Source organism: Colius striatus, chromosome 11 (assembly GCF_028858725.1).
Source record: "Colius striatus isolate bColStr4 chromosome 11, bColStr4.1.hap1, whole genome shotgun sequence".
NCBI lineage: Eukaryota > Metazoa > Chordata > Aves > Coliiformes > Coliidae > Colius > Colius striatus.
Window position 1 is genome coordinate 18260948 of NC_084769.1, and position 110739 is coordinate 18371686.

At 56.5% G+C, this 110739-nt stretch overlaps 7 protein-coding genes across 10 annotated transcripts; 3 read left to right on the forward strand and 4 right to left on the reverse strand.

Annotated features, from left to right (window-relative positions):
- Window positions 1-3517: 3517 nt before the first annotated feature.
- Window positions 3518-8780, reverse strand: CHPF (chondroitin polymerizing factor). Of its 2 annotated transcripts, none has more exons than XM_062004727.1 (4): window positions 8414-8780; window positions 6628-7192; window positions 6240-6422; window positions 3518-5750 (listed from the first exon to the last, which is right to left on the reverse strand). In XM_062004727.1, exons 1-4 carry the CDS (start codon window positions 8716-8718, stop codon window positions 4488-4490), a joined length of 2316 nt encoding a protein of 771 aa, XP_061860711.1. In that variant the 5' UTR covers window positions 8719-8780; the 3' UTR covers window positions 3518-4487. The 2 variants fall into 2 exon arrangements, with proteins under 2 accessions (XP_061860711.1, XP_061860712.1); XM_062004728.1 differs by lacking the exon at window positions 8414-8780 and adding an exon at window positions 7862-8199.
- A 3502-nt stretch (window positions 8781-12282) lies between these two features.
- On the forward strand, window positions 12283-16780 carry TMEM198 (transmembrane protein 198). The gene is made up of 5 exons (XM_062004798.1): window positions 12283-12310; window positions 14487-14737; window positions 14847-15422; window positions 15748-15938; window positions 16407-16780. Exons 2-5 carry the CDS (start codon window positions 14548-14550, stop codon window positions 16551-16553), a joined length of 1104 nt encoding a protein of 367 aa, XP_061860782.1. The 5' UTR covers window positions 12283-12310; window positions 14487-14547; the 3' UTR covers window positions 16554-16780.
- Window positions 16781-17756: 976 nt separating this feature from the next.
- Window positions 17757-35202, reverse strand: OBSL1 (obscurin like cytoskeletal adaptor 1). Its single transcript, XM_062005168.1, has 23 exons — window positions 35125-35202; window positions 32261-33350; window positions 31298-31567; window positions 30850-31110; window positions 30206-30511; window positions 29822-30109; window positions 29447-29722; window positions 29037-29309; window positions 26311-26583; window positions 25663-25938; window positions 25309-25581; window positions 24708-24983; window positions 24203-24478; window positions 23838-24113; window positions 21079-21348; window positions 20730-20996; window positions 20174-20440; window positions 19484-19596; window positions 19157-19310; window positions 18910-19071; window positions 18676-18780; window positions 18291-18557; window positions 17757-18144 (listed from the first exon to the last, which is right to left on the reverse strand). The coding sequence occupies exons 1-23, from the start codon at window positions 35200-35202 to the stop codon at window positions 18137-18139; spliced, it is 6105 nt and encodes a 2034-aa protein (XP_061861152.1). The 3' UTR covers window positions 17757-18136.
- A 628-nt stretch (window positions 35203-35830) lies between these two features.
- Window positions 35831-37490, forward strand: INHA (inhibin subunit alpha). The gene is made up of 2 exons (XM_062005170.1): window positions 35831-36086; window positions 36757-37490. Exons 1-2 carry the CDS (start codon window positions 35831-35833, stop codon window positions 37488-37490), a joined length of 990 nt encoding a protein of 329 aa, XP_061861154.1.
- A 1133-nt stretch (window positions 37491-38623) lies between these two features.
- Window positions 38624-45082, reverse strand: LOC133626347 (gap junction gamma-1 protein-like). 3 transcript variants are annotated; one of them, XM_062004658.1, is made up of 3 exons: window positions 45055-45082; window positions 39657-40864; window positions 38624-39540 (listed from the first exon to the last, which is right to left on the reverse strand). In XM_062004658.1, exons 2-3 carry the CDS (start codon window positions 40837-40839, stop codon window positions 39533-39535), a joined length of 1191 nt encoding a protein of 396 aa, XP_061860642.1. In that variant the 5' UTR covers window positions 40840-40864; window positions 45055-45082; the 3' UTR covers window positions 38624-39532. The 3 variants fall into 3 exon arrangements, with proteins under 3 accessions (XP_061860642.1, XP_061860640.1, XP_061860641.1); XM_062004656.1 differs by lacking the exon at window positions 45055-45082 and adding an exon at window positions 43188-43284; XM_062004657.1 differs by lacking the exon at window positions 45055-45082 and adding an exon at window positions 43188-43284 and having other exon boundaries at window positions 39657-40867.
- Window positions 45083-49709: 4627 nt separating this feature from the next.
- STK11IP (serine/threonine kinase 11 interacting protein) lies at window positions 49710-70609 on the reverse strand. Its single transcript, XM_062004907.1, has 24 exons — window positions 70422-70609; window positions 70125-70327; window positions 68008-68082; window positions 67606-67701; window positions 66611-66718; window positions 66331-66402; window positions 65242-65371; window positions 64961-65064; window positions 64236-64325; window positions 63277-63318; window positions 62599-62766; window positions 62230-62311; window positions 61756-62121; window positions 61401-61591; window positions 58843-58953; window positions 57922-58117; window positions 55960-56454; window positions 54281-54396; window positions 53996-54093; window positions 53625-53803; window positions 53287-53371; window positions 52728-52810; window positions 50990-51216; window positions 49710-50688 (listed from the first exon to the last, which is right to left on the reverse strand). The coding sequence occupies exons 1-24, from the start codon at window positions 70474-70476 to the stop codon at window positions 50548-50550; spliced, it is 3513 nt and encodes a 1170-aa protein (XP_061860891.1). The 5' UTR covers window positions 70477-70609; the 3' UTR covers window positions 49710-50547.
- A 294-nt stretch (window positions 70610-70903) lies between these two features.
- Window positions 70904-104612, forward strand: SLC4A3 (solute carrier family 4 member 3). Its single transcript, XM_062004693.1, has 23 exons — window positions 70904-70943; window positions 76066-76206; window positions 77354-77510; window positions 80959-81305; window positions 81748-81890; window positions 82417-82628; window positions 88517-88668; window positions 89302-89482; window positions 89993-90128; window positions 90232-90406; window positions 90827-90923; window positions 92662-92846; window positions 94579-94792; window positions 95109-95330; window positions 95659-95807; window positions 97207-97401; window positions 97841-98047; window positions 98655-98744; window positions 100251-100417; window positions 100732-100985; window positions 101303-101472; window positions 101953-102126; window positions 102873-104612. Exons 2-23 carry the CDS (start codon window positions 76153-76155, stop codon window positions 102948-102950), a joined length of 3759 nt encoding a protein of 1252 aa, XP_061860677.1. The 5' UTR covers window positions 70904-70943; window positions 76066-76152; the 3' UTR covers window positions 102951-104612.
- Window positions 104613-110739: the final 6127 nt, after the last annotated feature.

Consider the following 110739-nt stretch of genomic DNA (forward strand, 5'->3'; position numbering starts at 1 on the left):
TCGGAGGAGCTGGGGGGTTGAGAATAGAGGGATGGTGTGGCAAGCCCAGCAAGGGCTGGCTGCAGTGTTATGTTGTGGTCATACAGATGCAGCCCTGGCACTCCATCTCCCAGCTCCAGCAAACAGCTTGCTGGAAAATATCCTGCACTGATCGGAAAACAGAGGTGATTTTGGAGGAGAAGTGAAGCATGGACAAGCTGAGCATGTCCATGTCCCATCCCAGCTACCTAATGCTGCTGGTAAAACAGCCTCAGGACAGGTCCCCAAGTCTCGTGGTGATTTGCTGTAAAGTTATTTTCACGTGTTGCTCTCAGACACCTCTGCTCTTTAACTTGGCACCTTCCCAGTGACACTCAGAGATGACACCTCCTGTAAGGTCTCCCACTGCCTCCAACAGGATGAGCAGGTGAGGTGATTCCAGCATTCTCTCCTGCTTATGCCACCAGAGCCAGCCCCCAAGCCCAGCACTGTGGCCCCTGGTGCCCCTTCCCACGCCACATCATCCAAGGGCCAGTGGGGATCCGGTCCTCCCCAGGGATGCCAACTGGGGCTTATCTGCCTTGCCCAGCCCAGCGCTGCTTGAATCACTTGTAATGAGCCACATGAAAAGGCTGGGGCATAATTAGAAGGGGATGCCCTATAGTGAAACAGGCCCTTAATTGCCCTCTGGACACATGCCAGGCTCCCGAGCACAGCAGGAGTAGCTGTGCTGGCAACAGCTCGTGTGACCATGGAGGTGACAGTCCCAGCAGCCTCAGCTCCTGCAGGATGCGGTGCCAGCCCCAGGGAAGGGGCACCAGGACGGGACAACCAGCATGGATGCTTTCCGCCCACTGGATGGGCATCTCCTTGGGCACTTCCCACTGCTAGCACAGCTTTCCATGGGAAAAGCTGCATTTCAAACCATCCAGCTTGGGGCTAGGAGTGAGCCCTGGAAAGCAATGGGACAAATAGCCTTGCTGCTGTCACCTCCTCCACAAGCACCTCCTGCCTGGAGATGCTGGTGACAGGCAACACCTGGAGACAGGAGAGACCCTCAATATCTCATGATGACTTAGGGATGCCAAGCTACTGCTTTGCTCCTGGCTATTTCTCCACAACCCAGTTGCAGTGATCCCTGTTGGCGGGGCTGGGCAGGGGACATGCAGCCTTTGCTTTCTAGTTCTCGGCCTCCTCACAGTGCACAAGCAGGCCAGAAAAAAGAGGAGATTAAAACTGAAATCCAGACAAGATGTCTGTCTTGTCCCCCAGCCCCAGAGCTTCCTGCAGCCAGGGTTGTTCCTGGGCATAGCTGGGCGTGCTGACACCTCTGTGCAGGGACATCCCCATGGGCAGGCACACACTGGCAGCACCCTTGCCTGCACTTACAGCTACCGGCTCTTTCCCTCTTCATCAAAAGGTCCTGATTTCCCTGAGCTTGGACAGAAAAGACCCTGGTCAAAGCCCCCACATGCCCTGAAGGGGCTCAGCAGCACACTGGGCTATGACCCTGGGGCATTTGGCATAGGCAAAGCCCAATGTCTCCCTGCCTGCTTCTCCTTATGCAGAGAAGCTTCTCCTGCCTTCACTTGCATCTGGGAGAAAACATTTGCTGGGGTTGGGTCCCACACTCTTGCTGGCTGAGCTGCTTCTGTGGGACAGGTAGTGAGGCAGCGCTGGCCCCTTCCCAATGAAAGCACAGACAAAAGGGCACTGTGCTTCCCCTTGCCCTCCAACCCTCTCCTGGCATGGTTACACTTCCTACAGCCTCCCAAAGGTCAGCTATAGAGCTGATGAATATCACCAGGGACTGAAGTAACCGGGGTTTGGCGCAGCCAGAAATGAACCAATCCCCACCAAACCCCTCCCTGAAGATTTGCACATCCTTTCCCAAGATTTCGGAGAATTTTGACACTGTAAATAACCTGGCAAACACTAAAGCAGCTTCAAACCCTGCCAGCTGCTTTTAAAAAGGGAGCAATAACTGTGCTGGCAGCGCCATGAGCACCGTCATGTGCTCGTGCGTATGTCAGAGTTGGGGGAGGCTCTGCTGGTGTTGACAGCGTGGAGCATGAAGTATGCAAATAGCTGTAACTCAGTCTGGGCAAACAGCAATGAGGAGGCAAGAGCAGCTCTCATCTAAACCATCTTGCAACAATTAAATGGCAATTCTGGGTTTCTTTTCATAGCCAACTCAATTTGAAGCTGGTTTGCTTTATAACCATTTGGATACTCTTCTGACACCACATCACATCCGACTCCCAGGTCTGCTCTGCAGAGGAGAAACAGCTCTGTAAAGCACCTGCAGCCGCCTCGCTCCTCTGTCCCAGATTCGCATTTAAAGGGAATTAAGGATGTGCTCAGGGAAGATCAAAAATAGAAATACTGAGAGCAAGCTAATGGTTATCACCTGGAGGGTAATAAAATCACACTTAAGCACACACGCTCCTGTACCCTGGGTGTGGAGGCTGGAGCAGGAATATATGAATCAAGTTATCTTTGGGAACACCACACAGCCCAGGGGCTCTCCCTGAGTGTCACTGAGCACCAACAGCCTTGATATCAACCAGCGAGTACGTGCAGTTAATTTTCTTAGGCATGTCTCTTTGATATCCATGCTTCCTGAACAAGTAAAAGGTGTTGACCAAAGGGCTGTGGGAAGAGCACACATAGCCATGAACATCATGCCTGGAGCAGGCAGCATAGGCAGGAGACACGGTCGCTGCTTCTAACACTGCAAATAGGAGGTGTAGGTGGTGCAACAGTGTGGGGCAGGACCATGGTGCTCTGCCTGACTCAGAATGGGAAACCACAAGATGCTGAGAAGCCCTGAGAGGTAAAACAGCCCAAAAAAGGGTGAAACGAATGCAGAGGTCAGATTTGGTCCCCATGATTCAACACAGTGCTCAGATGTGGTTTCTGGCCTGGGAATTTCCTTTGGAGCCTACTGCAGATGCTTGGAGGGCTGAGGTCACCCCATTTGGGCATCCAACCTCTGCTCTGACGTCTATCAGTGTCCCTCATTATTCATGTACAGCCCAGGAAGGCTGTTATGGGCACAGCACAGGTGGGAGGGCACAGAGCTGCACAAGCCCTTCACCATTGTGCTTTTGCTGAGGAGGGCTAGAAACCTGATCAGTGGTACCATGGATTTATGGCACCAGGAAAGATGGTGCATGGTCCAGAGCTCAGCATGCTGCTGTGTGCAAGGGGCTCAGCAGGACAGCCTCAGGGAGTCTGGGCAGAGGACGAGGTGGAGGACTCCTGCTGTTAGTACCCAGGGTTTGACACTGGTATTTCCAAGCATCTGGTAGGCCAAGGGCTTGTCAGCCTGTCTGTGAGCAGTCCTCTCCCAGCTCAGGTAGAGGATGCTGCAGGCAGCTTGGGGAAAGCAGCATCCCTGCAAGGACGCAGCCAGCCAGCTGCAGGCAGACTTTGTATAAGCAGCCAGCACCTACCACCACATAGAGCCTGATCAGGACATCAAGTGCCCCAGGGAAGAATCAGCCAGAGGCATCGGAATCATCTCTCCATTTTATTAGTGTAAATGCACACCCCACCCCCCTCCTCTCCCCACTATTAAATACAAACCAGGAGCTGAGAGTGGCTCCTCAGTCGCTTTCTCCTTAGGAGATGAGCAGTCAAACCCTCTGCCTTGTCCCCCGACCCCGAGGTCAGGCCCATGGTGGGGAGGGCTCCCACCTCTGTCTGGAGGCTCTTGTCCGAGGGCTGCGACCTCCGACGTCCTATTGATACTGCGAAGGCCAAAGCGGCCTGGGTCACGGTTCCCATGGGGAGCAGCTCACGGTACGTGAATACAGCAGGATTCCCTCCGGCAGCCCCTGTGCCTACCAGCCCTAGCGGCCAAGACCCCCTACCCTGACCAGCTGGGGAGTGCTCCGGCTTGTAGCTGAGTGGCAAAACCCCACAACCAACCTCTTTATTGCTCTTTTGGGGTGGGACATGCCCCATCCCGCTGTCCAAGCCTGTGACGGGCCCGCATCCTCCCTGCACAACTGGGCCAATACTCCAAAGGAGCGGGGGACACAGCCCTGTCTCAGGTCACTAAGGGAACTATGAGGGACCATCCTCAGCCCCATGGAAGTGACGGCCCCATAGCAGGGGGGGCTTGGGCTCTGTGTGTCCCCAGTCAAGGCAGGGACAGTAAGGGACAGGACAGCCCATCACCTCCCTGCTGGGCAGTGCGGCCAGGATGGAGGGATGGAACCAGCAGCTCTGGGGCAAGGAGCCAAGATGCTCCAGCTCGCAGCTCGGTGACTCAGACCCCAACTTCGCCCTGGGGTCTGCACCACTGTGCACCACTCCAGAAGGACCCAGGCAGCCCAGAGTGGCAGACTCTGGCCCAGACGACCCCAGAAGGGCAAGCCACAAGCTCAGGCACTGTTGATCCCTGAGCCACTGAGAGGAGGAAGACAGATTTGGGCAGAAGAAGTGGGGTGGGCAGTCAGGCATGGGAGGGCAGGGCCAGCCCCTCCATGCCCTAGGGTTCAGGTGCTGTTCCCCTGCTCCTGCTCAAAAAGCACCATGGCCAGCTGGGAGCGAGAGCCCATGCCCTCCAGGCTGCTCTGCACACAGCGGTGGTAGATCTCCTCGCTGAGTCGGGGGTTGCAGGCCTGGTGCCGGTACTGCTGCAGCAGGGCGGGCTCCACGGCCCGGAAGACGTGGAGGTTGGAGTACTTGATGAACATGTCGTAGATGTCCAGGGTCTCCAGGATGTCCTCGTTCTCCTGCACGTCGCCCGCCATGCGTGTGCGCGCTGCCATGTAGTCGGCGTTGTAGAAGCAGGCCTCGTGGAAGACATCGCGGTCGAAGCGGCCTGCGTCCCGCAGCAGGTCCAGCGTGGCGGGCGGCACCTGGTTGTGGTAAGCGATGGTGGGGTTGTAGCCCTGGAAGTGGATGGGGAAGAAGACCTGCCAGTTGTTGATGGTGTTCATCCGGCAGCGGTTCAAGAAGTCAACAGTGACCTCTGTCCCCACGCCGGCCACGAAGAAAAGCGTGTCCACGGGGTGCTTCTTGGAGATGATGTCCATGACCTTGATTTGGGACGGTGCGTCCGTCTTCACGCTGATCCACGGGATCTTCACCTCTGCGTACTTGCGCTCATACTCGGTGATCTGGGCCTTCACAGGGGCGAAGACATCGTTCTGCGTGACCTGCTGTGCCTCGAAGGGGTCATAGATGAAGAGGAAGGTGAGCACAGCATTCTCACTGCTCTCGAAGGCAGCCGCTGCATAAGCCTCCAGGAAGCGGGTGGCATGGTGGCGGTCCTGGGCCGTCAGCGGCAAGATGACATTGATGCGACTGGCCTCCGTCACGTAGGGCATGGGGATGATCTCCACCTCGCTGAGGGGCCGCACCAGATGCACACGCTTGGTGACAGAGCAGCTGTGCCCCTTCTGGGTGACCACCTCCACCTGAAGGTCCAGTGTGTACTCCATGCCGCGTGTGGGGTCGAAGCGCCGGTACCCATTCACCAGCTGCTGCTTGTGGACGTGGAGCACCGGCTGGTACTTGCGGTTCAGCTCCTCCATGGCTGTGGCCACCACGTCGGCCACATCCGCCAGGTCTGCACCGCGCAGCTCGCACTTGGGGGAGCCATCCACGCAGGCATAGACCTGCTCCTCTGTGAAGTAGTCCCAGCGCAGCACCTCAAAGCGAGTTTTGGGCTGGAAGGGGGGTGGGATGCCGACGGGCCACGTGGCACCGTGGTCCCCGTCAGCGGACAGGCTGCTGGCATTCTGGATCTCCAGCTGCAAGCAGAGAGGAGGACTTATGAGTCACGGCAGGCACAAGGAGGTCTTCCAGCTCTGACTCCAGCAAGCTGACTCCAAGTACCCAGAGATCAGCTACTGCTGGCCCAGCACCAGAACAACTCTGCCTTCAGTCTGACTCCTGTCCATCACCTCAGGTCTCCCACGAACAGCACCCTGAAGATGACACACCATCGGCAGGATCCGCATCCTTTCCCACCCTGCCCAGCCTTTGCTGGCAGACCTCAGCGCCCTGCTAGTTCCATCGCCCTGAACCACCACCACAGCTCCAGGACCTAGACAAGTCCAAAGCTGCTCTCCAGCCAGCACCACTGTCCCTGCAGCCACATGGACTCAGCTGATCCCATCCCACAGAACATTCACGTGAGAAACCCTCAGAGTGGAGTGGAGAGGTAACACAGAGCAAGTAAAAAAGCACACAAGGATGACAGGAGGAGCCCAGACCCTCCCAGCCAAGCCAGGTCTCACCTGGAGCTGTTGGATCTCTTGGTAGGTCCTCTCAAGCTCCACTTGTGCAAAGTACTTGTGCAGTCGGTACATCTGGAGGGGATCCAGGACAGGGTGGACCGTGAAGGCGCTCTGGAAATGTAGGTCAGTCTCCCGCTCGGGGTCCGTGTTCTTTCCCAGCTCAAAATAGTGGTAACGCAGGCCCTGCACCAGCCAGGAGAGATTGGTCATGGCTGGCCCCAATCCATGCTCTCCCCCTAACAACCTGCTGCCAGCACAGCATGCTCAAGGGGCAACAAGGCACAAGGGCCAGTCCCCCAGGACCTGGGAGCCCACGGAGAGGCAGGCAAACACATCAGGCCCAGTCTGGGATGAGGCTCTCAAACACCATGTATGTGGTGTGACCTACCTCATGCTCCTCAGCACAGTTGATGGCTGTGTAGTCGATGATGCAGCGGCCTAGCCACTCATCGGGCCGGGCGCTGAGGATGTCATTGCGGCAGCTCTCCAGATGCTGCTGCAGGAGCAGGAGGAGACTGCGGGACAGCAGGTAGCCAAACCCCCCATAGCAGTAGCGTCCCTCGGTGTCCCCACCGATGAACTCCTCAGGACGGCCCATGTAGAGGTGGGTGTCAATGCTGAGGTGGGCGACCAGGCGGCTGATACGGTGTGCCTCTGTGTAGGTATCGTCCTGCACCAGGAAGAACCAGTCAAAGTCGTTCACATAGTGGTCCAGAAGGTACCTGACGGTCTGGTACATGTTCCAGATGGGCCGCTCGTCACTGTGTGTCACCACCGTCATGCCATGGGGCACCTTGCGGCCCCGCGTGCCCGTGAAGTACACCAGGCGCTCCAGGCGGTGGGCCAGCGTGCGGTTGACAGCCACCCCCAGCGTGTTCAGTGTACTCTTGGAGGTCAGCACACCCACAAAGAGCCGCTGCCGCATCCCCAGCTCTGTGCTGATGTACCGGGTCCTGCAGGAAGGAGAGAACGTCTTGCCCAAGGGCACTGCACCCCACCTCGGCCTGCACCCTCCCTGTCCCTGCCAAGGACACTGACTTTGGATTCTCTGCAGGAACTGCTCCTAAGCTTCAACTGCAAGTGCAAGACACCACAGCGTGGGCTGCCACTGTGCCCAGGCCAGAGGCGTAGCAGAGTGTTCTGCTGAGGTCTCCCCCAACCTGAGACTACAGGGCACTCTCCCTTTGTGGCCAGTTCAGGCCAGGCTCTGATCAGAGGCACGCAAAAGTCTGAGCACAGCTAAAAGAGGGCTGCAAGCCTCAGTTCTAGCAGGGACACAACCCACCAGTCACCCTACCATGCCACCAACCTTCCCACTGCCTCTGACAGACATGCAGCCCTCCCACGGGGGAAGCACGGAGCCCGTGCTGCCCTCCCGGGGGAAGCTGGGTCCTGCTGGGGCAGCTGAAGGGGGCTGGCTGTGCCCCCCCCCTTCCCACTGTGGCTCGCAGCTGCCCCCTTCACAACGGCTTTCAGGTTTAATTCTCGCAGCCTGGTGCAGCGGCAGGAAGCAACCGCCTCCCCCCCGCCGGCCCCCAGCCGTCGCCTGGCACACACTGGCCCCATTCAGCCCCCGCCGTCCGCCCACCGCCTCGCCGGGACAAGGAGGCTCTTTCACTCACTGCCTGCTCCCTGTCATCCCGGGGAACGCCAGGACGGGCTGCAGCCGGCCCGGGCTGGAGTTTGCAGCGCGGGGTGGGGAAGTGCCACCGCGGGAGGGGTCCGTGCCAGGGTAGGGCAGGACGTGGCCGGGTGCCCGGCTGCACGTGCCGCAGCACGCAGCCTTTGCACCGCGGGCAGCAGTCCGGGCACGAGGCTCCGCGGAGCACTCCTGAGGCGGGCGGCGTGGGGAACCAAAGAGAAGGGCGGGACGGAGGGCAGGAAGGGAAGCAGCAGGGAAAGGCGCTTGCAGTGAGAAAAATCCGGCTTCAGCCCTGGGTGGGTGAAGGGGAGCGGTGAGGCAACATGGCCGGGTCACCTGTAAGGTCCCCCCAGCCCCTGCCCGCCAGGCAGGGGAGGATCGGCGGGCAGCCCCCCAGATGCGTCCAAGCACACACACGCCCACGCCCGGGCTCGGCCGCTCCCGTCTAAAGCCCGGTCAGCGCCGGCGCCCCCTCCGCTGGGGCCCCGCTCCCCCAGCCTGGCCCGGCCCGGCCCGCCCCGGCTCCCCGCACCTGACGGCCTTCTTGGCGGCCCTGCCGGGGCTGGGCGGGCGGTAGGGCACGACGCGGGGCTCCCAGCTGTCGGCGCCCAGCCCGGCGGGCACGGCGTTGGGCCTGCGCGCCGCGTTGGCGTTGCCGGGACCGGGAGGCGGCGCGGGGCCGCCGTCGGGGCCCGGGCGGGCGGCGGGTCGCGGCGGCGGCCCGCAGGGCTCTTCCACCCAGGTGACGCTGAGCAGGCTGAGCGTGAAGCCCAGCGAGACGCCGATGGCCACCGGCCCGGCGGGCCGCAGCACCGACAGCACCAGCGACAGCCGCATGGCCGCGACGGGACGGGACGGGAGCGGGGGCTGCTCCAGCTGCCGCTCCCGCTGGCGGCGCCGCCGTCCGACGTGTCACCCAGTGGCTCCGCCCCGCTGCGCGTCACCCGCGGGCGGCCCGGCGGCCGGGCCAATGAGCCGCGCTTCCCCCGCCGCGTCACGGGCCGGCGCGGCGAGCGCGGGGGGCGGCGTGGGGGCGGGCCGCGGTTGCCAGGAGACCGCGCGGCTGCCCCTCCCCCCGCACCTTCCCGCCGGCCCGTCCGCGGGCAGGGGGCCAGGCGAGGCGAGGCTCTCGCGCCGCGACCCTCCGAGTCTCGGCAGACGCTGCGGCGGGGCTGCCCCACGCACGGTACCTGGCACCGGCCGGCCCCTGGCCCTATGGGTCGGCACGGCAGCGCTCTCGGCCGCGGCTGCCCGCTCAGAACGGGCCCTCGGGCTCCCGAAGCGCAGCTGCCCGCGCCACGACCTGGCTGGGGCCGGGAGATGGCGCCTGAGCCGGCTTAAGCGGGGATTGGCCCCGGCGGGTGCCGCCGGGCCCGGGCACAGCCCGACCTTTGTTCCCGGGGCCGGGCACAGCCGCCGAAGCGTCCTCTCCGTGGGACAGCTGGCGAATTTGTGGTGGTCTTGAAGCGCCACGTTCCCTTCTCAAATCGTTGCCCGGTGGTCTTCCAAGAAGCGGCGCCGCCCTCTCCCTGCTCGTCCCTAGGAGGTGACTGGTGGTCATGGGTGGATGGGTCAGAGGCCGGGAGCAGGAAAGCACGGACCAGGAGCTGTAGGAGGCAGCTGGGCACGCCGAGTGCAGGGCGAGTGGGCATGCAGGCAGGCAAGTGGTGCATGGAAGCCCTTTGGATACAGAGCAGCAAACCATCCCGCCGCAGAAGGAGAGTAGGAGAGCAACAAGAGATCCCAGCTGCTACCCTGCAAATCAAAACAGGACCAAAGGTGTGGCTGGGGCTGGCTCATTGTCCCACTACTCGCACAAAGCCGCTGTCTTGCGGGCCAGTGGAGAGAGCCCCCAGGCAGACAGAGCTGGAGGAATCCTCTCGGCAGTGTTTGCTGCACACACACAGTGTCCAGCACTGGAATGATCCAACTCAGAAGCTGCAAGGCCAGCAGCCCTACATGGCAGCTCAGCCCTAGGCATTGCTGACTAAGGACAAGGAGGAGCTGGCCTTTCTGCTCTTTCCCAGCCCACAGCATCCTCACAGCCACTGGGGATCTCAGGTGCCTCCGGATTTACTCTGGCTAGTGGGGAGCCCATCCCAGCTTCCCCACAAAATGCAGACCACCTGCCCCAGGGAGTGCTGGTGGCCGTGGAGCACAGCAAGGCACCGAGGGCAGGCGGGAGCCTGCTCGGCTCCAGGGACTCTTTCATTTTCTGGAACAAAGCAGCCTGTTTTCATCAGGAAGTAGTTGGCAGCATCTCACCCCCCAGAGATACAGGACCATCATCCAAGCTCGGCTCATTTTCATAGGCCTTTTTCTCCTGAATAGGCCAAGACAAGCAATAGGCAAAGGCAGTCACGTGGCCGGCAGTTTAATGAAAAACATGGAACAACTAGAAAGAGAGAGAGAGCGATGGGACAAGGCAATGCCAGAAGGGAAAAGATGCAGAAGGAAGAAACGAGCAGAGATTTTTCCATGGCCAGCAGCCAAAAAGCAGACATGATCATAAACAACCAGAGTCGCCTTTTTCCGTACACAGAGAAATGTGTTAGAAATAGATGTATCTGATTCCCTCTATAGGTTGGAATATTTAATATTGGTCACCTTATACAAACCCTGGTGGTTTCACAGGAGTGATAAGAGAGGTTTTGTTCTGAAATGACCCCGCTGATCCAGGCTTGTATTTAGATAGAGGTGCAGATCAAAGAAAGAACTGAAGTTTTCAGAAGACTCTCAGCTCAGGAAAACTGCACAGAGCTGAAACTGTGGGAGAGCAAAAACCTCCCCAGGGCTTGCTGGGGCAGCGGCTGGGCTCAGGGCCCCCATGCCCGGCCTCAGGTCATCCAGACGGGGAAGCAGCCAGAGCCGTTCCTCCAGCAGCCCCTTTGCAGCCCCCCGCCAGATGCAGCTCCTGCCTTTGTTTCGCCTGGCCTTGGCGTGGGGCTGGGAAGGGGCTGCCAGGGGAACAGCTGCTGCTGCCAAGAGACTTCTCTCTGCCAGGATTTTCCAGGGGGTCTCTGGGCGCTGCAGCCAGTAGGTGCCAGCACCAGGGAGCTTTTGCCTCTGCAGAGCTCTGCATCCTCCCACCTCACCACACCTGTGGCTGCCGGTCGCTCACAGAGGGCTGGGTGTGCAGTCACTAGAGGTGTACATCTGCCCTCTCTGAATGCAGGCCCAGCAGTCCCCAAGGCCCCAGCACAGGCCCCTGCATGCTCTGTCCCCACCAACATCTGCAGGTCCTGCCCCACACTGCCCCATGCACTCCTGACACAAGACCCCTCCCATGGTTTCCACACCTGCACCCCTGCCCCCCGCACTGCTCCATTCCCTGTGCACCCTACCTGGGGGCCCACAGGCCCTGCTATGCACTGAGCACACTACACACGTGGCTGGGCCACACTGCCTGCCCTGATGTCCTTCACGCTGCCAGCCACACTGCCTGTGCTGCCACCCACCATACTGTCTACACCGCCACACTGCACACCACACCACACACCGCACGCTGTGTCAGCTGCATGCCTCAAGCCACACCGCACACCATACACCACGCCACCTGCCATGCTGCCCACCATGCCACACGGTGTGCCTCGCTGCGTGCCACCCTGTATGCCACACCATGCATCACCTGCCATGCTGCACGCCATGCTGCACACCACATGCTGTGCCACCTACTATGCTGCCTGCCAAGCCACACACCACGCCGCACACTGCATGTTGCCTGCCATGTCACATGCCACGCCATATGCTTCATGCTGTGTCACCCACCATGCCACCCGCCATACTGTCCTCCACACCACATGCTGCACGCAATACCTCACATCACCTGCCAAGTTCCATGCCTCACTGCACACACACACCACACCACACACCACACCACACCACACCACACACCACACCACACCACACCACACCACACACCACACCACACCACACACCACACCACACGCTACACGCTGTGATACCTGCCTTGTGGACTGCCACAGTGCCTGCCATGCTGCACACCACACGCTGTGACACCCACCCTGCTGCCATGCCGCATGCCACGCCGCCACATCACCACACTGCGCACCCCCAGCCACGCTGCACACTGCATGCTGCCTGCTAAGCCGTCCTATGCCACGCCGCCCGCCACGACACCCCCCACGCCGCCGTGTGCCGCCCCCCGACGCCCGGACCCCCGGACGGGGACACACCGCCGTGCACGTGCCGGGGCGCGCCCCGCCCCTCGAGGCCCCGCCCCCTCCGCCCCTCCCGGGAAGCCCCGCCCCCGGCCGGCGCGGTGACGCGCGGCGGTGACGTCAGGCGGAGCTGTCCGCTCAGCACCGCGCGGCGGGCCGCGCCGCCAGCAGCATGCGCGGGGACCGGGGCCGCGGCCGGGAGCGCCGGGCGCCGCGGGGCCGCCGCCGCTGCGGGGCCGGGAGCGCAGGTGGGAGCGGGCGGAGCTGCGGCTGCTGATGGGAGGGGAGGGAGGGGGAGCACGTGGGGGTCCAGGCTAGGCGGGGGGCGCGCTGGGCCCCTCGTCGGAAGGGCTCGAACACCGGGCTCTCGGCCTCCTGCCATCCCTCCTCACCGCTCCTGTCCCGGGGAAGAGAGCGCGGGGCCCGGGATGGGCGCGCGAGGCCCGACAGAGCGCCCCGGGACCCCCGCCCCGAACAAAGAGAGGGGCGGAGCGGAGCGGCCCCGCGCCCCGGCGGCCTTTGCGGCCGTCGCTTAGCAACGCCGCGCCCGCCCCGCCGGCCCGGGGCCCGGCAGCCCGGCGGGGGGCAGCGGGGATGGAAGGCGGGGGGCGGCGGGGGAAGAGCGCCGACGCGGGGCCGTGCCCCGAGCCCTGCCCACAGTCCCCCGCCGCACCGCGCCGTATGGGGCCGGGAGGGAAGGACGGGGTCCGAGGCGGGCGGCGGCGGGGAGCCCGGGGCTGCGGGGAGGGCGGCAGCAGGTGGGTAAGTCCCGGCGCCAATGAGCAGGCGCTGGGCTCCCCTAGCAACAGTGCCCGCGCCAATGGGCGCCGGGAGCTGCCCGACACCCTGCCCACAGCCTTGGCGACCGCCCGGACTGCCATCCTGCCCGCATCCTGCCCGCAACCCTGCCCGACCCGGGCTGTTCCCAGGCGAGCCTTCTCTGCTCTCGTGGCCCCGGCCTGGCATCGTTTGAGGGGCAGAGTGCAGCACCTCGCCGCCCTCTCTCTTCTCTGCCGGCTGTGCCAAGCCGTGCCTACCCATCCCATGCCAAGCCGTGCTGTCCTATGCCCACACCGGCCGGCCAGCCAGCCGTGCCATGCCCTGTCCCCAGCCCCCTGGGCACTGTTGGCTGGCAGAGCTCTGCTTGCATCCCACACGGCATCGCCTGTTCCCCATCGCCAGGGCCAGCACGTTGCTCCTGGGCTCTGTGGTTAAAGTCCAATCCTGCTTAGCACCCTCCTACAGGGGCTCAGGCAGGGGCCCAGCACCCTGCTGCCCGCTCCCTGCCTGCCTGCTTCTGTGGGATTAGGCATCACGCTTGGCGGCCCAGGGGGATTTGCCTTGGCTGGCGTTTCCTTCCCTAGCCAGAGGCAGGGGGGGAACTGGTGGCAGTGGAATTGGTGCTGATGGAGACTGACGTGGGCAGCAGTGAGGTGCTGGGCAATAGGGACCCATGACTACAGCCTCTGCCCTCTTCCCTGCACCTTCTTGGTGCATTTGTTTTTTGAGCTGTCCTGAGCTGGCTGTTTTAAAGTGGCACTTGGAAGGACTGGTGCTGTTCTGGGGACAACTGATGACAAGAAACCCATTCTAAACCAACTGAGCTTGGAAAGGGACCAGAGGAACAAAGGGATGCTGGAACTGGCTCCAGGTGGGAGCAGGCAGCCAGCCACTGTAATTAGCTTTAAGCTGGAGCTGGATCAGTCTTTGTGGGGGATTATGACCCCTCCATCTGTGTAGGAGCTGTGGGGGGCCTGGTGACTGTCTGCTTGGTGTCCTGGCGCGGTTGTGGCATCGTGAGTGAGCCCTTGGGTAAGGGGCAGCTCTAGCCAGGGACAGTCCCCCTCTGGCCCCATGTGTCAGCATGGCAGGGCTAGATCCAGCGTGGGGGCCCGCTTTGTATTTACAAGGACATTAGGAGCTGGAGCAGGAATGAAAAATAGCCAGAAATATGATTAGAGGATTGGAGAAAATGCCTTAGAGTACAAGCTTTAAGAGCTCAATCTGTTTAGTCTATAAAAATAGAAGACTGGGGGGTGACTTAATTACTGAGCATAATTACTTCACAGGCAGAAAATACCAGGTAGTGGAAGTCTCCCTTTAATCAGGCAGGAGAAGGGCACTGGAGAGCCAGGGGCAGGAAATTGAAGCCACAGACAAATTACGAAGCTCTGCATCCCAGCAGCGAAGCTCCCTGGGGGTGTGGGAGGGCTCCCTGGGGACAGTGCAGCCCTGCAGCCTCCCTTTGGATGGTGGTCTGCATCCCTGCAGCCTCGGCAGATGAGGCTCTTCCCCCATTCTCCTCCTTCCCAGCCAGGCAGTGAGGGGCTGGAGTGGATTTTCCGGTGGCTGGGTGTTGAGCAGTGGACATCACCAGTGGGTGCATGCCGGTGGTGCCTCCATCTCCCTTCTCTCTCTCAGCAGCTGGGGCGGGTGCCAGAGTGCAGTGTTGCCAGCAAGCCACGGGACAGGAGTGGAGCTTTTGATGCCTCTCCCGGGAGTCCCCAGAGCCATGACTGCAACTGTGCAGACGCTGCGGTTCAAGCTGCTGCCGCACGAGCCGGGCCAGGAGTGGGGGCACAGCTGCCAGCAAGAAATTGAACGTCGCTACCAGGTGGTGCCCTCAGTGGTGTGCGCCATGTGCTGCCTCTTTGGCATCATCTACTGCTTCTTCGGTGAGCCAGGCCAGCCCTGCAGCTGGTGGGGCAAGCAGGGAGAAGGGCAGGGAGAGAGCCAAAGGGGTGTTGACCATCCACCCCCCTGACTGTGGTCGTCTCTCCACAGGCTACCGTTGCTTCAAGGCCGTCATGTTCCTGACAGGGCTGATGTTTGGCTCCATCATCATCTTCATGCTGTGCTACAAGGAGCGGGTGCTGGACACACAGCTAAGCGTGGAGGCCTCGGTGGGCATCGGACTGGGCATTGGGGTCCTGTGCGGGCTGGTTACCATGCTGGTGCGCAGCGTCGGCCTCTTCATGGTGGGGCTACTCCTGGGGCTGCTGCTGGCGGTGGCCACGCTGGTGGTGATGGAGCAGTTCTACCACCCGCCGACAGTGTGGATCCCCATCGCGCTGCTCCTGGGTGTGGGGATGCTCTTTGCTGTCCTCACCCTGCAGTGGCAGCGCTTCTTCACCACCCTCTCCACCGCCGTCTTCGGCAGTGCCATCATGACCGTCACCATCGACTACTTCATCGAGCTCTTCCTCCTGGTGCAGTACATCTACGAGCGCATCAAGGTGGCCCCCGCTCGCCCTGTGTGCTGGTACAGCTGGGTCATCCTGGGTGTCTGGCCACTCCTCACCACGCTGGGTGTCCTTGTCCAGTGGAAGGTCACAGCTGAGGGCTACTCCCACACAGAAGGTGTGTGGATGCTGGGGAAGGTGGACGTGCAGGAACTGTGGGGCCTGGGGTGGAGGTTCCCAGCACCTGGCTTGCATGCACAGATAGAGAGTTTGAGACTCTCCAGGGTGACAGCACTCAAGGGGAGGCCTGAGTGCACAAAGCTGGGGCTGGTTTGGGTGCACAAAACCAGCTGGGACTTGTGTGGGAATGCAAAGCTGGGGCTGGTTTGGGAGCGCAAAGCTGGGGCTGGTTTGGGAGCGCAAAGCAGGGGCTGGTTTGGGAGCGCAAAGCTGGGGCTGGTTTGGGTGTCCTCCCTGTGCTCACAGGGCCCTCTGCCCCACAGTGATCATCAGCCGGCAGCAGCGCCGCGTGCAGCTGATGCGCATCAAGCAGCGGGAGGACCGAAAGGAGAAGAAGAAGAAGCGGAGACCCCACCACCCTCCACCCCACCAGCACAAAGCCCACCCGCCTGAGCCTGCCTACCGCCGCAAGCCCAACCCTGTGCGCCGCTTCGACGGGGACGTGCTCTCCCCCGTGAGTCCCGCACCCAGGGTAGAGATCTCCCCCGGCCTCCACGGCCCTTCCTTCTCCATGTGGGTGGGCTGGGATGCAGAGAGGGACCAGGTGCCCAGGTGCCAGCCGGAATCCGAGCCCATCAAGGGAAGAGACTGGGGCATCCCAGGGACCAGGCAGTTCAGGAGGGGCTGAGCTGGGACACACCCACCACGGAACGCTTCAGCCTTTGCAAGAAAATGTAGACTAGCCGCCAAAAGCGCTGCAGCCACAGTAGAAAGAGGCAGTGGACAAGCTGTGAAGTGTATGCCCAGAGAAGGGACGGGGCTGTGCACCCTTGTACGACCAGTCAAGAAGGGCTTGGGTGCTGGGGTGGGTGGGATTGCACAGAGCTGGTGCTGGGAAGGCTGCTGCAGAGCTTAGGATGGGGTGGGATAGAGTGGGCCAGGGACAGAGCCCCTCTCACTTTGTCTCCCCTCTCTTGAGCAGAGCTACATCCAGAGTTTCCGAGAGCGGCAGACGGGACCATCCCTGAACAGCCTCATCACCAGCTCCCATGCCGTGGTGGACCTGGACTATGACTGCAGCTCCACTGTGCCCCTCACCACGGGCTCTGGCCCTGCTGTGAGGGTATAAGCCAACCCAGTGACCTCGAGTGACACCAGCACCTCAGCCTGCTCCAGCAGACCCTCTTGGACAGGCGGAGCTGTGCCCTCAGGCCCGAGTGGCTGCGTGTGGCTTGGGGCTGCAGATGGAGACCCTTCCTGAGGACACATGGGACTTGGCTGGGCAAGCCCTGGCTGCCCACAGAGTGCCCTCAGGAGGGAGCTGAGGGAGCCCTTGGGCAGGGACTCAGCCCTCGGACCAGGGACATCAGCACCCACAGTCATGCGGTGCAAGGAGCGGCTCTGCTGGGGTGGGGAATCCCTGAGCATCTGATGCCGCGTGTTTCTCCACGACCCGGGCACGCTCATCCTGCATCCCAACATTGCCCTCCCCATACTTGAGCCCCACTTCCCCCGAGTGGCTCCCCACGCCTGCCCCCACCCCATTGCACCCCCTCAGCAACTCCCCAAGTGCCTGTGTCCCACGTCTTTCCTTTGAAGAGCAGGTCCCATAGCCCTTGCCCCACCAGGGACTTCTCCCAGCATGTGCACCCCATCCCACCCTGTCCCTGAGAGCAGCTCCCAGGCAGCACTTCCCAAAACCTCAGAAGGTTCCTCTGGCCTAGTCACCCTCCCTGCCCCCCAGAGCAACTTGCCTCCCCCTTCCTTCCTGAGCTGGACCAGGGTGGTCCTGGGGCAGAGGTTGCCAGGGCCAGGTAGTTCCCAAGGTGATGCTGGCAAGTGGTGCCTGTTTTGGAGGAGCTGTGCTGCTGGGGTGTGCTGTGTGCAGCCTCCCAAAATGTTTTGATGGGAGATAAGACACTGGATCCAGCCTTTGGGCAGAGGCTGGGCCGCCTCAGGGACGCGGGACCCCTGCAGCGTCAGAGGCCGTCGCTGTTTTGCCGGCGACTGGATTTTATAGTGGCCGGAGGGGCCCTGGGGTTGTGCTGAGCCTCAGGCCGGGGCAGGGCAGGGCAGGAGCCCCTGCCCAGAGCACCGATGCGGGCAGAGGCTCCCGCCTTGTATATATTTCTCTTGCTGTGATTTGTATTAATTTATTATGGAGTGAGCCAGGACTTTCCCACGCCCAAGCAAATGGTGGCGAGACTGGACTGTGGTGCCCTCCTGCTTTGGGAGCCCCTACCAGCCCAAACTGGCTGGCCCCGCTGCCCCGGGAACTGCATGTTTCTGCCAGGTGCCCCCGACCCTGCAGCGCCGCGCCACCATCCCCCTTTTCAGTCTCTTTTGTAAATGTGCCAAACACTGCTGAGGCCACGGCCACACAGTAAAGAGCCTTTCAGAGTCCAGTGTGTGGGGCTGGGGGATGTGCTGGGGACAGGGGTGAGGGGACGCCTCAAGGGCTGGGTCCCTGGGGGTGCTGGGGGACATGCAGAGTGGTGCCACTACCCGTTCTCCAATCTGGACTCCAGCTCACTGGGGTGGAAGAAGCCATGTCAGGAAGAAGTCCTGTTTAATGTAGAGCCTTGAGGCCGATGCAGGATGGGGATGGTCTGTGCATCTGCACATCCTGGGGGGACACATGACCCCATCTCCCAGCAGCAGCATCCACCTGTCTGTGTGCGGACACCAAGTGCCAGCGCCGCATCCTGGCTTCTAGCTCCCTGAGGGGACAAGGGGAGTCAGGGAGAGATGCAGCACCCCTGGTCCCATATCAAGCCTGCTCTCCCCACACTCCCCAGTGCTCAGACCCTTGTAAGCAGTGGGGCACAGGGACAGGGCCTCCGTGTCGCTGCGGGTGCCCCCTCACCCTCCACGAGGAGCCGGGCCGTGGAGCGGTCATCGAAGGCATCGCAGGTGTAGGAGTCCTCGTCCTCGGGGCCCACGCGGTGGATGATGAGCGTGCGGTAGCAGTCCAGATTGCAGATCTCGTACTTGTCACCAGCGAAGATCTCGGTGTCCCCGCGGAGCCAGCGCACGCGGCCCCGGGCATGGGACACGGTGCACTCCAGCGTCGCCTTGTGCCGCGCCAGCACCGTCTTGTCCCGCAGCGGTTTCACGATCCGGATGGGTAGAGCTGGTAGGAGCCGCCAGCACCGTGTGGTGAGCAGGCTCCTGGAGGGGCCCCCACGCTGGCCCCAGTGCAGCTCCCCCTGGTGCCAGAGCCCTGCAGCCCTTGTGCCCAATGCCGGTACCTTCCACCCGCAGGCTGGCCTCTGAGACGGCCTTCCCAGCCATGAAGCGGATGAGTCCCGCATCCTCGGGGCACACGCCACACAGCAGCAGGAAATGCCGGGTCCCTGGGGAGGGAGAAGCTGGCTCAAGTGGTGGGGGTGGACACCCCCCCTGCTTAGTCCACATAAACTCCCTTTGCTTGAATTCATCCCCTCCCAGCCCCAAACCAGCCATGGGTCCACCTGTACCCCCACCTTCTTGACGAATCTTAACCGTGCTGGAGACCTTGATTTTCTCCCCCTCGCGGAACCACTCGCCCTTCAAGTCCCCGTGCGACGCCTCGCAGGTGAAGATGGCGTTGTCCCCCTCCCGCACCTGGGCATCCTGCAGGTCCTGCACCATGCGGACCTGGCGCTCTGCGGGCGAGGGACAGGGTGCCAGGGCGGCTGGGGACAAGGAGCAGTGGGCGGCGTGGGGTTTGGGGGTGCGGGGTGTCTGTACCCTGGACGTGCAGTGTGGCAGAGGCCTGACAGTCCCCCGCATCACAGGTGTAGGTGCCGGCATCGGCCAGCTCGCAGTGGCTCAGCTGCAGGACGCGGCGCCGGCCCACAGAGTAGATGCGACAGCTGGGCCCCGGCCGCAGCTCCTGTCCATCCTGCCCATGAGGGAGCATTCAGAGGTGCAAGCAGGCAGCTCCCCACTGCTTTGCCTCCCACTCACCTGCCTGCAGCCCTGGCAAAGAGGGCAGTGGCCGTAGGGTTGGTGATGGCAAAGCGGGGAGGAGAGCATGGCCGAGCACTGCTGGAAGGGATTGAGGTGAACCCTCACCTTGAACCACTTCACTTCTGCGCTCGGGCGAGACAGTTCGCACTCAAAGCTGGCAACTCCCGTTTCCAGGACTCCCAGGTCCCGTGGGACCCTCACCATAGTGACTGGAGGCTCTGAGAGAAGACATAGCACAGGAAGGTTTGGTGCAGAAAAGAGACAGGCTTGGGGGTATGGGGATGGGAAGCTGTGCCTGGGGCATCTCAGCGTGGTGGATTGAGGGTGGCACTTCCCAGTGCACCACCACGGGCAAACACTCATCACGAGTATCCCAGCTGGGTTCGGACCCAGGTCCTGGCTGGGGAGTCATAGAATCACACAATGGTTGGGGTTGGAAGGGACCTCTAGAGATCATCCAGCACAACGCCCTGCTAAAGCAGGTTCACCTCCATCAGGTCACTCAGGAACGTGTCCAGATGGGTTTGGAAACCTCCAGAGTAGGAGACTCCACACCCTCCCTGGGCAGCCTGTGACAAGGCACCGGAAAGTTTTTCCTTGTGTTTAAGTGGAACTTTTTGTGTTCTAGCTTATGCCAATTACCCCTAGTCCTGTCACTAGAGACAGTGTCATCCATATCTTCCTGACGTCCACCCTTTAGGTATTTATAAGCGCTAATGATGTCTCCCCTCAGTCTTCTCTTTTCTAGGCTAAAACAGCCCCAGGCCCCCCCCAAGCCCACCCCTGTGACTGTACCCCGCACGAGCAGGCGGGCGCTGCAGCGCAGGGTGTCAGTGGTGAAGGTGACGGTGCCTGAGTCCTCCAGCGCCAGCCCCTCCAGCGTCAGACTGTGCCCGCAGCCTGCGGAACTGATCCGGCACGTGCCACTTGGCTTCACTCGGATGCCGTCCCTTGTCCAGACCCCGGGCACACCAGGGTGAGACAGTTCCAGATGGAAGGTGGCCGTCTCCTTCTCAAAGGTCTCCACATCTGCCAGCGGCATACGGATAGACACCTTCTGTGCTGCAAGGGAGCCGTGTCCACAAGTGAGTGCCTGCTCCACCTCTGAGCCCCCCATCTCCCCAGTCTGTGCTTGCTGGACTGATTCCCTAAATCCATCCCTTTTTACCAGGCTCCCCCTCTGCCCATTCCTGACGCTTACACCCCCATCTCCACTCCACCACCCCTTCCAGCCAAGTACGAACTCTGCCCGCAGCCTCTCCTACAACCCGCAGTGCCGTTGCAGCAGGCGGGTACCCTCCTGATCTCCATCCGCATGCATCCCCGTCCCTGTCCCCAGCACAGTACTCACGCTCCACGCAGAGCTTGGCCTGCGTGCGGTCATGCAGGCTCTCACAGCGGTAGGTGCCACGGTCAGCAGGGCCGAGGCAGTGGATGGTGAGGGTGCGCCGGCACCCTGACTCCTGCAGCTGGTACTTGCTGCTCGGCTGGAGGAGGATGCCCTGCTTCAGCCACTGCACCTCCGCGGCCTCGTGGCTCACCTCCACCTCCAGGCACACGTCCCCCTGCTCCTCCGCCACCACGTCCCGCAGCCTCCGCACGAACAGCACCTGCGCCTCTGCACCGCCCATGTGCCGAGTCAGTGTCTGGCCCCAGGGCTGTGCCCCAACCCACGTCCCAGCAACCTCCTTTTCCCTCACCTTGCACACTCAGCCGGGCTGTGCTCACCAGCCCCTCAGCGTTGGCTGTCACGGTGCCCGCATCGCCTGGCTGGCACTGCCGCAGAGTGAGGCTGTGGCACAGCCCGCTCCTTGTCACCAGCAGCTGCTCATCAGGGACCACAGGCTGGCCGTTCAGCTGCCAGGTCACAGCCACGTCCTCAGGGGACACCAGGCACTTGAAGGTGGCATCCTCTCCCTCCAGCACCGTCAGGCTCTGTAGCTCCGTGATGATCTCCACCACCCTGGGGACTACAGTCGCAGCTTTGGGGCAAGGCACCAGGGTCTCCCATCCCACAGAGCCACTGAGGACTCCCCTGCCTCCACTGTGCTCAGCTTCCCCACCGCCTTCACGGCACAGGGGTCCCCAGGGCAGTTGCCAAGCCTCAGGCACAGCTCACCCTGCACTGTCAGTGTTGCCAGCGTCTGGTCATCGTTGGACTCGCAACAGTACTCGCCAGCATCCTGAGGCTCCACACTGCTCAGCACCAGCGAGCGTTCTCGCCCCTCTGCTATCATCTGCCAGCGGGGCCCGGGGGCCAGTGCCCGTCCGTCCTTCCGCCACACCACGTCTCCCCGTGCTTTGCAGAGCTCGCACCACAGCACAGCCCGCTCTCCCTGCCGCACACGCACGTCTGACAGCCCACGCAGGAACTTCACCTGCAGCTCTGCACAGCCAAACCCCCCTGTGTCGGCAACCGCTGCCGCTGCAGGGGGGTTCCCTGAGCAGCCTCGCTGCCTTCCCGCTGCCCACCTCGGACGCTCACGTCAAACTGCATCTGGTCGTGGGGGGACAGGCAGGTGTAGACGCCGGCGTCCTCCTTGGCCACATTGCAGAGGACGAGGCTGTGCACGCGGCCATCCCGCCGCAGCTCGCAGTGCTCACTGGCCACCACTGCCTGCCGTGGGCCCAGCCAGGTGACATCAGCTCGCTCCGAGGAGGTGATGGCGGAGAGCACGGCGCTGCCGCCCTCCAGCACCAGCAGCTTCTCCCGCTCCTCCCGTTTGTTCACGAACAGCACAGGTGCCTCTGCGCCGGGGGAGCACTGGGCTCAGCCACGTCCCCAGCGAGGGATGGGGGCACAAAGCATCCCAGTGCAAGGCAGGGGACCGCTCCTGCCCCTGGCATGAGTGAGGGATGCCTCTGGGCAGCTCACCTTTCACGTGCAGCGTGAAGTGCACCTCGTCGTCACCGGCGTCGCAGAGGAAGATGCCGCAGTCGCCCATCTCAGCTTGTCTGATGGTGAGGCTGCGTGCGGGGCCCTCACTGCACACCAGCAGCCGCCCGCCCGAGCACAGTGTCTGCCCATCCTTCTGCCACTGCACCGCCGCTGTCTCCGGGGACAAACGGGCCACCAGCGTCACGCTGTCCCCCTCCAGCACCTCCAGTGGGCTCTGTGCCTCCTCCTTGTTGACAATGCGCACGGGCTGGGCTGTGGGGCATGGGGACAAGGCAGGGCTTAGGGCTGTCCCTGCAGTACAGGGCAGCACAGGGATGAGACTAGGTGGCCATGCCCACAGGGAGTCACCATGGGGCAAGGGGGCTATAGGGTCATAGCACATCCAGCTGCAGGATGCTTTGAGTGGCTGGGGTTACTGTGGGGCTGGCTGGCTGTCATGGTGAGAGCAGACACGGGTCCTGGTGGGGCAAGTGTGCAGCTGTAGGGTCTGGCAGCTCAGGCTCCTCTCAGGGAAGGGGCCCTAGGCAAGAACAGTGGCAGAGCCCGTTGCTCCTGCATCCCTTGCTGCGCAGGCAGCTCAGCTGCTGGGTTGGGACCATTAATTCTGGTGTGTTCCCCATCCCAAATGCCTTGGGGAGCTGGGACATCTGTCTGTGCCAAGCCCTTTCCCACTCTGCCCAGCCTTCCATCTTCAGCTGATAAGGGTCAGGGCTGAGCTCAGTCCTTGGCAGCTGAAGCAGGAGCAGCGGCGCCTAGGAGCCGGCCAAGGCTAAATTTAACCAGTCCCATGTCTCGCCACAACCCTGACATGTTCCTTTCTGACCAACAGCTCCTGTGGGGTCAGAGACAGGGCTCCTGCCCCCCCCGCCACACTGTTGCCCTGGCCTCTGCCATCAGAGGGGTCACAGTGGCATCCCCTCTCCTCACTTGGGCTGTAGTTCCATCCCACCAAGCTGGGGGTCCCCAGGGTGCTGAGCTCCTGCCTGCTCACCCGACACTTCCACGTTCGTCACGGCACGGTCGCTGGCAGCTTCACAGACATAGCACCCCGAGTCACTGGGCTGTGCTCCATGGATGGTGAGCTGCCGCAGTACCCCGTGGGCCTCGACCTGCACCCGCTCACACGGCTGCAGCTCCTGCCCATCCCGAAGCCAGCGCACGGTGGCATCGGGCCGGGAGAGCTCACACGCCATCACCAGGTTCTCCCCAGCCACCAAGCAGCGCTGCTCCGTGGCACCCACGCTGCCCACGATGGTCACTGGTGGCTCTGGGACTGGAGACACAAGCTGTCACCACAGGAGCAGCAGCCTGTGCCATGTGCTGCAACAGCCAGATGCTGTCTGGACCTCCTCTGGCTGCAGCTGGGCAGCGCAGGGACTTCCACAGAGTCCCTGAGTGGGTGCAGCCCCCTCACTGTGTCCACCCCACCAACATTCCCATGCTTGCTGCCATTTAGCCCAATCTCACACCAGCCTGGCTACAACCAGAGACCTGCCTCCAACCAGGGACCTGCCTCAGTCCTTGCCCTGCTGGCCATTCCCCCTGGGACCTTGCACTCACCCTCCACAGTGATGAAGAAGACGATGCTGTCATTGCCAGTGTCACAGAGATACTCCCCTGCATCCCTGTCTGTGGCACCCAGGATGATGAGGGAGCGCCGTGCCCCGTCCTCCTCCAGTCGCACGTGCCCTGTGTCCTGCAGCTTCTCCCCATCCTTGTACCACTTTGCCTCCCCCAGAGCATGTGAGAGGTGCACCTCCAGCACCAGGTCCTCCATGGCCCGGCAGCGCCGATGAGTCGGCAGGACGTCCCTCTCCAGGATCCTGACCAGAGGGTCTGCAGCACCCAACGCCAACAGAGCTGGGGTCTCCAGGGTCCCTGTACCCAAGACCCCTCCACCAGGCTCTCCCCAGCCCTTCGCTCACCTGACACATGAACGGTGAAGGTCACTGTGTCATTGGCAGCATCGCAGACGTATTTCCCTGCGTGCTCGGCTCGTGCCGCGGGGATGAGCAGGCGGCGGTGGGCGCCCTCCTCCTCCAGGACCAGACTTCCCCCAGCCTCCAGCCTGACGCCCTCCTTGGCCCAGTGCACGGGTGCATCTGCACGGGACAGCTCACACTCCAGTGTCACTGTCTCACCCGGGGACACCGTCACGACAGGGACAGGTCTGTGGGGCTGCAGGATCCTCACTGGTGGCTCTGAAAGGATAGTATAGCCATGATGCAAAGCAGCATCGGGACAGCATGGCCCTGGGGACACCTCTGCTGCCAGCCCCAGCTGAGGACCCGTGCTGAGTGGCCCAGCACCTAGGGAGTGGGCACCAATCAGCTCCCTCACTACAGACGAGGTGATCCCCCTCAACCAGGAAAGACTCTACAGAAAGGCCTCACATGGGGAAAGACTCCATGGCCAGACGTGCCCACTGACCTGACACCTTGACGTCGAAGGAGACGGCCTCATCCTTGCTCTCACAGATGTACTCGCCTGTGTCCTCCGCACTGCTGCTGGGGATGAGGAGGCAGCGCCAAGCCCCCTCCGCCAGCAGCAGTAAGTTATTGGTCTCATCCACCTCCAGCCCATCCTTGAACCAGTGCACGGGAGCATCCTGCACAGAGAGCTCACACCGCAGCTCCAAGCTCCCCGGCGCCTGCACCCGCAGCTCCAGTGAGCGCTGCACAGGCTGCAGGATCCTCACTGGCGGCTCTGCTGGGGAGGTGGAGGAAGGGAGTGAGATCTACTGTCTGCACCACTCCTGGCTCTGCCATCCCTACTTACTGTCACCTGCATCCCTGTCCCCATGGGGCTGCACAGATGCTAGAGCCTCTCACCTGAGCTGCTTGAAGTCAGGGGTGAGGGCAGACAGTGCCAGTTCAGAGTGTCTGGAGGGGGGCACCCACAGCCCCTGGGTGCTGCAGCCGCACCCCCTCCCCTGCCATAGTGAAGACAGGGAGCAGGGCTGGGGATGGCATGGCACAGAGCCGAAGCAGCACTGCCCTTTTCCCCAAGACACCCTTGCTGTGCCACCAACCTGACACTGAGATGTGGTAGGAGACAGACGCATCCCCAGCATTGCAGATGAACTCCCCCGCATCCTGAGGCTGGGCGCAGGGCAGCACCAGTCGGCACCGTGGACCCTCCTGCTCCAGCACCAGGCTCTCGCCCACCTCCACCTCCTCCCCGTCCTTGTACCAGCGCACAGGGGCTGCCGTGTGGGACAGCTGGCACCACAGCTCCACACGCTGCCCAGCCATGTAGGTGTGGGGGGCCTCCTTGTTGGAGCTGAGGATCCTCACCGAGGCCTCTGCCGGAGGACACATGCTGAGGCTCAGCCATGGTGCTATGTGAGCCCCACATGAGGACAGGAACCCCTCAGGCAGCTCACCGGTCACAGTCACCACGAAGCTGATGGCATCATCTCCGGCATCGCAGGTGTACGCCCCCGAGTCAGCTGGTGTGGCTGCAGTGATGCGCAGCCTCTGCGAGCACCCCTCAGAGCAGATGGCCAGGACCTCAGTCGGGACCACAGCCTCGCCATCCTTCAGCCAGCGGACAGGGGCACCCGGGGGGGACACCTGGCACTCCAGCAGCATGGGCAGCCCTGCCAGCACCTCACAGACCTGCTGTGCCTCAGGCACTGGGGCAATGTGGACTGGTGGAGCTGAGAGGAACAAGATCCCATGTCATTTGGCCTCCATCCTACCTGTCCTGGGGCCAGCAGCTGGGGTCATCACAGCCCTACAGCCCTGGTAACTGAAAGGTGAGGGAGCACAAGGGCTGGGACATGAGGTGGCATAGTTCCCAGGCAGGCAGCATGGCCGTGCCCTGTGTCATGGAAGGATGTGGAAGAAGACAGAGCAGCTGGCCTGCTCCTGCCTGCATCCTCCACCAGCCCTGGGGCATGGGTGAGGAGCTGCTGAGGAGGAGGCGAAGGGCAGCTGAGATGCTGCAGCCACCAGTGGGACAGATAAGTGAGCAGAGACCTGGGGAAATGGAGAAGGGGGAGAGGGCTGCAGCTGTACATCGCACCCACCTTCCACAGTGACGGTGTAGAAGACAGAGTCCCCGCCGGCATCGCAGACGAACTCCCCCGCATCCTGAGGCCGAGCACAAGGCAGCACCAGCCGGCATCGTGGCCCCTCCTGCTCCAGCACCAGGCTCTCGCCCACCTCCACCTCCTCCCCGTCCTTGTACCAGCGCACGGGGGCTGCCATGCGTGACAGCTGGCACCACAGCTCCACACGCTGCCCGGCCATGTAGGCGTGGGGGGCCTCCTCGTTGGAGCTGAGGATCCTCACTGGGGCCTCTGCCAGGGATAACAGAATCACAGAATCACAGAATGGTCAGGGTTGGAAGGGACCTTTAGAGATAATCCAGTCCAACTCCCTTGCTAAAGCAGGTTCCCCCTAGTCAGGTCACACAGGCACATAATGCAGGGCTCAGCACAGGATGTAAAGACTGGAGCGAGTGATGGTGGCAGTCATGGCCCTGCATGAAGCGATGGCTTCACTGGCTCCTTGGCTTTAAGACTGGAAGACACCACTGCATCCACATCCCATGTAGCATGAGCAGCTAGGCTCCCTCTTCTCACCCATTGCTCTCAGGAGGAGCACCCAGTTTCCATCCAGCTGTGAATTGCTGCTGTGCCCTCACTCCCAGGGTACCTGCCCTGCTCTGCTCTAGGAAGGAGCTGAGGGATGTGGAAGGAGGATGAGGGAGGCCAGTGCCTCATTAGCAAGCACCAGCACTGCTAATTGTTGCCTGTGATGCCAGCACCAGCTCTTGTGGCTGCTGTACCAGTTGGAGCCCACTCTTCTGCCTATCTCTGCGTTTTGGAGACCACATGGTCCTAGCTGCAGATTCTGTCTCAGCTCAGCCTTGGCATTTACTGTCACTGTGGTGCACGCATGTGGCTGCATCCCTCCAGGATTCCATGTCAGATCACAGCACTCGCTCAAGGGTACTATGAATGGGTCACACATGAACGCCCCTGCCCACATGTCCCCACTGACTTGAGTCGGATGTCTAAATGCAGAGGAGTTCTCAGGAGAAGTTCAGGTGCCCAGCTCTCCCATGCCACGCAGCAGCCACATGTGTGGCAGCGGCAGTGGGTGGCCTGGGCACTGCCATGGGTGCTGGGCACAGGGCACAGTTGGCACAGCACCAGCTGTGATAGCCGAGCAGTGATCTGCCCTTCTCACAGCCCACAGCTGCCCTGTGCTGGGTGTCCAGGCTGCCAGCTTCCCCGGTGTTTTCCAGCCGCGATGCTCAGCCTCAGAGCACAGCCCCACAGCCCCACAGCACACGGGAGCAGTGCCAGCTCACAGCATCCTGCCTGCCCCACGCTGGGCCTGCATCCGTCCCACTCCTCTATCAAACATCCGGCCACTGCCCAGGCCTGCTAAAAGCAATCACGTCACTGAGGTGTCACTGGAGATGTTGAAGGGCACAGAAGCGAGGAGGGGGTGACGTGCCAGCTTCGGCGTGTAGCTCTGTTCTGGCCCCAGCCATGCTGCTCTTGCAGCACTCAGCAGCTGCAGGAAAGCCCAGCGGTATGCAGGGGCGGCCAGGCCTGAGGCAGGCAGGCTCCGTGCCGCGGCGGCCTGTGGGGGATAGCTGGGATGCCTCGGGGAAACCCAAGCGTGCCACCCCAGCCGCCAGCCTGGCACGCATGCCAGAGAATGGCTGGCAAGAGCCTCCGGGCTCTCACCCACAGCCCTGCCGGTGACAGTGATGGGCAAATCCTGATTGAATTGAGCCAGACTAAGACCCTTCTGCCAAGGTGATGCAAAGCTGCTCAGCTGAAAGGCTGAGCTTCAGCAGATGGTGTTTCCCCCTCCCACCCGAGGGAAGCCGAGCTCTCCATGCCCCGCAACCCTGCAGAGCAGCCGACGCCTCTTGTCTCTGCCCAAAGCCCACACTGTCCATCCTTTCTGCTGGCAATTTTGCTTTTATCACAAAAGGACCTTCCCTTCTTCACCCTTCCAGCAGTCACTAACTCTTCCAGCATCTATCACTCATCCCTTCTTCACTCACTACATCCTCTGCCCTCAGCTCAGGCCCTGTCATGTATTAAGGTGGGAGAGGCTTTACCTTGCTGTGGTCTCCAAGCCTTTTAACTGGGCTTTAGCTCTGCCTCCAGCCACCTTCCCGTGGTTGCAGGATTGTGGGTTTTGGGGCCAGCAAGGGAAAGCTTTTCACTCACTTTCAGCTTTCATTACCATTTGCCATCCAGCAATGGGCAATGCAGAGGGGCAGCCGCTGTGGGACGCCGTCTCCTCTCCCACCCAGCAAACACCACCCGACCATCTGTATCCAAGCAACCATTAATTTTCAGGTCAGCAATTAACACCATCCATCAGAGCGGTGTCCAACCACGAGTGACCCCACGCCAGGTGCTGGGCACTCATATCCACTATTTTTAGGAACTCAGTGGAGGGCTTGTTTACTGGCCATGGGAGATGCCCAGCAGACAGCCTGTGTTGGTGTGCTGAGTGCCAGCCCTCAGGCACACAGGCGTTTTGGAACAGCAGAGTGAGCTGTCCCTATGCTAGTCAGTCTGGGTGGTTTTATGCACCAGAGCTACTGCAAATACCCCCCATGCCCGACTTGCTGTGGTCAGGACCTGGCAAGACCATCTCTGATGAGCATCCCAAACCCCAGAACAGCAAGCAACAGCAACACATGCTGTGGCACCCTGCACTACCAAAGAAAGCACCCCAAGATGTGACCCTGCCAGCTCACCCACATTGCACCCACCTTCCACAGTGACGGTGTAGAAGACAGAGTCCCCGCCGGCATCGCAGACGAACTCCCCCGCGTCCTGAGGCCGAGCACAAGGCAGCACCAGCCGGCATCGCGGCCCCTCCTGCTCCAGCACCAGGCTCTCGCCCACCTCCACCTCCTCCCCGTCCTTGTACCAGCGCACGGGGGCTGCCGTGCGCGACAGCTGGCACCACAGCTCCACGCGCTGCCCGGCCATGTAGGCGTGGGGGGCCTCCTCGTTGGAGCTGAGGATCCTCACTGGGGCCTCTGCCAGGGATAATGTGGGGCTCAGCACAGGCATCCAACTGGTGGCAGCTTTCAGCCCCGTGATTGGAGTAAGAAGAGGGTTGGGGGGCATTGTCAGGAGAGGGGGTCCAGGCTCCTGCTTGCAGTCCTCAGCTCACCGGTCACGGTCACCACGAAGCTCATGGCCTCATCCCCAGCGTCACAGGTGTACACGCCGGAGTCCGAGGGAGCGGCCGAGCGGAGGAGCAGCCGCCGCACACAGCCCTCCTCCTGCACTGCAATAACGTCGTCCAGGGGCACGGCCTCGCCATCCTTCAGCCAGCGGACGGGGGCACCCGGGGGAGACACCTGGCACTCCAGCAGCACGGGTAGCCCTGCCAGCACCTCCTGGAGATGCTCAGCCTCCGGCACCGGGGCAATGCAGGCCCGCGGGGCTGAGAGAGATTGCAGAGGAGTAAGGAGCATCCTTCCAGCACGGCAGCCCCCAAGTGACTCTTCCCCCAGCAGGACCCCAGGTCGAGTGCCCTGCTCACCTTGCACATGTAGTGTGGCTGAGTCCCGCACGTCACCAGACACGAAGGTGACCTGTGCCCCACTGTCAGCCAGCCGTGCTCCCCGGATCATCAGTGAGTGCTCCGTCCTGCGACGCAGCACACTGCACCGCCTGCCTGCCTCCTCCTCCTCCTCTTCCTCACCCAGTCTGACACCATCCAGGAACCAGGTGCCGCGCACCACAGCCGACAGCTCCAGGGAGAACCGTGCATCCTCGCCGTCCCGCACCCGCACATCCTGCAAGCCCTTCTCCAGGCGAGCTGCTGGGACTGGAACACAGCCAGACTCAGCCCTGGTGGCACTGGCCAGCACCGTGCCATGGTGCCTGACATCCCAGGTGGGCACCCCCAGATCGACATCCTCACCAAGATGCACGGAGCCAGGGAACTCCACAGGGCTGCTCCTGCCATGCCTGTTGGTGGCGCAGACGCGGAAGCAGTAGTCAGCCTCGCAGGGCACACTGTCACCCAGCACCCGCACGCGGCCCGGCAGGTCAGTGGCCAGGCACTGCACCCACTCGCCCCCCGCCGCCTCCCGACGCTCCAGCAGGTAGCGGCTGGGGGCACGGAGGTGGGCGTCGGGTGCAGGGCACCAGCTCAGCACAGCCACGTTGCTCTCTGCCACGCTCATCTCGGCTGCCACCGGCGTGCTCGGGGGGTCATGCTTCACACCTGCAAGCCACAGCCCATGTCGCCTGCTGAGGATGGCAGCGAGGCTCATGGTGGGGTGGCAGAGGGCCTACACAGCCTGCTTCTCTGCGGATCCTCTCTCAGACGGACAGAGTAGAGAGGATTGCCTTACTCTCAGGTAGCATGGTCCTGGTTACAAGGGTTTGTGAGTGCCAGTGATGCTGGGTCCCAGGAGCCCTGCTAAAAGCTCCCCTCCTCAAAAAGCTATCACAGCATCACAACCCCAGTATGGTGGATGCCCATCCCATCTTTCCCCCATGTAACCCCCCCAAGAGTGGGCAGGATGGAGGACGTGGGGCCCCTCCAAGCCTGGGGCTTACACTTGACCCGGAGCTGGGAGGACGTCTGCGACTCCCCAACAGTGAAGGAGATGATGCCAGCATCCTGGCGCGTGACATGCACCAGCACCAGGAGATGTGTCCTGCCAAAGCTCTTCAGTACGGTGTGGGAGGACTCCCGCAGCTTCAGCCCGTCCCGGCTCCAGCATATCCCCTCCACTGCCTCCCGTGTCTCCACGCAGAAAACTGCATTCTCTCCTTCCATCACGTCCAGCTTCCGGGGCAGCCGCTTCACGATCACCCCTACGGGAAGAGATACATGAGGGCTGGGGACAGGTGCTGGGGATATGGGCTCCCTGCAGTGGGAGAGAGGAGGAGGCTGGGGAGGGACAGCAGCAGGTACCATGGCCAAATGGGGGCAGGGGGGAGCCTAGCAAGGAGGAGATGAGGAGGAAGGCAAAGCTGTGTTGCTGAAGACTTGACTCCCCACCTCGGACAGAGACCTCAGCGATGCTGCGTCCCTTGTCCTTCATTTGGCAGAGGTAGATGCCGTCGTCGTCAGTGCGGGCATCACGGATGGTCAGGCGGCGCACCACACCTCGCTCCTCCATCACATACTTGTGGCTGGGCTGCAACTCCCTGTCCTCCAAATACCAGGCAGTGGGGATGGTCTCCAGCGGCACCTGGCACTCCAGAACAGCGTCCTCCCGCTCCGCCACCTCCACATCCGCCAGCTGCACCTGGAACCGCAGCCGGTGCTCTGCCACCGGGAGAGGTGGGCACTGAGGGCATGGGGCACGGCACCCACCTACAGCCCTTTGCTCAGGGCATCCCCCACTTGCAGAGGTCCTTCTCTGCCTTCTCTGCCCCTCACCTCTTTGGCCTGCATGGGACAGACACTGGCCTGGGAAGTGCACCCCTCAGAGCAAGGGGACGCAGGGCATGGGCTGGGGAGACCAAGTGATGCCCCCACCGTCTCAGCAGGGAGTTTCAGGGGCCACAGGGGCATGCACACCAGCAGACTGTGGCACATGTTTCGACAGGGTGCAGGTGGGGGATGCACCAGCTGGCAGGGCAGCTCTGGTGGACAGGGCTGCCACCAGTGCAGACATTTGGAGCTTTGCCCTGCTGGGCTGCCTGCCAAAACCACTCAGCACTTTCAGGGGAATTTGTCACCAAGGCACAAGTCCCCCCTCCCCATCCGCAGCTGGACACCCATAGCCCTCCAGAGATGCCATGTCTCTGTTTGCAAGGACGGAGGGGCATGGAGGGAAACATAGCTCTTCAGGAAAGCCTTAGCATACCCTGCTCCCAGCCCACAGCTCTGGGGTGACCCTGGCTGCACAGGGCAGGAGAGAGCCCAGGGCTCACACACAGATGCATTCCTGCCAGGGGAAAAGCCTTGGACAGCCCAGCACCCTGCAGTCCCCGCAGTGCTTGGGCACAATCCTACCTTTCACCTGGAGCTGCACAGCGCTGAGGGTCTGGCCGGCGGTGTTGGATGCGGTGCAGACATACAGCCCCTGGTCCTGGGGTTTGCAGTACAGCACCTTGAGGATGAAGTAGCCCTCCCGGTCTTCATAGATGAGGTGCCTGCGGCTTGAGGCGAGGGGCTCGCCATCCTTCTGCCAGATGATCTCTGGCTTTGGCTTGCCAGTGACATAGCAGCGGAACTTGGCGTGCTTCCCCGCGCTCACGGTGAATGCCTTGGCTGCCGGTGCCCTGCCCGGCACCGTGCCGTTGGGCACCCAGGTCTCTGGTCTCATGTGCCGTCCCGCTGCGTGCCGCTGCCGCCGCTGTTGCCGCTCCACCAGCAGCTCAGGGCCATCGGCAGGAGAGCTGCTGAAGAGCCTGCCCTGCGGTGCCTGGGGTTCAACCAGGAGCACGGCAGCGGCCAGAGTCTCCTGGGAGCCACTGCGTGCCCGGCACACGTACACCCCTCCGTCTGGGGGCCGGGCACTGAACAGCTTCAGGAAGTGCCAGTCCTCCTGCTCCTGACCCACTGCGAAGTGGCTGCTTTCAAAGAGGTCGGAGAGCTTGTGCCCATCCTTCTCCCACTCCAGCACCGGGCAGGGCTGCCCAGACACCCTGCAGGTAAACACCACATCCTCCCCCCGGCACACCCGCCTGGACAAGGGGGCAACAAGGAAGGCAGGTGCCTCACTGCCTGAGCATCTATCCTCCTCTCTGTGCTCTCCTGCCTCCACCTTCAGCGTGGCAGCAGCATATGTCTCACCAACACTGTTCTTGGCCTTGCAGATGTAGATCCCGCTGTCCTGGGGAGTGGCACAGGATACCAGAAGGCTGTACAGATCCCCCTTGGCCTCCACGTGGAAGCGGCCTGAGGGCTCGATCGGGGTCTTGTCCTTCTCCCAGAGGATACTCGGCCGGGGGTCTCCTGTGATCTGGCAGCTCAGGACTGCGTCGTTGCCACTTTGCACCGTGAAGGCACGTGGGTAAGCGAGGAATCTGGGGGCTCCCTCAAACCCCTCCATCACCACCTCTCTAGGGTGCTGGGCAGAGCAGCAGCGGGGATCATCAGCCTGGGGATGATGCACAAATCAACCAGGATAGGGGCTCAAGCTTCAGCAAAGGGACCAGTGTGGAGCACCACCAGGAGGGCCTGTGCCTGTGGAGAAGCCCTCAGCACAGCCCCCATGCTGCAGGAGCCTCTCTCTCCCTCTGAGCACCCCAGACCCACTGCATATGCTCCTGTCTCATCCCAAATCACCCACTTTCCACCCCAGCAGCAACAGAAGAGGTGACAAAAGGACACCTGCAGCCTGCTCCAGGGTTGCAGAGGAGGTTTCAGCTCTGGGGACAGAGCACCCCTGCCTAGACAGAGAGTGCAGACAGCTGCTTGCTGGGTGCTGGGGAAGAGAAAGGCAGGATGGCCCCAGCCCGCCCCTTTCCCACCCTCGGGACATTCCTGCAGTATCGGGTGGTGGCAGAGCTGCATTCCTGCAGCATCTGGGCTGACTCTACAGGCAGGTGCTGATATGGGGCTGCCGGGGAGGGGGGGCGCGGGCATTCGGCCAGACGCAGGCCCTTCTTCCCAGGCTCAGAGGGGCAGAGGACCCCCCTTGCACCCAGCAGTCACTCCACAGGCCCCAGTTTTGGGGGTCTTCCAGGAGCAGGTTCCCCTCTCGAGAGCACGGTCCCACAGGCAGGACACAGCTGTTGGGGTAGTGGAAGTCAAATCTGGACACAATCATCGCCAGGGGACAGAGGGAGGGCAGGGGGGAAGGGTCCCACTTTCAGGTGGCATGGCCTCCATCCCCTGTGCTGTGAGTAACCATGTCCACAGTCACGGGCAGGAGAGGGGCAGGGTGCTCCATGCTTCCCCTGGGAAAGTGCAGCCCAGCCTCTGCCCACACCATGGCTGGGGCTGGGGCAGTGGCAGTTCTGCCTCCCTCAGGCAGAGGGGAAGAGAAACAAAGACAGTCCCTGAATGAGCCAGAGGAAATGGTTGGTGAGGGCTGGTCTCCAAGGGGTGGCAGGGACTAGAACCAGCTTCTCCTCCCAGACCTCTGCCCCTAGGACAGTGCATCCATTCTGAGCCACCTCCCTGGCACACACCCCCTTGACCCACGGGCTGCCTCATGGCAGCTCCTGCAGACAGGCACAATCCTAGTGGCTTGGCTGCCCTGTTGCCCCCTTCAACCACCCCCTGCCCTGATCACCCTGCCCCAAGCAGCCCCATAGCCCGTTCCCCTGCCCCACACACGCACCTTGCTCCGCCGCCTCTCTCCCAGCACCAGCACCCCGCTCCTGCCACTTCCCTCAGCTCTGCTCCCGGGTGTCAGTGCGCAGGAACCAAACGTTACAAATGCCTGCAGCTGCTGTCCCCAAAAATACCCTCCGATGACACGCTGGGCTGATAAGCCTGAGCCTGCTCCATTCAGCGCCTCGCTGGGGCAGGGCTGGCCTACCTATGTATAGTACAGCAGCCCGACGGGAGCCGTCGGCCCGCAGCGGGCAGGCAGCGGCCAGCTCCAGGGATCCAGGGTGCCATGGCATGGCTGTGCCCCATGACAGGAGCCAATGTGGCTGCCGGGGTGCACAGTGTGGTGTGCATGGCACGGCACAGGACAGCAGGCTACAGCGGGATGGGATGTGCTACGTTGGACGCTGTGTGAGATGCCAGGCTGCAGGGGATGGGGTGGGATGAAATGGCCACACTACATGGGACACCGAGGCTGCAGGAGGAGCGGAGGGGGTGTGAGGGCTGCCCACAGCCCACCAGCCCAAACAACACCCCAGGATCCTTCTCTTGGCACTGCTGAAGGGTCTCCAGCTGCTCTGGCTCTGCCTTACCTCTTGTCCCCTGATGCTGTGCCAGCTCTTCCCAGCCACAGACAGCATGGGGACCTCTTGCCACTCCTCCTGCTTCATGTTCCCTAGGACCTTGCCGGCCCCCAGGCTGCCTGAAAGATGCTATAGCATGCCCAGCTTCACATCCTGGGTGCCCTGTGACTCTGGGGTGACCCAACTACCCTCAGTATGAACCTCCACACCAGGGCTTCCCAGGGCTCTGGATCCCATCAGATCCCAGCTCCAATGTCCATGCTGTGCCACTTGCCACCTCCCACTCTCCCCTGAGAAGCCCAAATCTGCAGCTCCTGCACCATGGAGGAGGACCCCCAGCACTGGCAGCTGCAAAGCTGACCTGGGGTGTCCCCTCTATCTCCACCAGCCCAGGAAAACCCTCCTGGCAGCACCCTACCCACAGCCCGGCCTCCCCAGCTCCCTGCACCTGCTGCCCCCAGCAGCATCCCCACCATGACACCCCCCTGCCCAGGCGCCATCCCCCCCCAGACCACACTGTCCTTGCAGTCCTCACATTCCAGACGTCTCAGCACTCTGGCTGCCCAGAGATAATATTCACAGTGAGCAGACTGTTTGCGTCAGTGTCAGATAGGTCTCAATGCCACCCTGCCCCAGGGAGAGTGCAGCGGGCAGACAGGCTGGGCGGGCAGGCAGAAGTCCACAGCAGAGCCCCCCAAGCCGCCGGCCCATGGTCATGCTGCTCCTCCTGCACCTGCTGCCTGCCATGCTGCCCACTGCTGCCCTGGCTGGCTGCACCGGGGCTGGGGCCGACAGGCAGCTCATCCTTGCCAAAGTGCGGGCTCAGGTCCTGGAGCATCTGAGCCCTCCAGTTCTCCAGGAGGAGCCCCAGAAGGAAGCAAGGAGGGTGCACCGGAGAGACGTCCTTGAAACCCAAGTCGAGCTGGAGGAGCTGGAGGACACCTCCCAGGTGATCCTCTTCCCTTCCACAGGTGAGAACATCCTGGTGGGATGGGGAAGATAGAGGGATGAAGCAGAGTGGGGGCTCGGGGCAACACAGATGCAGTGGAGTGGAGGGGTGCTACGGTGATCTGCAGAGGAGGAAGAAGGTCTGCCAGACTGGGCACTGGCAGGGGTGAGGTGCGGTGGAGAGGCAGGGGGTGGAATGGTATGGCAGGCAGGGACAGGCAAAGTAGACAGGCAGGGAGGGGCAAGTGGCACAAGAGGGTGCCAAGAGCCCAGGGAACAGCTGGGCCAGGCGGGATGCAGAGCTGGGGAGGGCTGAGAAACAGGTAGCATGGGGTAGGGTGAGATGCTAGGGAATGGGGCAGGGTGCTGGGAAAGAGGATGGTATACTAAGGGACAGGGCAGAATGCTATGAGACAGGGCAGGATGACCAGCTACAGGACAGGATGCTGGGGGACAGGGGCAGCAGTAAAGTGCCATCCAGGAACACAGTGAGGCTCAGCTTCAGGGCATGGTGCAGTGGCTGCTGCACGGCACTAGCCATCAGCTCTCTCGCACCCTGACCCAGCCTGTGCCGACAGCGAGGTGACCTGCCAGCACCGCGGGGCCCCTCCGCAGCATCCCATCTCCCGTCTGGCATCTGAGACCCTCCTTGGGCTTGAGCACACACCCTGAGCACCTTTTTCCTCCCAGCAGACGTGCCCTGCGAGCCCACGCAGCCAGACAAGCTGTTGGAGGAAGAAGGGATCTTCACATACCTCTTCCAGCCTTCAGCACACACGCTGAGCCGCGCAGTGACCTCTGCCCAGCTCTGGTTTTACACCGGCCCCTCGGCCGCCCCCAACTACTCGGCCCCCGAGGTGCTGACCCTGTCGCCGCAGGGCCGCGTGCCAGTGACGGCCGTGACGGTGCGGACGCTTGAGGACTGGACAGTGTTCCACTTCACCCCAAAACTGCTGCCCCAGCTCTCACAGCCACTCTTTGTGCTCCTGGTGCGCTGCCCTGGCTGCCCCTGCCTGGCTGATGGGGACAAGATGCCCTTCTTGGTGGCCACCACCCGGGCTAAAAGCAACGAGAGGGCTCGTCGCTCTGCTGTGCCCTGGTCCCCGGCCGCCCTGAGCCTGCTGCAGCGCCCGTCTGAGGACCTGGCCACCCATGCCAGCTGCCGCCGGGCTTCCCTCAACATCTCCTTCGAGGAGCTGGGCTGGGACAATTGGATCGTGCACCCCAGCAGCTTCGTTTTCCACTACTGCCACGGGAGCTGCGCGGAGGGCCATGGGCTGAGCCACCGCCTGGGTGTGCAGCTGTGCTGCGCCGCCCTGCCCGGCACCATGCGCTCCCTGCGCGTCCGCACCACCTCTGACGGCGGCTACTCCTTCAAGTACGAGACGGTGCCCAACATCCTGGCTCAGGACTGCACCTGTGTCTAGGGCACCCTGCCGCCCAGCTCCAGGCCAAGATCCCACTCAGGAGTCATCGCTTGCTCAAGGGACCCCCAGCCACAGGGGCCAGAGGGACCAGGTGGGGGGGGGGATTTTGGGCTGTGCCACCCTCTCCTGTGCAAGCTGGAGTTTGGGGCTGCCCTAGGTATTGTCAAGCTACCAGACCTGCCCTGCAGCCAGTCCCAGCCTGGAGCAAGCTGGGGCATGGTGGGTCAGGGACAGGCACAGCCTTCAGCAGCCAGTGACCCTCTGCCAAAGCCAGCCTGACCTCTGCAACCCACTCAGCTCCTCCTTCTCCCCACTTGCTCCTCTACCCCAATTTCTGCCCCCCTCAAAAAAAAACATTGGGGTTCTGTTCCTACTGCAGAGTGCAACAGCCTGCTCCTGATCCCCCAGGCAGGGCTGGGCTTCATGGCAGGGATATGGCTGTGCCAGGGCAAGCACATGCCGGGGGGGATCTCAGATGGGTGGCAGGGCTGGCAGCATGCACCATGCTGCAAGCGAGCCCTCTCCTGGTGGCACTGCCTCTTGGAAAGCTTAATGGTATGACTGAAATAAAGCTGTTCTCTTTACTCAAACAGCATGGAAATGTCAGGTTCCATCAGCCACAGAAGTGGCACAGGGCCATACAGTGGCATGTGAGCTCCCCGGGGGATGTGTAGGTGGAGGGAGGGGACAGGCAAGCGATGCAAGAGGCATCCAGCTCTGACCTGAAGTCCCAGAGGGGGGACTGAGATGTGTTGACCACAATCAGCATAGTATGGCTGGGTTTGATCCAGTCCCGTGACAGGGGAGTACAGGGCTGGACAGCATCCCTTCTTCTCTCAGCTGCAGTGGGATGGGGAAGCACAGGGGTGGCAGTGGTGGTGGGGGGGCACTGGAGTGGCCTCGGCCAGGGACAGGGCCACAGAACAACACAGCCAGGGCTTTCCTGCTCTGCTGGGCAATTGAGGCTGCCCCAGGCGAGGGAGGCTGCCTTGGCCACGGCAGGAATGCCTGAGTCATCCCGGGGAGGGAGGGGGACAGCCCCAGGACAGGCGGGCAGCGCTGCCCTGGCCCAGCTGCGCAGGATTCCCTTCCCACCCCTTCCTCCCAAAGGACCGGATGCAGCAGTTCAGTACAAAACGTCTCCAGCCTTTACTAATATAGATATAAAAAAAAAAGAAGAAAAAACAGTGACAATCATTTCTGAGTAAAAAACAACACTACAAAAATCCCTGTGTGACCCAGGCTGAGATGATGAGAAATGCCCCACGGGCTCCTTGCCAAACCTGACTCAGGACACTGTGTCCCTCCCCCGTAGGACAAGAGTGTGGCCCCGTGCAGGGGGTCCCGGCCCCACGGCCAGAGTGGGAGGGGATGGGCTTTGGTCCAAGGGCGGCCGGCCAGGAGCAGGGCGGAGGTGGCGGGAAGGACAGCCCCTGCCCTCTGCACACACATTTCCAAGCAGGCCAGCTCCCCTGTGCTGCTCGCAGCTGTGCCAGGATGCCACGCAGCACATTTCCCCCTCCCCAGCCACACTGGCCCTTTTTCACAGAAGTGTGGCCGGGACCCCTTCCACCCCAACCATGCCAGCAATGCCAGCCCAGAGCCCTGCTCCATGCTAGCTAGACTCCCATGCTCAGCTCCCCTAACGCCCCATGTCACGGGGGCAACACTGGCATTGCCGGGTGGCAGCTGGCACAGGAGGGCAGGGGGAGGCGTGAGGAAGAGACGCTGTGGGAAATGGGTGTTGGGGAAGGGCAAGGGCGTGAAACAGGAGACAGAGGGGGCACGGGCCCAGAGCAGAGATGGGGAGCAGAGTATAAAAATGCCAGGGTGCACACGCTGACGAGTTTATAAAAATGTACAAAAATAAGATATTCCCTTTTTGAAAATTAAGTAGGAAAGTCTCCCATGGCCCCCATCCTCGTGCTGCCCACTGGGATAGGGCTGCCCGGCGGGCAGGCGTGCGGCACCTGCTGCCCGTGCTCTTGGCAGGCTGCCCGTCTTGTGGCGACGGCGGTGGCAGCCGCTGCTCCCTGGCGCGCTCACAGCCCTGCGGGGAGCAGAAGGCAGGTTAGCATCCACCCTGGGGGGAACAGCACCCCCTCCCCGGGGCGGCCCCCCTACCCCTGCCCCAGTCAGACAGATCCGCGCCCCTTCCCGGCTCACCCGTGGTTCTCTCGCAGGCCGCGGTGCCCTTCTCGTGGGCGAGGTTGAGGCGGTTCTGCTCGGCGGCCATGCCGTTGGCCTCGGGGCTGCTGCTGCGGGCAGGGCTGGGCAGCTGCGGCGGGGGCTGCAGGTGGAAGGCCACCTCCAGGTGCTCCTGGGCCAGGCGCAGGTGCTCGCGCAGCCGATCCAGCTCGTGTGCCGGGGGGGCCCCGGCCAGGGCAAAGCGTCCCGCTGCTGCCACCTGAGCCAGGCTCTCCCGGTAGTCCAGCTTGCCATCGGGCAGCGGGGCTTGTGGCGGTTCCTTCTTCAACGAGTGGTAGGTGGGGGGCGCGCCGGGGGCCTTCTTGGGGTACTGTGGTGCAGGGCTGCTGGCTGCCGGGAGCGGGGGGCCGTCGGGCTGGCTGAGGGCGTCCCGGATGCGCCCCACACCGAGGTGCACGAGCTCGCAGAGGTTGAGGAAGAGGCAGAGCCCGCTGACGGCATACATGACGAGGAGGAAGATGGTCTTCTCGGTGGGACGGGAGACAAAGCAGTCGACGGTGTGTGGGCAGGGGCTGCGGCTGCAGATGTAGGAGGGCCTCACCTCGAAGCGGTACAGCAGGTACTGCCCGAAGAGAAACGCCGCCTCCAGCAGCGAGCGGCACAGCAAGTGCAGGACGTAGGCCCGCATCAGCCCATCCTGCTTGATGCGGCGCCGGCCGTCGTGCTTCTCGCCGCCCTCTGGGCTCTTCTCTTTCTCCACCTCAATCTCTTCAAAGATCATGGGGTCTTCTTCGTTGTCATCCTCTGCCTCCTCGTAGTCGCGCCCAGCTCCCCGGCGCACCACGGGCATGCGTGCCCGCCGGGCTGCCGGCGCTCGGCGCCGCGAGGACTCAGGCATGCGGGCGATGCGGTGCATGGCAAAGCCCAGGTAGAGGACCGATGGCGTGGCCACCATGATGATCTGGAAGATCCAGAAGCGGACGTGGGAGAGAGGGGCAAAGGCGTCGTAGCAGACGTTCTCGCAGCCGGGCTGCTGTGTATTGCAGACGAACTTGCTCTGCTCGTCGTAGTAGATGGACTCGCCCCCCACGGCTGTCAGCACGATGCGGAAGACGATGAGGACCGTCAGCCAGATCTTGCCCACAAAGGTCGAGTGGTTGTTGATCTCCTCCAGGAGCCGTGTCAAGAAACTCCAGCTCATCCTGGCCAGGCAGTTGGCTTAAACCCTGCTGGGAAGGGGCAGGCAAACAGGCACTGAACAGCCCCCGCTGTGCCTCACTGGGCCACTCCAAACCACCAACCTCCACCCCAGCCCCGCTCCTCTCCCTTTCCCGGCTCCAATGTCCCTCCCTTACCCACTGGGTCCACAAACAGCCCTGCGTTGGCATCGATCTCCCCAAAATCGGGTCCCCTACCCAGTGTGTCCTCAACACACTCCCATCTGCATCCTGTTCCCGCCCTGTCACCAGTCAGGTAGGAAGAGAGGACGTCCCCATCCCCTGCAGGACACATCTGGGGGAAAAGTCAGCACAGTCAGAGTAAACAGCAGCACAGGGTAGTGTTGGCCGAGGAGGGTGAGGAGACACGCAGGAGACAGAACCACCTCCTCTGTCTGTGTGCCATGGCATCCATCTGCCACCTGGTCCTGGGCAGGTTCCCAACCAGCGCCGCACCCTGTGCCAGCACCCACATGCTCCCACAGGGCTCCCTGGGCCCTGGAGGCAGGTGGCACGCAGGCAGAGTACCAGCAGCCCCTCTGGCCATGAGCAGCGTGCCCCACCACATGCCCACGTTCCCTGCACTCCCTAGTGCTTTCCCTCAACAGTCGGCAGATAAGGAGCATCACTCTGCCCCATCAAACTCCTGCACCATGCCCGCCCTCCAGCGGCACCCCTACCCCTCGATCCTTAAGCATCCCCTCAAAGCCTGTGGCGGCTGGTGCTCTGAGCACCCCAGAGTCTGATGGCAACGGCTGGCGGGGGCAGTGGAGCAGGAGGCAGGAGAGCGATGGCAAAGGGCAGTGTGGGCCAAGGAATTGCACAAAGTCCTGGCAAAGCAGCTGACACCAGAGGTTGGGGAGGAAATTACGAGGACCACAGCACAGTTCCCAGCCAAAGGAGAAGGCACAAGAGGAGACACTCCACCACCACCCCCGGGTTCTGCGGTTTGCACATGAGCTGATGCAAGGGAAGCAGGTGGCGGGGCTTCCCAGGGCAAGCAGAGGGGACGTGTCCCCGTGGAGCCCCCAGTTTCCCCTATGCCTCGCCTGCTCTCCAGTCAGCCCCATGCCTCCATGCCCTCCAGTGCATGTCCCTGCAGATGATGGCTCCTGCAGCACTCACACCACTGTCAGAATACGAGAATCTTTTTGGTTTTGCTCGGCCTGCCTCCCAAGCACCATTGCTTAAACAGAAAAGCCCCTCCAGCACGGGCACCTGCACCTGAGATATGCTCTCCCTGACACCCTGGTGCTCAGCAGAGCCTGCTGAGCCATGGGAGGTGGCATGGGCTGGCACAAAGGCCCCAAACCCAGCCCATGAGGGCCACCATCCTACGGTCAAACACCCTGCAAGGTCTTGTCGATGCCTTGTCTCACTGGTGCAATGCCCTGTCCCCCAGGACCCCATGGGAATGAGGATGCTTTGTGTCTGTGTTCAGCCTTTGCCTGGCAGCAGTACACTGCCCTGGCCCCAGGGCAAGGGGCTGGGGCAGGGGGCCAAGAGACCAGTCAGAAGAGCAGCCCCTGGAGATGGCAAGCCTTGGGAAAGCAAAAGCACACACGTGGGCACTGCCGTGGTGGCCAAGGGAGAGTGACACCAAGACTGACTTCAGTGTGGGTCAGGAGCTGCAGTGGGCACAGCCAGGGCAGCACAGAGTTCCCCTCAACTTTTCACCCCTCTCCAGGGCAGGGCTTCCCTAGGGCAGGTAGCCAGAGCCCGTCTCTCTGCCGAGGGGGCCAAGCCACACGTCACCTCCCAGCCACATCACGGTGAGTCAGGACCAGCACCACGTGCCTTGGTTGGTCCCTCCACCGAAACTCCAGCCCTGCCGACCCCCTACCTAGGGTCCCCAGTGTCCCCTGCCCCAGTCTGCCCTCTCCGGGGACCCCAAGCTCCCCAGCCCACAGCAGGGCCCCCTATGCCACAGCCCACGCGGGGCTCACCCCTGCCTGCCCAGGGACCCCCGTCTCACTGATCCCAGCCAGCCCACGCAGGGGGCCGCCGAGCCCAGGCCAGCCCGGGCACCCCCATCCCGCTGACCCCGGCCAGTTCTCGCTAGGACCCAACGACCCCTGCCAGGTTGGGGACCCCCATCCTGCTGACCCCAGCCAGCCCCGGGGATCCGGTCCCCCAGCCGCAGCCCCTCCGACCCCAGACTGCCCGAAATCCCCAGCCCCCCCCCACTCCCCCCAGCTGCGGTCCCCAGCCTCCCCGACCACAGCCCACGCCCGGGGCTTCCTTCCCACTCCCCCCCCCCCCCCCCCCCCCCCCAGGGGTGCAGCCCCCAGCCCTCGACCCGCCCGCCCCACCGCTCCCGGTCCCCACTCACGGCGCGCCGGGACGAGCGGCTCCCGCCGACAGCGGCGGACAAAGCGGCGGAGCGGCGCGGCCGCCGCCTCCCGCCGAACAAAGGGGCCCGGGGCCGCCCCGCCCCGCGCCCGCCCGCCGGTACGCACCGACCGCCCCGCACCGACCGGCTGCCGCCCCCGCCCCGGCCCGGCCCCGCGCCCGCCGGCTGACTCAACGTCCGGGAGGAGCCTCCCCGGGCTGCGGGCGGCGGCCGGCCCCGGCCCCGGTCCGGCCGAAACTCGCCCCGGCAGCGCGGCTGTCGGCCACGCCGCAAACCCCGCTCGCCTGGCAACCGCCCAAACCCCCCCGGCAGCCCCGTCCAGCCCCCGCGGGCCGGCTGTCCCCCTTCGCCCTGCGTCCCCCTGTAGCTCGTTGAGCCCCAGCCTGCCGCCCCCACCGAGGTGCGAAGCTGCGGCACGCAGCCTCGGGGCCCGGCATAGCCCCCCGGGAGCTCAGCCACCCAGAGGAGCCCGCTCGGTGCTGCTGGCCATAGGGGAGGGGAGGGAAGAGGAGGGAGCCAGCGCTGCAGTCACCTGCACAAGAACCTCACGCCCTTCGGAACACCCAGTTCTTCCTCTCCCAGTGAAGAGGAATGATGGAAAAAAGGAAAGACTTGGTGGCAGCAGAGGAGAGGCAGCCCCTGGCATGGTGGGAACGTAGAGCTGAGTGTGCCCATGTGGTGGGAATGTGTGTCAAACCCTTTGAAGCGCATGTTGCTTGCTGCTCCTGCCGAGTCCCTGCAGCGGTACCAGGATGTGCACGCTGCATCTCCAGATGTGCCCTTAGAGAGTCATCACTGCTCATCCTGGGCAACACCAGGATGGGCAACAGCTCTCCCAAAGCCAGAGCAATGGTTGCAGTGGCTTTCAGTCACCAGCCTGGAGCTGGGGACTGTCCCTCACCAGAGCATCCCAGCCACTCAACTTTCTGCACTGCTAAAATTGGCTCTGGGGGAGTTTGTTGGGGCTGAGTCCCTGCGTTGGGCCACCCATGGCTGTGACGTCTTGGGCAGAGAACCGTGTCCTTGTGCCCTTGTGTGGGGACAGGGAGGGACGCTGGGCTGCCTTGTGCAATCCTACTAGTGAGGAGGAAGCTGGTGTCTGCGTAAGCTCGTAACAGAAGGCTTCTCACTGAAACACGTGCTCCCTCCTGCAGAAGGGTTTCCACACTGGTGGGTGCAGCCCCTTGGCCCACTCCCACAGGCAGAGCCACAGACTAGCTGGCTACAGGAGGGCTGGGGCAAGGAGCAGGGTGGGAAGCATGGCCACCACATCCAGTGTGCTTGCTTATTCTGGGCCCAGTGATTAACAGCAGCTTCCCCGACACTGCCCTAGGTCAGCAAGAGCCCACACACAGCCCAGGCACACGCTCAGTGCTCTTGGGCATCTGGAGCCCCCTCTAGGTGCCTGCTGCACCCTGAAATGTGCAAATGTGTGTGCATGAGAGGAAGGGGGAAAGGTCCTGTTTCAGGCTCTCTTCCTCAGACCTTCCCTGCTCATGGATGGGTCCTCCCTACCTGATGGCTTCACCCATATGGATGGAGAGCTGCAGCAGAAGGAAGAGGATCTGACCTGGTCGTGAAGAAGTAATTTTCCATTGAATCCTGTCCCATGCACACAACTGTGGCATTAACATTTCTGGAAGGGGAAATGTGTGTTGCCGATCCAGCAACAAATACTCTGGAAACAACTCCTGGCCAGGGCCTCCATCCCAGGTCAGCAGCAATAGGCAGAGGTGGATGCAGGGAGACAGTGATCCAAGCACAGAAACTCAAGCTTGTAAAAGGATGCAGGGAAGCATTCAGAGCCCAGGGGGGAGCCTGAGGGCTGCAGCCAGGTGGTACTCACAGTGTGGCACAGAGAGGTGGCAGCATGAGGGTCACTTCCCAGCAGGCTGTGGAGGTCAGGTAGCACACAGCCTGTGTTGAGTCTCCTGCTCTTGCCAAGTGGTTAAAGCAGCTTGGAGTTTTCTTTTCTCACAGTCACCTCTAGTTTTCAAGCACTCCCACATCTCACCTTCAGCATGGTTTCACCCCCAGGCTGCTGAGCAGTTTGCCAGAGGCAGGAGACTTATGTGATCCTTTGACTCTCGTACTCAGCACCTTAAGAACAAGCCCTCGTAGCAGCTTGTTCCCCGTGGAGACCATGACCCACTGAGGCACTGCAAACCAAGGCCATTGCACCCAGAAGGGAGCTGCCTGTTGGGCCAGGGCCAGGCACAGCTGCTGCAGCATTTCTGTGCAGCATGCCTCAGCCCTGGCCTAGGCTGTGGGGCAGAGCAAACTTCAGGAGGCCAGGCCAGAGGTTGGTGTCAGCCACCCACCATGGACAGGCCTTGCTGTGCTCACCAGCATCCAGCCTTTGGCATCAGAGCCTTCTTGTTTTCCCCATAGTGGTGCCCTGTGTGTCCCTGGGCTCTACCCTCATCTGGAGCTTGCAACACCCAGCTGCCTGCAGAGGCATCACTCCCTCAGCCTATGGCAGAGGGCAAAACCACAAGAGCCAGGAAAGGAAGGCAGTGGGCGAAGGGTGTTGCCCACCCTCATCCCATCCCACGTCAGCTGAGGCTGATAGAGCCCGTGCCCGTCATGGGCAGGAAGGATGTGCAAGACCAGCAGCCTTGTGGGGTCCAGCTCAGAGATGAACTTTGCAGAGGAAACAGGAGCAACCGTCACTAACCACAAAAACCAGGAGCAGCCCCAAACCACTATGGCTGTGGGGCAGAGCCAAGAGCTGGCAAATGCGTGGAGCATGGCAGGGCAAATGCATGGCACGGCAAGAGCAAGGGGATATGGCAATCAAGGAGATACAGCTGAGGGGGAAGTCTGAGGACAAAAGGAGAACATCCATTTCTGGGACAAATCCTACAGCCCAGGAGAGACAGAGCAAGAGCTCCCACAGGCAACCCCTGCTCGCTGCTCAGCCAGAGCACCACACTGGGGGCATCCTCTGGGACTGCACCACCAGACCCTGCCTCTGCTGCCAGTCACACAGTGCCAGGAGCGCGGGGCACAGCTGGCTCTCGACAGCAGTCTCAGTTCCGGCTCTAATCACTAGGGCAGGACGGGCTGGGTCCCTCCACGAGTGCCCCCGCTTCCTGGGAAGGCGGCAGCGCGGCAGATGGCGGGGCTGGCATCCCAGGCGCGCTGGCTGCCCGGTGGCACGGCCCTGCCCGGCGGGAGCTCGGCTCCACCTCCCGCAGCGCGGCCGCAGGTGGGCAGCGCACATCCCCGGCAGCAAACACGCTGTTCCGCGATTAAACAACTCATCTGGCACTGGGACAGGGAGGGGATGGCTCTATTAGGGACTGTTTGTCCTGATACAGGACAGCTCCACCAGGTTAATAACCTCCTGATAACAGGCAGGGGCACGCTCCATCGCAGAAGTGCAAAGGGCAATGACCGGCCCCTTTAACGCCAGACCAAAGAAGGCTGAGATGGCTTCAAAATAAAGTCCCTTTCCTTTCCTTCCCTGCTTGATGAAGAAGCACAACGGGGGGACATCCCACAGCCCCTGCTTACCTCCTTCCTGCTAAGGTTCCTTTGCCCCATTCGTGGTTGCTGACTTCTGCCTGGCTTAGGCATGGCACGGGGCACTCGGCCCAGGCTGTGCTCCCTGTGTTTCCCCCAGCCAGGCTGGAGGGCAGCCCCCAGGGAAGGAAGGGCTTGGGGCAGCCCCCGGGCCATTGCTTTGTAAGCAAGGTAAGGAGGGATGAAGCTGGCCAGGCAGGTCTGTGAGCTGGGGGGAATATGTGGCTTTTGCGGCTACATCTCCAGAGGCTGCAGGGATATTCTGCGAGAAGTAAATGACCGGTCCCTCCAGCCATCCAGATGGATGAGAAACAAGGCTTCATTAGCTAGATACAGTGCAACGGAAGTGACAGCTGACCACAGGCTACATACGCTCAAGGCAGTACTGCTTTAGAGGGCAGAGACACAGTAGAAAGGACTGAAATAGCCAAACCTGTGACTGAGGCATCATTTTCATTGATGAACAGCAAAGTAAGGTGGGACTGGTACATGCCCATAGAAAGCTTCAGGCTCATGGCAATGGCCAGCCTGAAGTATGAGCCCACATCTGCCTGCAGCCTGTCCCCAGAGCCCTGTGGCCACTCTTCCAGCTACACACACCTTGAGAAGAGCCTACTCCAGGCAGATGCAGGCAGAGGAATGATGAGATTCAGACCAGCCTTGCTCCATGTTAGCAGCTCAGCATCGGAGCCAAGTACACCCAGAAGAGGAGACAGGAAGAAAGGAGAAAACCCAGAGCACAGCTGGGGAACTGCACACTCAAAAGTGACAGGCAGAAGACATCTGCAGTTGGTTCAACAGATGCAAACCCTGGCTCTCCCATGCAGCCCCTGTTTCTGCAGAGCCATCAGTTGGGGCTGCCTGCAGTGCTGGAGTGGAGCAGCGTATCAGGGAGCTGATGCAATAAGGCCAGTTAATCCTGTCACCATTGTCTAGTGCAGTGAGCCCCACAGCAAAGTGTTCACAATCCCAGAATAACCACAAAGGGGTTAATCTGGTGGCAACCAGGACAAAACTCTAAGGGAAAACAAAACAAGGGTTTAATGAAAGGGGCAGGAGACAGGTTGGGGCAAGCCTGTGAGCTTCACTGTCAGTGCGGGGGCTGGAGGAATGCAGAAGAGCAGGCACCTGCTAACTGGACCAAGAGGCTAGTGCTGAGCTGAGAGCACAGACATGCAGAGACATGGCAAGGAGCAGAACTAAATGAGTAGTCACTTCTGCAGTAATACATGAGCAGAGCTTGAGAAGAGCTATGGACAGATCCATGGCTGAAACCTTTGGTTCTCAGTCCACAGTTTGTCGGGGCCCTGGACACACAGACAGGCACTGGTGTGGCAGAGCAAAAGGAGAATGGAGAAAATTCAGAGCACAGCTGGGGAACTGCACATTCAAAAGTGACAGGCAGAAGACATCTGCAGTCGGTTCAACAGATGCAAACCCTGTCTCTCCCATGCAGCCCCTGTTTCTGCAGAGCCATCAGTTGGGGCTGCCTGCAGTGCTGGAGTGGAGCAGTGTATCAGGGAGCTGATGCAATAAGGCCAGTTAATCCTGTCACCGTTGTGCAGGTCAGCTAAGATGGAAAAAGCAAGCTCCAGGAACAGGCTTCCTCAGGGGATCAGCTCACACTGAAGAGACCTCAATGAGCTGATCCTATAACTCCAGTTGTGACTGGCCCTTTGTGAAAAACACACCTATAGAAGGAAAAACTTCCACAAGCTTCTGAAATGGCAAGATGAAGACAGAAACCCCTTCCTGCTCTTTACTGGTTCATCTCTCTTGGACTCCTTCCCCTGGACAAAGTGCTAGGTGCTGGCAAGTGCTGCCACTGAGCACACTCATGAGTGTGATCTGAGATGGCTCCAAAGGAAGGGAGAGCAGTGGCCATATGCCCATTTAGGAAGAGGGGAGGAAGTGGAATGCATTGTGACATCTGCCTCGAGACAGTATAGATCTCGTCAATCAAGTCTGCAGAAGGCTAGATAAAAATACTGGCCACTGCAGGGCTTCAGCAACTCAGCTGCTTCTGGAAGCGACAGGAGAAAATCTAACAGTACAGCGACGCCAAGGCAGTGCCCAGCAGCTGCTGCAAGGCGGCCTTCAGGCCACGGCAAAGCGTGCAAACTGAACTTCCTGCTCTCCTAAGGCTGTGAGAGTGGCTTGAGCAGGGAGGGGAGCCTTCTCTCATCTGTCCAGGTGAGAGTGGAGCAGGGGGATGCTGCGGGACCCAATCACTGCAGTGTTCTGGGTGACAGAAACTGCAGCCACAGGCACCAGCTCTGGGTGTGTGGCAAGTCTGGATGTTGTAGAGGCTGTTGCACGCTGCTGGTGTGCTCTGTATCCAAAGGAAACAGGCATTTGGTCACTTGAGAGATACGTGTCTTTAAAGAAATCAAGATCACCTTGACCTAAGATAGGTTTTGTTATTTGCTCACATCCCCGAGGAGCTTCAGCTGCATCAACCACCACACACCACTTGCTCTTCCCAGGGCAGGGCGCATAGCCTCTGTGACACAGCAAGGCCAGCACAGGCAGCAGCATTGTTTCAGCTGCATTTTATCTCTGTGCAGGGGAGCTTCAGACAAGGTAAAACCTGGTACAGGGAAGAACCTGGGACAGGTACTCTCACTTCCACAGTGGCAACAGCTGCTGCGAGGTATGACTCTGAGGGCCAGGAAGCAACTTGCTGGGGCTGGAAGGCCACGGGATGCACACCTAAGGGCAGCTGTCCCAGAACTGCACAAAGAATACCTGCTGTCAGTCCAACCCCATTTGGGCTTTGTTCTTTAGCTGCTGCTTGGGAGTCAGGCAGGTGGAGGTTGGTCTATCAGCCCTTTGGCACCCACTCTGAACAGGATGGGTAGAATGGCTTAAACCCTGGGAGATGTTGGGGAACGCTTGAGGCTGCTGCAAAGCTAGGATGTGAGACCTTATAAAGACATTACAGCAGGGCAAGGGGATGAAACGAGGAAAATGTGACAAATCAATAAATATCAGCTTTTATTACAATAGAAAATAGTAAAACTCATGTTAAAATAGACTCTTGCTTTTGGACCTCCCAGAAAAGCCTAATCCTCACTCTTACCTGCCAGTGCCCAACAGGGTCCTGACCCCTGGGTGGTGAGCAACCCATTTCTGTGCCAAGAGCCTCACAGCTCCTCCCTCCCCAGTGACAGACTACAGCAGCAGACTGACTCATGCCCCACCAGGCAGGCAGGTAAGGGCTCTCTGTGGGGTTACCAGTACAACATGCCTGAGCCCCTTGTGCAATCAGGCTCCTGTTTGAAGCAGGCAGCTTTAGGGAAGCTGTGCACAGGACAGAGGGGTAGAAAAAGAAAAAAAAATCAGTAGATAATGGCAGCTGTTGTGGGACAGCTAGGAAGGCAGCAAATACACCTGCTAGAAAGACCACAGCACCCAGCTGCCTCTGGCCTGCTGTTTGCCTAGTACCACTGCATGTCCCAGTGAACGTGCTCTGGCCTGGCTCTCCTCTTCCTTCAGGGACACTCCACATGACCCCAAAGGAGACTAGCAGACACTGCCAAGTTAAAATGCTGTGTAGCTTATGCAGTACTCCAGAGAACACCCTCCACCTCTTCCTTCCGTGGCCAGCCCAGTGCAAGTGAGTGACTGTGCAGTGAGGACCATTGTGTGCTCCCCTCCTCCTCACCAAAACGGGGCCAGGAGCAAGAGTGGAGTAGAAAGCAGAGGCCATAGGCCATCAAGGTGAGATGGGAGCAGGAGCCCCTCGTGCACCGTTGGCGGCCCAGCAGCACTGCTGAGTGCAGGTCCTGCCTGCCCACATTCCAGCAGCTCACTCCAGCCGCTCGTACATAGCCTCCCGCAGCTCGATGGAGAACATCTCCTCCCAGGGCCCACGGATCCACTCCACCAGCTCCCCCAGGAGCTCAGGGCTCTCCGTGCGGATGTGCCAAGTGCTCTCCACCTTCAGCACCTGGGAGGGAGGAGAGAGAGGGAGGCAGATGAGCAGGGCCCGGCCTCCGTGGCCCCATGCCGCTATTGCCCAGTGTGGCCATCAGCCACGTTTCCAAGGGACATCCTCCTCCCTCACTGCTGCCAGCCGTGCAAGTGTCCCTGCGTGACTCCTGGAGGGCAGCAACTCGCTGTGCTCCCTGGTGCAAGGCCTGAAGTCAGGATGGAAGATGACAGTCCCAAGACGCTCTTGGCGGGAGGAGCATCTGAGCACAAGGCAGCCCCTGGCGTCTCGTGTGCCCCATGACCAACCTCCCGCTTACCTCATCATAAAGCATCAGCTTGATGTCGCAAGGACAGAGGCGATAGGTTATGACATTGCTAATGCTGCTGATGGGCTGCTTCTCCTTCAACTGGATGCTGCTCCTGGAAGGCGTTCCTGCCTCGTGGTCTGCATCCAAGGAGGGCTGCACCTGCCACTGGTGATTCTCCTCCAGCAGAAACAGCGTGCTTTGGGTGCTCAGCAGGGTCACAGGGAAAGCAGATGCCCCTAAAAGGATACAAGGGAATAGGAGAGGCTTTGCTGAGAGCCTGAGTCACCACAGAATCAGCTTTGCTTTCCATTCCTCCTCTAGGGAAATCCTTTCCAGCAACAGTAACTGGCCAAACAGTCTTATCCACCTTCCTGACTGAAGCAGGGTAGCAGGGTAGCTAAATGTTTAGCAGAATAACTAAAAGCTTCTCCAGCTTGTACAAGCTCACTGCAGGAGCAAACGTATGAAAGACCACTAGCCTTGTCCAGCCTATATCCTCATGTGAGGCAGAAAAAGATACTTTAAATCCTTTGACCTCTTAAACAACACATTACTACTCCTTAAAATCAGCAGCTCCAGCTAAAAGGCCGTCTTTCTTTGGCCTGAATTTGTCTGGCTGCAGATATCTGATGGTTGGAACAGAAAGCACACGCGTAAGGTTGAACACCAAGCTGGGATGTGTCAGAAGTACGGCAGAAAGCACAGCAGTTTTGAAAAAACTGTCAGGAGAATAAATATCATCCATCTGATTTCTGGGGATGCAAAGGAAAAGCACTAGAACAAGTCAGATGCACAGAAATAGGCAACCGCTAGCAGAACCGGCTGAGGTCACAGGGGATCACAAGCTGCTACAGCAATGTGTTACTTTTCACGGCATATCTCACTCCCGGGACTCAGTAGGAATATCAGAAATGGGATGTTTAATTAGTCCTGTCTACTTGGCAGTGAGGCCTCAGCTGGAACTGTGCTCAGCTTTGGGCACCATACCCCAAAAAAGGAGAAAAGCTGTATAGTAAGAAAGAAGCACTTTAAGTTCTGCCTCCCACAGGCTATTTGTTCATCTTGAGGAGACCAATAAACGTATCTCCCACACATTCCTCCTCCTTCTCGTTCTCTCATACCTCCCCAGTGGTCAGTGGTGAACAAGAGTGCAAGAGCAGTAACAGAGTCAGAACGTGATTAACAGCCAGGTTGTATTTAAAAGTGTCCCAAGCTAGGAAGATGCTGGAATTGCTCACTGAAGACTCAAATCCCAGGTTTAGCACATTTGGCCCTCAGCAAGCCCTGGAATACAACCTGATGGGCTCCAGCAGGCTGCTCCCATCCTACTGTCTCAGGTTCCAGACACCTGCTTCTGTTTTCCCAAGCGTTTCAGCTCCTCACACACACCAGCTGTGTGTATGACCCTTCAGCCTTCCCTCAGCTCAGGGCAACAATCCAGCCCTCAGATAACCGCCAGCTTCTCAGCAACCATTCCAACTTGTCACCAAACCTGGTGCACAAGACCAGCTGCTCCCTAGAGCTTGGGCTTCCATGTAGAAAAGGGCTGGGAGACTCACTGGATGTACAGAAAGAAGCATGCTGCTGGCCTACACATTGTAACACAAGAGGCCTCACCCTTGCTCCTGCCCCATCTCACTGCTGGAGCAATGGCCCGGCTCTTTTCCCAGAGACTGTACACTAGAACCATAAGCATGTAGCAGATAGCACAAGGTGTGGGACACCTGGCCACTGAGATCTCCTGTACCTTGGATCAGGTAGGCCAGCAAGTAGAAGAAACAAGTGTTATCTGCGGCTGCAGAACCTGTGCTCTTGGAGTCCAGCAGAGGCCTGGAGGAGACACAATAGCAAACTGGTCAAGGAAGAACCCTGTTCCCAGTCTACATCTGCTGTAAGCTAGCCACTGCTTACTGTCCTCTCGAGGAAAGGAGGGAACCATCTCTTCCAGGTGTCACAAAATTCTTCTCTCCCCTGTTACTCTGCCTGCTACCTTGCCAGCTAGGAGCCAAATGCTTCTTGCAAGGGAGGAGGCTGCCCTACACCTCCCCCTTTTCCCTGCTTCATCATACACTGTTCAGGCTCCTCCAGGTAAGCTGGAGTTGTCCAGCCTGACTCAGCCCATGGCACCCCTCTGCCTGCTCAACCCTTGAGTCAGCTGCCTTGGACCTGTGACACAGGCCTGGCTGCCACTCCAGGGGTGCCTCCTCCTGTGCTGCCCTCTTCCAGCACTATGCTTCCCAGGCACTGCTGGACAAGCAGATATCCTCTCCTATCCAAAACCCCAACCTCTCAGAGGCTGTTCTTACCATAGCCAATGTTGTGGGTTCATTTCCACTGTGGGGATTTCCTTTACCTTACTCCTTTGCTTAGCAGGCAGCTCTTGCATGAGATCTAAAGAAGTGGAGAAGGTAGACATCTTTCATTGCAAGCCCAAAGCAGTACATAACAGCTCAGGACAGTTCTCTAGCCTACAGAGAGGCACTGGAAGTTATGATGCCAGTGAAGTTCTCCCCCAACTTTTTTCTGAGCTGGCAAGAAGTGAATTTCCAACATATATCCAACTACAGCTCTGGTGGTAGCTTTCCAAGAGCAAATGTTCCAAAACCCTCTCCCTCCCTGGCCCCCCCTACAGCACTCCACTTACATGTCAGGGTCTGCAGGAACTGGTCACAGCAGCTTTGGTTTCGGATCAGCAGATTGTAGGAAGCTTTTGGGTTCTCAAACTCCATTCGCAAGCTCTGGTGGCAGAGCCCCACTTCCAGATGCGAAATATCAGCCAGGTAGTGAGAGTCATTCTTCTTCAGCCAGTCTGCAGGTTGTCCCCTAGTCACAGAGCACAACCCCCAGCTGCAGCAGGCTGCCTCATCTCCTCTCCCGTACCAGATCGCAGCAGTGGGGGTTGTCAGAAGAGCCTTTGCATGTCACCAGACCTCCAGGGTAAGGCTAGCACAGGCTGGCATGACCCAGCACTCAAGAGTCTTGCTTCAGGGTCTTACTTGCCACCATTGTCCTCACCTGATAGCCCCAGTGACTTCCAGCACATACATCTTGAGATCAGATGCAACCAGGATTGAGAGGAACTCTCCTTCCCGGCCAAATTTCACCATGACCACCTAAAGCATAGAGAGGCTGTTAGCACAGTTAGCACAACACACAACCAGTGTTAGCACTGGCCTGCTCCTTGCCAGCCCACCCATGGAAAGGGCCAGACTCACACTTCAGCTCTTCTCACACCTCACAGTCTCTGCATGGTGGCACGGACGGCCAATGAGCTGTAAGAGTGGTGCTGCAGAAGCTCACCTTGAGGAAGCACTGGAACTCCTCAGCATTCTCCTCAAAAACCTCCATATCCAGGTAGAGCTTCAGGCGATGATCCACAGAACGGAAGTCCCTGGTGTTCAGGAGGCCATTTACAGCTGAGGGGAGCAAAGGGTGGGATCAGCACTCATGCTGCCCAAGCACACAAACTGGCACCAGGGTGCACATCTGCTTCCATCAAGTCTCTCCTCAAGACAAAGAGCCAAAGCCAGGGCTTTCCAGGCCACAGGTCTCAGTGTGGAGGCATGAGGAGACTCCATCACCTGCTTCTTCAGATACACAAAGCTTTGGTCCAACCCACCTTCAACTTCTGCTCAGCTGTTCTGTCACAGGAGGACACTGCTTTGCTGCCACATTTGGCAGCAGAGCAATTCTTTAGCACAAAACCAGAACGACATTTCTCCTTTCAGCTGGTGTCAGCTCAGGTCAGCTGTTTAAACTCTGACCTCAGTGTGGTGAGGCCAAAAGGAGCTGCGGAAGATGCCCATAAAACTGCTGCAGAACATCGTTAGGTTTGTCATGCAATCGCGTGACCAGATCATGTTCATAATAGCCACAACACTGCCCAAGAGCACATGCTTCCCAGCTGAAATGCTGCACTAAGCAACTTCTCCTCAGCAGGACCTTTTTCATAGGTTCAATTTTAAATTAGGACCTTGTAATTTGACTCGAAAGAAGAGACTGTTTTGTTTCTCACACTTCAAGTGCCCAGGATTGAATATGTCAATCCTAAGCACCAGTCCTGTACCAACACCTCTTCAGAGCCTCTTTAAAGTCTGGGGGAAGCCTCTATAGATCAATAAGGTGATGGGCTTGCAAATTAGGACTACAATACAGTTGCAGTAGAATCACTTGGTGGGCTGCACCAGAAATAACCTCCACAGCTCCTTTTCAACTCCTGTTGTTCTGTAAAGCACAAGCTGATGCCAAAGCAAAGGCAGTCTGCTACATCAGAATTTAGAAAATCACAGAATGGTCAGGGCTGGAAGGGACCTCTAGAGATCATCCAGTACAACCCCCTGCTAAAGTAGGTTCAGATCAGGTTGCACAGGAACGTGTCCATGTGGGTTTGAAAACCTCCAGAGGAGAGTCCACAGGCTCCCTGCGCAGCCTGTGCCAGGGCTCCCTCACCTGAAGAAGTCCTTTACAAAAAGCATTCATGGACATCCCAGTAACTTCTATCTTGCACAACAGCCCTCACACAGCCAGCACAGTCTCTTCTTTTGTACAGGCTTTCTCATCTGAAGCTCACAAGTACTGCAGGTCCTTAACCAGAGTCACACCAGTCTCACACTGCACTTAAGCCAGTGAATAAAGACAGAAATTGTGCATATTGTTCTTCAAAGGTAATGCTCCAGCTGGCAGCTCACTGGCACCACAGGAACTTAGTCTGTCTGTAACTGAGCAGTGCAGCTCCCAGAACAAGATCCTTAAGCAATGCAGGGATTAGGAGCTGCCTGTTTTCCTTACCATCGGGCAGGATGACTGAACAGAGAGGCAATGAAAAACTTTAGTCACAAGAGCCATGGCCATCGCTGCGCATACTTGATGATCCCCCCCATCCCCAATAAACAGGAGGCAGTGCACCCTACAAGCATCAATGCAAGCCCCACACCAAGCTGTGCACAGCCCTAAACCCTGTACAGCTCCTGCATACTCACAGGGACTGAGATTCCATGTTTCCTCAGGCTCGGAGTTCAGAGAGAGCTGGGAAGGAGTGGGCCCACGAGAAGCACTGTACCGGTAGCTCCCCAGCAAGCTGCCCGCATCGGTGTCTGTGTGGTTGAGGAACAAATACTGGCTCCTCACACCCAGGTCCTCTTTCCCAGAGCCCCCATCGACAGTGTGGGATGGGGCACGGAGAGCGACACCGTGCTCGGCGCTCTGCTCCGGGCTCCTGCTGCTGCGGCTGCTCTCCATGTCCGAGCTCTCCTCCCCACCAATGTAGAACTTGCCACTCTCACTGGCCAGGGCAGGTGCTTCCTCTGGGCCCTCCTGCAGGCTGCCTCCCTCCAGGACAGAGTCTGACAAGTCCTCGCTCGTGCTGTCGGGGCCAGGAGGCACAGGTGTGCTGGAGCACAGCTCTGAAGGCAGGATGACCACATGGTCACTGGAACAACTGGGACAGGCTATGGGCTCATCAGCTGCTGCAGCACCTGTGGAAGAGTTCACTGGGATAAGGAAAAAGCCAGAACAGCTCTTCCCCAACACGCTTTTACTTTCTTTTTTCCCCCTTCCCTCTGCAAACCACAAACTGTCCCTTTCAAACTAGATGATAGGTACAGTCTAACTTGAGCAGCTTGTTGAGCAACATTGCTCAGAACCATATCCTACACACCTCCCCTCACAATCAACGAGAAATCCTGGATCTGTGCCAACATCCACCTGAAACAGCTTTGCTGAGATTTAAAGTGACCAGTGTGTGCTATAGTTGCACCTAAAACTACATCACGGTTTTGGCTCACAATTTCCCCCACTTCATGACCACAAGTGCTCACACAGCCTTCGAAGCCCAAGTTCATGAGCAGTCAATGCAACCTTCCTTAGCCACCTCCATCCCCAGCTTCGTTTATCCTCCAGCCAGCCACACAGAGAGCGTGCTGTGCCTCCTCTCCAACTGTCCTCATCCTTCCTGACTCCAATTCCTGATGCTTCACCCACACCAGAGCAGACTCCCAGAGCTGGATCCCCACTATCCAGGATGAGGGGAGTAAAGTGTCTGGGGTGGAAGAAAGTGCTGCAGTCAGGAGAGCACCTCTGCCCTCACTGCAGTAGTTCTGTCCCAGGATAATTTGTTAAATGAGCAGCGTCTTTTGAGCTAAGGCTGGGCACTCCCCACTCCAAAAGTAAACTGAGCTTTGAAAAACTCAGGAATTGGGAGATGCCTACTCAGCACTTGCTGTGTCTGAGCCAAAAGACCACATCTGGTTTCAGGTACCCAAAGGAAAAATGGGGACAAATGGGAAAGAGTACAAAGGAGATCAGTGACTACATGACTGACAAGCAAATTATCTAGAGAGTTGAAATTAGTCCAGAGGACAGAAGACAGGAGTAGTCACGGGGGGAGAACAATGAAAGAAAAGAATAAATCATTCCCCAAAAGGGAAGCAAGAGTGGGCTGAAGATCACAGACAGAGAGACCTAGGTTAGGATTCTGGTTGTTTTTCTGATGTCTAACAAACTTTTACCTGAAATACTGTCGATTCCCCAGAAACCTCTGTTAGCAAAAGCCCTTTAGAACAAATTAGTCTCTGTGGCAAGACTGACCACATTACAACAGGATGAGAGCCTACATGACCTTTAAAGCCTCTCCCAAACTTCAGGTTTCTGTGGACCATTTGCAGTTTCCAACACTTCTATGTTCTTCCCTGGCCCCAGAACACCCACAATGGGAGTGTTGTTTGCTTAATCTTAAACCAGTGGGGCTTATTCCTGCTAGTGAAGAAGGCAGGCCCTTCCCAGTCCCAGTGGGCCAAGTGAAGGAGAGCCCTCAACAGGTTTTAGTTCCAGTACAGCCAGGGCATCACCCTCTCCTATACACACCACACTCTGCACCACAGCTGCCGTTGTGGCAGTCTGCCTGGGCATTAGCAAGCATCCTTTTTCCAGGTATTACATCCTACCTTGATCTGAGGCAACCAGGGTCTCCAGGATTTTGGCATCTCCAGCCTCTGAAGGATAGGGACCTTGATGCCAGGGAGACAGTGACTGTGAAAACTCCTGCTTGCACTTCAGGCACTGGAGTTTTGTGCATCCCTTTTCCTGGTCCTGATTTCGCCGATTCTCCTCAACAGCTGGGGACAACACTTGAAGGACACACTGGAAGTGGCAGCACAGGGAAAAGAGCACTAGCAGGCAGTTATACTCATCCTGATAAAAGTAGCCCTCTGACATCAGCGACTCATCCCAGCATTTAAGAGTTCAAGGGGCATGGGGCCACCTCCCAGCTGACAGAGTACCACAGCCAGCCTGTGCAAGACTTGCCAAGAGCGTGGAGCTTCACTGAAGAAGACCAAGAGAATCTGTGCCTCCCAACTACATATGGACAGTTTCTTCCAGAACTCTGATCTCAAAGGTCTCACCTATTTGTACCTTCTCTGTAACAATTTGTTTGAATGTATGTAAATGACAGTACCTCAAGAAAAATACTTGGACTTGATACCAGAGTCACTACAGCAGTGGCACAACCAGAGCTTCCATAGTACTGACACTCTCACTGTCAAGAGGCTAAGCACAGGCTGTTGCATCATTAGATGCCCAGGACACATTGTGCAGCACATGCACAACAAACTTTTCTCCCCAAGAGGGAGAAAACTGAAAGGCTCTCTTCTTGAGAGCACCTTTTACACTCCAGGAGCTCCACTGCCCATAGCCATGATCACAGGGCCCTCCACAGGTTGTTTGTGCAGCAGAAGAAATCCTGAGCTTACAAGCCAGACACATACTGCTGATGCACATGTGCTCTGAGGACAGGGACCCTATGCTGGCTGGAAGAATCTAGTGCCTTCGTCCTCCCCAGGCTTCCCCCTCTAGCCTCAGCCTACCTGCAGGCACTGCTCTGGGGAGTCATCAAGCACCACGTATCTGCGCTTCTGCCGGTCCTTGCGAATGTAGCTGAAGTGCAGTATAAGGACGGGGAAAATTCGCTCCAGGTCCTGCAGCAGACAGAAAACACCAGTTCTAGAAAGAGGATGCAGCACCCAGTATACAGACTGTATGTGTTTGCAACTGGTTGAAATAGGGCCACACAAGCACTTCATTTAGTAAGCCTTGAGTAGCTCTCCACAGCTGATAGCACTGAGGAGCCTGGTAAACTGGGCATAAATGAACGAATAAAAATAAAGCTGGTGAGTGCTGAGGACAAGAGTCACGGTTCAAAGCCCAGAACAAAGCATTCCAAATGAAACACCTTTTCACATAGGTATTTTAGAAGAATATCAAGCCATAAACTTTAAGAGGGAAGACAAGAGCAGGAAGTGAAAAAATGAGTCAAAGCTTTTGGGGAAAACAGTATTAGAGAAGCCTGTGAACACGTCCATGTGCACACTGAATGTTAAAATCCTACCATGAGGAGAAAGGGGTTTCCAAACTCCCTTTCTAAAGAACTACAAAAGCAAAATAGGGCTGGCAGTGCATCTAGAGTGGATGGAAAACTGCCCACCAGCTACCATGTAGCTTTCCCCACATCACACTAGGTTCAGCACTGCAATGTCTAAGAAAAAGTACAATCCACAGACAGCCCTGCTAGGCCAGGGTGATAACCCAGTGAGGAATGGATGGGAAGGAGGTGTCCATTTCTTTTAGGCTCCTCTTGAGATATCTCATTCCTGCACACTGGAACAAGTCCAGCCATTGTCTTTTTAATTTCAGCTCTGGAACAGAATTGTTGCTGGCTTCTGCTGCATAACCATAGGTACTCTAAACAATACACATGCTGTTAGATACACATAGAATCCTTTTGGCTGGAAGAGACCTTTAAGATCGAGTCCAGCCTTTGTCCCAGCCCTATCAACCACCAGACCATTTGCCTAAGTGCAACGTCCGCTCGTCTCTTGAATACCTCCAAGGAGAGTGACTCCATCACCTCCCTGGGCAGCCTGTTCCAATGTCTGACAACCCTTTCAGTAAAGAAATTCCTCCTCATTTCCAGCCTGAACCTCCCCTGGCACAACTTGAGGCCACTTCCTCTTGTTCTATTGTTTGTTACTAGGGAGAACAGATTGACCCCCACCTTGCTACAACTTCCTTTCAGGTAGTTGTAGACAGCGAGAAGGTCTCCCCAGAGCCTTCTTTTCTCTAAGCTAAACAGCCCCAGATCCCTCAGTTGTTCCTCAAATGAGATGTGCTCCAAATTCTTTACTAGCTTGGTAGCCCACCTCTGCATCCTCTCCAGCACCTCAATGTCCTTGTAGAGAAGGGCGCAAAACTAGACACAGTATTCAACGTTCGGCCTCACCAAAGCTGAGTACAGGTAAATGGTCACCTCCCTACTCCTGCTGACATTACTCCTGATCCAGGTCAGGATGCCATTGGCCTTCTTGGCCACCTGGGCACATGCTGGCTCATGTTCACTCACTGTCAGTCAACAGACCCAGGTCCTTCTCTGCCTGGCAGCTTTCCAGCCACTCCTCCCCAAACCTGTAGTGCTGCTGGGGGTTGCTGTGGCCCAAGTGCAGGACCTGGCACTCAGTCTTATTGAAACTCATGGCATTGGCCTTGGCCCATCCATCCAGCCTATCTAGATCTCTGTGTAATGCTTCCCTAACCTCAAGCAGATCAGCACTTCCACCCAGCTTGGTGTCATGTGCAAAATTACTAAGGATGCACTCCATCCCCTCATCCAGATCATTAATAAAGATGTTAAGCAGGAGTGACCCCAGTACTGAGCCCCGGGAGACACCACTTGTGACTGGCTGCCAGCTCTATTGACAACAACTCTTTGGACTAAAAGAAGGTTGGATGTTGCACTTAGGGAAATGGTCTAGTAGTTGATAGGATGAGGACAAAGGCTGGACTCGATTTTAAAGGTCTTTTCCAGGTGAAACAATTCTATGATTCTGTGACTCGACCATCTAACCAGTTTTTCACCCAGGAAAGTGTATGGCCATTCAAGCCAAGAACAGCCAATTCATTCTCTAAGAGAATGCTGTGGGAAACGGTGTCAAATGCCTCGCTAAAGTCAAGGCTGACAACAACCTCAGCCTTTCCTTAATCCAACAAGAGGGTCATCCTGTCATAGAAGGAGATCAGGTTTGTTAAACAGGACCTGCCCTTCATAAACCCGGCTGACTGGGCCTGATCACCTGGTTGTCCTGCCTATGCTGCATAATAGAATTTAGGATGATTTGCTCCATCAGCTTCTCGGGCACTGAAGTCAAACTGACAGGCCTGTCATTTCTTGGATCTTCCTTCCATCCCTTCTTACATACGGGTGTTATATTGGCTGACTTCCAATCCATTGACTGGAAGAGATGGTCAATCAATCAGCCTTTGCAGGAACTTGGAAAAGACCTGTAGGGGTACTCTGACAGAAGCCTAAATCCAGAATGCTGGCCCACACAGGCAGTAAGATGCCAAAAGTTTGCACAGATGCACAACTCACCATCATCTTCCACTTCATCTCAGAGGTCTCTACCTTCTGCAGGCACTTCAGCTCCAGCTTGTGGAGGACTCTGGCAGCCTTGAGTTCCACCTCAACCACATGCTTAGCTGTGACTCGCAGGAAGATCCAGTCTGCCTCTGGGTCACCTTCACCTTCTATTTGGCTCACCAGCACTGGCTGGCAAAGGTCCACTGCCAAACAAGACACACAACAGGACTTCAGGTCTGCTTGGCACAAGTCTTTAGAATTCCCACTATACTGGACAGCATGATAGAGCTTCAGGGATATCACATTTGATCCACCTATTCTACTGTCACCCAAGGCCTCAAGCACAACAGTGAAAGAACCTGTTTACCTTCTGGTTTCTCTTCTTCTTCTTCTTCTCCCAGCATTAGCTCATCTGCCTCCTCTTCTCTCTCTTCTCCTTCCACAGGCTTATCCAGCTGTACTTCAGGTTCTTTTTCCTTCTCAGAAGCATCCAAAGAATGAGAGGGTTCTTTGGGGGATACCTGGGGTTTTCCTTGCTCTGGGTCAGAGCTCTCACTCTGCAAGTCCACTGCAGCAGGGCTGCTTGTGATCTCATCTGCTGAACGGCTACGGCAGATGACAGCTACTTGGTCCTGCTCCTCCAGGTGTTTCTTGTACTGCAGCCAGTCAACACCAAAGCGATCCCTGAAGCTGTCCAAGCGCTTCATCTTTTTCTGATGTTGTAGAACCAAGCCTGCAGAGACAAAACTTGGAGAGTATGAAAATAGTCACCATGACAGAGCACTCCTCTCATTGCGGGCAGTTCAGCTGCTGTGTTACTGAGGGAGAAGAGAAGCCTCACCAGCAGAGAGAGACAAGGCCTGGGGCTCATGTTCTGTGTCACTGGGCTCTGAAATGCTCGCTCTGCGCACCTTGACTTTGCCCTGGAACAAAAAGGATAAGAATACTTGGGAGGCATCAGAACAACTAAAGCAGCATCTGGTGAGAGCCTCTACCAAGCTGAAGGGTTCATGCAGAAGCACACCATGAGACATCTGTCACAGCATATCAAGACTGACATTAAACCCAGACCCTACACACAGCAGTGTAGAGGATCACTACCACACAGCCAGGTCAAAACTCCATCTCACTGGATGACACTTTCACATCAAGGCAGTCCCTTCACCCAACATGCCAGCTACATGGTTAAGAAACTCTTTCAGGCCCTGACCTTGCTCTTCTTCCGAGGGAGCCTCACAGCCACATTCTCAGCTGGGGACTGGCTGTCGCTGAAGTCTGCAGCACAGGAACTGTCCAGACCGCTGCGGTCCAGCATGGTCTTCTCTGAGGTAGATGTGTGGATGGACTGTGACACACTTTGCACAAGTCTTGGGAGGTGCTAAAGCCAAAAAGAAGATAATGGTGCCTGCTGAGTGCCAAGGGGAGACAAGGTAACCAAGCCAAAAATCAGGCTGACAGTTTCCCTGCCCCTCACCTCAAATTTTCACCATCTCAGCTGAAATAGTGACAACAGATGACTGGACTGACTGACTGACTGGATTGTTTATCATGATCACTTTGATTTAATCTCTGCCCTTCTTAAAAACAGCAGATGGAAAACTAATAACTCTTGGTTTTGCTGACGTGTAATTCAAGTGTTAAGTACCAGATAGTACCTGAGGAGGAAACAAACATGGCTCCAGGTTCTGCAAGGCTATATAGGGCAGAATAAGCTGCACTGGCCAGTCCCAAAAATTACTAGGAATCAGCACAGACTGAGCCAAAACGAACTATTGTCAAAGAGTCAAGGCAGCCCATACAGATTTAACAGGACACATGACAATGCAAAAACATGTCAGAGTTCCCACTCTGAAGGCCAGTAAAATCAGCTTACAGCAACTGTACTTACCATTAGGTCTGAGGAAGAGAGTGGCTCCCCGTCCAAGAGGAACTGTAATCAGAGACCCATTTGCAGTCAGATTCCAATTGGCTGGCACAAACTCAGGACAACATCTGCTGACTCCTATTCCCCTTCAGGCCACCTTTGGGTTGGGATTCCTGGCACAAAACTGCAAAGACTACCAGAAACAACCCTGTTCCTGCCTATCCTTCACTCCTTTAGTTGTAGCTACCTGACCTAATAGCACATAAGGCCAGAAGGGACCATTGTGGTTTTTCCGTGTACAGACTTTATGACTCCCAGAAACATATCCATGACAGTTCACAGGAGAGACACAATAGATTATTCTGCAACAACACACAAATTGTTTTGAGAGATACCTACTTTCACCTCAAAGCTTGTACCCTACTTTTAGCCTGAGTCTGCCTAGCTTCCAGTAACCTGAGTTCAGTGAAAGTTTGTTGTGAAGATGTGGTCTGAAGACACTGAATCCAGCTATTTGCCACTAATCTGAAGGGCAGACCAGCTCTGGAACACCTCTGACCCTTAGCAAGCAAGTTTACTTTGCTAAGCTGCCAGAACATTGTCTTTGCTAGCTTCTTTATTTAAAATCAGATTACCAAGAACTGACGTAAGCACCAAAGTGCAAGGGAAGCAGTGATGACAGCTAGCTGAGAGCAGAGTGATGGGGCAGAAAGAAAAAGGTGGCCTCGGCTGCCAAAGGAGTGTCTAATTAGGCATGGTGGGCCAAAATGCTCAGTTCCCTCTTTGCAAAGTCCAGCTGCATAGTCACATTTAAGGATAAAGTACTCTACCTGGAAAAAAACACCCACCACAAAACAGCCACCCCTGTTACGCCACTGGAGTGAACGTTCAGGTTTATAAAATTACTTTCCCTCATTTTCTCTGTTTGTCAGAATACCCAGGCCTCCAACAGCAGGGCCAGAAAGCACGTGGCTAATACTCACATTGCAGGAGGCTGCCCTGGGTGACAGATGTACAAGCGTTGCAGGTCGGTGGTTTTGATGGAACCATAATGGGTTTCCCTCTAAATGTAGCTGGGTGAGAGATATAGAGAAATTGTTATTAGAAGCAATATCCTATATCCTGACCTAATTTGCCTGCAGGCTCCAGGCTTTCTCTCTGTCTCAGGAAATTTCCCTGCAGCAGAATAGTGATCAAGTCAGGAGAGGACTAAGCTGTTAAAATGCTTCCTGAAATTTGTTCAGCAAATAGAGAAGGAAATGAAAGTATTTCCTACTCTTGCCCTGAAATCCTTAAGAGATTTTTCAGTACCAATTCTGAGAAGTGCTGGGAGAACAGTCCTTTGCAGGCTAACTTCCTTCTCAAGCACTATAGTGACTACAGTTACCCTCCTTCAGACACTTCTCTGAACACATAAATCCACAACAGGATTAGGGAAGGATCTTTACTGAACCTGAGGGCGTTAAAATTGGAGAAAGAGAGAAAGGAGGTGGAGATGAAAATATAGAAAAAGGTTAGCTTGAGCAGGGGTCACCGAAAATGAAGGCTGAAATATAGCTGTCTCTCTAAAGCTCTCCCATCAGCCTTTTACATTAAAATGAAATGCCCAAGAGTTGAATTGATCCTTCAAAACTTCTTCTTACCACACAGTCTCCACTTTGCACCCCCTGACATCTCTAATCTCCAATCCATCAGGCTTTGTGCTTACTTTTTTTACATAGTGCAGAGTGGACAATGGTGCCAACTGGGCATGTTCCAGCAGTAGGTTATAGGCTACATCCAGGTGCTGCAGATTCACCAGCTGTTCAACCCCTGCAAACAAAGCAAGAAGCCATCGGCACGCTAGAAGATATAACTTAGGAACTTCCCACCTACCTCTCTCCCCCAAAATTGAGCCCTAGTAAAAACAGCTGTGTCCAAGACTTCAATTTCTGTTCCTGCTCGAGGAAGAGCCTCAAACTCAGAAATGCTCCTCCCTTGTGGGCTCACCATTAATGCTGTCAAGCTCATTGTTGCGCAGGATCAGAGTCACCAGCTTGGATCGGCTGAAGATACCAAGGTTTGGCACCTTGGACAGGAAGTTATAGGCCAGATTGAGGTACTCTAGTTCTGTAAGGGTCTGTTCAGAGAGAAGAGCAGCACAGGATCAATTGAGACCTTAGCTCAAAGCCTAACCCTGAACTCAAGACAGGGCACCAGTCCATACCATTTCTTCCATCCCACCAAGCTCAACCAACAGACAAGTTTCTTAAGACTATTTCTGCAGTGGGACTTTGATGTTTGCACTTGGAGTGTTTTGCCTAGGGGTGCTCAGCATGATCTAACTGCTTTGCAACATTTGCTAGGAACAGCTTCCTCCCTCCTTATCAACTTAAATGGAGCACAGGAAGGACTGGAGTCACTGCCTCAGCAAAGGGACAGAACTAGCAAAAGAAGCCCTTTTTTACCTTTACAAGGCTGATGGTGAACGAGACATTGTGAGTCTCACCAACTTAGTGAAAAGCTGTTTCATAGCTTCCCTTAAAAGAAGGGGATCCAGCCCATCAGCGCACGCATTTCACTGCCATTCCACTGACAGATGATTTCCTTTCTAAAGTCATCCAGAGAAGGTTTTCAGTGAGCGAGAGGGAACGCTACTGGCAGTCTGAACAACTCAAACAGCTAGTCTCTATAGCCCCATGCCTGGCTACAGAATTCCCAGCTGCTGCACACACTAAGTCAAGTCTTGGCCACAACCAGGCAAGCAGAGTGCATGCGACTGCACGTATAGTGCACGCTGCATGTATCGTTGCATTTATCGCCTGGCCACACTGGTGCTGAGTGATACACACAGCTAACTCTCCTGTCTGAGGGTGGATGAGGAACACTGCCTTCTCTGCCTCAGTGGCACAGCAGCTGCACATTCAGGACAACAGTTTCAAGGCTGTAAGCACTAGCTCTAAATCACATACCTCCTGGGCCACATCTCCAATTTCTTCTGTTATATTTCATCTGGCAGGCACACGGTCAATGATTACAGCACTTTGGCAGTGTCCTCTCCACATAAGGAAAATCTGGTGCTCAGCCTGAGATACTCACCGTTAAATAGTGCTCACAATCCTGGATCTTGTTATGACTCAAATCCAAGACTCTCAGAGCATTCAGTAATTGCTGAAGGACAAAAAGACACTAGATCAGATCCAACAAACGTCTCCACTGCAGCATGAAAACTCCGTCCTGCTGGCAGAGGCCAGGAAAATTAACACTGCCCACTCCCTCCCACCCAGACTTAGCAGCATCAGAAAAAGGAGTGCCCAGTTCCTGGCCATATTCATCTCCTCTCTTCCCCTCAGTCACACAGAAGGAATGGCCCACTCACCAGTGAGTCATCCAAGGCAGTGATGGAATTATAGCTGAAGTTCACAGTCTGCAATTCCAACCACGGGAGAGCAGAGCTCAGATCTCCACCACATGCTGAAATTATTTCCTAGGAAGAAGTAAGGAGCCATTCCTCAATGAGTACAAACTGTTCGTTACAGCAGATAAGCACAGGATGTTTCTAGAACAAGGCTCGTGTATTGTGCCTTTCAGACTCTGCTTTGCCCAGAGTGGCAATAACTTTTATGTCACTAATTCAAGTATCTGGAGGTGGTGGGAATTCCACAGCTAGGTATGTAGAAGGAAAGAGAGATGCTTTTGCTTCCTACACTCAAGTGGCAATAGCTAACTCAACGTGTTACAATTCGGAGGCTCTGAACACTAAGCAGGAAGATTCAAATGTTTTTCAGATGTCCATTAAACCAGAAGTAAGATACATGTGCCTAGCCAAACAGCTTGGGCTCTGGCAGACAAAATAAGTGCTCAAGGCACACCCTACCTGCAGCCCCTGTTCCCCAGCGGAGAGCTTCTTCCATGCCACAGGCAGAAGTCCAGAGACCCATGGCTAGCACAGCCCACACTACTAGGTTACTGGCAGCTGGAGCTTGCCTTTGTGTCTCAGAAACCTGCTGGGTACCAGTACAGATAAGACACTGGGACACGGCAATCTCTCTGACAACCGGCTATAATTTAAGGCTGCTGAGGTACAGTGAAATAACAATCAGTTGCATGCCTTTGAATGTGGAAACAGCCAGAGACAGGCCTTGCCAATGCAAATACTGGCCAGAGATAGAACTCTCAAGCAGCTAAAAAGGAGATGGCAGAGCACACGTGTATCCAACCAGGGAATACTTCAACACCATTTGAGTCAAGAGGTAGAACAGGAAAGGGAGAAATATGGGATTGATTACATGGTTAATCCTGTCTCCTGCCTCTTCCCTAGGATCAAGACAGTCCTTCTGGGATTCTCCCTGTGAGTTGCACAGAGACACTCACCTCCAGAGTACTGATACATTTGCAGCAGGTGAGAGATTCCAGCTGTGAATAGACAAATCGCAGTCCCCGGAGGCAGTGTGGAGGGACAGACCTCAACTGCAGCAGTAATGAGAAAGCAAGGACAAAATATATCAAAATATTACAGTGTAAGAGCAGCTGACATCCCAGGCCCACCTCTGCATGGGATCTCCCATTTCCCTGCTGCAGCCTCCCGCCCTCACATTCCAGCCTTTGCTCATACCCAAGCTTCCAAGCAAGCATTGCAGGAGTTTAGACTCAGCCTTCTAGAGAAGTTGCAAATGCCTGCCCAGTTTTGAGGAGTAAAGGCATTCTGCACCACAAAACTAAGTCAAGAAAAGCCAAACAGTACGACTTAAAGCCACTTCTGCCCCCTACACTTACTTCCAGATGCCGGAGAGACTTGAAAGGGAAAATCTTCACAGCAGATTGCAAAACACAGTTTGGAACATGAATGAGCTAGAGAAATCAGAAAAGAAGTCTCATGTCAAGCTCCATGTGTGCCACAGTATCTCCCTCCTGATGCACCAACTGCAGCACCTTGAACAGGCCCCTGCTCCAGCTCAGGTGCTCAGTAACTGCTATCAGCACTGCCTCCTGGCCCCCCAGTTCAATAGATGTCAAAGAAAAAAAGCACGTTAGCTAGCATAAGACCATGGTCTGACAAACAATAAAGCTGTTTTCCTTCTCCCCTGCTCACGTGGCTTCACCACTTTCAGAACTGCAGGGAGGTCTGACAGCTGGATTCTTCAGCCACCACTAACAAATCTACTAAATAAAGACAACTCTAACTGCTGGAGCTACGTTTATCAAGCAACTGAGCTGAACGAGTACACTGGGGGGAAGTGTGGATGTGCATGTCACTAGAGAAGGCCAAATAAGGCAAATCACAAGCAGATACAACAGAGCTGGTCTCCAGGACACTGTTAGCATTAGACTGAAATACCTGCAAACCTCCTCCTTGCATAGGCTGTGCTCACGTACCACAAAACAGCTTACGGCAATCCAGCTTCTTATGCTTTCTATGGACAGTGTATAAACAGTATTTCAGACAAAGTGAGTAATGAAGTACTTCATGCTTTCACCGCAGACACCAGAGTACAACTAGAGAGATCATCTCTGTCAGCTACCACCACGTTCACACAGAATTGACTCATTAGGTGCAGAACAGACACCCCAAGGCCTCGTCACCACTGCTGCTTCCCCAGTTACAGCCAAGCTGTGGCTGTACGATGAATCACTGCCCACTGCTTGCCAGCACTAATGCCGCAGGAGAAGCCTGCACTGGCAAGCTCTGATGGTCAGTTTTAGCAAAGTTTATCCTAAATGCCATTCTTGCTCTGTGTCCTGACCATTTCTCCTCTCTCTACTGTCTTAAGGATCAGATCAGGCTGATATAAATTATTGGTTTCTCCAGGCAAATCAGTTAATGCACCACAATTGGTAGCCTCCCCTTCTTCCAGGCTTGTTAAAGAACCTATTTTTTCGGTTAACACAAGTACTCACCACAACATCCACCTGACTGCAGCAATCCTCCCTGCCTCTTCCTGCCAGAGGGCCTGTGTTTCTCCACAGTCTCCAGGCTCTGCTCCAACCTCCACACTCAGAACACTGCTACAAAACTCTCCCAACAATACTCAGACAACAACCTCTCCGATCCATCTCATAAAAAAAACAGTTTTAAAGACATTGTAGACTGTAACGCTCAGCCACAACACTTCGCTCAGCCACAACACTTCGGGAGCACCACTGTGGAGCCCTAGAACAACTGATAATTCCCCTTCTCCTTTCAGGCCCATTTCCTTTACTACCCTCCTAGCAGTGCCCCAGGGCCAAGTACAATCATGTGCAGCCTGATAACACGGCGCCATCTTTCAAAAAGCCCTGTGAAGAATCCTTAACTTTTAACTTTGTTACAGCCTTCTTGAAATTAACGAGGACATGTCCATAGCGTTACCCCATGCTGTGAAACACATCAACCAGAACCACTGTCCAGGCAGGAGCATGTAAAACACAGAAATAAGCAGCAGAAGAGTAGGGGGTATATGCAATATCTAACCGATCTGCTCAAATGCCCTGTCTCTGCACGCTACCTTGTGCGGATCAATCCTCACTCAGGGAGCACTCAGTTGTGCTCAGCTGCCAGATACTGCCTGAATTGCTCAAGTATTACAGGAAATAATAATTTTCCCAACAATGTCAACACCTTCCCAAGGTCAGGACATAATTAACCCCTGCTGCCCCAGTTTTTAACTCTGGAAAACTTTCTGCTGAGTTGCATGGCTGATCATGGTTGAAGCAGCTACATGTTGCGATGCTGAAATGTGACTCTGTGCAAGAGACCTGTGAGAGCAATCTGACCCACACAGCACAGATGTAAGATGGGGTCCAGAGGCACCAAAGGAGATCACTATGAAGAAGGCAGCTGTGCCTGCCTGCTGCACAGGCCGGCCCCGAGGTACTCCTGGCCCCTCACATCCCCAGTCACGGTATGCACGGACCTTCAGAGAGTGAGTCTTCTGCAGGACGTCGAAGAGAAACTGTGCCTGGAGGATGACGGCGGTCTCGGCAGGGTGCGAAGGAAGGGCCACGAAGCCTCGGTTCTGGTTGCGGGAGCCCAGGTGCTGCTCGAAGACCTGCGTGAGGTGCTGCAGGGTGGGGGTGAGCAGCGTCAGCGTGCTGGAGCCGTCCAGGACCAGGTCCCCTGCAGAGATGGACAGGGCGGGCCGGGCCGTGAGCGCTGCTGACCCCACACCGGGGCCTTCCCTACGGCCCGGCCCGGCGGGACGGCCACTCACCCATGTCCTGCAGCAGCCGCGCCAGACCGCGCACCAGCGTCTCCGCCGCCGCCATCTCCGGAGGGAGAAGGGGAGGCCGAGGCGGCAGAGGGCCCGGTGACCGTGGCCCGGCCCGGCCCCGCTGGTCCCGCGCGGCCGGCGGCCCCTCGCACTTCCGCGTTACCACAGAGACGCGCCCTTCCGCCGCACCAGCGAGGCGGCCGCCGCGCCTAGAGCGCCGCCGCTTACATCCGGTTGCCATGGAGCCCGCCCCAGCGTCCCCCTCCCGCCCGGCGGGGCCCGCGCCCCCCGCCCCGCCGCCGCCGCCGCCGCCGCCGCCGCCCCGCGCCGCCGGGGGAGCGCCCCGCGCCGCCGCCCCGCAGCCCCACCGGTAAGCGGAGGCGGCCCCGGCAGGGCCGGCGGGAGGCCGGGACCGCAGCGCCGCCCGCCGCCGGCGCGGCGCGGCACGTGTCGGGCGGAGCGCGGTGGCGGGGCCGGGGCGCGGCGCGGCGGCGGGCGGCTCTCCTTCTCTGGCGGTGCGAGGTACGGGCCGGTCTGGGGCCGGGCGGGGGCGGGTCCCGGTCCCGGCGCTTGTCCCTCCGCTGCCCCGGCTGCAGCGGGCCACGGCCCCCTCCCGCGGGTACGCGTGGCGGGCGCTGTCGCCCCGCAGAGCCCGGGCGGCCCGCCTGGCCGCCCTCCCGCGGCCCCGGGCGCGGGGTGCACAGGGCGCTCCGGTGTTGCGCGGTGTTGGTGGCTGCGCGGTGCATGGCAGGGCACGGCGCGCTGCAGGGCGCTGCGCGGTGCATGGTACGGTGCATGGCAGTGGCATGGTGCAGGGCGGTGCATGGCATGGGGCATGGCACAGCGCGCAGCACGGTCCCGGGCACGGCGCAGCGCTGCACGGGTTGCAGGGCACGGTGCGGTACGTGCTGCCGTGCATCCCCAGCGCCCGCCGACGTCCCGTCGCTCCGCTGCTGTACGTGTGTCTGTCAGAGCTGTCCGTCTGTCCAGTGGAGAGGTGTCTCCTTGTCACTGTCTGGTGCTGGTACTTCGTTCTGGAGTGGTTTTTGTTCCCGTGTGTTTGCGTGTGTGTCTGTCAGCCGTGCGGCTGCGTCCCGTCTGTCCGTCTCCTGGGGGGAAGAATCAGGGAGTGTAGCAGGTGCTTCGGAAGTGAATGGCTGTGGTGGTTTGTCAGGCTACTTCAGTACGGTATAGGATTCATTGAAATATTTAAGCCTTATAAACCACTCCTGTATTCTTAGTTTCAGCGTAGCCACGTGAGAGAGAGATCCACAGGTTAAACCCTTCATGCCTGAAAACTTTGTGTGTTTACTGTCTTATGTGCTGCCTTTTCCTTCTGGCGTGCGTGTCCCCATTCCTCTGCTGTGGCAAGGGTAAAGCAGGGACTGCACAGCCTGCTCCTGTTTCATTCATCTTTGAGGCAGTCACTGTCACAGCAGCATCCAAATGCTTTGTTGTATAAGGCAGCACCTCTCCTGCTCCTCTCTTCCATGGGCAGGCTCATCAGTATGTCCTCCCAGGAAAATCTTCCCAGGTCTCTAATCCTTCCTCTTTTTGAGCTCTTCCCATCTGTGTCTGTCAGCCAGAGTCTCTTCTCCTCCTCTATCCCCAAACGAGCTTTGCCCTGTTGGCTTTATCCCTATCTTAACATCCACTCCTTGTCTAGACACTCCACGGCTAAATTGTTCCCAGCCCAATGGCCAGGGGATTAGGGAAGAGCTGAGGAGATGTGTGTGGGGCCTGATGGCTGTGTCCATGCAGCCCCTTGCCCGTGGAGCTGGGGCAGCAGGCTGTGGCCCTCCCAGCTCATCTTTATTGCAAAGGGGCAGAATGAACTGCTTGCCTCTGCCCCTTGAAGATGCACCAAATGCCTTTTTCTCAGCAAAATGAGAAAGTTCCTGCACTGGTACTGTGAAGCAGCCTTTGAGGGTTGTGGAAAGCGCCACTGGAGTCCCTGTTAGCAACATGTGGGAGATCGCAGCAGCATGCCTGCTCGCCTTCCTTCAGCGTTCCTTTAGCCTGGGTGGTTGATACAAGGTACAGGGATTTAGGTGAGCCAGTTCTGTTTACTGAGGCACTTGTGGAGAGAACAGGGAGGCGTGAGCGTGCAGGGGTCGGCAGGCTGTGGATTTTTCTGGCCTCTGTGAAATCTGGCCTGCTGGCATGACGCTTCTATTACTGAAAATTACTTCTAGCGGGAATGCTGAATCACGTACTCCCGACAACCAGGAGACACAGTAGGATGAAGGTATCATTCACTGAGTTTTCTTTACTGTTTTTTTTTCCTCCTTTTCCTTTTTTTGTCTTGTGTTCTTATGGCAGCCCAGGCAGTGATGCTAGTAGGCTGGACACTTCAGCACAGTGCTCATGAGCAGAATTCTCCCTGCTATTTATGTTAAGTTTTCCTTTTAAATTTTAAACCATTTCTAACTCTATTTGTGCAGGGCCAGCTGAAAAAAAAAATATCTTTAGTCGTGTTTTACACCCTTGAGATCTTTCCAGACTGCTGGCTTGTCCCCTCCCCATCTTAGTCATCCCATATTGCGCTAGACAAATTTAGCTCCTAACCTTTCCTTATAAATCAATCCCTCTGGCCTACTGGCAATTTTTTGTGGCTCTCCTCTGAACTCTGCCTGTTGTGGGTAATAGAAAAGCCAGGCCACATCCGACTAGCTGTCCATCCAGCCTTTCTCCCAGAGGCTGCACAGAGTAAGGGGCAAGTGGCCTCTAGTGGCCAGTCATCAATTAATGCACCAAAAGAGAGCATCAGTGCTCTCAGGCCACCGGCTTTCGCTTCTCAAGAAGTCCAGTCCCATCCCGGCCCCTCTCTGCTGGGGAAGCAGCAGAGCCCTCAGGCAGCTGTGCCCACAGGCACATTGGCTCTGGATGCCCAGATGTGGTATCCTGCTTGTACCGGGGGATGAGAGGGGGGATTGACAGAAACCCATGGGCAGCTTGTGGTCCCTTTGAAATGTCAAAGTGAGCCTCAAGGGCTCTCTGCTGCCAGTACAACTGTCTCACTTTTAGCTGTTCATCAGCATCATTACTGACATGTTTTCAGCATATTTCAGAATGCGCTTCTTTGGTGGGTAAAGAAAGACTTCAGTGCTGGATTTTTCTCTCCCTTTCAACTTCACTTTAGGCAGTCAGGCTGTAAACGCAGCATTAACATCTTGCAGAGCTGGAACCAGCAGAGTTTGTTGCATCCAGCAGTTCTGGCTGTGGATTTCCTCCCATTGGGTGCACGAATGCCCCTACGAACTTCTGCCTAGCTCCAGACAAACCTGAGCTTGACCTGAAACAAAGCTCATTGTTTCACAATATTGCTGATAGTCTGCAATTTCCTTTGGAGGCCCCACAAGGCACGAGTGGCACAGAGGTGGAGCTGAGCAGCAGTGGGGTTTTTTTGTTAGATTACTTTTACCATTTTGCTGGTATTTAGGGATTCTAAAAGCTGCCGTCCAAAGCCCTGTCATCATTTTGTTCCCTGAAATAGCAGAGCTAGCAACATGTTCTTGCAAGCAGTCTGTAGCTGTGGATGTTATGTTCCTTACAAATACCCAATCTTTTCTTTAAGAGTTATGATGCTGTGGCTCTGCAGGACTGCTGAGCCAGGTTCCCCCACCATCTCTTCCCACTGGAATAAAATGTTCCCTGTCTTCAGTTTCAAATGTGGTGCTGTTTGCTTCCATGGAGTCATACTCTCCACTTGAGTTAAATGCAAAAGGAAATAAAAGCCATGTATTACCCTTTTCTCTGTTTTGTGTCCTGCTAAAAAGCAGCTCACTCTTTGCTCAGTCTTTGATAGCCAGACCTTTCTCCTTTTTCCTGCTCTCTCTCTCAGAACCGTTTTGTTCCATCTTTCTTGGAAAACAGTGTGTGAAGCTGAAGATTAGAGCTTAAGATTTACATAGTGCATTGGGTATTTTCTTTCTTCTCTGTCCTGTTCCTTATGGCCTGGACTCTGCATTTGCTTTTTAGGCATCTGCCTTGACAGCATATTTCTCTTGAGCTGTTCAGGTCTCATTGAGGGATTCAATTCCTGAAGAGTCCAAGGAGGTGTGTTTGAGGGATTTCTTCCATTAAGTTTTGCCTTGTTCCTGATAATTAGGAGGATGGACCAAAGGGCCATCCTTCATCAGTGGTCAGATTAGCTCCTCAAAAACTTGCCTTACAGGTGGCCCTGGGATATTTGGTTTGAATAAGCTCTTTAGGTAGGCAGAGTAAGCAGAGACTGTAGTAGCATGTTCTGCAGATCTTCAAAGATAGGAGAGGGATGATGAAGTGGCCTTAGTGGTATCACCTTTAGACTATCTGTTTTAGTGTTTCAGTAGCCTGTCTTGAACAGTGGCCCATAATGGGTACCTCAGATAAGACAGTAAGAAACCCCTCAGCACATCACCAGGATATAACCTGTAATGCCTCTTCCAAAGCTTTCATGTCTGGAGAACAGCTTGTTCTGAAAGATGGGTTTGACTTCTCTTAATTTTCTTTGTCATAAATATGACAACTTGTTACCCAGAGAGATGGCCAAGCTATCCTCTGACTTTGCAGTTCTTTCCTCCTCGATGACATCACTGAAAAAATCGTTTTCTACTGCCAGTTTGGAATGAATCTGTATTCTACCCTTGTAGTTTTAACCAATGTCCCTTTTCTTGTGCTGTGAGATGAGAACACTTTACTTATCCCTATGTCCAAAACACTGTGCATGTATTTACGTCTTCTCCCCTTCTCTGCATAAGTTCAGATGAGCGTTTGGAGGTCAGTATCTCCCCAGTGGCAGTCTCTGTGCCATTGCCAATTCCTCCTGGGGTGCAGCCCATTCTGAGCTCAGCCTGCCCTTTTGCTATAGATGGTATGACTACAGCTGTTTCTGTGTTAGTCTCCATCCCACTCCTTGTCAACCGTGGCACCTCACTGCCACCTTCACTTGTGGTTGCACATTGAGCAGAGCACTCACTCGAGCTGCCTGCATAGTCTTCTGTGTCCCTCAGCCCCAATGGTACAGACAGGGCCCAGATCTGAAGTCTGAAGGTTGGCCTCTTTCCCTATAACATGTATTGTTTTGTGTTTGGTGTTTGAATGCTGACCTGTTTGTCCTTGTGCCATATCTCTGGCCTGCAAAGATCGCTCTGAGGTTCCTTCTGGCCATTTGGGGGTCTGCCCAATAAAGCTTGGTGGCACAGGACTGCCCTGCTGCCTGCTTCTGGCATGCCCTCCCAGCACCTGATGTTTCCAGCTTTATCTTTCCCAGTGGTCAGTTACACCCTGGCTTTGCACAGATGTGCTGATGGGGAGGTGGCTGAGCAGGAAGCCTTTCCTTCCCTTGCACAGCCTTTCCTTCCCTTACACACGTGGCAGGAGCTATGTATGTGTAGCCACTGTCTCCATTGTGTCCTGCACCCTCCATACAGTGGGTGGTTTGGAGGAGGACAAAGTTCCTCTTGCCCTTGAGCTATTGGAGCTGGTGCACAGAGCAGCACAGGCTGGGCTGCAGTGTGCCAGGGGACAGGCCTGTCCCGGTGATGCTGGGGGTGTCCCCAAGGGCTGGTGAGGTGACCTGTCTGGGTTAGGAACCAGGGGGGATGAGGGCAGTGGCCAGCAGTCCCCCACGACATTCCCTTGTCCTGCCCTCTCTCCACAGGTTATGCCACTCTCCAGGTTTGCTGGGTGCCTGCCGGTGAAAGAGAAGGGTTGATATTTTGCCCAGGCCCTTAGGTCCTGAACCAAAATGGCAGCTGGAGAGTCCCCTCCCGTAGGAGATGTCTTCATCGACCTGCAGCAGGTGAGCAGCAGGGAATCCAGCAGCAGCGGGGCTGTCTCTTCCCTGGGGAGCATGCTCCTGCCAGGCTGAGTGCAGGACCCGCACTCTGGCAGCCTGCTGCAGTGGGAGACGCAGTCTCCATTCACTGGGGATGGGGACAGGTCCATGTGAAGGGTGCCCCAGGGCTGCTCATGAGCACACATCCATTCTCTGTGCAGGCAGCAAACGCTGGTGCAGAAAAGGCCAGAGGTTGCTCTGGGGAGTCCCTGTGCCTTCACGTGCTGTTGTGTGAGGTAGGCAAGCAGCAGGAGGAGCTGGGCAGCTTGCAGTTAAGCTCTCTCTATTTAGGCTGAGCTCGGGACCTCATGCCAAGGTGAGAGGAGAAGCAACCTCCCACAGATGCAAAGCTGCTCCCAGGCAACAGCTGCAAACAGCTGGGGGATACGAGGAGACACACAGCTCGGCTAAAGCTGCTTTGCTCCCTCTTTCTGCCGAGCACAGACAGATTTGTCACAGTTGGGCCTCCTCCTGTTTCCATGGAAACACGGGAGTCCACAACAGCTCTGAGCTGGTATTTCAGCTATATTGACGGAAAAATTTACCAACTGCAGCAGTTTGGGAGGCAGAAAAGACAGCAATCACCTGGTGAGGCTCTTCTCGGAGCGTCTCCACCAGCAAAAGGCAGAGAAGCACCCATAGCCTGAAACAGGAGGAAACCAGGCAGAAAAGGCTGAAGAAAGCATGCCAAGGAGTGTGGAGGGAAGGTGGGAAGGCAAAGGGTGGTCACGGATCCAAGGACAGCTCACCAGACTGGGCAAAGGGAAGGCCAGAGGGCGGCAGTTAGATGTGAGGAGAGCACCTCAAAACAAAACCTACACATCTCTAGTAGGAAAGATGGGCACTGACATAGTCCCTTGATTCCTATTGCTCAAGGGAGGTGTGGAGGACCGCTCAGGTATCTCTGCAGAGTGTGGCTTGGAGGCTTGCAGCTCTCTTCTGGCTCTTGGTTTTGAGCAGAGCTGTGCCTCTGAGTGAGAAACTGTGCTCCAGCCCCGTCATGTGGAGTCTGCTGCTCCTCAGCAAGCCCATCTCCCTTTGCAAGGCAGGTGGATCCAGAGGGCTATAGGCATCTGCAGCATTTGATTCTTGTCTGGCGATTTCTGTGCAGGGCAGAGATCGTGCAGAGAAAGCCTCTCCTGGTGCCGAGGACGATGAGGACTTGGATAAGACTTTGTCAATCGAGAGATTTGGGGACCTGATAAGCAAGTCAGCATCAAGCAATCTGGAGAAGCAAAGACGCAGCTACAATGAGAGAGATTTTGAATGTATGTAGGTTTGAACTGTTATACCCACTTCCACCCTTGTGCCAGGACCCTGCAGCTCATGTTAGCCTGCTATTCCCTTCCTGCCTTCAAAGCGGTTCCAAAGTGCTACACACATCCAGTTTAGCACCAGTGCCCACAGCCTCTGCCCAGTCTGGCCCCTGTTTTTCCTGTCCCTACTGCCTAGCCCATGTGACAGCAGAGCTCAGCCCTGGGTGTTTGCTCAACTTCTCACCTGGTGTCAGGTGTGACACTTCAGCCACTTCCTCTGTGTTGAAATTTGAGTTTAAAACTTTTTTCCTTCCATATGGCTGCAAAGAAACATCCAAATATGGCCAGAAGCCAGGCTGTCCTCCTCAGTCTAAAAGCAGATGGCTCCAGTCAGACATGCCTGCGTATTTCTAAATATCAACCATGAAACCATCAGGCCTATCTGCTCAGAGAAAGGACTGCAAAATAAACATGGGGCATGAATTTAAAATGCTGTAGCTATCTCACCTCAGCTCCTCTGATCAGCATATTTATTCCTCTAACTGCCCTCCCATGATGAAGGCAACCAGTCTGCCCAAGCTCACTTTGGCTCCAAAATGAGGGTGTGCCTGCAAGAATGGCCATAAGCCATTGTCTTGTTAGCTTGTAGTAACAGCAGTGAAGGGCAGGAAGAAGAGGCCTCTGTCCAGCAGCGTGCTTGTGTGGCAGCAATGGTTGTGAGAGCTTCCCACTCTCTGGCTCTCCACAGCCAGATACTGCTTGTTTTCCAGCTTAGCTTTGATGGGATACACCCTTGAGAACATTATGTTCCAAGTACATCACCAGGCAGTTTTCTGCTTGGCCACTTGTTTCCAATGGCTGCTGTAAAAGTTTGCTGGTAAAAGTCCATTACTGTAGTGCACCCCAGCTACCACTTTCTGCTTGTGTCATTTCTCCATGGAGGCTCCATTCGAGTAGCACTTTCCACCTGAGCACACAGTCACTGGCGCACGTGGCTGCAAGATGCTGATGGCTTTGCTGTGGGTTGAATACCTGTCCTGTGGCCGTAGGACTTACCTGCTCAGCAGCTCTGTCTGTGTGCACAGGTGTGTGGGCTGGCTTGGAGGACACGACCATCTGCTTGAGCATGCATGGCAGAAGCTGCTTTGAAAATTTATCAAGGAATTTGTACTGTTTGGGGCTTTTTTCTTTCTTTTTCTTTCTTAGTACGACAGTTGTCTTTGTCAGAATCAATCTTGTTTTCCTCTGAGCTCCTGATGTATCCCTGTTCTCTAGGACTATGTCAAGCCTGGTTATCAAGAGTTTTAGGCAGTTTGTATTCATAAAGCTGGAAGATCTGGTTCAGTCATTAGACTTTGAAAGATAACATAGCAGCCCATAGAGTGAATGCTCTCTGGGTTTAGAAATGTTTCCTGCCCTATTCAAAGTCAGGAATTCCTAATATTTAGGCTCTTCCTTCTGGGCTCCCTTTCCAAATTACTTTTTCATATCTGTTGTACAAAGTTCACTGAGAAGTGTAGTCAAATATCTAGGACGCTGTTTTGGCAATAACTTTCCATACAGGCAGTGCAAGTGCAAGGGAGGGAGCAGGGAAGGAGGGCAGGGGCTCAGCACACAGGAGTTGCAGGAGGACAGAGAGGAAGAAGAGGAAGGCATGAAGCCTTTTGTGTTTGGGAGAGGTATGTTTTTCCCACCTCCAGGACACCTATTGGAAGTGTGATCAGTTGACAGAGGAGGGCTGAGTGCAGGGGTGAAAAGCAGTGCTCTCTGTTTCTGTGCCAGATCAGCTGCTTACCATTGCTACACTACCCTGCAGCCCAAGGCTTTGGTTTCCTCCTGGACCAAAATGTTAAACATTTTTTGTCTTGGGCTGGTATGAGCAAGCCAGGAAGGAGAGTTGGGCTCTGTCCTCACCAGCAGCTTTTTCTGTAGAAACAGCAGCCTGTGTACAGTTGGGGCCTTCCTTGCTTCTTGCATTAGAAATTTATGCCTGACTTACCCATGGCATGTAGAGTGCCAAAACCTGTGGGTGAAATAGGTTGCATCTAGTTAAGTCAAAGGAAAGAACACTTTGGAGGAAAAAGTGTTTATAAAGAGCCCAAACTCTTTCCAATTTGCAAATGTCTGACCATTCCCTATCTCCTTAATCCTGCTGAACCAGTAGGGTGTGTGAAATATCCCTGCAGTTCCCAAGGGGGGAAACAAGGGAGAAAAGACTTGAGAAACCAAAGGAAAGGAAACATGACAGTAGAACAATGAACCTGCCTGGCGCTCCCAGGGAGAAGGTTACAGCTTCCATTGAAAACGTCCTTTGAAGGTAGTTTTCACTATAAACAGATTTTGCTGCCATGTCACAGGAAAGCTGGGAAGGAACCAAATCAAAACAGACTGGAAACAATTCCTCAGGAAGAGCTGCTGAGCCAATCCCCCTTGCAAAGTGTCTGGTGCCCCCGTGGTTTCAGCTGCTCCGGGTGCAGCCCCAGGGTCTGTGCATCCTGCAGACTGGCTATGGAAGGCTTTGTGCCTGCAGATAGATCTGGCAGAAATGGCTTTCCTCTCACAGAGAGATGCTGAGCATACTCTGTTCCCTGTCTGGTGCATTATCGTTGTTTTTGAGTGAAGGCTCAGAAATGCCATTAATTTCTTCTCACTCTGTAATTCCCATGACACCTAGGTCAAGCCTGTATGAATTTCTCTTTGTAGATTAGTTTAAAGAAAAGTCCTTCTGCCCTGTTTTTTACCCTGGTTTTTAAAAGACAGCCTTCTAATTGAACCTGCCTGTCAGAGGCTGGTAGTCACAAGCCCTCACAGTACCAAGGATGCAGACTTATGTTGCATCTGCACTAAAAGGCTTGGTCTGTGGTTCCTGTGGGTATGTAGGAAGGACTTTCTATCAAAGCCTGGGGGATAAATAAGGCACATCTATTTAACTCAAAGAACACTATGCAGGAATTATAGAATCATAGAACCATTTAGGTTGGAAAAGACCTTTAAGATTGAGTCTAGCCATAAACCTGACATTAAGTCCACCACTAGGCCATATGCCTGACCACTAGCCATGCCCCTAGCATGTTTGTAAAAGGCCCAAATCATGCTTGTTTGAGAATGTGAGAAACATTTCCCTGTGTTTAGGAAGAGGATGATGCCTCTGGCAGGACACCTGAGCTCTGCAAAGCCATGCAAATGGCTTTTGACAACACTGGTAGAGGGGTCCTGCCTTCCCCGGGGCTGTGGAGCTGTGTTGGGGTGGTTTGGCACTGCACAGGGGCTGCCTCCCCAGGCACCCCAGGCTGGACACAGCCTGTCTCATCGCTGAAAGAGCTTTGCTGTGTCCCTGTGGGCTGGTGGCTCTCCTTGCCCTTCCTGGCCCTTGATCTTCAGACCATACTGTTTCCTGGAGGGGCGCCTGGCAGGTTCCTCCCAGCCTCTTCCTGCCCCTGACTCTCTATTTCTCTCTCAGTCCACCGCCAAAGCTCGCACCACATCCATCATCCCCTTTCCACTCACCTTCCTTCTGCCCACAAGTTCCAAAAGAGGCCTCCCCGCACCAGCAGGAGGAAAAAAAGGAGGAGGAAAAAGAAGAAAACTTCGGTACCCCCCTCGGAGGTGACCCCCACCATCCAAGAAGAGGACGAGGAGGGGGGAGAAGAGGGGGGAGAAGAGGAGGAAGAAGAGGAAGAAGAAGAAGAGGAAGAAGGAGAATCTGAGACAGAGGAGGCCCAGCAGAAAGAGGTCTCTGCAGAATCTGAGAGTGAAGCTCGAGGGAAGGACACATCCCCTAAGCTGGAGCCCCCAAGCAAACCAAAGGCAAGGCTAGGGCATCCCTACTTGGATGGGCTCGGAGGCTGGGGGGAGGTGGAGCAAAGGTGTCAGAGGGCATCGTCCAGGGAGTGTGCTGCTCAGGTACAAGAGGTTGTAGCTGTGCAATATTGTGGGTAGAGTGGATTTTGTCCTGCCTCGCAGAGATGGGTGCTGGAGGATAATGATAGATCAGCCATTGCTTGGGGTGAATTCTGGGGAAGGGTGTGCATGACCATTTCCCAAAATCCCATAAGGGAAGATCAATGTGTCTGTTCTTAGGGTGAGTAGGATGAGGGGCTCGATATGGCTGTCCCAGGGTATGGGGCTCTTGGGGGAGGTTGGTGTGGCCTGCTTTAGGAAGTGGGGACATGGAGAGGATCTGCATGCTGGGCTCTGGGGCGAAGGCTGCCTGCCCTGGCTCTTGCTGTCAGGACTGTCATCTCTGCAGTTCACCATCGGCAGCGATGAGGAGGAGTCTGGCAGTGCTCCAGCCCCGGCGGAGTTCCACGTGGAGGAGGAGTGTGGCATTCTTTCCCCTGTGCCACGCTTTGCTGACCTGCTGCAGGACAAAGGCCCTGCCTCCCTCCACAGGTAGGAGAGCAGTGCCAGGCTGCAGCCACTCTCCCTGGCTTGGAGTCTCTGCACAGACTATCCCCAGGGTTATTGATGGTGCCCAGCCTAAACTTGGGTGTTGAGACAGAGGGCGCATGGGGCCTGCGCTGTGAGAAACGTGGCTGCTCCACGATGGGACAATCACCACCTGGGACTCCTGCAACCTGCTTGGGTTTGTGAGATCCCAGGCTGTGGGTTTGGGGGCAATGGGCTGCATGCCTGGAGTATCCATCCTCTCAGCTAACTTGTGCTGACCTACAGGCTGGGAAGCCCCAGGGAACCGTGAGGCCACTGACTCAGAGGTGGGTCACAAGCACTGACCACAAACTGATTCCACTCTGCAGTGGGGGACAGGAGGAGCTAAAGGGGCAACCTTTAGGTTTTAGGGTTGGTGACTCCTGGCTCTGCTTCTCTCAGGCTGGACTGGGGGACCTCAGCCCCTAAAGGACCAATGCCCATCCTCACTCACCCTGTTTGCTACCATCAGTCTCTTTGGTTCCTACAGCCTCCCTGGGCCTCGGGAACGTCTGCCTCGAGGGTGGGAGAAGCACAAGCCCTGGGGCCAGGTGGCGAGCGGACAGCGGGTCACTTATGACCTGAAGGAGAGGATGTGCATCGGCAGCATGACCACGCTGGAGAGCGCAGCCTACCAGCGCGTCCCCACGGATGAGGCTGAGGCCCAGATGCTGGCATCCGCTGACTTGGATGGCATGAAAAGTGAGGCTTTGCAACACTACCTGCTTTACTAGTGTGTGTGCTCCTTGTTTCTCCCTGCTTTGCTCTCTTCCCTGGCAGCTCCAGGCATGGTTTTCAGCTGGCTGCAGGACCTGGTCCTCACCTCCCTGTCCCCCAGCCCCTGGCTTTTCCAGCCCTGTCTCCTCTCTGTCAGCTTCTCAATGTCTGCGGTGCTGGTCCCCATGTTTCCAGCACCTCTACTCACACCCACCCACTCACCCACCCCATGGATTCTTGCTCCTCCACCCTCCCCACTGCCCTCTTCAGTTCAAGGCTCCCTGCATTTCCCTGGGACCCAGCTTTCTCCTCTCCTGACACACTTTCCCAGTGATCAGCCCTCTGTGCGACACGGCAGCTCTGGCATCACAGAAAACCTGAGGTGAGGAGCCTCCCCTCTCCTCTGCTCTGCCAGCCTCTCTGGACTGCCTCGGAGGGGGACTGCCCCTGTGTGCGCCGGGAGGGCAGACAGAGGAGACGTCATGGAAATGCACGCTCCGGGCCCCAGGACATGGAGAATTCAATAGGTTGCTCTGCAGGCTGGAGAGGGAGGGAGACAAGAGGGGAGTGAGGGAGAGAAGCGGTGCTGCACACACAGCCCAGCTGTCTCCGGGCCGCGGGCACCGCATTTCTGGGTATCTGGCACGAGAGCCCACAGCAGAGCCAGGACCCTACTCCTGAGGAGCTGGTGGGGCAGCCCCCCACGAAGCATCCCTGCGTGGACCCAGCCTTCCTGGGACCTCATCAGCCAAGCCTCTTCATGCCCTGTGAGGAAGGGAGTGAAGCACTGGGGCTGGCCCTGGGGCTGCGCTGAAGCCCCCCCAGGAGACAGTTTCTTTTCAACACGTCAGCTTGGCTACTGCAGCCCCTCCTCTGAAGGCAAATGACTCATGGCGCCTGACCCCTGACCTTCACAAGGACAAAATGACAGCCCTTCAAGAGAGAGAGGAGGCAGCAAAGCACTCAGAAGGGGGTGGCAGCCCGGAAGTAGCTATAAGCACTTGTATTCGCAACTCACTCGGCTACGAAGACTTTGATGAATTTGCCTTCAATTTCGAAGACTATGATTTATGGGAGGCCATCAGAAACCATCTGGGCTATCCAGGCGGGGAGCCCACCTGTAAGTACCAGAGCAGTGACCCCACAGTTGCAGCTGTAGATCAGAGCCCTCATCTGAAGTGCGTATGCCCCTCCCTGTGTTTGCTGTGTGCACCCTCTCTGTGGTAGGTTGGTCTCCTGGTTTAGAGGAAGTACGATCTGCCCCACCGTGTGCCTGGGGACACCGGGGGAGCTGCGTGGTGTCTGTGTGCCTGTACAAGGTCTTTGTATAGGTCTGTGTCTTAGTGCTGAGGTGCTTCACTGCATGTGTCTCGCTTGAGCAGCTCTAGGGCAGCTGCATCTTGCTGTTTGTGCTTATCAGGATGTGGCCCATGCTGTGGCCAGAGAAAAAACAGCTTCTCCAGGGTGTGTATAAGGATAGAGACATTTCCCCTTCTATCTGTGGCACAAGGTGACAGTGTGCTGCTGCTCTGTTTGCTGGAATTCAAGCCGAGCTGTGGATCCGACAGCAGAGGTGGGTATCAGGTTCTCGGCTCCGCACCGTAGCCTAATGACCAGAGGGAAAAATAACCTGGTTGCTGCGTCTGCTAGCATGAGAGTGGCTGTGAAAGTAGCTAATGGCAGGCTGGCTGGGGCGCCTGGAAGGCAGAAACGAGAACAGAAGAGAGAGCAGGAATAGCAGGGAAGGAGAGAACAGGAATCCCGAGAGCGAAGAACGTCTTTGTGTTCTCTGTTTGCGTTTCCATACCCGCACAGCCCTCGTGGGGAGCTGGACCGTGGAGCCAGGAACTGCACAGAACCCAGAGCTCTGCTCCCAGCTCGTGCAGGTGGCTGTTCCTCAGCAGGTGGTAGCACCTCTCAGTCAAAAGTCTGTCACCTCGGCAGCGACAGCGCTCATAGCCATAGCTCTGGCAGACACAAATGGCCTCATCTGGATCGTGCATTAATTTTTCCAGGGATTTTAGGAGCATAGGCAGGATGGTGATGTGACCCCAGAGTCAGCCCACTTACCGGCCTTGCACGCTGGAGCAGAGGCAGAGTGCTTGCAACACGGACCTGACATGACTTGGTTTCAGCTTCTAGCTCTGCCACAACCTCTGTGTGTGCTCTCACACAGAACACAACTTCCCCTGCCTCCCAGTCCCAGCACTGTGTTCTCTGTCTCATCTGGCCCATCTTCACAAGCCTTTGGGGAAGAATGTCTGCCTATGTGCTTCTGCAGCAACAACAGGTGGAAGTTTGCTTCTGGCTGGGTCTGCTACTTGTTACTGTAAATTGATAGACGGTATAATAGCAGCAAAGTTCAAAATAGAAACCTGGAGCAAATTGGGTCCATCAGCTGTCCTGAGCTGAGCAAACCATACATTAGAAGTGTGAGACATTGCCCCAGGCTGACCCAGGGGAGCGATAGCTGTTCTTGGGGAGGTAAAAGGGGCAGATCACTTCTGCAAGGTGTGATGTGCATTACTTATAAAATGGGGAAATTTGGCTTGGTAGCAGTTAACACAGTAATTGATTGCCACAGCTAAGGTGCTAAGATTGCTTCAAGCAAGTGCTTGAAATAGGATGCTCTGTACAGTCTTAATTATTTCTGCACAATGACTCCACACTGGATTAATCCTGCAGAGAGAGATGGTGGAGGCAGCAACATCAAAGTCATTTCTGTGCAGAGCCAACTCACAACCAGCCAGTGCTGCTTTCTCATCTATTTACTCTATGGCAGTACCTCTTACAGGGCCAACTCAGATCCAGGAGGAGTTTAAGAGCTTTTGAGCAGAGCAGAGTCCTTGTTGAACCTGAGCAGGTCCCCTCACACTCCTGTTAATGTTTGGAGCATGGGGAGCTCTGCGCTGGGATGCCTGCATGGCAGCAGGGATGAGCTGGGGGACCAGCTGTCCCTGTCACATTGAACTCAGCACCAGCCAGGAGAGACTTGGGCTCTGCGCAGGGCAGGGCAGTAGCTTTTTCCAGAAGCCAGAAAACTGTTGTGACTTATTGTGTGTTGATGAGCATTTTGGTTAGTCTAATTTTAATTATTCCAGGAGATGAGGCTTCAGTCTCTTTTTTCTTGCTGTAACTTAACCATTGGGGTACATGGGAAATATGGACCATCCCTGTAATACTGGGATAGCAAGGAGTTCTGTAGTACTGTTATAAATACTCTGATGCCTCTTTCTGGGCTTCCTGCTTGTGGACAGAGGTAAGTGCAAGGAGGGAAACAGGAGCCAACACAGGAATTGAAGGTGATTGCTGGCTGAGTTGCACTACCTTGCACAGGCAACCCAGGGGATGACTTTAACCAGTGCAAAGTCATATTGGTCATCTTGAGATTTCAGCTGGTGGAAAAGAGACTTTGTCATCCCTAGAAATCTAATTGTGGAAGTTAATGTGGCAGGAAGATCTTGTGGAGGAGACTGTAGGAGATGCTCTGTGGGAGGGTGACATACCAGTTTGTGGTAGTGGAGCCACCATAGGAATCACTCTCTGTCCTCAAGCATTGTCGCTATCTCCTGCTCTGCTCCTGGGAAGCACTGGAGAGAAGGTACAGCAAGAGCTGGTTTTGGTTGCTTCATCACACCCTAGGGAGTTTTTTCTTCAAGGAAGGATGATAGAGTTGTGCCTTGGGCACATCATTCTTTGGTCTCAGTCCAAGATCCTGTCCTGAGTAAGGACCCTAGACAGGCCAGACCCCAGACCCTTTTATTTGGAGGAAGCACCAATCTGACGGGACACAGAAAGGTAATCTGTGAACAGCCTGGAGCACCTCAGCTGGGCTCTGCATGGGACTCCCAAAGCCAGTGGCGTCTTCCTAAATTAGCCCATGTGTCCGTCCTGCTCCTGTGAATTGTATTCCCCAGCTGGCATCTCAGTGGCCACAAGCACTGCTGATGATGAGAGGCAAAGTGGATCGCTCCCTAGGTTTCTGTGGGGCTCTGGAGGTGTGCCTTCACTGGCTTGCTGGCTCCTGTCCCTGGCAGCAACTGGAGGAGTCACTGGAGATGCTGTCAGGAAGTTTGGCTCCTTTCATTTAGTGCTCCAGCCATTGAGACTGAATGCCTCTGTGTGCTTTCTAGGGCTGTTACTGAAGAGCACTCTGTAGCAGGTTGTCATTGCCATGGGGCAGGCTTGCTGTGCTGTGGGCAAGCACTCTTATCTTGCTGGGCAGAGTGTCCTCTGGCCCTGGTCTTCCAGGGATGTGGTGAGATGAGTCCCAGGGTACATGTGAGAATCAGACGCTGCAGGGATTGGAGCAAAAGTGTCAGAAACCAATATCATCTGCCTGGTGGGCTGTTTGTTTTATGTACAAACCCAACCTGAGTGCAATCAAGTGGTTTCCATGTGCACAGGAGCTGACAAATCCACGCAGAAGCCTGAGGAAGCCCCGTACGTTCCCGGCTGCCTGAAAGATCTGCAGTGCTGGGTGGTTTTTGGCTCCTATCGACATTGCGGGGCAGTAAGTGGAGTGGGGAGGAGTCCATCCGTCAGCAGGACGTGTGTCAGCAGGGCAGCCAATGGGGGAAAATGCCCTGAGGCTCAATATTGATTCATTTTATATTTAATTTGGCGACCCAGATTTCCAAGAAGCAAGGCCATGGTATGCCTGGCCAGATGTTGCTGTGTTTTTCTGTGCCAGAGATTCATGGACATTTTCCTGCCGTATCAAAGAGACCACTTGGTTTTTCAAACCCAGTGCTTTTTGCCCTGAGAGCTGCATTTCTTGAAGCTAAGTGCAGAAAGGTACGTGGAGACTGGACATTCATCCCAGCCAAGGGAGTTTTGGAATGGAGTCAAGGAACAGAGTCTTGCCCTTGGTCTCTCAAAGTCTTTGCCTTACAAGCAGGGTCAACAAGCCTTCATGAATGGAAGCTGAGCAAAGCCCCCAGATCCGTGATCTGCCTGGGGGAGCCTGCCCATTCTGGGGCTGGGCTCTGAGGCTTTCCCCATCCCCCTGGGCTGTCTGTGCTGAGGAAGATACGCATGTTGTCTCCAAGTAGTGTCCAAGGAAACTACTCTCCATGACATGCTGTTTTCCAAGTGCTGTTTTCCTGGCATTGCAAAAGTGGCTGGCGGGGTTGTGGCCAGGCTTTGGTCAATTCTGGTTAAACAACGGCACTGGTAGCTCTGGAATGCAGCCTTAACAGCCTCTCTGGAGACTTGAGGAGGCTTTGGTTCGGCCAGCCTAACTCCGTAACACCACCCTTCTGAGCAGTTCCAGCAGCACTGTGGATCATCTGGAAAGAAGGGGAGCTGGAGCTCAGTGCCCAGCCTCTGTGCCAACCCTGTCTGCACTGTTATCCTCCAGCCTCAACGCACAATTAAATAAAAGTCATTGATAATTCCACATTGTCTCCCAGACCAGCAGCTAAATATCCTTCCCCTTCACTGCCCTTGATGCTTGCTGAGCACCACACCTCCTCCAGTGAGAGAAATGAGCCAGGTGCCTACCTATGCTGCCTGGGTGCAGAGCTGTGCAGACAAGGCTTTGTGTTGCTTGTCATTGAGGGAGTTTGTGCCCCACTTGTTCGGGTACCATGAATAAAAGCTTTTGCAATGATGCTCTAGTGTATGCCCAGTCTGGGAGGAAGCCTTCTTCTTGAAGGAATTAGCTCACAGATGTCTGGAAGAGCTGAAAGTAGGCAGATGAGGCAGGAAGGATCTTCAAAAGTCTGGAAGGTGATGGTGAGTGCTACAGCTGCCAGGGCTTTGCTAGCATAAGCTAATGAGAGAAGGGTGGGCTTGACTGTGTTTCCCTGCCAGACAGTGTGTTTTCACTAGATAAACTGGTGGTCTTTTTTCCTTTCCCATGTCTTCAGGCCACCGTTTTGAAGATAACCCTGGTGTGAGGAGGCATCTGATGAAAAAACCATCTCGGAGTCAGATCACCAGGACAAGCAAAAAATTAGCATCAACTCCATCTGTCAAGAAAAAGAAGAAGAAGAAGAAGTTGGATAGAAAGCCCCATGAGGTATCCATGTGCTGTCCTCCCACACTTGCTCAGAAGGCATAAATCAGGACTAGAAACCGGCACTTTACAAAGTGATAAATGTGGTTTCAATATAATTAATTATTTACATGACCTTGCGGGTAACATTTCCAGCGCTTATCTGCTATCATGAGGACTGAAAATACACCGTTTTCTGTAAAAGCAGAGGTTGCTCTGAAGTCACAAAGCTTTGACTTTAGGAAAGACCTTAAAAAATCATAGAAGTGTTAGTGATGTTGTGGAAATTGGCAACACAATAACCTGCTGGTAAGTGTGGGAACTTTTAGGGGAAACTAAGAAACTGGCAGAGGACAAAATTGTCACAGTTTGATGGAAAGAGATGCAGCATTGCATTGTTCCCTCTCCTCTGCCCACACCATCTGACTTGGAGCTTTCTGATGCTCCATGTGCTGGTGGCAGCTCCTGCTGTGCTGCTGGTGCTATTTGTCCTGGCTGCTTTTGCTCACTAAAGCCCTGGTTAACTAAAGCAAGCTTGCTTAAGGGGCACTTTAGACCAAGCAACACCTTGAGGACAAACTTGAGGTTTTCCACATGTTGCTGATACAGCTGTATGCATCAGGTGAAGTCTCACATCCTCACTGTAATTCACACCAGGTGTTTGTGGAGCTGAATGAGCTGGTGGTGGATAAGAACCAGGAGATGCACTGGAGGGAAACGGCCCGCTGGATCAAGTTTGAGGAGGATGTAGAGGAGGACACATCAAGGTGGGGGAAACCTCACGTGGCTTCACTGTCCTTCCGCAGCCTGTTGGAGCTCAGGAAGACAATCGCCCATGGTGAGTCAGGAACTGCAGGCCTGGGTTTGTGCCTGGCTCTGGGCCAGATTTGGCTAGACAGCTTCTGTCACCATTTGTCCCTTCACTGGAGACAGGCCAGCAGTCTCTGTGGAGATAAACCATCCTGCAGCCTGTTTGCCAGGGTTTGCATTAGCCCAAGGATGCCTGTGTTGGTTCCTTGCTCTGCTTTGCTACTCCCATGGCAGCTGCAACACCCTGCTGTGCCTGGGCCAGCAGGTCTTGGACTCATCTTTGGTGTAAAAAGGCAAGTTTGGTCAAAATGGGAGACCGAAATGAGAGGGAGATAGCAGAGCTACCAGTGCATCTTGGAGCTTTTGGATTCTCCTGGGACAAGAGTTTACACAGAGGACACGGGACACCTGAACTTAGATCATTTCTCAACAGGGGGAATCAGTACCCCGACCAAAGCCTGGCTCCTGTATGTTCTGAGTGTAACGTGGTAGGGAGCATTGCATACTAGGAGCAGCACTCTTCCCCTTCTGCTGGCAGGTGCTGTCCTGCTTGACCTGGAGCAGACCACGCTGCCTGGCATCGCTCACCTCATGGTAGAGACCATGATCATCTCTGACCAGATCAGAGCAGAAGACCGAGCCAATGTGCTGCGAGCCTTGCTGCTGAAGCACAGGTGGGTGGCACGTAGCTGAGGGCTGCCAGGGCTCAGAGGTTCTCTGTGAGCCCCAGGTAGCAAGGGAGGTGAGTCCCCTCATGGCCACCACTCTCCCCTTCAGCCACCCGAATGATGAGAAAGAGGGCTTCTTCCCAAGGAACCACTCCAGCTCCAGCATGAACTCCATCGTGGGGAACCACCACCACAACCACGCCACTGACACTTGCGTGCCCCTCATGGGGGAGGAGCGCATTGAGCTGGCGGACCCCAAGGCCAATGAGACCGAGTGCAAGGAGGTGAGAGTGACATGGGGAGATTTACTCCTTCTTTTTCCACACTCTGGGGACAGCTGTTGGCTGGTGGCAGCTCTTGGTGCCCACCTCTGGGCCTGTTCATGGAGGATCTTGTACTTGTGCAAAGGCTGAGCTACCCTGGATCACTGGGAGCGCTTGAAATCAGGTCACTGCACTATGATTTCAGGACCTAATTTTAGTCTTGTACTGTGTGCAGATGTCTTCTTGAACACGCAGTGGCAGCAACAGCCCTGGCACTTGCAGGGTGGCCTTTGCCATGAGGGTGCCTTGCCTGGGAGGAAAGGTGTCTCATGTGCAGCTGAAGCAAGCCCAGCTGCAGATAAGCCAGTGGGGTGTGAGGCTGTGTAGGGAGACAAAGGTGTGGGGACTTCTTGTTGACTTGCTGGTGTTTTTCCCTGGCAGAAAACCCCACATCTCCACAACTCTGAGGGCCACCGTAAATACCTGAAGCTGATGGAGAAGATCCCTGAAGATGCGGAGGCCACAGTGGTCCTCGTGGGTAAGAGGCAGCACGTAGAGTCCTTCAGTACCAAAAGAGACTGGTACAGATCCTAATCTGGCCCCAGCTGTCTGTGCCCTCCCTTTTGAGGGGTATTTTATCATCTTGTACATGTTCCCCAAGTTCAGTGGTGGAACACGTGTGCTCTCTCATTCAGCAGCAGCACAATTTGTTTGCCTGTGGCTAAATGTATGGGCTGCCAGGATAGCTCTTAAATTTAGCAAGAGACTGGTAGACACTGCTGCTGGGAGCTGGGGCCCAGCTTAGAGGAGAAAGTCCCTCCAGTCTCACCACAATGTTCTATTTTGCAGCTCAGAAGTGGTTAAATGGTGCCCAAGGACTGATGGCCAGACAGTGGCTGCTGTCAGGCCGCATGCTGTCCTCTGCCCCCTGCTGCCCTCCCTGTGGCCTCTTCACACTGTGCCAGCAGCTGGGCCCTGCCCCTTCCCGGTGTCAGTGGCTTGGAGTTGATGGAGGCAGTGCCTGGCTGGTGGCAGGGTCTCAGATGTTGGCCATAGCGCTGCCAGGAGCAATTTCTGTGTACAGGAAGGCTGTGAGCGAGCAGGCTCAAGCATTGGTGCTTTCTGACTGCAGGAGAAGTTCTTCTCAGCACTTTGCTGGCATCAACATCCCAGCAAACATAGCTGCACTATGAGCAAAGTAAATGTCATTGTCTATCCAGTAGATGAAAAACCCAGGCAAAGAGGCTTGGCAGCTCAACCAAACTGATGCTTAACGATGGTGAGGACAAATCAGCTTCATAAACACGCTTTGAATACTCAGATAACTAAACACTGGCCATTTCTGAGATAAGCCTGTGTCTTGGGATTAACCTGGCCATTCAGATGGTTCAGATTTGCTACTCTAACACAGAGCACAGCTCTTTGCTGCTTGCAGATGGCAGAAAGATCAGTAATAATGCCAGAGGAGTATAAGCTTTCAATAAACATTTGTGTTTGGTGTGGGCAGGAAGCGACTGGTGCACTGGAGGATGTGAGAGTACTGCCCAATCTGTTAGGAATCAAGGAGGCTGCCAAGCATTGACGAGATGTGGACATCATAAAACAAACTGTGCAGTTTGCACCCAGGAGTCCTTAGAGAAATGTCTTATTTTTATCCAGAAGGGGAAAAAAAAGTCTAAGAACACAGGGAAAGTATGTGAAAAACAGAAGAGAGCACACAGTGTCAGTACTCAAGAAGAGAAAAGCCAGTGGTCCAGTAGCCATAGGCTGTTTAACTTGACATCCTTCCTGGCCAACATAGTGGCAGAGCTAATATGGGATTCAATTAACAAAGAGCTAAAGGAGAAGGATGTAATTATTGCCAAGCAGTGAGGTTTATGGGAAATGGGTCATGTCGAGCAAACCTGATTTCATTCTTTAATGAGATTAGAAGTTTGCTTGATAAAAGTAACATGTAAGAGACTTCCTTCCACAAGGCAGTGGCTTAGTGGAAAACAATACGATTTAAGATTTGCCCCTCACAGTGTACGTAGAGCCAATGTGTAAGAGATTAAGAATGGGCTAACTGGGAAGGTAAAGAAAGTTGCACAGCTTGAGAATGATCAGCGAAAGGGGGACTTGGGGCAGTCCTCAGCATGAAGCTGAGGGGCCTAAAGACAAGTACAGGACTATTGGGCTTGTGGGATCCCCCAAAATCCCTGTTTCCACTGTAAAAGGCGGCCCAGAACAGCTCTACTCCAACAATTAACTCTGCTCTGAACATTGCCTCCTGGTAGGTTGTGTGCAGTTCCTGGAGCAGCCCACTATGGCCTTTGTCCGTCTAAATGAGGCCGTCTTCCTGGAATCTGTCTTGGAGGTCCCGATTCCAGTCAGATTCATCTTTGTGCTGCTGGGACCAAGCCAGGCCAACATGGACTACCATGAAATTGGCCGCTCCATCTCCACCCTCATGTCTGACAAGGTGAGGACGTGCCGGGTGCTGAGGTACAGGTAAGGGAGCTTGGGTACCTCCTCCAAAGTCAGTCCTAGGATGAGCAGCTGAGAGCTGTTGTGCAAAGGCCCAGGTGGGCCAGGCAGGTGTGAACACCTGGGATTTTAAAGAGCAGCCTGACTCCACCAAGGCAGGATAGACACTTGGCTGGGATAGAGAGTGCTAGGCTGGATGAAGTAAGGGGCCATACATAAAAGCAGGTGCAAAGGACTGCCCCAAGGTTAGAGGTGTTGTGTTCAGCTGATGTTTCACAGAGAGGAGCAGTGCCTGTGACCCTGATGCCTGGCCCAGGCCACACTGATAAAAAGACCCAGCAATGCCTGGGGACTGTTGTCAGATGTTCGGGTGAAGCTTCCTACCCAAGTCCCATAGCTAGGGCATCCATGCAGAGGAGGACATCCATGCAGGAGGATGAGTAGGCAGAAAGGTTTTTCTGCCAAGCGTGTACTATAGAAGTTGCCCATCTGTCTTAGATGGCAGGAAACTGAAATTCATTATGCTGGTAAGGAATCAAAGGAAAGGAAATGTCACTCTAAGCATCTGGTGCATACATCCAGGACAGGAGAATCAGAGGTTCACAGGGTCCTCCTGCCCTGTGCCATGTAACTATAACCAAGTAACAAATCTACCTGTCCTGCCACTAGTGGACAGCTCTCCCTGAACTAGTGACTAAAAGGTAGAGCAGGTGGGTTGTGGGCAACAAGGGCTCTCACCTGAAAGATCCCTTCCCAGGAGCTGCATGGGGCTCAGCCCACATTATTAACCAGAAGAGGTGAAGTGCTGTATTCCAGCCTCAGCACTGCATTTATGGCCAGATCTGGCTCGTTTGAGCCTCTGCTCTTGTGCCGCTGGAAGAGAAGAGCCTGCTGCCGTGGCCCGGCTGGCCCTAGTGAGGTTACACGGCGCCTGGCGCCAGAAGCAGAGCACAGGATCAGTTACAGATTGAAGCCCTGGCTCCAGGGAGTCTGTATGCTGCAGGGACCTTAGCAGGACCTACCTGCTTTGTGGGCTGTTCAGTTATCTGTCTTCCTCTAGCCCTCTCTGTGCAGGCACGTTCTAGAGGCAGTACAGCACTTCTGCCCATTTGCCAGCACCTTCCTGTCTACCTATAGTGGAGCTGCCTTCTCATGGCCTCCTTGGAGTCCTTCTGTGTCATTTTGCCTTTGCTGTCAGGAGTATCTCCCCTGTTATGTCTGGCTCTGCAGGACCCAGCAGTGGCATGCAGAGCTTGTCAAGAGAAGGATCTTGGCCTGATTCAGCCACAGGGATCTGATGTGAACTGAGGCACAGGCTGGCCAGGTGTAGCATCAAGCCTAGGGAATGAGGGGCACCAGGCTAGCTGGGAAGCACAGATCTGGTGTTGGTTGATGGAGAGGTCTCATGAGAGGCACCTCGTGCTCTGGCAGAGCATGCAGCTGGCTGGATTGCTGCAGGAACACAATCTTTGGCAAGAGTAGCAGGGCTTGGAGGCGAAAAGCAGGAGCAAGGAGATCACTGGAAATGATGGACAGGGAAGGGAGGAAAGACATGGGATTGGGTGGGGGGCAGTGGGTAGAAGGACAGGGAGGAGGGATTCAGGAGTGTGGATCAGGAAGTGGCAGTAGTGAGCGGGATGTTGCTGTATAGTCACAGACAGGCTGTAGATAGCTGGGTGCTGTCTTGGTCTGATCCTTCTCCCTCTCTCTTTCCCTGCCCCTCCCAGCACTTCCATGAGGCTGCATACATGGCAGATGACCGCCAAGACCTCCTCAATGCAATCAACGAGTTCCTGGACTGCAGCATTGTCATCCCCCCATCAGAAGTGGAAGGGAAAGACTTGCTCAAATCCATTGCCACCTTCCAGAAGCTGCTGCTGAGGAAGAGGAAGGAGAGGGAGCAGAAGTCCATGAAGGAGGGGACTGTCCAGGAAGCCAAAGGTCTGTCCACTCACATTTGGGCAAAATGGTTTGTGCCTAGTGCCCTGAGTGGCCCAGTGGACCCTGCCCTCAGAGAGCCTGGCAGAGGGATGAGCAGGGGCCTGGATCCTGCAGCAAGCAGTGGGGAGGGGTGCAGGGGAAGGCAGGACAGTGGCAGGGGGGCAGCCCTGGCAGCATGGTGCAGCTGGAGGCAGTGGGATATGTAGTCACAGGGGGCCTCCCAGGTTAGTGCTGCTAGAGGGATGACTCCACGAGGCGTAGGGGAGAGGTAGACCCACGTTCCCCTGCTCAAGCCCTTCCTTCCATGCACCTCCAGAGCTATGTGAAGTGAAAGCTGAGGAGGAAGAGGAGGAAGCTGAGGATGACCCTTTGAAGCGGACCGGGATATTTTTTGGAGGTCTGGTTCGGGACATAAAGCGCAGGTACCCCAAATACCTCAGTGACATCAGAGACGCCTTGCACAGCCAGTGTCTCGCGGCCGTTCTCTTCATCTACTTTGCTGCTCTCTCTCCTGCCATCACCTTCGGGGGACTCCTAGGTAATGGGCCTGCTTTCTGGTCTGCTCTTTGCACTCTGGAACACTGGCTGTGTCTGTGTGGTGCTGTGCTGGGGTGGGCTTTGGCACTGCTCGCTCGGGCAGAGCGGCAGCGCTGCGCCTCGGCTGCTGCCTCGTCCCTTCCCTGCCTCTTGGCCTCTCCAGCCTCGGCTCCCCGGGCCCCTCTGTGCTCCCTGCCTGGCACAGGGGACTTCTGACCGATGGGCCAGGGACCTGCCTCCTCCGTCTGGAGCTGTGTCTGCAGCCTGCCTGCTTGTGGTGACTGGGCCTGTGTCTGGGCTGTAACATTCACTCCTTGTTCTTTTCCCAGGAGAGAAAACAGAGGGTCTCATGGGGGTCTCCGAGCTGATAATCTCCACCTCGGTTTTAGGGATCCTCTTCTCCCTCCTTGGAGCCCAGCCGCTCCTGGTCGTTGGCTTCTCAGGGCCCCTGCTGGTGTTTGAAGAAGCGTTTTATAAGGTACATGTGAGGCAGTGTCCCTGCTCTGTCCTTGCCCTGGAGAGAACAGCCGACATTTCTCAGCTCTCTGGGTGGCGTAGAGTCCTTGGGTCCTGCCAGGCTGCCCCTAGCTTGCCTGGGGCGGGCCCTGGCTCTGCTGACCCTTCACAGGTCACAACGTAGGGACTTCTGCCTCCTGTTGCTGTATCCTATGAGCTTAGCCCCTTGTGGTGTGACAGTGGCAACAACACTCCTCAACCTGCTAACTGTGAGGGGAGCCAGTGTTCCCCAGCCCTGTGCTGCACACTAAACTGGCACAATGGGCACTTGGTTTCCTAAAATACTGGTGTATAATGCTGACTTGCTCTTGTGGTGTCCTTTGAAGACCATTTCACAACTTTTACCTGTTTCAAGGCTTCCTAGTATGGGAACTCAATGCCATGTTCAGTACACTGCCCATTTGGGATGTCCCGCTTACATCACTCCACCTCTCAGGATGAGCTCAAGGGTGTGTGCAGAGATATCCTGGACAGCCAGGATGAACATGTTTCTTTCTCAAGTAGCATGACCTCTTCACTGTTAAAAGTATCCCTGTGCCACCATACCGCCAAGCAGTGGGTCTAATCCTCCTGTTTTCTGATTCCTAGCATGTCTGAGCTTTTAGAGCATGTTTTTTCCTACAGCTAGATTTTCACCTTGGTATATCACAAGTTTGGAGCAGGTGATGTCATTGCAGTGGGAATTTCTCTGCTGTGCTGTGACCACACTTCTCACTGACTGCTGTCTGTTTGCCCAGCTGTTGTGTACCATGGTGTGCCTCTGCCCTGTGGTGGTACTGAAGAAGGCTGCAAAGGGAGGGATGCAGTTTTTGCTGGAAGCAGTTGGTGTTGCTGTTTGGAGGAGCAGAGCCAGTGGAGATGGTCTGTTCTGTGATGACAGCCTGGGGGCTCTTCCCCATGCACACACATGACTGTGTGTGCAGGCAGGCTGCTGGCAGGGATCGTTCCCCAGCTAATGTGGCCTTTATGCAGTGGGACAGAGCAAGCTGCTCAGGCTCTCCTTCACGGAGAAGAGGCTTGTGCTGTTGAGTGCATGGAGCAGTGGAGAGCTGTGTTTGAGTAATGGCACTTCTGTATGAGTGGGATGGGTAACATCATGCATGGGATGGCTTCAGCAGAGAGGGAAGGAGGTTCTGGTACAGACACTGGAGCAGTAAAGACCTGCTTGGTCTGAGCTGGTTGGTGTTAATGTAAAGTCTGCAACTTTGCCTGTGACTCCAGGCATGAATTCACTGTCTCTGTGCTAGATGCCCAAGTAGATGTAGACGCTTTTTTCCAGGGAACTCTTTAAACTTAACGGGGAGCAGAAGCAAGAGGCAGCCTGAGGAGCCATGAGTAACTCCTTCCCCTTTCTGTTTCAGTTCTGCCAGACACAAGGCATTGAGTATCTGACAGGCAGAGTATGGATTGGTTTGTGGCTCATCGTCTTCATCTTCATTATCGTGGCAGCTGAGGGAAGCTTCTTGGTGCGCTACATCTCACCCTTCACCCAGGAGATCTTTGCTTTCCTTATCTCCCTCATCTTTATCTACGAGACCTTCTACAAACTGTACAAGGTGAACCTTCCCCAGGGAGACGGGCTGCTGCATCTCTCAGTCCCCCAGGAACCTGCTGCTTTGGCCTACAGGAGGCAGGGGAATAGCTCAGCCACAGCTTTCCTAGGCATTCTGCAGAGCAGTTCTTTGCTGGCTTTTCATGCCCCAGCCCAGCTGGCCCTTGTGCCACCACAGAGGCTGGAAGGATTAGCCCTAACATCTGTCTCCCCTTCTCTTCCTGCAGGAGGCTTTAAAGAGGGGCCACTTTTCTCTCCCCAGCCCTCTCCAGCTGGGTAGGTTGTGAGGCGAGGTGCCAGATGCTGGGATTGTCCATGCCCACCATCTACAGCCCTCACCTCTCCACAGAGCAGGACACCTCCGCACCCCCTGCCCCAGTAGTGCCAGCATCCCCTGCCCCTCTTTGCGCTGACAGTGCCTGCTGCTTCTCTCATGTGCCCAGGTGTTTGCAGAACATCCTCTGCTGAAGTTCTACCCACCCAACGTGCAGAGTGGCCTGAATGCCAGCATGCTGTCTGCAGATGCGATGTCCCTGGGGATCAGGATGCAGCCCAACACTGCCCTCCTCTCCCTCATCCTCATGCTAGGCACCTTCTTCATCGCCTTCTTTATGCGCAAGTTCAAGAACAGCCGTTTCTTAGGAGGCAAGGTGAGAAGTTTGTGGAACCCAGGTGTTCAGGATAAGGGACGTGCCAAACAAGTAACAGTCCTTGCTACAGACTTTTGTTCTCCAGAGCATTTGGATTATCCCCCAATGAAACACCAGCAGCCCCTTAAACACCATGCAGAAGAAATGGTAGCCTGACATAGGCTGCAGACCAGAGCGGGCTGTTGCTGGTGGTATCTGCACTGTCCCGCTCCACTGAGCTTTGCTGAAAAGTCCTCTGGACCTTGGGAAAGCTCCTTTGGCTGGGTACAAGACTGTTAAACTAGAATATAGGAGGAAGAGCTTACAACTTTTTCTCTTTGGACATCTCTCTACAAGCAGAGCATCTGCGTAATAGCTGTAGCACCATCCAAATAGGCCAGTAGGAACAATTAACTAGTTGCTTAAGAGTGGCTGGAGGACTCTGTGTTATGTGGGCAGTGTGACTCACAGCCCTGTGGGTCCAGGCTGTGTTCCCTTGCCCAGCTCGTCAGCAGGGCTCAGGTTTTTAGTGGTGCTTGGGGCTCCGCTGAGACGCAGGCTCCCTGCAGCAGGATGGCTGCACGAAGCCGGCCCATTGCCTTTGCCAGCGAGAGTGTTTGTTCTGCAGGCTCGGCGGATCATTGGAGACTTCGGGATCCCCATCTCCATCCTGGTCATGGTGCTGGTGGATTACACCATCACTGACACGTACACGCAGGTAGGCGTGTGGTCCCTGCAGCATTTCTATCTCCTGCCTCTTTAGGCAGAACAGCGCAAAGCAGAGACTCTCCCCTTGTCCTCATTCCCACTCTGAAGGAAAGCTGCAAGGGTCTGGCTGAGGCTGAGACCAGAGCTACAGGGACCCGAGTGCCCTGGTATCCCCCCGGTATTCCAGCTGTCAGTAGGGGATCGTTTAGGGGACTGGGCGGACTCAGTGCAGTTAATTCCTTGTCTGTAACCCTAAAGACTTGCAGTCACTCAACACAACACAGACTGGTTATGTACACTGGGTCACATATAGAGTGGTTTTAGTGGGGTACTTGTCATGGGTTTGGTGCTTGGCATATTTATACTCTCCTTGATTATAGGCTACTAAATATTTTCATCACTTTATGTCAAACACAATGATCTGTTTCCCAGTTTATGCAGAAACTTACATGCTGTCAAACAAAACCATCTCACAGGTTTCCTTTTGCCCAATCCTCTTTTAGGAGATGTGTAGTTATATCATTTTGCTTTGGTATTTACTTTCAGCTAACGCTGGGGAGAGGGTGAAAGGTAGTTCCTGTTCAGCATGCAAGCTTTTTATCAAGACAGCCCAAGGCTTAATGGAATCCAAATGCATTTTTCTTCATTTAAATTTCAATGAAAAATCTGGTTTTGCCAGACATTACTGAAATCATGCACTTTGTTACATCCTTTTCATACCCTTCTCCGGTTCTACGGTTAATATCAAAAGCATTATCATTTCAGTATTAACTTAGCATATGTACAAAGCTTTCAAAGCAAGAAAACAGTGCTTAGTTACACAGCTTAGCTCAAGTACAAGCATTCCAGGAATATTATTCATACTTATGCTGATTAACATAAATGCAAATCATAAACTCTGCCTTCAGTGCTCACGCAGGCAGATAGCAAAAACTGCTGTAGAGCAGCTCAGAGCCCAGAGTTCAAATGCTGGTGAACGCAGGGTCAGGACAATGTACAGTTAGGAGTTTGTGTGGTCTCTGGTGGGAGCACAAACATGATATCCCCTCTGAAGATGATCAGAGTGAGGTCATTGCCAGAGAATGTGGCCACTTCTTGGGTCTGTACTGCAAAAACAGTACTGAAAGATGTATCAGAAAAGGCTTGAGAAGTCTGGAAAGCCACTTCAGAGAAGGATAGGTGGTTCAGAACACTCCAGGCAGAGGTCAAGGAGCATTTTAACCGTGGTCTGCAAGCACTGACATGGGCATGCAGTTCCTTAGAGAAGATATTTCCTTGTTCTCTTAGGACAAAAGCTAAAGGAATTCCAGTAGCTGGAAGGAAATGAGACATGCCCATGTTATGCGACACAGGAGTTTTTGCACTGGAGGAGATGATCCATGAGAAAGTATTGCTCGGGTCAGGGTGGCTGTCCCATTGCCTGAGGTGTTCAGGATCAAGGCTAGTCCTGTGTGAGGCTGTGGGCACATGTGTATTGTTGATGAGTAACTGCTGGGTTTTGTTGCTATGCCACCAGAAGCTGAACGTGCCCTCTGGCCTGTCAGTCACATCTCCCCACAAGCGTGGCTGGTTCATTCACCCCATGGGCAGCAGTGGGACCTTTCCAATGTGGATGATGTTTGCATCTGCCATCCCTGCCCTCCTGGTCTTCATTCTTATCTTCATGGAGACACAAATCACTACGTGAGTCCCTCCCCCACCAACACCAACCGTCGCTAAGCTCTGGGCAGGCAAGGCTGGGGTGGGCGCTGGTGCCCTTCATGTGGAGATGCACCTGGCATCCCAGTGCGATAGCGAGGCCGGGAGCCTGGGATTTCTTGGGTTCTCCCACTGCCTCTTGGCTCCTCTCCTGGCATGCAGTGTGATGGCTCTCAGCCACCAATCTGTCTCCTCAGCCATCTCCTTGTTGTCCCCGTGTGTGTTCTCTCCAGGGACTGAATGTTGTCCTCGGGTGCTAGGCTGGGCCTGGCATTGACCTGGGCTCTTTTTACTTCCAGACTGATTGTGAGCAAGAAGGAGAGGAAGCTGCTGAAAGGCTCTGGCTTCCACCTGGACCTGCTGCTCATTGGCACTATGGGGGGACTCTGTGCTCTCTTTGGGCTGCCCTGGCTGACGGCAGCGACCGTCCGCTCTGTCACCCACGTCAATGCCCTGACGGTCATGAGCAAAGCCATCGCACCAGGAGAGAAGCCCAAGATCGAGGAGGTGAAGGAGCAGCGTGTGACCGGAGTGCTTATTGCTGCCCTTGTCGGTGAGCCTCTGCTCAGGGGAGGGAGAGAGGGAGTGGGGAGGGCAGCAACAACCACTTGAGCCTCCTGGCAGCGTCCATGCCCCATGGGCCAGCCTGCCTGCTATGGGACTGCCCCCACCTGTGCTCAGCTCTCCTCTGGCAGCCCTTGGTACACTACCATGGTCAGTCCAACTCTGCCACCCCTCCAGCTAGACCCGTTGAGCTTCTTTTCCCTTGTACCCCAGTACAGACAGAGAGGAGGCGGGAGGACGGAGGCTGAGGTGCCTTGTGGAGGGGCTGGCGTGGGACACCCCGTGCCCTGACCTCTGTCTGTGCAGGTCTGTCCATTGTGATGGGGAACATGCTGCGGCAGATCCCGCTGGCTGTACTCTTTGGCATCTTCCTCTACATGGGGGTCACGTCACTCACTGGCATCCAGCTCTACGAGCGGCTACTCCTGATCTTCATGCCATCCAAGCACCACCCTGATCACATCTACGTTGTCAAGGTGAGCAAAGGCAGGTTGCAGGGAGCCAGGTAATGAGGAGCAGAGGAAGAAGACGCAGGTGAGGGCAGAATGGTGCTTTTCTAGAGGGGTGCTTGGCTTGGTGACCCCCCTTGGCTTCAGGTTTGTGCTGAGAAGAAAGAATAAGACATGCACAGAGGTGACACAACTGTAGGACAGCATGTTGATGGACAGCCCACAGGAGTGTATTCCTGGGGGATTGTATGGACAGGCTGTTTATATGAGTGAGGCATTGCCTGGGTGGGTGTAGGGACACTGCACTGCCAGATGGGTATGCTACTAGGTTGCACAGAGGCTGATGGGTTATGGAGCTCTGGCTCACTGTAGAGTACAGGGAGGTAGAGCATGTGGCAGAGTTGCATTACTGTACCATGCTGTGCAGAAGCGTGATGTTTGCTAGTTGAGGCTTCATTTGTCTGTGTGGAAGGGTAATGTGTTCTTAAACTGGACTGACGTCCCTAGGTGAAAACCTGGAGAATGAACCTCTTCACCTGCATTCAACTGGCCTGCATTGTGCTGCTCTGGGTGGTGAAATCTACGGTGGCATCCTTGGCCTTCCCCTTTGTCCTGATCATGACAGTGCCATTGCGACGCTTCGTGCTGCCCCGCTTCTTCCACGACAGAGAGCTCAAAGCGGTAAGTAGATAACTGTCCTCACAGTCTGGCTTGCCACACTGGAGTGAGGTTGAGGAGATTTAGCAGGCTGAAAAGGCTGGGAGGTCCTGGACTGGAAAAACCTTGGGGTTCTTTGTTCAACAGCAGTAGGTGGGTGGATGACTTCCTCGGAGCTTGTAGTCCTGGGAGTGCAGTGTGGGATGGATGGGCACGCTAGGGCAAGGAGACAAGAAGATCCTGTCACACAGAGGACTGGAAGAAGGGTTTCCTCTTCCATCCTCCTCCTTGTTTCTGTCTCATTCATCAAGAGTCACCCCCTTCCCCACTGACCCGGCAGCAAGGACAACCCAGCAGCACACCAGTGCCTGCAGCTACTTGGCACAGGAACACATTAACCACAGTGCCAGGGGTCTTGCAGCTCCTGGAGTGCTGGTGGCTCCCCTGCTGCTGCCAACATCCCGAGCTCCCATTGGAGAGCAGCCTGGAGCAGCACCAAAAGTGGGTGCTGCCAGCAGAGGAGAGGGCAGGAGCTGTTGTGCTGGACCAAAGCTCCAGTGATGGGGCACTGTCAAACACTTATAGGAAAGGGCATCAGGCTGGGGCACATGGGTGGCCATTGAGGGGCAAGAAATGGATCCTGTTGGGAGAGGAAGGAGCAAGACCTTTGCTTTTCCAAGCGCAACCCAGCTGCCTGTCTCGCTGCATGCTGAGCCCTCTGTGCTGGGGGCAGCTGTGGCCCTCAGAGCCCGATCTCTGCCTCTCCCCAGTTGGACTCAGAGGATGCAGAGCCGAACTTCGATGAGGATGGCCGGGACGAGTACAACGAGTTGCACATGCCTGTGTGAGCAGGGGGCTGCCCTCCCTCCCGCTCACGGCACAGGCCGCTCGTGTCCATGCAGCCCTCCCAAGGACTTACCTGGAGACTTGCCGTGAGGCACATGATCTCTTGCCTGGACCAAGGAATGGCTGTTCCATAGCCCCGCAGGAGGTAGCCCTGGCTCCTGCTGCCCCATCGCTCGCTCAGCAGAGGCTGTGAGTCTCTCTCCTTTTGGACCTGGTGGGCTGAGAGCTGCTTCTCACATCCCAAAGCTATGTGGGTCCGAGTGCCCATGGGTCAGGAGTCTGCCCTCTTCGTGCTGGAGCCGTCTGTGCCTGGTCTCCAGGTGCCGAAGGGAAGCCATGCCAGCTGGTGCCACTGCGTCCCCCTCTACTACCATGAAGCTTGGGTGTCTCAGTACCACGTGCCCCCGAGCAGTCACAGGCATGGGCTGGGTGCTGCCTGCAGATAGACAGTGGGCTTCTCCCAGGCCAGCAGCCTCCTTGCTTGGCTGGTGGATGCCTCGCTCCTGCTCCCTCTTTCCCTTTCCAGAAGTGCTCACGCTGGGCCTGCGCCACAGCCTCTGGCCCATGGGGCTGCTACAGACAGGCAAGGAAGGGACCAGCTCCCTGGCCTTATCCTTCAGACCATTATCTGTCCAGTCACTCTCCCACATGATTGCTTTAGTTCTTGCTCAGCAGGAGGGAGGCTGTTTGCTTCCTCCCAATTTTCCCAACCCTTTTCTCAAAGGAAAACTGCACAGGGAGAGGAGACTGGGGACAAGCAGGTGTTCTGAAGCCTTGAGTACTTGCCCACTCTCAGGGACTAAGAGGAGTCCCTCTGCCATCCTGCACCTCCACAAAGGTTGCAGGGGTAAAAATTCATCACAGGGCTGCATCTCAGTTCCTGATACCCATGCTCCTGTCTCTGAGAACAAACTATATTTAAGAATCTATACAAGAGATGTAGTGCTGGAGCACAAAACAGTCCTTTGGCTCCCCTTCCTTCCCTTGTGCAGTGACCCATTGGGTCAGGCTCCCTGCCGCCCTACAAGGAAGTCACTATAACCCCCAGCCCCAATTCTGCTGCCATACTGGGGTGACTTTTCACATCCAGAGGTGCCCTCCAAGTGGGAAGGAGCAGTGTTGAGTGTACCCAGCACTCAGCTCCTGTCACCTCTGGGCAGCTCCAGACATTTTTCTGCCTGGCAGGGCTGTCCCCTGGGGTCTCCCCATGCCACCAGCCCCCATTCAGACCTGCCTCAGAAGCTGCAGATGGCGCCCTTGCTGCCCACAGCAGCTCTGAGGGCAGTGCCAGAGGCAAGGGGCACCCCAGCTTCTCCCTGATGGTTGGAGCCAACATGGCCTTGTGCAGGAGGCTGGGGCTTTGGGAGAAGCTGCTGACCGTTGGCTTTGGGAGAAGCTGCTGACCTGGTTCCCACTTAGCAGCCTGGCTCCTGTGAGAGAGGATGGGTGCTTCGTTACTGGGAGGGTCCAACACGTTCCCTGGGAGGCTGCAGAAATATCCCACCAGAGAGAGAAACCTCCTCCCATGGCAGGTTCCTGCCCCACAGCCTGGGCCCCCCCCCACAGAGCCTAGGGCAGAGAGATGAGTGTCTCTGTGTGTCTGTGGCTGTGTGTGTCCCATCCTCCCTGTGTAGTGTAGGAGGCCTGTCGTCGCTGTGCATTGTGACTCCTCTGACTGTAGTGGAAACAGCTACACCAATAAACTCTTCACAGGATCTGCGTCCAGCTCGTCGCTTTTGTTTGTTAGTTGGAAATAAATTCATTGAAATCCCCTGACACAGAACTCTTTCTTGCCCACAACAGCAGCCAGCAAAGGAGTAGGCCCCAGCTAGAGTGGGGGCTCTCACCTTGTCACCCACTACCAGCACAGAGGTGCTTCTCCACCACCATCACCAAGCAGGCTGGTTACTAGTTACTCCAGCCTTGCTGGAGCTCCCATGCTGGCCGCTGGAAACAGGAGGCCAAGCCCCATATTTAACCAGAAACACCTCCTCACGCCTGCTCACTTCCATACACGTGTGCAGGCGTGTGCCTGTATGCCCAGCAGTGCTCAGCACCCAGCTCCTTACCTGGCCTGCAGCCATATGCTGGATGGCAGGGGGCTGAGCATGGAGGAAGCCTCTAATCGCACACACATTCCCTCCACGCTTTCTTCCTGAGCTGCTGGCTGCCCACAGCCCACATGGGGATGGGTCAGCTGTCCTCCAGTTGTATTCTCCTGGGTGCTCCTGCTGGGAGTAGGTTGTAGTCCCAGCTCCTGTGATCAGGGTCGCTGGCTGCTCCTGGGGCGGGCCGTTGTCGTGGCACACGTGACAGAGGGCTGAGCTTGCCCAGCTGTGGGGGTGGTGGCCATCTTGCCTCTGTACTGGGCACATTGTGAGGTGTGCAGTGCCTGGCCTCACAGCATCTTCTCCAGGTCCTGGCAGCGCTGCTGAACCTGTGGGAGAGGAGGCAGCACAGGTGTCTGGCTCCTGAGCATCCAGGGGGGCTGGAATGTTTCCTGCAGGCTGCTCTGCCATGTTAAGGAAATGCTCCCTCTCCCATTCACCACTCCTGGCTCTCCTTCCTCACACCTGAATGCCCAGCACTGCCCAACGGGCTCACCGGTTTGGGCTGGAGAGGTGGTGGCTCCACCCAGTCCCACAAGACCCACGTCTCCACCTGGATGAACAGCCCTTCCCAGGCAATGCCCCTGCCCATGGCAGTGCCCTCGCTCTGGCCCTAGGCCGCAGGGCAGGGAATGGGAGCAGAGCCAGCACATGGCCCTTACTGCATCGATCCTCCGGACAAGGATGGGCCTGACCTCCAGCTCCAGCAGCCAGTCGGCCTCCAGGATGCTGTGGTGATACTCTGCCAGCTCCAGGCTCTCCTGCAGCTCCTCGGCCAGTGCAGTCTGCTGCCGACACCCTCCCGTACCCCGATCTGGGCTCTGCTCCGTCCCCTTGCCCTGGTGCTGCTGGCACAGGCCATGGATGTGCCCAGCGATGTGCCAGAGCTGAGCACACAGGGCAGCTGCCCACTGCCCGTGGTGCCGCAGCCCCAGCAGCTCCTTCCAGCTCTCCTGCAGCCAAGTGTGCAGCTCCTCAGCACTGCCGCCCGTGCCCGAGGGCCCCAGCAGCTCCTTCCAGCTCTCCTGCAGCCAGGTGTGCAGCTCCTCGGCACTGCCGCCCGTGCCTGAGGGTCCCAGCAGCTCCTTCCAGCTCTCCTGCAGCCAGGTGTGCAGCTCCTCGGCACTGCCGCCCGTGCCTGAGGGTCCCAGCAGCTCCTTCCAGCTCTCCTGCAGCCAGGTGTGCAGCTCCTCGGCGCTGCCGCCCGTGCCTGAGGGTCCCAGCAGCTCCTTCCAGCTCTCCTGCAGCCAGGTGTGCAGCTCCTCGGCGCTGCCACCCGTGCCCGAGGGCCCCAGCAGCTTCAAGGGATCGGGCAGGACCAGGGAAGAGCTGGAATGCTGGGAGGCTGTGCTGCATGGAGGGAGCTGCAGGGAGCTGGGTGCCAGCCCCATGCTGCCCTACGCTTCAGGACACTGTGGTGGCGATGGTGACGGTGTCAGTGGCAGGGAGAGGCTGTACCTGCTGCGGTGGAGACAGACCCACTGCCGGGCCAGCTCTGCCGTGGCCAAGCTCTGGTGAAAGACATCAGGGACCAGCCACAAGACCTTCACAAAAGACCCCACGCCAGCGAAGCCATGCAGGTCACGCAGGCTGAGGGCACCCCCCTGCAGCAGCAGCCCCCAGTTACGCTGGTGGGTGAAGAGCTGTGTGGCCAGGCACAGGATGGATGCTGGGGAGCACTGGGCCCTGGATGTGCAGGAGAACACGCTGCACCAGGATGCAGTGCACAGGCTGGTGCAGGTAGGACTATTGGTCTGGGTCCCACACACGGGCTCAGCAGACAGTGCTACCAAAGGCTGGTGTGCTGCTTTGAAGGATGGGACATCTAGCCAGCTCAGAGGAGTTGGCCCCAGTTGTTCTGCTGGAGATGAGACAGTGGGTGCATGGGGAGGATGGTGGCAGGGTTGGGTTGGGGTGGGAGGAGTGAGTGAGCTGCAAGGGGTGAGCTCAGTGGGATACCCCCACTTTTGTGGGAGCAGAAGAGGAGAGAGAGACTGAGTTCTGGCACACCAGAGCACACTGGACCACAAAATGCCAGTGCAGCGTAGGGAGAGGAGCAGCCTGAAAGAGATGCTGCTGCAGATGGGGGGAGAATACCCCAGCTGTCCCCCCAAATGCCTGGGGAATGTTCTAGGATGGGGCAAATGTCCTCATGCTCCCTGAGACTCAGTTGTGCCAGATCAGCACTGCCCTCTGACTGGCAGTTTCTCCCACCTCTTTGCTGTTTAGGAAGAAGTTTACCTTTACAAAAGTAAGCAGCCACCCTTGACTCTCTGGTGAAGTAAAAATAGAAGGTTCGTTTCCACAGCTATCAATTGCATTATTTTAAACCATTGCATGTGTACACAAACCACTTGGGTTTCTGTTTCTGCCACCCGGGTTCAAGTACATTCAAGCTATCTTCTCCAGCTATTTTTATTCTCTGCAGCCAGGAGGGGCTGGCACATCTCTGTTGTGAGATACCACTGGCACCCGTTCACGTGGCTGTATGGCTGGCAAGTTAAGGAAGTTGCTTTCTAAGACCATCCCCACCTCAAAACTGGGAATCAGTGCCACTGACAAAGTTTCCCCTTTCCCCTTTACACTTGGAAGTCCTTGCTTGGGCTTTGGTGTCTGCTCTTCACACACTCAAACTTTGTTAAAATAAATTAAGAAATCCTTTTTCCTCTTCCTGCAGAGGAGGGGTTTGTTAGCCCTGCCCCTGGGGGAGCAGGTAAAAACGGCAGGATGTGGCAGCATGGCACATTCCTTACGCTGCAGGCTGAGGGTGGTGAGTGGCTTTGGTTGCATTCGTCTTCCCCAAAAAGTGTCTGCAAGTGTGTTTTTTTAAATGGGACTTGCACCAGTTTGGGGAGAGCAGAGGTAATGCTGAGGATGAGGATGACTATATGTGAAGCCCCAGACACCAGCTATAGAGCAGCCCCAGCTCAGGGATGCCAGGGTCTGGCTGCCTTGTGCAGATGCTGAGGACCAGTGACCCCGCACACCCCTCCCGTGCTCCACGTGCTCTGCCCACCTCTGCCCTCCATCCACCTCCCCTCTGACTCACCAGCCCCAGGAGAAGCACCAGGGAGAGGAGAAAGGGCTGAACTGGGCCCTGCTCTCTGTCAGGGATGGAACAGGCCCTCCTTAGGCATGGACACAAACCTTCCTCCCCGTGGGAACAGCAAGCTGAGACATGTGCCTTGTGCCACAGCCAACCTTTCCTAGAGACCGTGTCCAACCCCATGGGCATTGCCACGGAGCTACAGGGCAGAGATGTAGCTCTCTGCAGCCCGTCTCCCTTGCATAGGCATTTTTGCAAAGGACAATTCTCTGGCAGGGATGCTTGAATCCTGGGCATGGGCTTGGATACATTTCTTTGACACAAGTGAGTACTCCTGTACGTGGCCCTGAATTTGTCCCGAAGGCATGTCCGGCTTTGGCAAGGGAAAGGCTTCTCAGCCCTGGGCAGCTCGCTGCCTCCCTGCTGCCTCGTACCCCTGTCCTGGCCCTCCTATTTGCAAGGCTCTTTAGCCCTCTGTCTCTCTGAGGTACCTGTACCCTCAGAGACTTAGGACTGCTTCCCTTAATGGGAAGTAAATGGTCTCTTGAGGCAGTGAGAAGGGGAAGTGTGAGCAGATCCTCTGTCAGCAACCTCTGACAGGAACAGCATCCCTGGAGCAGGAGTCTGACCCCAACAGTTCCCATTCCACCTCCACTTGGCTGCCCATGGGAGTGGAAGCCTTGATCATGGTGTTTCAGCCTACTCAGTGAGTCGAGTCTCAAAGCACAGGCAGGAGCTCCTGCCTGGCGCTGGGACCCCATGGGGAGAGAGCCTGAGCCCCTGCCTGGAAGCAACTCAATGAGGACAGTGCTGGGATACTTCTCATGTGCCTGTACAAGGTTTCTCTCTCCAGGTGCATACTTTTGGCTAGAGTGCACCTATCCCCAGGCTGCTGTGTTTTGCTGTGCAGAGGCGGCTCACATGAGCTCCCCCACAGAGAGGATCAGTCTGAAATATGGCTTTCAAAGCCTCTTCCCTACAGGGAGCAGCAGGGAGGTGGGCTGGCATCCATGGGCATCCTGCCTTGCTCACAGGGGGCCACAGAGTTGGAGGCAGAAGTGCTGAGCACCAGCACTGCACAGCATCCTCCATCGCTGCTGCCACATTGCTCTCTGACCTCCCAGGCTGTGGACTGCCAGATGTGACCTTGCTGCTGAGCAGGACGGAAAGATAATCCTCCCCTAGCGACTTCTGCAGAGAGAGGGAGCATTGTGGTCTCTGTTGCAGGAGCCCAGCTGGATGATGGCCTTCATTTATCAGCCTGGAGTCCCTGGAGGATGTCTCCCGCTCCAGCATGCAGTGTATGGACATGACACAGAGGGGTGGGAGAGGCTGGGGAGCAGCTGGCTCTGATTGTGAAAGGTTCTGTACTCAGCAAAGCCAGATGGACAGGTGCTGGAGGCTGGGTCCTGGTGCTCTGAACTGGGGCTGCACTCAGTTTACTGCACTGAAGCAGACCTTGAAGCTGGGCACTCTGGAAGATAGGAGCTGTCAGCACAGCCCTGTCTGCTCCCTGGGTCTGTTAGCCGAGTAGCCCAGCATTTCAGAACGCCTCCTGGAGCTTGATAAGGGACACCTATACTAAAACAGGGCAGAGATTGGCATTGGTTTGAGTGCAGGTGTCCAGCTAGGAGAAGAATTCTCCCTTTAGCACAGGAATGATTTTGTGGGCAAGCTGCACAGGCGAGATCAGGAAGAGGAAATGTGCTGGGCTCCGGCTACCAGCACCTGCCAGCAGACCTTGGCCATGGCCAGGGGTAGTGATATGACACCGTTTAACCTCCTTGCTTGCTTGCCTGGGTTTATTGTGCAGCAGGAGACAAAGGCAGATCCCAGTCTCTCCAACAGCCCAATCTGGGAAATGCCTGCCCTGCAGCTGGCTGACACACTTTCTACAGCATGAATCCTGCAGTGATGGTATCTGTGAGCAAAGCCCTGCTTAGACACTCAGCCGAACACAATCTGCAAGGCTGTGTGTAACACAGCCATCCGTGACCTCCACAGCATCACGCCAGTAATAGCAAGACTTGCTCTGGGTCAAACAAAAGCAGGGCAGGCTTAATAGGAGAGGAAATTAGGTGGATGTGCTTGGCTGGCCTCATCCCTGCATGTTCCTACTGTAATTATAGCCTTGTGCATCTCAGCTCTCTTTTCCAGTGATCTCACCACCAGGACTGCATTTATCATGATCGAGGTGTAAAAGCCGCACACAGACACATGTTGGCCCCAAGCGACCCTGCAGCAGCATGATGGCAGCAGGGGCAGGGGCAGGAACCTCGGCTTCTCAGTGCCTGGAGCTGCATGTGTGGCCCAGGATGTGGCAGGGATGGGAGGGAAGGGCTGAATGGGGGAACAGGACTGGGACCCTTGTCTGCAGAGAAAGCTGAAGGTACCTGGTGATGGGTTTGGTCCATCCAGCATGGCCAAATGCAGATAGGGTTCATAGGAAGTCACAGCTAGTGCTGGCTCCAGTGACACAGGTCAGAAAGGTGCTTCAGATGCTAAAGGGAGGCACACAGTAACAGTGGGGTGGATGTTCCCAGCATCTACCCTCTGGGCCCATTTCTGCTTTTGTGCTCAGGCTGAAGATGAAGAAGACATCCTGTTTTCCTAACCTGTGGAGAAAGGGCATCCCTG

What these genes read in the sequence shown, in the direction of transcription:
- CHPF (XM_062004727.1), bottom strand. Translation starts at nt 8,718, where the DNA reads ATGCGGCTGTCGCTGGTGCTGTCGGTGCTGCGGCCCGCCGGGCCGGTG. An exon ending in GCCGCCAAGAAGGCCGTCAG is followed by an intron (nt 7,193 to 8,413) that starts GTGCGGGGAGCC and finishes TCCTTCCTGCAG; the next exon opens with GACCCGGTACATCAGCACAG. An exon ending in ACTGTGCTGAGGAGCATGAG is followed by an intron (nt 6,423 to 6,627) that starts GTAGGTCACACC and finishes TGGCTGGTGCAG; the next exon opens with GGCCTGCGTTACCACTATTT.
- TMEM198 (XM_062004798.1), top strand. Translation starts at nt 14,548, where the DNA reads ATGCCTCTCCCGGGAGTCCCCAGAGCCATGACTGCAACTGTGCAGACG. An exon ending in CATCATCTACTGCTTCTTCG is followed by an intron (nt 14,738 to 14,846) that starts GTGAGCCAGGCC and finishes GTCTCTCCACAG; the next exon opens with GCTACCGTTGCTTCAAGGCC. An exon ending in ACGGGGACGTGCTCTCCCCC is followed by an intron (nt 15,939 to 16,406) that starts GTGAGTCCCGCA and finishes TCTCTTGAGCAG; the next exon opens with AGCTACATCCAGAGTTTCCG.
- OBSL1 (XM_062005168.1), bottom strand. Translation starts at nt 35,202, where the DNA reads ATGAAGCAGGAGGAGTGGCAAGAGGTCCCCATGCTGTCTGTGGCTGGG. An exon ending in AGCCCGGCTGAGTGTGCAAG is followed by an intron (nt 20,997 to 21,078) that starts GTGAGGGAAAAG and finishes TGGGCGGTGCAG; the next exon opens with AGGCGCAGGTGCTGTTCGTG. An exon ending in GGCCAAGCTCTGCGTGGAGC is followed by an intron (nt 20,441 to 20,729) that starts GTGAGTACTGTG and finishes GCTCCCTTGCAG; the next exon opens with CACAGAAGGTGTCTATCCGT.
- INHA (XM_062005170.1), top strand. Translation starts at nt 35,831, where the DNA reads ATGCTGCTCCTCCTGCACCTGCTGCCTGCCATGCTGCCCACTGCTGCC. An exon ending in GATCCTCTTCCCTTCCACAG is followed by an intron (nt 36,087 to 36,756) that starts GTGAGAACATCC and finishes TCCTCCCAGCAG; the next exon opens with ACGTGCCCTGCGAGCCCACG.
- LOC133626347 (XM_062004658.1), bottom strand. Translation starts at nt 40,839, where the DNA reads ATGAGCTGGAGTTTCTTGACACGGCTCCTGGAGGAGATCAACAACCAC.
- STK11IP (XM_062004907.1), bottom strand. Translation starts at nt 70,476, where the DNA reads ATGGCGGCGGCGGAGACGCTGGTGCGCGGTCTGGCGCGGCTGCTGCAG. An exon ending in AGAAGACTCACTCTCTGAAG is followed by an intron (nt 68,083 to 70,124) that starts GTCCGTGCATAC and finishes TGATTTCTCTAG; the next exon opens with CTCATTCATGTTCCAAACTG. An exon ending in AGAAGAAGAGAAACCAGAAG is followed by an intron (nt 61,592 to 61,755) that starts GTAAACAGGTTC and finishes CTTGTTTGGCAG; the next exon opens with TGGACCTTTGCCAGCCAGTG.
- SLC4A3 (XM_062004693.1), top strand. Translation starts at nt 76,153, where the DNA reads ATGGCAGCTGGAGAGTCCCCTCCCGTAGGAGATGTCTTCATCGACCTG. An exon ending in CAGGAAGACAATCGCCCATG is followed by an intron (nt 89,483 to 89,992) that starts GTGAGTCAGGAA and finishes TTCTGCTGGCAG; the next exon opens with GTGCTGTCCTGCTTGACCTG. An exon ending in TTGAAGAAGCGTTTTATAAG is followed by an intron (nt 95,808 to 97,206) that starts GTACATGTGAGG and finishes TTTCTGTTTCAG; the next exon opens with TTCTGCCAGACACAAGGCAT.